Raw genomic sequence first — 134,749 nt, forward strand, 5'->3', positions numbered from 1 at the left:
GTCCAACATTAGAGGCCAAAGAAGTAAAGTCTCATGTTATATTTTCCTGTTTTAGATACTTGAGAAGTTCAACGATCATTTTATGTCCTTGACTTCCTCTTCCATAATTGACATTACAACAGTCTGACAATCCAAGCTCTGAAATCTACAATACTGGTGTGGTCAGGTCTGTCACTTCAGGCCAGCATACAGCCAAGCTACGATAGATAAACTAAGTTAGCTTGCAGGTTTACCATTTGTCGCTCAGTCAAGTCTGTGACCTGAAATTGTCTCAGTCCAAGTGTTAGTAAAAGCCAAAACATATATCCAAAGCCAGAAAAGCCAAGGTGTTTTTAGGCAAAGACTGACAAAAAGCTGAGAGAGACCTGAAGCAAAGACACTGCAACTGAGCACTAATTGTAGTGAACAACATCCCAAATGGCGTTGATATATGGTTTCCATGTGGCTCTTTTCTTGCTACTTTTACTATGGTCTTGATTAAACTGCCACATGTGAAAATTATAAAATAGAGTTATTTTGAGCAGCCTTCCAAGTTTTGGTAGTTTCGACAATTTTTTCAAATTCTTACCCTGCTGTTAATTAGTAGCTGGCTTGAAGATGGATTTCTCCTTCAGGAATTGTTAATACAGTAGTTTGGAGCATGTATCCAATTGCACCTTCAAAAAGTAACTTTTATTTCAACAGAGAGATTAAACTTTTTGATTTAATGCCAGCAAATCTTGCAAAAGTTGATTCTGTAACTTAACTCAAAGGAATCCTGAACTCTGTGTTACTGATTAGGTGCGCCATCTCTGTTCATGCAGTGCTTGCTTTTTTAATGCAACCTGGAAAGAATAGTTATCTTATAATAATATCTTTGTCGTATCTCTCGCTGTATCGCTGCTGTATCCTGAGGTTGACACACCAAACCAGATGCACTCTGATCTGCAAATCATTATCTTAGTAAGATACAGAATATCTACCTTATAAGCTTTACCCTATAGCTGAAGATCAGGTGAAAATGTTAGGTTTACTGTCATGCTAAGTTCTTGGCCAGCTCTGCAGTAGTGTTCACCGCTATTCCATCAAGGATTTGAGCAGAGCTGTCGTTCAGCAGTTGGCACTGATGAGCTGCTTTTAAGCCCAGGAGTACATTAGTGTAACCCACAGGCTGGAGGATCCTTGGTTGCTGCATATTGGAAACAAGATTGTCTCTCTTATTCCAGCTCTCTCTCATCTCTGTCTCTCTGGCTGCCTCTCTCTCTTGCTCTTCTCACATCTTTGTCTCATTATTCTGAAGTAGAAAATGTTAGAGACGTGTCTGTCGTTTGTTGGACTGTCTAGCTTCCCCTCTCTCTCTGTCTCTAGTTTCCCATGCCCTCAGCTCCTCTCCTGTGACGTTGATTCTAACTAAGCTTAACGTGTCACAAAGTCACAGTGAGAAATGTACAAATTAAACAGACGTTCATTAACGAGAGAGAAAAGAGGGAGAGAGTCAGCGGGAATATCTACATTACTGGGTGAACAGGGACGCTTCCTTGGTCTCAACACATCCACCCAAATCTGGAATGTTGTGTCACAGTAGATAACAGCAGACATTATTTTCCACGCCACTGATGTGTGTATAAGTGTGCATGCTGTTTTCAGTTTAGCATCTTGCACTGTACAAGTGGCGGCGAATAACTTGGATCATGTCTAGCTTGTGCCAAATGTTGCTCCTTGATGCGTAGGCCTGTAGATGTGTCTGCGTGGGTTTGTGAAATCATGAGCACTTGCGGCTAAGCAGGGACGTTCTTATTAGTGTGCATGCAAGCGCCTCTCCTGCCAGGTCCCATCCACAGCTCCTTTATCTCAGGGAGGGTGGGGGGAATCATTTCCGCAGATGCCTTTTCCATCAAAAGCTCTTATCGACAAAGCAAACATTAGTAAAGCAGTTTGAAAAAATGACTTGAAAGCGAGGGAGGGCAATAGAAATCCCCGGGTGAGTGGACAAAGGGTGCAGTGGCAGTTCACAGGCCCAAGGCCCCGTACGTCTGAGAGAATGTCAGATGATTATCTGGCAGACAGAGAGCCCAGATTCAAATGCACAGCTTGAGAACACCCCCGCCGCCTCGAACACACACACATCCTTCTCCTAATTTGCCGTCTGCTGCTGCTCCCAGCATCCACAACCACAACCACTACTGCTGCCATGCCATCCTCACTTAACTTAGTCCTTAGTAAAGGAGGACCAAGTTGTCTGCAAGCTCCCCAAGACAGCCAGAGTAATCACTGGTGTCTTATTTACCACAGCGGGAGAGGGACACGGAGAGAAACTGATGTATGATGAGAACGAGAGAGCAGGAGGAGAGCGATAGTCATTCATTTGACAGACCCGTGTTGTATGAATCACTCAGGCCAATTTAAACAAGCACAGCTGTTCACAAATCCAAGGCAGAGCATGTTCATGAACAAACTTAGCCCTGATCAGGAAAACAGGGGGAATTGTCTCTTAGGATCTGTGCTCAGATTTGTGTGTGTGTGTGAATGTTTGTGTGAATGAGAGAAAGCAAGAGAGAGAGAGAGAGAGAAAGAGAGCGGTAACTGCGTGACCCCATCGCTCAATAGAGATGATTTTTCCTCATAAATCACACGCGGCAGCGAGGGAAAGAGTGTGAGAGAGATGGAGACTGAGTGATTTAGCTGTGGGAGTACACTGGCTCAGACCTGAGTTGAAAAGCCAGGGGAACTAATCGTTTCCATTCACCTCGATGAGCCTGTGGTCCTGAATGCAAAGAAAATCCCCATCCTCTCTCCATCTTTCACTCCGTCACCCCACCGCTCCTTGTCCTCCGCTGTCGCCTCCCTTCTCCTTCCCTCTCTCCCTTTGTGAATGATCAATGCATCCCATCCTGTATCAGTTCCTGCAGTGGCATTGACACGGTTGTTATTCTATCACAGAGAATCGGATGTGGCAGCGTTTCATTGGCACCTGGACACTTTTCATAAATCTTGCAAAGGCAGGAGTGGACTGCAGAGGAAGCCCAGCTTGTGTGACAGTCCAGGAAAACCTTTTTGAGTCTAAAAAGAGACATAGAGAAAATTCGTTTGTTTGAGGTGTGAGGCTGCTGAAACTCATATAGTGGTCAAAGATGGCAATACATTTTCCGTCACTCGTATGAAATTACCAGTGTCGCGTAATCTATGTACTTACACCAGCCAAATAGATAAGGCCTTGTAATCAATACATCTGCTGATGGGATAAAGTGCATCCCTTTCTCTCCACTTGTCTGTGCAACTGGCACCGTTTGACTTATGCTTTCATATGTTTCACAGTAATGAGTACAATTCGGCCTGACTCTGCTGCTCTTCAATAATTCAAAGCCAACCTGAGACATGAGGCAATATTCTGAACCTGCAATCGGGAATTATTTCTGCAGTCATTCTTTTTCGTGTCTGTCTCTCTCACTAACTCTGATTTGCTCTTTCATACTACTTTTTCATCTTTTTTTTTTTCAAACTGTATACCATTGACACTCAACTTACGCCCCATGGGCCAAATCTGGCCCCCATGAAAGTCAAAATTTGACATGTCCCCAAAACAGCTGAAAACCACTTAGTGTAGCATGTAGAGGCATGTTATAGTATACAGTGTTGAAAAAAACATCCAAAACTGGCCTAAAACCCATAAAATAGCATGATGAAAAAAATGACCAAAAAACAAGGCTATAGTATGGTGAAAAAAGTCAAAATCTGACATGTCCCCAAAACACCTGTAAACAACTTACTATAGCATAAAGAAGCATGTCATAGTATACAGTTTTGAAAATACATCCAAAAAAGGCCCCCAAACCCATAAAATAGTATGTTGAAAAAATGACAAAAAGAGCAAGGCTATAGTATGGCAAAAAAAAGGTCAAAATTTGACATGTCCCCAAAACAGCTGAAAACAACTTACTATAGCATAAAGAAGCATATTATAGTTTACAGTTTTGAAAAAACATCCAAAAATGGCCCCAAAACCCATAAAATGGCATGTTGAAAAAGTGACAAAAAGAGCAAGGCTATAGTAGGGCAAAAAAAAGGTCAAAATTTAACATGGCCCCAAAACAGCTGAAAAGAACTTACTATGGCGTAAAGATGCATGTTATAGTACACAGTGTTGAAAAAGCATCCAAAAATGGCCCCAAAACCCATAAAATAGCATGTTGAAAAAATGATAAAAAGAGCAAGGCTATAGTATGGCGAAAAAAGTCAAAATTTGACATGTACGAACTGCTATTAGGATTATGAAAACTGGGAAGTCGCCTGGTATAGACGGATTCCCAGCAGAATATTATCAGAAACTTGTCCAGTATTGACAGAGGTTTTTGTAGAAGCATTGCAATGTGGTTTGCTCCCAGAGAGTTTCAATGAAGCTATAATATCACTTATACGAAAAAAAGACAAAAACTTAACAGACCCAGCTAACTACAGACCTATCAGCTTAATTAATGTTGACTGCAAAATTAGTTAGTGCTAATTAGATATTAGCAATGAGGCTGGACAAGGTTTTGCCACAAATCATTCATAAGGACCAGGTGGGGTTTATAAAAAATAGGTCATCGGCTGATAATATGAGGAGGTTGCTTCATCTAATATGGATGAATAGAAAAAACCCATGCTCTGTGTCTGCCATATCACTTGATGCCCAAAAAGCTTTTGATAGGGTAGAGTGGGCTTTCTTATTTGCTACACTAGCAAAAACAGCTGAAAACAACTTACTATAGCATTAAGAAGCATGTCATAGTGTACAGTGTTGAAAATACATCAAAAAAGGCCACAAAACCCATAAAATAGCGTGATGAAAAAAATAACTAAAAAGAGCAAGGCCACAAAACCCATAAAATAGCATGATTGAAAAAAATGACAAAAAGAGCAAGGCTATAGTATGGCAAAAAAAGTCAAAATTTGACATGTCCCCAAAACAGCTGAAAACAACTTAATATAGCATAAAGAAGCATATTATAGTATACAGTGTTGAAAAAACATCCAAAAAAGGCCCAAAACCCATAAAATAGCATGTTGAAAAAAATGACCAAAAAAGCAAGGCTATAGTATGGCAAAAAAAAAAAGTCAAAATTTGACATGTCCCCAAAAACAGCTGAAAACACTTACTATAGCATAAAGAAGCATGTTATAGTATACAGTTTGTTGAAAAAACATCCAAAAAGCCCCAAAACCCATAAAATAGCATGTTGAAAAAATGAAAAAAAAGCAAGGCTATAGTATGGCGAAAAAAGTCAAAATTTGACATGTCCAAAAAACAGCTGAAAACAACTTATATAGCATAAAGGCATGTTATAGTATACAGTGTTGAAAAAACATCCAAAAAAGGCCCCATCAAAAACCCCAAAAAATAGCATGTTGAAAAAAATGACCAAAAAAGCAAGGCTATAGTATGGCGAAAAAAGTCAAAATTTGACATGTCCCAAAACAGCTGAAAACAACTTACTATAGCATAAAGAAGCATATTATAGTATACAGTGTTGAAAAAACATCCAAAAAACAGCCCCAAAACCCATAAAATAGCATGTTGAAAAAAATGACCAAAAAAGCAAGGCTATAGTATGGCGAAAAAAGTCAAAATTTGACATGTCCCCAAAACAGCTGAAAACAACTTAATATAGCATAAAGAAGCATGTTATAGTATACAGTGTTGAAAAAACATCCAAAAAAGCCCCAAAACCATAAAATAGCATGTTGAAAAAATGACCAAAAAAGAGCAAGGCTATAGTATGGCGAAAAAAGTCAAAATTTGACATGTCCCCAAAACAGCTGAAAACAACTTACTATAGCATAAAGAAGCATGTATAGTAATACAGTGTTGAAAAAACATCCAAAAAAAAGGCCCAAAACCCATAAAATAGCATGATGAAAAAAATGACCAAAAAAAAGCAAGGCTATAGTATGGCGAAAAAAGTCAAAATTTGACATGTCCCCAAAACAGCTGAAAACAACTTACTATAGCATAAAGAAGCATATTATAGTATACAGTGTTGAAAAAACATCCAAAAAGGCCCAAAACCCATAAAATAGCATGATGAAAAAATGACCGAAAAAAAAAGCAAGGCTATAGTATGGCGAAAAAAGTCAAAATTTGACATGTCCCCAAAACAGCTGAAAACAACTTAAGTATAGCATAAAGAAGCATGTCATAGTATACAGTGTTGAAAAAACATCCAAAAAAAGGCCCCCAAACCCATAAAATAGCATGTTGAAAAAAATGACCAAAAAAGCAAGGCTATAGTATGGCAAAAAAAAAAGTCAAAATTTGACATGTCCCCAAAACAGCTGAAAACAACTTACTATAGCATAAAGAAGCATGTTATAGTATACAGTGTTGAAAAAAAAACATCCAAAAAGGCCACAAAACCCATAAAATAGCATGTTGAAAAAATGACCAAAAAGAGCAAGGCTATAGTATGGCGAAAAAAAGTCAAAATTTGACATGTCCCCCAAAACAGCTGAAAACAACTTAATATAGCATAAAGAAGCATGTCATAGTATACAGTGTTGAAAAAACATCCATCCAAAAAGGCCCCAAACCCATAAAATAGCATGTTGAAAAAATGACCAAAAAAAGCAAGGCTATAGTATGGCGAAAAAAGTCAAAATTTGACATGTCCCCAAAAACAGCTGAAAACAACTTAATATAGCATAAAGAAGCATGTATAGTATACAGTGTTGAAAAAAACATCCAAAAAAGGCCCCAAAACCCATAAAATAGCATGATGAAAAAAATGACCAAAAAGAGCAAGGCTATAGTATGGCGAAAAAAAGTCAAAATTTGACATGTCCCCAAAACAGCTGAAAACAACTTAGTATAGCATAAAAAGAAGCATATTATAGAATACAGTGTTGAAAAAAATACATCCAAAAAAGGCCCCAAAACCCATAAAATAGCATGATGAAAAAATGACCAAAAAGAGCAAGGCTATAGTATGGCGAAAAAAAAAGTCAAAATTTGACATGTCCCCAAAACAGCTGAAAACAACTTACTATAGCATAAAGAAGCATATTATAGTATACAGTTTTGAAAAAACATCCAAAAAGGCCCCAAAACCCATAAAATAGCATGTTGAAAAAATGACCAAAAAAAGCAAGGCTATAGTATGGCGAAAAAAAGTCAAAATTTGACATGTCCCCCAAAACAGCTGAAAACAACTTAATATAGCATAAAGAAGCATATTATATATACAGTGTTGAAAAAACATCCAAAAAAGGCCCCAAAACCCATAAAATAGCATGTTGAAAAAAATGACCAAAAAGAGCAAGGCTATAGTATGGCGAAAAAAAAAAGTCAAAATTTGACATGTCCCCAAAACAGCTGAAAACAACTTACTATAGCATAAAGAAGCATCCATATAGTATACAGTGTTGAAAAAACATCCAAAAAAAGGCCCCAAAACCCATAAAATAGCATGATGAAAAAAAATGACCAAAAAGAGCAAGGCTATAGTATGGCGAAAAAAGTCAAAATTTGACATGTCCCCAAAACAGCTGAAAATAACTTAATATAGCATAAAGAAGCATATAGTATACAGTGTTGAAAAAACATCCAAAAAAGGCCCCAAAACCCAAAAAAATAGCATGATGAAAAAAATGACCAAAAAGAGCAAGGCTATAGTATGGCGAAAAAAGTCAAAATTTGACATGTCCCCAAAAACAGCTGAAAACAAACTTACTATAGCATAAAGAAGCATATTATAGTATACACGGTGTTGAAAAAAACATCCAAAAAAAAGGCCCCAAAAACCCCATAAAATAGCATGTTGAAAAAATGAAAAAAAAAGCAAGGCTATAGTATGGCAAAAAAAGTCAAAATTTGACATGTCCCCAAAACAGCTGAAAACAACTTACTATAGCATAAAGAAGCATTATAGTATACAGTGTTGAAAAAACATCCAAAAAAAAGGCCCCAAAACCCATAAAATAGCATGTTGAAAAAATGACCAAAAAAAGCAAGGCTATAGTATGGCGAAAAAAAGTCAAAATTTGACATGTCCCCAAAACAGCTGAAAACAACTTACTATAGCATAAAGAAGCATGTCATAGTATACAGTGTTGAAAAAACATCCAAAAAGGCCCCAAAACCCATAAAATAGCATGATGAAAAAAATGACCAAAAAGAGCAAGGCTATAGTATGGCAAAAAAAAAGTCAAAATTTGACATGTCCCCCAAAACAGCTGAAAACAACTTAATATAGCATAAAGAAGCATATTTTAGTATACAGGCTTTGAAAAAAAAACATCCAAAAAAGGCCCCAAAACCCATAAAATAGCATGTTGATAAAAAAATGAAAAAAAGAGCAAGGCTATAGTATGGCGAAAAAAAGTCAAAATTTGACATGTCCCCAAAACAGCTGAAAACAACTTACTGTAGCATAAAGAAGCATATGTCATAGAATACAGTGTTGAAAAAACATCCAAAAAAGGCCCCAAAACCCATAAAATAGCATGATGAAAAAAATGACCAAAAAAAGCAAGGCTATAGTATGGCGAAAAAAAGTCAAAATTTGACATGTCCCCAAAACAGCTGAAAACAACTTACTATAGCATAAAGAAGCATATTTATAGTATACGGTGTTGAAAAAACATCCAAAAAAGGCCACAAAAGCCATAAAATAGCATGATGAAAAAAAATGACCAAAAAAGCAAGGCAAAGTATGGCAAAAAAAGTCAAAATTTGACATGTCCCCAAAACAGCTGAAAACAACTTACTATAGCATAAAGAAGCGTGTCATAGTATACAGTGTTGAAAATACATCCAAAAATGGCCCCCAAACCCATAAAATAGCATGATGAAAAAAAATGACCAAAAAGAGCAAGGCTATAGTATGGCGAAAAAAGTCAAAATTTGACATGTCCCCAAAACAGCTGAAAACAACTTACTATAGCATAAAGAAGCATATTATAGTATACGGTGTTGAAAAAACGTCCAAATAAGGCCCCTAAACCCATAAAATAGCATATTGAAAAAATGAAAAAAAGAGCAAGGCTATAGTATGGCGAAAAAAGTCAAAATTTGACATGTCCCCAAAACAGCTGAAAACAACTTAATATAGCATAAAGAAGCATCCCATAGTATACAGTGTTGAAAATACATCCAAAAATGGCCCCAAAAGCCATAAAATAGCATGTTGAAAAAATCACCAAAAAAAGCAAGGCTATAGTATGGCGAAAAAAGTCAAAATTTGACATGTCCCCAAAACAGCTGAAAAACAACTTACTATAGGATAAAGAAGCATGTCATAGTATACAGTGTTGAAAATACATCCAAAAAAAGGCCCCCAAACCCATAAAATAGCATGATGAAAAAAAAATGACCAAAAAGAGCAAGGCTATAGTATGGCGAAAAAAGTCAAAATTTGACATGTCCCCAAAACAGCTGAAAATAACTTAATATAGCATAAAGAAGCATATTATAGAATACAGTGTTGAAAATACACCCAAAAAAGGCCACAAAACCCATAAAATAGCATGATGAAAAAAATGACCAAAAAGAGCAAGTCTATAGTATGGCGAAAAAAGTCAAAATTTGACATGTCCCCAAAACAGCTGAAAACAACTTACTATAGCATAAAGAAGCATATTATAGTATACGGTTTTGAAAAAACATCCAAAAATGGCCCCTAATCCCATAAAATAGCATGTTGAAAAAATGACCAAAAAGAGCAAGGCTATAGTATGGCAAAAAAAGTCAAAATTTGACATGTCCCCCAAAACAGCTGAAAACAACTTACAATAGCATAAAGAAGCATGTCATAGTATACAGTGTTGAAAAAACATCCAAAAAAAGGCCCCCAAACCCATAAAATAGCATGTTGAAAAAAATGACAAAAAGAGCAAGGCTATAGTATGGCGAAAAAAGTCAAAATTTGACATGTCCCCAAAACAGCTGAAAACAACTTACTATAGAATAAAGAAGCATGTCATAGAATACAGTGTTGAAAAAAACATCCAAAAAAGGCCCCTAAAACCATAAAAATAGCATGATGAAAAAAATGACCAAAAAGAGCAAGGCTATAGTATGGCGAAAAAAGTCAAATTTGACATGTCCCCAAACAGCTGAAAACAACTTACTATAGCATAAAGAAGCATATTATAGTATACGGTGTTGAAAAAACATCCAAAAAAGGCCACAAACCCATAAAATAGCATGATGAAAAAAATGACCAAAAAGAGCAAGGCAAGTATGGCAAAAAAAGTCAAAATTTGACATGTCCCCAAAACAGCTGAAAACAACTTACTATATAGCATAAAGAAGCATGTCATAGTATACAGTGTTGAAAATACATCCAAAAATGGCCCCAAAACCCATAAAATAGCATGTTGAAAAAATGACAAAAAGAGCAAGGTCTATAGTATGGCAAAAAAAAGTCAAAATTTGACATGTCCCCAAAACAGCTGAAAAACAACTTACTATAGCATAAAGAAGTGTGTCATGGTATACAGTGTTGAAAATACATCCAAAAATGGCCCCCAAACCCATAAAATAGCATGTTGAAAAAAATCACAACCAAAAAAGCAAGGCTATAGTATGGCGAAAAAAAGTCAAAATTTGACATGTCCCCAAAACAGCTGAAAACAACTTACTATAGCATAAAGAAGCATGTCATAGTATACAGTGTTGAAAAAAACATCCAAAAAAGGCCACAAAACCCATAAAATAGCATGACTAAACAATGACAAAAAGAGCAAGGCTATAGTATGGCGAAGAAAGACAAAATTTGACATGTCCCCAAAACAGCTGAAAACAACTTACTATAGCATAAAGAAGCGTGTCATGGTATACAGTGTTGAAAATACATCCAAAAATTGCCCCTAAACCCATAAAATAGCATGTTGAAAAAATGACAAAAAGAGCAAGGCTATAGTATGGCGAAAAAAGTCCAAATTTGACATGTCCCCAAAACAGCTGAAAATGACTTACTATAGCATAAAGAAGCATAATATAGTATACGGTTTTGAAAAAACATCCAAAAATGTCCTCCAAACCCATAAAGTAGCATGTTGAAAAAATGACCAAAAAAAGCAAGGCTATAGTATGGCGAAAAAAGTCAGAAATTGTATTTTTAAAAAAAAACAGCTGGGAAACAACTTACTATAGTATAAAGAAGCGTGTCATAGCACACAGTGTTGAAAAAAACATACAAAAATGGCCCAAAAACCCATAAAATATCATGTTGAAAAAATGACCAAAAAAAACAAGTCTATAGTATGGTAAAAAAGTCAAAATTTTTATTTTCAAAAAACATCTGAAAACGACTTAGCATAACACATAGAGTCATATGATAGTGTACGGTTTTGAAAAAACATCTAAAAACGGCCCAAAAAAACCCATATAATAGCATTTTGAAAAAAAAATGACCAAAAACCAAGGCTAAAAAAAAGTCAAAAGTCAAAAAAAAAAGACCAAAAATGCAATACTATAGTATGGCAAAAAAAAGTCAAAAATATGACATGTCCCAAAAACATCTGAGAACCACATGAAAAAGTGTGCCGACACACACCATAGCAGAGAATGTTGCAAAGAAAAAAGCGGCCCAAAACACCATGATATAGTACTTCGAAAAAAACAACCAAAAATGCGATAATGTAGTATGGTTTAAAATGTCAAAATATTACATGTCCCAAAAACAGCTGAAAACCACATAAAATAGAGTGCAGAGACAAGCCATAGCATAGAATGATGCAGATGCGGCCAAAACCACCACAGTATAACATTTTGAAAAAAAGGCTAAAAAAAGTCATAAAATAGTATATGAAAAAAAATGGCTGAAAACCACATATTATAGCTTGTAGAGACACGTCACAGTATAGCATGTTGAAAAAAATGCCAAAAACATCATAATATAGCATGTTGAAAAAATGGTTGAAACAGGATTTATAGCTTAGAGAGACACGTCATATAAATATCAATGTCAATGTCAAAATAAACGCCAATACGGTCATAATTTAGCATATTGAAAAAAATTGCTAAAAACACCATAGCAGTGTGTCGAAAAACATCAAATTTTTGATGTGTAAAAAATGGCTGAAAAAGACATATTATAGCTTGTAGAGACATGTCATAGTATACAATATTGAAAAAGTGTCCAAAAAGTCATAACTGAGCATGTCAAAAAAAATGGCCGAAAAAACGTCAAATTTTAACATGTAAAAACAATGGCTGAAAACCACATATATGTTTTAGAGACACGTCATAGTATACAATGTCGAAATAAAGGCCAGAAATGTCATAATCTAGGATGTTGAAAAAAATTCCGAAAACGCCATAGTGCAGTATGTCGAAAAATGCCAACTATATGTTGCTAGACCAGCCAAGAATGGAAACTCGCACCCAGATCCTAACCCAGGTTGCTCAATCCCTCCGAGGGAGATGAACCCCTTCATGAACATGCAAGGGGCTGAACCATGGTTCATGAATATGTTCAACACGTTTATGAATTAGCAGCAGCCGTCTGAGTAACCGTTGACTGAAAACCACATGCGGAGGGTTGTAAATTCCCCAGCTGCAGGAGGAGGAAGCTTCTACCCAAACATGACACCCCTGGGCCAGCCAATGAGAAGAGATGGAGAGTGGAGAGAGTGATGGAGCGACGGACCTTCAGATAAAAAATGAACAACAGATGACTGTGGGCTTTTTTTCATTATATGTCTTTTTTTTTCCTTACCTCGCTTAGACTCTGTGTTAGGTGGTATATGTAGCTCCTTAATCAGTGAATAAGGAAACTGTTATTTTTGATTTACGCTTTTGACATTTTTTATCCTTGTATAAAGCCTGAGCAGTTTTAACCTTTTTCTACCGACCCTGGGTGTTTGGCTTTTCATTCTTCTGAGAAACTGGTGAGTGGCTAAAAAAGACAAACAAAGAAACCGGTTACTGCACAAAAAGCAAACTTCCTGTTTGCTGCTTGGCTTTGTTTGCTAGGTATATTTAGGGACTGCTTGCTTTTTTGTCATGTCAAAGAAATGGCTGAAAAGATTTGTACTTAACAGTATTGGAGTAGCAGTACTTAGTTACATTCCAGCTGTGGAAAGCAGAGGGACACACAGTAAGTGAAATTACAGTACTTTGGATCAATGCACCAAGTACAGCAGTATTTCTTTAGCACTGAAATTTAATAATCCAGTAATTATAATTACATTATCTTAATCTGATTAATCGATATCCATGCATTTTTTGATGTTCTTCAAATGTAAAAGCATATTTTTTACTTGTGCTGGGCAACAATTTGTGGCCTGTGAAAACCAGATGTTTTTCTCTTATGTTGGCAAAAAAACTTGGCTGGATTACATTTCTTGCATGAGGCCATTGTTGCATGTTTAAACATAAACATGACCTCACATTGTATCAATCATACTTAAACCCTAACTCCAAAACTTCCATCAGTCATTAAAATTCATGGAGCAGGTTAGGTGTTCTGTGTTTTTACCACCCATTATAAGACTTTGTTGTTTGCCCCTTTAGCCATGGTGCCAAGCGAGGGGAGAGTGGCGACAGTCAAGTAGGTCCCTCCCAGTGGGGAGAAGCAAGGGAGCAAAAGTGTTTTTTACATTTTATAAACAGAGACAATAAATAGAACAAACAAACACAGTAGACTCAGTGTGGAAGGTTTCTCTGCAGGTTTCTCTTCTTTTTTATTTGTTTGTTTTTTGTTCAGATGATGGATTAAAAAATCACAATCGAAAAACAGATTTAGTGTGCAAAAGCCTTTATTCCCACCTCTGCTCTGAGTTTCTCTAAGTCATCCTGAGACATTTTTTTTTTTTTTTTTTAAGTATAGCTATTTTTAAGGTGGTGGAAGGCTGAATTTCAAATTTCTATTTAGAGTTTTGAAATGTTGAGTCCATAACAACACTAAGATTCCTGACATGGTTAGGCCTTTAAGATTTAGGCTTGTAATGGGTTATAATCATCTGGGTTTATAATAATTTTATCTGTGGATCGTCTGCATAGTTATGAAGATGCAAGCTCGTAGAAGCATATGTTGAATAGAGCAAGGCCAAGAATGGACCCTTGGGGAGCTGTTTTTGCTTGATTGTTTGGATTTGTAAAGACCAAGTGAAAAAACAAAAGTTAATCAGTGGTTTTGACTTGGTACAGGGTGAATTTCCTGGCAGTGAGTAAATTTTGTACTCAGTAATCAGTAATCAGAAAGCTTTAATCATCTCTGCATTTAAAGATCATTTCACAATCAACAGAACACCTTCAGCTGCTACATCAGTCCCTCATAGTGAACATCTCAAATACATACAGAAGGCTTTTGTATTCTACCATGTGATGATTGAAGGGCCGATCTTTGTTGATGAAAAGCCCTGACCTGTTTCTTCGAGGTAGATGGGTAGTAGATGGCCATAAATGGGAAGACGGTGGGCCAATGGTAACGCTATCCCACGTACAGCGCAGCACAAGCAGCGGTCTTTAGTTAAACCCCAGTTCTCTATCTTTTTCCTCTAGGACACATCAAACAGTCGTTTCTAGTCAAGTCCCATATGCACGCCTGTTTCAGCATCAGATGAAAGTGCAGCGATGCACTGATTGAATGCTTCGCTGTCTGAATAAACCAGAGCTTATTCTGTTTAAGCCACACTGCTTCTATTTGAATTCCATTGAAGACGCCGGCTCTGCTGATGCTCTGTGTGCTTTTAACAACTTAACACACATGTATAAGTATTATGGTCATGTTGTACAGTTCATGTATGCCCATGTCAGGTAGAGTGTGTGTTGATGTGTGTGTGCCCATGCTGCTGCAGTGCTAATGAGAGACTAGGGGTTTCAGGTGCTAGTGCTTTGAGAGAGGAGGTGAGTGACAGGGCTCATGAATAGTGATGGCCGACAGCTGCTCATTAACCAAGAGACTGTCTGTCAGGCAACAGACTGGAACAGCAGCCCTTCCTCTATGTGTACACACAGTTGCACATAAACACACATGAGCATGAAAATATATACAGATATGTATGCATAAGCTCTTGCAGATGCGCCCAGAACCATCCCGCATACACACAGAGCTCATATTTCCTTCATCTGGTTCCCCTGTGCCTTCTGTGGAGCAGAGGCCAATCCTGCCTCCCCTGACAGTACAGGCCGAGTGTGCCTATTACCTATGTGCTCACACCACTCCCACTGGGGCAAGGCCCCTACTGAATATGGAAACACCTGCCAGATGTAAATTCTGAATGAGGCCCAGAGTGCAAAAGGTACAAAGGACTTAGGCTAAAGTATTAACCATAGAAGAAATGTTATTCACTTTTTGAAGGGTTTTAAACTTCTTGTTGAAGAAATGCCTGCTACCTGTATTGAATGCCTCACTTTCAACGTACCAACTTTTAAAGAAAGTTAAAAATCTAACGCATGGTGACCTAGATACTGTATGTACAAGTGTGTGCTTTATTACTTTTGTGTCATGTTGTCATGCTCTTCCAATAAAACTGATTGAAATTGCAAATAGACAAAACTCTGCAAGCCTGTGGTTGTCATATTTTCTTACAAGAATTTCACAGAGGGTTTATCCAAGAGGACAATGTAAGCGTGATGCAACAATGAAATGTGACTAATAAAATGAAACTCACTTTTTTTCAGTGGGTACTAAATGGATATTTTTCCGACCAGATTACAGTACAGGTGTAGTACAGGAGCCCCAAGAGGCAAGTGAAAAAAAATGTTTGTGATCCATTGTAAGTCGGCTCTGAAGTATTTTCTCTCCAGTGTTTATGATTTAAAGGTCCAGTGCTTAAGATTTGGGGGCATTTATTGCAAAAATAGTATATAACGTTCTTAACTATGTTTTCATTTCTGTAGAATTACCTGACACTAAGAATCATTGTGTTTTTGTTACCTTAGAATGAGTCATTTATATCTACATATGGGCACAGAGTCCACTATGTTGTTTATACAGTAGTCCAGAACAAACAAAGCAAACAATGGCTGTACATAGGGCATTTCTCATTTTATTGTTGGCCATCACAGTTCTCCTGCTTGGTAAAGAAGTTTCAGTCTTGCAACCACACCACTAGATACTACTAAATCCTACAAAATCCTACGTAGTAAACATTAATTAAAAAAGGTACGAAGAGTTTTGGTAGATGAGAAACAAAGTGAGTTTTAATTTCTCGATGCACTTTAAACACAAGGTACAAGCTGTATATTGTGTGTTAGCAAGTTATGTAATAACCTTTATGTCTTGTCTTTGGAACATGATGTAATGATGCCTCTCAGCGTCGAGGCCGAAATGAGAATTACAACAAACCGAAAATGATCTTGTCAGAAAAAAAACCCCATCAATTTTTTAACCTTGTTTCAGAAATGACAAAAAAGCAACTTATAAAAATTGTTCTTTGCAAAACTTTCCCTTTTCCATCTGGCAAAACTCATTTTTTTGTCATCTGTTTCACGGATGGAAAAGGACTTTTGAAAGATTACCCTGGCAAAACCTTTTTCCACCTGTTTTTAAGCCATAAACACAGGAGATAAATCCTTTTAGATCACACAAAATGGATCACCAGATTTTTTTCTCCTCATTTGCTTCTCAGGGCTTCTGTAGAAAAAAAAATCCTTGTTGTGTTGCTGTTGGTTGCCCAGGATCAGTGTGGGAAGGCTGTCACTTCCATTTCAGTTACACTCATTGATGAATTTGGCAGGATCCCGGCTGCTGAATGACAAATAGCAGAACAACATCTAAATAGGTTCTGTATTAATTCCAAGTCCCTGCACATGATTTTCTTTTTATTTTCTCAAACACTTGGAATGCATGCCCACAATCAAAGACTGCAAAGCATCCTGAGACCTCTCCATTAAAAGCACTACTTAACCAAGCAGCTACCTAAGCGGCTGAGAAAAGAAGCCAATGCAGAAGTGCCAAAAAAAAAGCATTTCCTTGAATGGCCACTTGAGGCTAGTTCCAAAAGCAAATCAATCCCCATAACCTCCTGTTTATATACCAAAATTTAAAGCAGAAAAAAAAAATCATGTTTATAGTCTGGTGCAAAAAACAGTATTTATTCATATGTTGACAAGACATGACCACGGCGACCATGACATTGCTCTTTTTTATTGTCTCTAGACCTCAGTGCTGCATTAGACACTGTTGATCATAACATTCTTGTCAATGAATGTCAATCAAAACTAAATCATTGTGAAGGTGTATCTGGACAGGTTTATCTCATAAGACATGACAATATAATACATTCAGTAAACAAGTCAGAGAGGTCCATATCTTTTATCAGAGTTCAAATGCCACTGATCATGGGGATTGCATCTAATGTGGTCAGAGACAGAACCTCAATGGGATGTCCATGTTGCTCTCTGTCATTTGGATGTCCATGTGTCACAGTGACTGGCAACAGGACACACACTGGACTCAAATGCTGACAGAGGACTTGGCAGGAAGGCTTAACAGGCAGTTTACTCAAAATAATGATAAAAAAAGAACAGGCTTTTTAAATCAGCTGGCAGTCAGATAAAGCAAACAAACCAGAAGGGCTAAGATAGGAGGACAGGAGATAGGAGAGGAGAATAGGTGAGCAGCAGGTAAAAAAACATGCTGTCTGACCAGTGTTGGGCAGTAACGAATAACACATTACAGTAATAATTTCACTTTTCCCATTAATGGGCAGCAGTCAATTACTGATACAATTTCAGCAGCTATACTACAGTTACCAAAAAAACAAATAACTTACCTTTGTTATCACCCTACCACTGATTTAAAATTTTAAAGTGACATCAGTTATGTATTCAATTACGTAATCATCATGCATGCACATCACAAAGCATACTGATTTTTAAATATTCCCATTACTTTGATTTTGTCATGAGGTAAAATGACAAGCACATTGTTGTTCCAACTATGAACATGAAGCTACAGGGAATGCACCCCATCAAAGGTGAGTCCTCTGTGGCTGCAGAAGATGGCTGTAGCCCTACACTACCTAAACAACCAAAACTGGATTTTAATCATGGATGATGCTGGTTAAAACCAACACAGAACTATGTTGCATATCTCCATGACTGACTTGCTGTCTGCCAAACAGATCCCTGGGAAAATACTGGTCACAGGCAACAGAAGACACCGTACAGGTAAAAAGTAAAAATAAAAAATCATCTGCAAGCTATCTAGCTTTAGTTGTGCTTATTTAAAAGTCTGAATTTTGAGAAGAAAAGACACATTTATCAATTTAAAGGGGTTAAAATGGAAAATAAATATAAAGAGTAGTGTAACACATTGCTGGTGGCAGGCAGTAATAAGTTAAGTAATAATATTTGAAAAAGTAACAAGTTATGAGAAATTAATTGCATTTTTAAGTCTGATGATGAACACTTGTGAACTGCAGCGATTAAACTCATCCAATATTTTTGCTGCAATGTTATTTAACGTTCATTACAGCTTACTTCCATTTGACTCCGTTTTTCTGCTCACATAATGATGACAAATTCAAATAAATGTGAAAGTTTATCATTTTAGAATTTTACAACTATTTTTTTTCTATTATCCTCCTGCTTTTCAACTGCCTGACAAGAAAAATACATAATTTGTAGAGAACAACCAGACAATGATAAAGTTTACAAATTGGTATTAGTTAGAAATGCAGTTGTTAACAGTCATGAAGTGTGTCGGTGAGTTTGCTCTCACACTACTTGGTGACAAATCAGTACATTAAATACTGAGTTACTCCACTTGCTTGTCTAATCTTCAGACATCTCATGATCGTGCATATTATACTCAGCACAGTACCGTCTCCACCTCTAACAGCAGGGGATGTAGCTAAAATATTCATATGCAAATTAGCATACGATATCATCTGAAGACTTGGACTTTCTCAGCAGCCAGTAACTGCCTCTCCTTTGAGGAGGAGAAACACGTCTTACACGAGGACTGCTCACTCTAATTTCACTTTAATGCTAAACGTCTACTTGGGCGGAGAGCATCCATTTGAGAATCGCTCTCTCACCGCTCTTAAAGTCAACTCCCATTTCTTGTGACACTGTGACATTCAAAGTAACAATGAGCCGGCCCGCTATAGACGGCAATGCATGCAGCAGCACCTCTAGTTAAAAGCCTCTGATGGAATGCTCCTTTTGTTTGTAATCGATTGAGAGAGAAAGGCATCCACCGTGTAATTGTAGCCTCATTTGATCTCAAATAAACCATGCTGTCCTACACAAGGGATAGAGCAGGGCAAGCATAAGCTGGAAACACCTTCATTACACCAAACACACACACTCCTGCACACTTACTTTCTTGGCCTGACCCGCACACACACACACACACTCTCATTTGCACACTCCTTTTAAATTATATCGCCCTCCCTGTGCTGGTCTGCCTTTTTCTCCAATCTCGCTCTGTGTCTTGTCTTCAATCATACTCAACAAACAACCATACACACAGGGCACACACACACACACACACAAGCACACAAGCACACATTCACTCTCCCTGCCTATCTCGGAATGAGCCTGGGATTGATTCTAGTCACACTAGAGTGGGGCGAAATGAGCAGTCACTCTGAATAGGCAAAGGCGTCAAATAATACAGATATGAACGTCAGAGGAATAATTGAAGAAAGTGTTTTATATGTAAAAGACAGGGGAGGATGGAGTGGAATTGAATCTCAGAGAAAATGAGGATCGGGTTGTGTCCCAGGGGACTGACTCACAATGCCTGAGCCTTGTTTGAAGAAAATAGAGGATAATTAGAGTGGTCAGTGCTTCCACGGGGCCGAACACCGCTCAGCCTCACTTCCTTTATCTGCCCTTCGCTCATTCTCTCTCTCCTCTTTTTTTTAGCATCTCTTACTCAATTGTCAGTCTACGTTCATACACCCCATGTCACTGTTTTCTCTGTCTCTTTCTCTATCTTTGTTCTTTCTTTCATCTCATCTGTCGCTTTTCTATTTGTACTTTCCATGCCTTTTTTTTTTTATCTCACTCCTTCCATCCCTCTATCCCTCCCCCAGCAGGCGCAGAGCTACATCAGTGGACTTGATCAGATATTCCAGGCACATATGGACAGCACTGACGGGCATAAATCATGAGTATTTTTGAAGTGCCCATGCAGGGTTCTTCAGACTGCTTGTAGCAAGCAGGAAAGCTCGGTGAAACCAGCACATTAAATCCCTCTCTTCTATTTCCAGTTTCACGCCAAATCTCTTTCTCTTACTTTTCTTTACAGAGTGTCAACCTCTGGCTCTACAGGCTTCCCCACCTCTCTTTCTGCCTTTCATCCTGAGCCAACTCAATATATGTTAATACTAATGCATCTTCTAAAACCCTCAACCTCTGAGCACCTCAGCCTTAGAGGTGGCTGATTTTCAAAAGGAACCGCCTCCCCACAGCTCCTCAGCAAAGTTGTGAGCAGCTCTGCAGTCTGATCCCGTGTTTTTCTTTTTTTTCACATTACACACTGGCTATCTTGTCGGCATGACAACAACACGTCTCTATGGCAACAGTCTAGCCAGCAGCGAGATTACTGGATGTTTGGACATGTAGTGTTGCCTCAAGCTTTCCCCGGGTCCCTCAGTGGCAGGACAGCACATGACAATATTTCCTTCTGAGCCAGAAGAGGTTACAACCTGCTCGCTACCATCTGCACCACAGTATCAGGCAGGCACTATAAAGGCCTCAAGTTACTTGGCGGATGAAATCACAACGGGAAACGAAAGCAAAATAAGAAATAAAGCTTCCCAATAACGGCCAACATCTTATTGCTCTGTTTACCAATTCTAATCAGCTGTGTGTCATCATAAACTAAGATTACGTAAGACAAATATACAGCTAGGTCGATATTGTACAGAAATGGAAAATCATTACAAAATCAATTGACGTGCTCCATAATCACAGAGGAGATTCCTGGAGCTTCCCATAAGCATTTGTCTCCCCGTGTGTGGCCACAAACCGACAGGCAGCACAAATAAATCTCCACGCTCTGCTCTGTCCTTGCGCTCTCTCTCCCTGCGCTTCGCTCCAGATGACTTGTCCTCTGTCTCCCTCTCTCGCTCCAAGTTCCTGGATATTGATTGGGAGCGTACTGGAGGGAGCAGGAATAAGATAAATAAGGAGTCAGCTGCAATGGACAGTTCTCTTGCTCAGCCTAACATGGAGAGAAAGATCATCTGCAAGACCTCAGAAAACAGGGATGTATTTCTCAGGCCATTATCATGCAAATGTCGTCAGACATTTAGCTTAACCAGTGGTTCTCATCCAAGGGTCTGGGAAGCCGCCAGGGGGCCTTGAGGGACCTCTGGAGCAGTGGTTCCCAACTGGTAGGTCGTGGTCCAAAAGTGGGTCATGGCTCTATTCTGAATGGACTGCAAGTGACTCGAGAATGTGTCACGTTTTTTAAAAAACAGACCATTTCTGTTTATCCTAAAATTAAATATGTAATAATTTATAATGTGAGGACCTTGAACTAATGACTGAGGAGAAATGTTGGACCCCACTTCTAGACCAGTTGGGAACCACTGCTTTAGAGGGTCCCCAGAAAAATGGGAGATACACTACAGAAGTGATCCCTATGCAAGTGCCAAAGGTTAGTATCCCTTTCCACCAAAATTAGCATGTGTACACGGGTTTTTAAACATGGGAAAAACCTTTAAAAAGAAGCTAAAGAAACCTTTTCTTTGCCAGTAGACTAGAGTCTTGTACACAGTTCTACAATCGATGAGTATGCCTTTCTGTTTTTTATCAGTGTGTCATGTTGGACATCATTGATAGACTAAAAAACAGGTTAGTAAACAGTAAAATCAGTGAAAATGTTGCAGTGTTTGCTTCTTTTTTTTATATCTCTTAGATATTCAGTCTCTCTTTCAAACGTGGTGCAGACAGATTTGGAAAGATATTTGAGTGCTGCTTGGACAGAGACAGACAGTATTTTGTGTCAGCACATCGTTGCATCTTGCCTGTAAAGGGACTAAAAGGACAGCATTTATCCGGTGTTGCATTCCAATCACTGCCAACTGAAGGCAGAGCAATAACCGTGACTGCAGAGTCATTTGATCTGGCAGTTAATGCCAATTATTACCTTTCCCATTACATACAAAAGCCAGATGCTAATGGGTGTTAGTGGGGGGTTTTGTGCAATGGGAAAGGGACTTAAGGAGCTTCAGCACAGACATAGATTTTGGGGGGAAAGCAGGGGACACATTCCTCTCAATATTTAGAAAATGTGCATTTGTATCCCCCAATAAAAAACCCGGCTGTAGTAATAGTACCTACATTTTGAAGAAGTGCTAGAATGTGACTCATAGATGCAATATTGCCTTCAGTGAAGTAGGTGGTGGCAGCATACAACCTCAAAAGCAATGGTTGCAATTTGCCATAGAACAGACGGAAGATACAGCAACTACGCAGAGTTGATGCAGAAAGTATCTTGACAATTCTGCAATAAATTGATGCAGAAAGGCAAGAATCGCTGCACCAAAATTCAACAGAATGCAGTGAATGAAGAGTTTGGTGCTCAAAATTTTCCGTGGGACCCTAGACCCTCCACTTAATAATTGTCCTCCCAGATGTTGAAAAAATAAGGCCAATGTCCTTGGTCACAAGAGTGACTATTCTGATAATAAGTTTTACTTACTCCACAAAGTGAAGTCTTATCAGCTTGGGAGCTGTGATCTAATGTGTATCAATTTATGGGTCCTTGACATGAAAAAGGTTAAGAACCACCAGGATCCCAAGTTTCAGCATGCCACAAAACACACTGGTTTCAGTAACATTTTGGTAATTTTAGCTGAAAAGTGTTTTGGCACATATAGTAGAACTTGTCATCCCAGTCATATTTTCATTAAATGGCTTATAGTTTGTAAATGAAACCACCTGGAAAACATCTCATCATCAAAACTGAAATAAAATGAGGTACAGCTGCAAACATTACAGGTACTTAACAGAAGTCTGGTGCATGATGCTTCCTCAACTGTGCAGCGGAAAAACAGCATCATTTCAGCAGGTGCCTGCTTGTTTTCACTCCACTCGGGATAATTATCTAAGTAGTGCGCAAGGCATCAAGTTCTCCTCCACGGACCATAACACACCACGTCACACTAGACCTCCATCAATCAAGCCAGATTTCACTGAAACGCAATGAGCAACAAAACTGATTGATTGTCACACACCACTATGTACAGCAAAACGCTGCTATCTGCACACAAATACACAGCACACAGGCATGCGTAAAGTCATCTGTAAACACGAGCACACACAGTGGGGTAAATAACTGCCGGTATCTCTTGCAGCGTCGGGAGCAGTGGCGCGAGGCTTCCCCTCAGATTTTGAAAGCCCTATCTGTATCAGGAACAGCAAACCGAAAAAGCAATTTGCTTTGTCACACAGAGACATGCTTGACTACACTGAATAATTGCACTGCAGCTCTGGAAAGAGCTGTTTTCCTTTTATCTAATGAAGGCCTTCAGGGGAGGGAGCACGGCGAGTGTATTTTGTATCTGTGTGTGTGTTTTGTGTGTGTGTGTGTGTGTGTGTGTGTGCGTGTGTGTGCTGTGCAGTATATGTATCTCAGGACTTTTGTATGTATGTGTCAACATACTGTATATAAGAGTGCAACTGAAAGATAAGCAGTCAAAGCATAAAGATTCATTGCTCGGTCTCTATCTGATCCAATCTTGCCAGTGTCCTTTCGCTGCTTGCTTTCCTTCCTCACTGTTCCACCGCAATATATTGATTCATCAAATCTGCATGTTGCCTCTCGGCTGTGTCCAGTTTCAGGTTTGAGGCAGTCCCCTGATTCAATAATGCAGAAGCAGGCTGGAGAATAAAAGCCCCTGTGCCTGGCCTCAGACACTAACTCCTGAGAAGTGCTGAGTCCGCACTCCGCTGCCTGCCGGCCTGCCTCTGTGGAGCTTGGCTGCATGGAAGCTGGAGGGACAACTTCAGCCTCCAAACCTCCTACATAACTAACTGCACAGAGTTAGGATTTGGAAAGTAACTTTAAATACAAGCTCTCCGTATTAATCCTTTGAAACCTGGAGAAACAATACTTCTGTTGTTCCACTTTCGGAAGTATTTTCTATTTTGAATCCTGAGCAAATTTTTACCAAAAACATGGAAAACAGGGCAACTTGGTGAAAAAGGTTCCACAAATTAAAATAAATTTGTATATTTAGAAAATTATTTTTAAAGGCTAGGGACAAAAAAGAAAAGAAAAAAAAAAGATAGGGAAAAAATATATTTATAGTAACCATAATTATATACTGCATTAAAAATTATGTTTCAACAACTATATTTTTTAAACATTTTCTCCAGGTCATTTTCTTTATAAAAAAAATTAAAAGTCAATTTGCTCAGGTATCAAAGGTTTAATGGTCACAGCAGTATCAAGAGGCAAATGAGAAAGCTGATCATCAGGGGCGGAGGAGAAGGGCATGGAAACGGGAAAAGTGGCAATGAAGACAAAGCGAAAACAAACACGGGAGAAGAAAGACAGCACCTTCTCTGATGGCTGCTTGTGTGTTCAGGAAAAGGTTTGTGAATTGCTGTAATGACTCTGAAGCATTTGTTCCACTGTGGAACTGTAATTAAGCCATCAGCCACAGTTTGGAGTCTTTAACTTCATAATGAGGCTGAATGTGCGCAGTTCGTGCTCTGTGGATAAGCTGCTGTAATCACTTCTATCTGCTTAATTATGTAAAACCATTCTTTTATCCTACTAGTGTCTAGCTCTTTATCTCTCCCTCTCCGTCTCTGTCAGGGTCTCATCTTTTGAATACAACTGGTACCATAAAAGCATAGGGACGCAGCAGCAATGAGCACACGTGCTGGGAGATATGAACCTGAGACGGCTATGCTGGGAATTGTCAGTCCAAATGGCTGCTGGGAGATAAAGTACAGCAAGAACTGAGTGTTAACAAAGGGTACTATATGAGGGAAGATGTGTGTTCACTGCAGCTACTTTAAGTATTGCTCTCACCACTCTGAGCAGCGTTTTATTACCTTTCTCCATGCCCTCCTTAGTATTGGTCAGAGGGACATTACTGCTCAGATGGAGGTTTTGTGTAAGGCATTTTGCTTTCTTCTCCTTCTCTTTTTCAAGCTCAAAATTTAACACGTGTTTCCTGAATTACAATAAGACTATTATCATCATTAGCGGTTGTGCTCCAGTGTGATGGAAGTGAAGATGGGTGCTACAGGTTATTTGCAATGGAAGTAAACACCTTCTATCTCCTAATGGAGACAACCTGCTTGTCCTCTTTTTAGGCAAACCTACATCAAAGCTCCCCTTCTATGGTACTTTAGAGATCACTACCACCAGTACATGCTGCGTGCACACACAAACACAGACTCTCACCCACACATACACTCACTCTTGTGGCAGTGGAGAGTGAAATCTTGTGATGCTTGGGAACTTTACATCACAGACAGGCTGCAATGGGGGAAATAAAAGCCCTAAGTGCATGAAAAAACATGAAGCTGCCACTGTTTCAATGGAGCAGAAAAAACAGTCGAGAAAAATGTCAACAACAAATAGCTGCTGGTTTCTATTGCCACAGGCGACATGGACTTTGGTTCCCTCATGTTTCTTTCCTCCCGCAATATGCATCATCTTTTCATCCAATTAAACACAAACACAGGCTGCAGAGTACAACTGAGAGAGCATCTTAGTACTGCTCGTTTGGGAAAAAACAGACAGAGGAGGGATACAGGGGGAAAGAAGAAGGGGGTACTTTGACATAAAGCAATGGGACAGATGTGATTGTGTGCGTGTGTGGGCTAGGTGGCTTTACTTAAAAGATGGACCCAACTCTTTCTATAGTGACAAAGGTACCACCAAGAAAGAAGAAAGGGAGTGTCTTTGTGTGTGCGCTTGTCTCTCTTGCTGTCTGTTTAGTCACAACTGTAAAATATGTGGAAGCATAGAAGGCATATTTTCTCATGCGTCAAAATCAGATGAATTATGTCTAATATAGTATTTATATCATGGCTCACACTGGAACAGAAGCATCAAAAGGCGTGACGTTTGTCCTTCGAATGCTGCCTGCTTCTTTTCTGTACCCGTGTTGGGCTGTTCAATTGACTCTATAAATAGTGGACATAGCTACCATGACTTCACCCATTGGTTGATGCCAATTTGAAGCCTCAAAATTAGTCATTTTGGCTGTTGCCATCTAAGTTTTTTGGAGCCAGAGGTGACCATATTAAACAAGAGGTTTGAGCTGTAGTAGAGCGAGGGGTGGAACTGACGCACAAACTGTGGCGATGCCTCCCAAACCGCCTGTCACTCAAGCAGAACGCTCTTGAATATGCATAACTTTAAGCCCTAATGAAATGCAAATTGGTGAGTTAAACACATCATTTTTTGCACCAGGCTGAATGTTTATGAATGCTGTAAAGTTGGGCATTTTAACATGGGGGTCTTGGGGATTTACACTATTTTGGAGCTTTTGGAGCCACAAGTGGCCATTCAGTGAATGGCAGATTTTGCACCTCCACATTGGCTTCATTTTTAGCCTCAGAGGTTGCCACTTGGGCTGTTCACACTGGACTTTCCACGGTCCTGAGCTCTGCAGCCAGTTCGCAATCTGTAGTGATAGTTTTGGTGTCTGCTCTATTTTGTTTTCGCAAGCCGCAAGTAAATCTTGCAGGAAAACACACTGATAATACGTCATGAATGATATAAATACTATATTAGACATAATTCATCTGATTTTGACGCATGAGAAAATATGCCTTCTATGCTTCCACATATTTCACAGTTGTGACTAAACAGAGAGCAAGAGAAACAAGCGGACACACAAAGACACTCCCTTTGAGAAAGAGAAAATGAAAAGGCCATTCAGGGTGCAACAAAAAAAAAGGGAGAGAAGTTGAAATTACCCAATTTGCATGTATAGTATTTTTTTATTGTTTGATATTTATTATTGTTTGTTAGCTACTTTGTGTATTTGTATTGATCTATAATTAGCTCTTGTTGTTTCGTTGTTTGTAAGAAATGCAATGTATATGTGGATAATAATACTGTTTTGTTTTCTGAGGGAGGGGGGCTGGCACTGGATGGAACTCTTGAAGACATACTTTATTTATCCCCGAGGGGAAATTAAATTTTTCATTCCGATGTTCTTTACAGGTTACATTCACACAGGCCCAAAATACACACACATGCACAAACAGGACATATACACATGCATTAAATGGAACGGGGCTGCCCACGAGATGCTGGATGGAGGTTTGGTGCCTCGATCAAGGTCACTTTGGCAGTGCCAGGAGGTGAACTGGAACCTCTCCAGCCACCGGTCCACCTTCTGTCCCCAAGCAAAGTCCTTATAGACTGAGCTATGCCTCTAATAGCAGCCCATATATCTGCCAGTCTCCTGCCATGTCTTCATGTTTCTGTGAGTCTGTGGAGGGCAACACTTCTTCGCTGTTGTTTTATTTTGATACAGAGACATGAGCAGACTGCCGTGCAATCCATCTAGATGATGATTGATGATGTTTGCCGAATTATGGCAAGGCGCAGACATGAAGCATGGCAGGGCCTCCTCGCAGAAAACCCCGACTGAACCTGAGTCGTCCTTGCCCCGGTTGCCTTGGTTACGAGCAGGTAGTAAAGTGAGACAGCCTGAGAGAGGGTGTGAAAAGCCATGTTTGATTCCTTCTTCGGGCAGACATTGAGGATTTCACACCTTTCCCTGCGGGCACTTAGGCGAGCATTGCTATGGCAACTAAGCACTCTTAACCTCCTGACCCAACCTTCTCATCACCACTAACTTGTTCGGCATTATCAGATGAAAATACTTTAGGCTTTCCCTTGTCTGTATAAAGGGAGAGAGGGGATTTAGTGAGCTGTCTTTGTCTTAACAATGATCTGACAGGAAAATCACTGAAAAACTGACATTTTAATCGTGAGAATAGAAGCATTTAATAAATCCTGTCATGAACGAAGGTCCGCATTGACCATGTTCTGCAAGCTTTTGCCTGAAATCCTGGAATCCTGTATTTTTAAACTTAATGTCTAGATTTATAATGACTCTCCATTAGTGAAGTGGAAAGACAAACTCAGCAGGTGGGTGAGTGTGAGCTGTGGCAGTCCATTTGGCTGTACAAAGACGCTGCACTTTTGCGACGGCTGAATGAGGTGTCTCATGCTGTTTACATAGGCACGAGTTGATTAGACATTCATTAGGAAGCACGACTGTCAAATGTGAGATGCATGCTGTTGTAGTGTTTGCACAGGGCTTTTGGGTTGGCTTAGATAACCGTGTTGTGTTTGCAGGGGTGTCAGGGTTAACACTTTTCCATCTGCGTGTTTATTGACGTGTTGATGTTGTGGTGAAGTGTGTTTGTGAGTGATAGATTGCCTGTGTGTGTATTAATCAGCGACATTTAAGCCAAACACTGAGAGCTACATCAGCTTAACATTATCCTGTGTGCCCATTGGAGTACCTGATGTAGATTCAACATTCTGGATAGTTTCAGGAAGCATATGGTCTTTCATTCCTACTGCATAATAACTCTGCAGCACCGGCAGTAGCAGCAACATTACGGAGATCAATAACAACCACAATGCTCTGTTATAAGGAGAGACTCCAATGTTTGCAAGATGGATAGAGCAACTCATGTTCACCAACTTCACAAAATCCAATTAGACTGTCTGTGTTTGTCTGTGTGATGATCTACAATCTAGTCACTCACTGGGCCTCTCCACCTGTCTGATACTCACTATAACCATGAATAAAACACTAAGCTCCTCTTTCTCCGCCTCTGCTCTACTGCAGTTCGTTCTCAGAGTGTGTTTTAAACTCTTCATGCTTTCCAATTATTTGAAGAGAATCAACTCCTGGAAATTGAAAATCTATATAATGACAGGCTCAGCAACCGTGGCTCAATACAAATAGTCCCATCTAAACAGCTGTGTTTTTAATGCTGAAGAACCATCGTTTTTGACAAGCAGAGTGCCTGTAGGCAGTCAGAGACAAACACTCACACACACACACACACACTCACACAAACACACACACACAGAAGCACAGGGATGCTGGTGGTTGTTAAATTTAGTCCTCAGGCCACTAACATAAACACTGAGGGTTACCGTGAGAATACAAGAAAGAGAAAAAGGTCTAGACCAGAAAAAGTAAAAATTGGTGATTTTAGTGCCACGTCTGCCTAACACTGTGCAGGCGCATGTGAGGCGACAGGAAGAGAGAGATAATGCCTGTCTGAGAGGACATACAGTAGCCCCAAAGGTCTATTTTCTTCTTTCTCTTGGCCTTCTTGGACTGATTGAGGATAAAAAGAGAAAAGTGTTCCATCTTTGACAAATGGGTTATGCTTTGTTTGCATTCCCCCAGCTCCCTCAACGCCCCAGGTCTCTGAGCTGTAACTGTAGGGGATGGAGATGGAGGAGAGCAAGCAGGAGAAGGGAGTCTGTTAGTACAGTGTATATCCTCAGCGTGAACATTAAACACACTGGCACTCTGACCCCATGCAATGACTCAACATCACTTTTACTCAACCTGGCAGCCCTGGACATTGCTATTAATCTCAGCCTCATGCTCTACTGTATGCATCTGGGCTGAGACTATCCAGGATCCTACAGTAAAACATAATAACAGCACATGAAGGCAGGAATAACGCAAGAATAATTCCATTTTTTCTCCATCATCCTTTTTCAAAACATCACCCCTCTCTTGCTTCCCCACAGCTACTCATTTCACCTCCTTGTGGGTTTTCCTGCTGGGAAAATGGAGGGGTGTGCACCATGCCACCGAGGGCAGCTGCAGGGCTGGAGAAAGTCAACCCTCTGAGGAACCATACAGGGGCAGGGGCTGGAAGGCACAAGCCATCACACTGCCTGATTTAGATTCCTCTGTTAATGTGATATGAACTAATACTGCTGCTCTAAGTGTTAAAAGCCAAGATAAACCAGAGCCAAGGGGTTTTGTTTTAAGACTAATATTTTTACTAAGTTATACCAGTTAAAATAGCTACAGTGTAGATGACCTTTAAGAAACAAAAATGGGATATTGGGGGGAAAAATGCAATGAAAAATGTGGTAGTTAGAGCTTTGCACACTGAAGACCATAAACTATCAATTATTATTATTATTATCATCATAAATAAACAAGTTCTAATCATGATAAACCTTGTGTAGAACCAACAGGAGCCCTTCAGTATGTTTATGTCATATGCCACTGTCTTTGATAAATTTGCTCACTTGTGCCCCATCGAAAAAAACGGGGAGGGGGGGCGGGCGGGGGGGCTCCCTTTATCAAAACTAAACTAGGGTTGCAAATTGTAAGCACTTTCGTTCGTTTCTCCCAGCAACATATTGCATATATTTCGACAGCATTTCATAGAATATCGATTAGATTTCCCATGTTTGATTAAATTATTAACGATCGATTAATCGATCTTCGCCTTCAACTAAACTCTAGACTTTCACTAATGCAGGAAATGTGTTTAGGTACCATTAGATCTCAATATAGTCCAAGCAAAAACTTACTTGGATTTTTCTATATTCAGTGTTTTCAAACTGTGCTTCTCTTTTTTTGTCAAACACCGCTTTAGAAAAAACCCTACAACAGTGAATTAACTACCAGCTGCCACTTACAACACAAATGATCTGCTTGAGTTACTTTTGTTCAAAATATGAAACATTCTTTTGGCTATATATATGGTGCTTTATCTGTTTGAAATTATTCAAAGGAAATTGGAGTGGGAGGGCTGAACACACTCTTCCAAGCAATTGTGCTTTTTTATGTTTTGTCTTTGTGGTTTCTTGATGCCAGTCAGTCATTATAGGGGATTCATCAGGTGACATGTTGAGCTTTTACTTTTAAAAAATGTTTTTGTGTGCTATTATTAAAGAGGTGAGGATAGAACAGGCAGCAGAGGCTGTTATATTTTCATATCCAATTCAGGATCGCCGCAAGCTACAAACACAGCCTGTCAAAAAAAACCCCAAAAAAACCAGAGGAATCACAGGCCCACACATCACTGTGACACAGTTCACATGGACACTTACATAAAGAAATAAACATACAGAGGCTGTGTGCATGCAATCTCACCTGGCCTGGAAAATACTTATTAGAATGCCTAACCATCATTTAATTATCTTTGTTAGCGAACGACATTCATTATCTCCATTGTAATCGGGGAAAGAATAATCTTTATCATTTCCCTAAACCCTGGAGAATCCCTCTATTTTGGCATCTTCTAATTGGATATGCGTCAGCGCTGAATTGATGGTATTAATGTAGATTTGACAGTCACTATCTCGATCTTTAAAAAATGCACACAGTTATCACTCACCGTCGGGCTTATAAGGAAGGCAGGGAGACATTATCAATGCTAAATGTCAGCTCTTACTTGAGGTATCTGTCATTGTAGTGGAAAGATTTGGTGGAGCAAAAAGCATTGTCACTGGAAGCAATGCTACTGTCCAACTCTCTGTCTCTCCATCTGTGTGTCTCTCTGTCTGTCTGTGTGTCTGTCTGTCTGTCTATCTATCTGTCTATTTATTTGGTATGTCTTTCAGTCACTGGAGCAAGAATATTGTCAGTCAAGCATCTCTCTCTCTCTCTCTCTCTAACACACTCACATACACACACGCACGCACGCACGCACACACACGCACGGCCAAGCTTGGCTGCGTCAAAGAGTGGTGGTACTTCTGTGACTGGGCTCCTGGCTGGCACATTGACGTGCTGCTCCTAGCGTCGGCACCTTGTAAGCACAGCAGTCACCTTCCAACCTCTGCGACTCTCCTCCGCTCTTTCTCGCTCAGTCGCAGTTGTTTCGCAGGACGGAGCGGACTGTCCGCTTTGCCCGATTACAGCATCTAAGGGAGTTTTTTTCCACACTGGGGAGGAATTGGGAGCTTTTGCTTTTTTACCCTACCCGCAAAAAAAGAGTCTATGCTCCACGCAAGACACGCGGCTGGTCGCTTTATACCGAGCCAGAGAGGGCTGCCGTGCGTGCGTCCTGGTGATGAGGTTGGTGGCGCACAGCCGACACAGCATTAAAGGAATCCCTCTGTGTCTGAAGAAACCGCCCCAGTAAAAGGGACAAGAACGGGGGGAGAGCTGCGGGAACTGGTGTCGGCTGGGACGCTATCATTTCGACTAGGATGCATCTCTTCAGTGCCATGTTCCTGCTTGTGATGTTAGCTGTCATGCCCGTTGAGGTAAGGACTCCGGCACGAACGCTCGCACGCTATGAATAAGCATTGTTTAAAAGTTCGCAAAGCAGTGCTGACCGCCTGTATATGAATTTACAAATATGAATAATTTTAAGTAAGAACCAGCGGCTTAGCAAGAGCTGGATTGCAGTTTAAAATGACGGGAAATATGATGTGCAAAGACTATGCATGTTGCAGTGTTAACTAGGAAATTGCTACAGGCTAGTTCTCATTTCAGTATATGCAATAGCGTGCAGATGAGGAGCCAAGAAACTTCAGGGAAGACGTGAAAATAATAAAATAAGAGTTGCAGTTAATGACGAATCCTCCTGAAGTTGAATCATCGAACTCACACGTTTTCAGCCTGAAATCAGTCTTGTCGGATTTGTAGTATAAATTACAATAAGTGGAATAAATTATGCTGATGACAATGTTCTAAAGAGAAAAGTATGAATATAAAGTAAGGTTTTCCCTTGATATTATAACTGATTTCCGGGGGCTGCGATACCTTTGATGCCCTGGAGGTCGTTGTTTGCAGACCTTCCTATCTACCTCCACATCACTGACAGACAGCGAGGTCCAGGGGCTCCCCAGATAACTTGATTAACTTGAAGGAACCGATGCCACGAACAACACTGACAGTTTGTCTACAGGATCTCGATGTGATTTGTGGCTGTGATTGCGAGCCCATGTGTAATTACAACAAATGGTTGTAGATCGTGGAGATGTGTGACGTGTGTCTGAGTGCGTGGTGTGCATGGCACTCGGGGGAAAAAAAAGCTTCGGTAAAAAATGACGTGCTTTGATGTGAAACTTGTAAATTGAAGTGAAGGACGGTAAATTATTTGACCCAGAAAAGCTTTAAGTCGAGGCAGGAGCATTTGAACTCGCAGTGGGCTCAGCTGGTCAGCAGGCACGCAGCGTCGAGCCACGACAGCTTACAAAGTATAAGATCTGCTGATAAAGTAGATACAATCTGGCTGATATTTATGAGTGCGTAAAATAGAGGATGATCTGTATGTTGGACGGCGCCGGTTCGCACCTTAAGCTCCATGCAGCATTATTTTCAGGACCACGGACAGCACCGTGTCGCGCCTTCGGTTAAAAACAGCAGTCTGAGTCAATCTAGCACCACAGACAGCGCCTCCTCGCACGTTGGCGGTGAGTGTCACCATTTGGCAAAGGCCACCAGACAGATCGTGGGGCCTTACAAGAAAACGACACTGAAAATTAAATCTTTAAGGATGCTAAATAAATGAGAAGTATTTATGAACAAAATATTGTATATTAAAAATATATTTGAGATGAAAAATAACAGTGAATGAGAACTGTGTGGTCACTCACCAGTTGTTTCATCTCTGAGGTCCACATGAGAGTAGATTTCAGGGGTCCCCTTCAAAATTAAGAACATATGTATTCTCCAATACAAACACAACAGGCGCAGAGGACTTTATTTCTATGAAATTAAAGACATTTTAGCTACAAATTAGTGCAGAAAAGGCACATATTGGTGCATAAACATTATTAAGAATGCAGGAATTGAAGTGTTTGATGCTTAAAATTTCCTGGGAAAGGACCCCCAAACTCCCATTTCATGTGTCCCCACCTTATGTTGAAACAAAACCTATGCCTTTGTTCATGCAAGTCATTGTAAAGAAGAAATTACACACATTTGACAGCTTCTGTTTCTGAATTATGAGGAGTTGCTGCTTGTTTCACACATTTAACCATGGTTACATCTGTCTATTTGATATGGTCAAATAAGATGTGGCCCATTAAATGTAACAGACTGGGGAAAATGCTGTAACACAGACAGAGTAAAGGCCGTATGTTGCAGCATACATTAGTGTTTTATATGTCTACATGTCCACAGGGCAGGTGGAGACTGCAGTTGACCTTTAACAGAAGATACAGTATGCTCTCAGTCTACACTGATGAGAATACTGTACTGTACATCTGTGTGTCAGATTCAAAGTATAACATATACAGCACAGATGGTATCAGAGCGAACCAATTGTGCCTCTTTAACCTCCTTTCCCCTCAGTTAATTATGAACTTTCCTGATGCCTAATAACCAATTAAACCTCAACCGACAACAAGTTTAAAAATCAAACCAAATAACTAATTCTGGCACTTTAAGTAAAAAAAATGGTAAATTACACAACTTGTCAATTGACACAGCACCGTGGATGTTCTTCAATACGTGAAGCGGGATATATGTTGCCATTCACCACTTGCAAATGTGACACTGACAATGTACCTGATGATGTAATATCATATCTCAACCCTTTCTTCACTGACTTCATACTGTAATTGGCCTTGGGGGACAATTTGTTGTAAGTGTTTACATTAAATATTTAGAGGTCTGAAAAGAAAATATGATGCTACCAGCCTCCCTAAGATTGCATGGCAAACATAAAGAATTGATGACTTCTTGCATATCTGCTGCAATGAGGGTAACGCTTCCCACCAGCTGAGTTGAGATATCCACATATTTTCAGTCACAGTCTCAGCACACACCAGTATGAAATATTAACAGGGCTTTAATGAGACAGATGCACTTGTTCGTTCACTGCATGTGTTTGTTAAGTACCCATAAAGCCCAGGGGTCCTTAGTGCTACTGATACAGATGGGCACCTGCTTGACCTTGGCATCCATCTATGGAGTGCCATGCATGACAGGACACCCTGCTGTGTGTGTGTGTGTGTGAATGTGTGTGTGTGCGTGCGTGCGTGCGTGCGTGCGTGCGTGTGTGTGTGTGTGTGTGTGTGTGTGTGTGTGTGTATGTGTGTTCCTTTAACATACACCCACATACTTTATAGTTTACTCCATCAGACTGAAAAAAAGCCTAAAGGCACTGTAAATTCTTTTAAAGTGACTTTGTCAAATTGTACTCAAGATGTTTCAAAAATAAAGACTTATTCCAAATTAACCCAAAGCAACTCATCTCCTTTAAAAGTACCAGACATTCAGGGACAACTGTGCTATCAATCATTCTGCATGGTGTAAATAATCATTCTGCAAGGTGTAGACCTTATTTAATGTGCATCATTTCGGAAAATGGTTTACAAATACAAAATATTGCATGAAAAAAACTACATGTAATGACTCTCATCAGTCAGGAGTTGGAAATTATAGCATGTTGGCATAATTTTCTGTGAAACTCAGCATCTTTTCATTAGTCTGATTAATATTAATAGCTTTGTATTGATTGCTCATAACGTAAATTTAAAGCAACAGCAGAAATTCTGATGCACAACCTAATTCATCTTAGAAATGGAAGATAATCCATTTAGTGCATTTATACTAGGATTTAAAATGGTGAATTAAAATAATGTGAACAAAGTGCAGGGGTGTCCCGGGGGGCTTTGAAAAGTTTGGACTATAAAGTTTTTTTTGGGGGGGGGGCAATTTTTTGTTTGTTAGTGCCATAAATTAATCAAAATTTGTTGAATAATTACTTAAATATTCCCTTAAAGATGTAAAATGGTTTAGTTCACCCCCTGCACAAGGATTTGTGCAGCTAGACCCTGTATCCTGCTGAAGTACTAACAAACACTTTCATGTCCGTCACTAACAAAGAGAAATCAGGTATTCAAAGAAGAAAAGAAGGAAAGAAAAAAAGGAAAAGCCCTTTCTACAGAGATCATGCTACAGGGCTGCTTTGAAGTCCTTTCTTCTTGCCACCTTTGCATTTTTACACAGAACCAAAAGACAGCAGCCTCATTCTGCTCCAATGTGTGATTGTAGACAGCATGCCCGCATTGTGGAATTGAAAGAGGAATGACAGGCATGACATTTAACACAATAGAATTAGCACTTTAGTGTGACATATAACATCTGCATCGGCAGCGCTCTCTAAACAATAACAATAGCATTAACATGGCTATAACAATAATTTACCGTCTTTGTTAAACAGCGGCTGATTTTATTCTCTGCCCGCAGGGTATGGAGCTAATTTTTTCCCAATATGTGGGCACTAATGGCCACTGCTCTTCCTCTTTGAGTTAGCTACTAACTGCTAATTGCTTTTTAAAATTCTTGCTGTGGGTTGCACACATAACATGTCATCAAAACGTCAAACCCATCCTGACGATTTTCCTTTGTATAGAGAGCTGTTCAGTGCTGTCATGTTGGATTAAAGGTAGGACAACTCTGTCTCCCCATTCCGCAATCCTACCAGAACTGCAAGGCTGTGAGGCCGTGAGGTGGTGAGGCAGCATAGCTGGGTGATGGTCCCCCCTTGACCAGGCAGTGTAAAAGGGGCTACAGATAATGCATATGCATGGAGAATTTGGTGATACACAACTGACAATGAGATGTTCAGATATTCTGGAGTTTAATAAACAAACAGGGATCACAAGAAATATCATCTTTAGCACAAAATGAGGTTTGAATTCAGTTGTTGTCAGTTGCCCTGAAACTTCATGAATAATTATAAGTTCTTTGAAACAAAGACTTTGAATAATATCGGTCACGTTCTCAAATGATTTTGTATTCAGAAGAAATTTTACAAATTCCAAAAATGTGTGTCCCACTAATATTCCTGTCCAACCATCAAACTGATTTAAAAAAGCTTGCTGGAGCCCGACTGAGAGGTATGGTGATTTTGTTCAAGGGGACAAAAGATTTCTTTGTCTTGTTTTCTGTAGCTGCGCAAATTCTGCTGAAGTTGTCAGACATAAAGATTTATTAATGTACTTGAAAGATTCAGGTTTAGAGGCAGAAACAAATGCTGTTGTCCCACTGGTGCAAGGGAGCGCCAGAGGAATACAGTTATTGGTTTAAGATGTCTGGCCTTGAAGACTCCCAACACGAGCATGGTTGAGAGTGATGGAAATGAACACTTGCTTTGGTGTTTTTCTGCTCAAACAGCGAGTGCAGTGGGGGAGAAAACCTAATTGCTTGTCATTCTCAGAGAGAGAGTCAGAACCTGTGTAAGCAATTGGCTAGATTTTTCAGTGAATTACTTGATCCTTTGTCTCACCAGGGATCACGATAAACAATCACTTTGAACAGACAACTCTTTATGGCCTTGTTAAGTTCTGTTTCCTCATCCTAGATTGGTGTGATGATTGCACCAGAAACTCACCCAGCCCGGGTCGATTTATAGCTAAAAGGAAAGTACTGTAAAGGAGTGAGCACTTGTAAATCACGCTGCTGTTTAAAACATCATTTGGCAGAAACATTTAGTTTATTTACATTGAGTTAATTATACAGTAGTTTAGTGCTGTAATTTAAGTGTCAATGAATTGAGATGCTTTTATTGATGCAAATAAAAGCATAGCTTTGATAAAAAAAAATTTAAAAAAGACTTTTTAAGCTAGATGTCAGTATCTAAGGTGAATTATGAGACACTGCTCCCCTGGGCACAGCCATGCAGAAAGCCCTACCACCTTTCCTATAGGAGCAAGACACAGACTTTGTGGTGGTTATACCTCTTTTTTGTGTTTGTTTTGTATCTCTTTGTAGGTATGGTTGTTTTGTGTCTGTTTTCGACAATTTTTTGTCAATTTGGGGTTGTTTTGTGCGTCTTTGTAGTCATTTTGTGAGGGCATTTTGTGTCTCTGTGGTTGTTTATATCTATTTGTGGTAATTTTGTGTCTTTTTTGGTAGTTTTGTTTCTTTTTTTGGCTATTTATGTGTCTTTGTCTTTTTTTTAGTCATTGTGTGTCCTCTTGTGGCTGTTTTGTGTTATACTATTGTGTTAGACTATTGTGTTAGACTATAGTCCTTATGTGTCTCTGAGGTAATTTTGTATCTTTGTTGTTGTCTTTTTTGGATGTCTTTTTGTGCCACTTTATAGTCATCTTGTGTCTGTTTATCTTTTTATGTCTGTTGTTTTTCTTTGTGTCTTTTATTTTTTGTTGTTTTGCTTCTCTTTGTAGTCATTTTTGTCTCTTTGTGGTATTTTTGTGTCTTTGTTGTCCTTTGTGTTAGTTTATAGTCATTTTGTGTCTCTTTGTTGTCCTTTTGTGTCTCTTGGTAGTCATTTTTCAGTCTCTGTCTCTTTGTTGTCCTCTTTTTAATTAGGGTCTCTGTGATCTTTTTATGTGTGTTGTTTTTCTGTGTTTCCTTATTGTTATTCTATGCCTCTTTGTGGTCTTTTTTGTCTCTTTGTGGTCCTTTTGTGTCTCTTGTGGTCTGTTTGTGTCTCATTTTGAGGTTTGGTAATTTGTAATTTGCGGGGGCTCATGACACATCGGATCCCTGGGCTTTTTCCCAGAAGGTCTGTTCAAATTAATTGAATTTGCAAATTAACAAACTTGACATGTAAAAGGGTCTGATTTTCTACACAAACAGGCAGAGATGTAAAGCAGGTAGCTAACCTAATACTAACGCTACCTACAATGTCTCTGCCTGTGAGGACAACAAGGACAGACCACGGTTCAATCAGAGTCAGGCAGCATAGACAGCTGGGTTGGATAATGTCCAACTGAGACAAACTTAAACAGTCCACCGACCTGGCAGTGACCTTTTGGCCAAAAATCTCTTTTCCTGGTGCCAGTCCAATGAGAGCAAAGCAGCATGCTCACAATAACAGCCCTTCCCCAGACATGGCTATAATCGAGCCACTTGTGGTAAATTTCTGTCATTGTCTCCATGCCAAAAGCCTGTTACACAGCAGTCTTACCAAAACACTGAAGCTTGTCAAACCCTCTAGAAAATACTTCTAAAAAAATGTCCCCTCTGCCATCATTATCAGTGAGCCTACCTGTTAAAAGCTTTGATAAATACGGAGGAATGAATGAGACAGTGTAGCTGGATGACAGTCAAAGAGGAACAGAGATGTGAGTCCACGTTTCCCAGGAGGAAGGACACTAGGTGGCTGGCTGGACAGAGTGTGCTCTGCCAAGCAGCAGCCTAACCTCCACCTAGAGAATTAAACAAATGAAAAGCTGCGGGAGCAGGGGTGTAAATCTGCCAGTGAGAGGCAAAGACACACACTCAACTGTTAAAATCACCTTGCTATGCTACGACAGGTCCAGTGCTTGTCTGAATTACTAACATTGTGTGACCACACAAGCCCTTGAAAGGTCAAGCTAAGCGTACAACTTTGAATCTAATACAAGGACATTACTTCATTGCATGTAGTTCACGCAGCATTAACTTTTTCATGTAATGATATTGATGTCTGCCCTCTCTCCTAACACATTATACATGTTAAAAAAATACTTTTTTAAAACATGTGAAAAGACTGAACTATACAGTACTCCCTTGTGGAGTTAAACTGGTATTCACTGTTATTCGTTTTTGTGTCCAGGATTTTTGGACAGGCCTGAAATCTTGGTTTGATGACACACTGGAGCTATTCTCAACATAACCCCTCCCTGACTCTAAAAAAACTAACATTAGGGCGCATAGCATCAGTGTTGTCTTATTATACGGTATGTTACTGTAAAATTTATGAAAAGTCCTCAATCATTTGTATGACTTTGTAACACTAATAACGTGAAAAACTGACAAGGTATCGCATATTTCTAAAAAGCTCTCTTAGCTTTTTCAATCTAACAAATATATGAATGAAAACTCTGTCAATGCCAAAATCATTTAAATGCAAGCAAAATAACCGTTGGGAATGCACCTTTTAGGTTTTTTTTTTTAAATCAAATCGGCTACCTGGCCCACCAGCAGTTATTGCTCACTGTTGTGCTGTATACCAACGTTAGCTGCTATAAGCTGCTGAACACTGCACAGTAACTTATTTTTTGGGTCAGGATGCATGTGCTTTGTGCTATTGAGCTAGCTGCTAACAACAGTCTGTTGCTTCACACCTGCTCGTTCTTCATTTCTGCTCCTTCAGTGGACATGCCCCCAGTGTCTCAGAGCAGAGAATGCTGCTTATTTTTCACAATTTGGAACTTAATTTCATATACTTGCACATTTTTGAAAGGCAGATGCTATTTGTACCCAGGTGTCAGTCACCAACAATGCTATTTGCAACCTGTTGGAGTGGCTATTTGCACTTGGATGTAAAATCAGCTCCGGCAGTATCAAAATAATATGGTATACCAGAGTATAAGATATTATTTTAAATACAATTAAACATTCAGATGCTTCTTTACTATTAAAATGATATGGGCATGTTGTATTGAAGCTATGTAGTGCAGAACACGCACAAAAAGAGGTCAGTCGCTATTAGTGGAATAGGCTGATAAGCTGAGAAAGATGACGACTGCAAGTGATGGAAATAACATAAAAAAGAAAAATGCCTCTGACCGCTCCTGCTTGTGAGTATTGCTACATATAACATTTTCTACATCCAACACCAAAAGCAGTTTATCAGCCATATGATTTTATTCAGCGCATCATCTCTGTTCAGCCCATTGATGTGTTTTGATATCCATCAAGGCAACAAGTGTCAGTAAGTCAGCCAGCAGAAGGACCTATCTATTGTCTTTTTTCTATGGGACAAAAGTTTTTAAACCCAACGAGACTTGTCTAAGTACACTGATTGTGGGCAAGACAATGGCATGCTACAATGACTTCAGTCACCAGTAGCTCAGCTTTTATGTTCTTTTTTACACAAATACCGTTATATACCGAATGCCTCAATGTAATGCCAGGAAGGTTTGACTGTACGAAACGATACCACCCAAGCTTAGCGTATATGTCTATTCCTGGGCACCCTGGTAACATTAAAACATTCAGAAAAATTATAAAAGTTTATGCACACAATCTGATTCAGCAGCTTCACATATCTTGAAAAATGAAAATAGTGTAGGTCTAAAAATAATAAGCCAACACTGACTCACTATGCTTGACCCACTCACCCACCACATCTTACTCACGCCATGAACTGTGTCGCTCTTTATAACATGTCACCTGACTTTCTAGCTGCACATTTGTGACTTTTTGTCTCGTAAATTTGCCATTTCGATCTCAGAGAATATCTGACATGGGCTAATATTTGCCTCAAACATGACCTCTTTGCCCTACTCCTAAACACTTCCAACCATGACAATGTCCTTCTCCATGTGACAAGTACTAGCCAATCACAGCATGAAGTGGATTCATAGTAATACGTTGAATGAGTGAGAATGAGTGTAAAGCCAAATCGCGGTTTGTGTGTGACTATTCTCACCCCTGTGCAAATAGAAACTTATTTTATCATTCAAATTTGTTTATAGCATGTGAAAAACTCGTCATATATTTTTTTACACTACCTGTATTTTAACTTTTCAAGCATACTTGTAATATGAGCGGCATTTCCATAACACATGCCATTAATAATATGTAAGCTGAGCGTCATTTTCACATGTTTTTTTGCTCTGTTGAATAAGATAACCCACATAACTGAATTTCTGTGTTGCCTGTCAGTCACTAACAATCATCTCGAGCACTATGTGGGTGAGTAAGTGAGCGGGCCGGGTTAGATTAGCCACTCTGCTTGCATCCACCTTCATGCACTTCCCCATTAATATACAAAGGTGCTGCTTCACAATCAGCCACAGATAATGAGGTTGCATTATGTTTGATTCAGTGCTGCTTGAAGAGATTGAATAGTATGTGCTTGTGTCATGACTGATTAGGTTAGAGCTTGAATCAGTGCACGATAATGATACCACATTGTGCGAATCAGAATCATACCACCGTAAAGAGATCTGTTTCATAAAAGAGATGCGGCTTAAGAAAGAGGGGCTGGGGTGCAGAGAGCTGTTGAGCCTTTGTGCTGTGTCCGCTGTTCACTCCCTCATCTTAATGTCTGATGTGCTTTCAAGCTGCCCACTGCTTCATCATCAGAGGTGTGTGTGTGTTTATGGGTACACGTAATGCTTGCACACAGTGACAATGTGTGGACTCATGAGGCATCTGAGTGCAAACACTTGGTTCTCAGAGGGTTAACCATCAATTCTTGAGGTTAGACCTTTTTTTAAGGTTGACTTAGTTAGGATGAGTGTGAAACATGTGGTAAGGAGTTAGAGAAAGTCAAAGCTGTACCTCTTCAGTACAGTATGTGTACGTGTGGTAGGGGCAGTTGGTGTGTGTGTCTTTCAGTGGATGGGGAGGTTTGTGTGCCAGTGTGAGTGGTTTGGTTTGTGATGATGCTGTACCTGTTTCTGGGTCAGTTTTCTAAATGTGGTCTGTTCATGACTCACACAGGGGTGATATTAGCCTGTGATGATGGCAGTGAGCTCTTTTTGTGGTGCGGCCCTCGTGAAATGGGTGACTGATTTTACTACTGCAGTGCCTTGGATGAGGCACGAAGGCAGGCAATTGGCCTGCGTGGTAATTGGTTAACAGATGGAAGGCCGAGTGGAGAAGTGTGTGAGGTCAGCGCCCTGACTCATGGTGTAACACTGAGTCCATGTCATGGTTGAGCCCCTGTGTGGCCATACCTTTCAAACTAGAATGTCCTTCCATATGGGTTTATATTAGGCGTGTAAGATACACTTGAGTATTGCGGTGTTATGTTTTGTGGCACTCTATAGATTTTTAACCATTTATGGTTTTTTGTTATCTTCTTTTTCTTTTTTTATAGTCCCCATTATTTTTTAAATACAGACCTCTTCCAAACTGTTGAGGCCATTTACTGTTACTGTCAGAAGTCATTGTTACCATGAAATTAGTAGTATTGCCAGTGCAAGTATTATTTTTGCATATTTATTTGGGATATTTACCATTGCAGTTATTCAAAAAACACCTCTGAAATGGTGAAAAATCATCATCAGAGAGCTGCATGTCTTCACATTTTTTGTTACTAACTTCCTGAAGGAGGCAAACTGAAAAGGCAAACTATGTAAAGACACAATGAAATCCAGTGGATTTTTTTTTTTTAATAACATACCTGAATTGAATGATATGGCTCAGTAAGGTTGACTTAAGTTCAATACATTTTTCATTAAGATGACTCAAAATTTGCTCTACCATACAGTTGAGCGAAAGTTAAAGAGAAGTATACATGCAAAGATTCGAGGCAGTGGTTCATTTTGCGTTGTTTCTAGATCCTTCAGTGTTGTGATCTATATCCAGCCATTTAACTCTTACACTCCAACATAATAGCATATTACTAGCATAAACACAAAGAACACAAGCTTATGAAACAGGCATAAAAGGCACACTACTTGCAAGTAGTAGTAGTAGTAGTAGTAGTAGTAGTAGTAGTAGTAGGGTTGGGCGTCATATTCAAACACCTGAACCCGAGGTCCATACCACCGGCTTTATGCATGCATTATGGCAACACAAGGACAGAGGACAGAGACACACGGACTGAGCGCCGCAGCTCATGTGTGTACGTTTTGAGAGATATAAGATATATATGAAATATTGATCTGTGATGGTGGCAAATTTTCATGAAGCAGCAACAAACTTGGTCACTAAAAAAGGTATCACTTCGCCCATCTGGCAGCCTATGGTTCCTTGGTTAGATAAATCAGAGTTGTTACTATTTAAGCATGTAATTAATGCTATTAGCAACCTGCAAACACACGCCCGAGTGCTGGTGTGAATCATAGACTTTATTTAAAGATGGCCAATGCCTCTTCAGTTACTCTCACTGTACAAAAATGAAGCTACAATATCCCAAACACAGGCGCTACCATCTTGTGCTACTGACATCATTTGGTGCCAGAGTCCGAGCAGGAGAAATCTCTGCAGTTGCTGATACACCCATCCAACCAATCACAAGCAGTGCCATTGATCACAATCACACTGATTGTCATATATAGCTGTCAATCATGGCATCAAACCCCCTTTATATAGCATCAAATAATGAATTAAAGCCAAACCTAACACAAAAATGAACACTTGAACAAACATCAGGGTGGAAAAAACAACTTTAAATGACAGAAACCATCTTGGGAAAAAAATATTTGACATGCACTTCGATTTTTTTAAATTAAAGGAGCCTTTCAAGGCATTTAAAGACACCTAACCAGACAGTTAAATTCAAGCAGCAATGCATCCATAGATCATTAAGTTAAACAGTTATCAATAAAAAGTTAATATAATAACTCAACAAAATCATTGTCATAAAAACGAGGTATTAAATCATTATATGGAATTCATCATCAATGCAACCTAGATGCGTGTGTCACCATAAAATCAGACCGAATATGCCAGCTTGAAAAGGGGCGTTTTCATACGGGATTTAAAGGTGGAGAGGGTGTCAACATTCCAAATGTCATTATGTTGAATTATTGGTATTCTATGCAACATGCAGATTTCACAGCAGCCATTTTTAGCATTTTTGAATAAATGTCACAGTGGCTCTCATTCCTTCCGAACTGACACTCCTACAGATGAAACCATATTCCTTGCATTATAACATTTAAAATCATACAGTTAGTATGTTCAGTAGGCTTACTTAAACTTACTTGTCATCTGCGTGTTACATTTGTTGTTGAAACTCTGAAAACGCTGCAGATATTTCAGCAGACAGGGGACATTTTTGCTTTAAACTGAGGTTGTCAAAGTCAGACAGTAAAATCTGGTAACCTTGGTATTTAGTCCATGTTGTAAATGACCACTTACTCATTCAGAGCCACAGACGGGCCACTACTTTTGCTGCAGGGTTGTGTGGGCTCTAAATGACCTCTGTTGCTGTTTTCTGTCTTGTTGAAAACCCAGCGGCCTGCTGTACTAAAATGACCATTAGCGATCCCATGGACTGAGCTGGCTGACTCTAGGGCAGCTCATAATCGTCATTAGAAAGGTCTTTAAGGTCTTTCGGGACTCAGTGCTGAATACAGTTGTTAGAGCTTTGTCATTTATACAGACATGGTTAACCTGGCAGCTACCCAGCAGCCAGCTGTACACTGAGGGACTGATTATTTTTTTATACACGCAGGAGAAAAGAAAAGAAGATTTACATGTGTCCCCTGCGCCGGTAGCGTCCCCTTCAACCCTAATTCTCTCTTCCAGACAATTTCACCATGACTGACTGATGCACAAATAATTTCTTCAAAAAGATTTGGTGTGCTCGTATAAAGTATAGGATATTATTTGTATGCTTGCTGTCAACGGTGTATGGAGGGATCAGCTTGACTGGTGGGATGAATATCATCCCTATATATTGCATTCTTTCCCCCACTTTCTCTCTTTCCTTCTGCGTGAGTGTGCTGGAGGGTGCAGGACTCCCAGAGGTTTATGTCTGTGACTCTAAGCAAGAGTGACATTTCTCTGACAACACCCCGAACAGGCACACACATGCACGCGCAGTCGCTCACACACACAAACATTGTCTCCCCCTCTCTCTGTCTCCCCTTTGCTCTCTAGTTCACAAACATGTCAGCAACAGGATCCACAGCAGACAAAGAACCAAATAACGCACTGAGTCAATCCCACCAAACATGGCTGAGGCTGTTAAGCCTGTCGTAGATTATAGTATGAGTGACAGATGCCAATTAGAGCACAGACACGCTTGATCATCTGGTCAATGCTCTACACACTGCCACCAGTAATAAGGGCAACAACACACGTTACCCTAGTAACTGCCACCGTGGGACTTACCCACAGATTTTTTTTTTTTTGCGTCCATCTGCTCTTTTTTTGCATTGCAGCAGGCACCTCCTGACCAGTTTTCTGTACGACCTTGCTTTTCCCTGCTCGATGAATCTTTTATGAGCCTGGCAATGTGGGTTTCTGTGTAGAAGATTGGAATATAAATATGGCTGTTGCGCCTAGAGCTCCTCTTCCCGCTCTGATACAAAAGCTTTCATAAGACTGAGCAGATTGGGCAAGCTGCTACTTGAACGGTGCTCTTCACATCTCCCCGCTTTTTATCGAAAGACACACATCCTATATCAGAGAGCGTTATGCATTCTCAAACACCACACATAAGATTCTGCCTCTACCTGCTCCATCACATGGCTGGACAGCATTGGCACAATCCCGAGAAAGGTTCGGTTTTTGTGTGAAATTCTTTTAGTAAGCTTCTCTTTGAAAGCCCTAGTTAATTACAGATTACTCACATTCATGTTACGGAGAGCTGTAGCAGCAATTGACACTGAATGAGAGGCAATACAAGAGTGAAAGGGTAAATCTTGCTTGAACTCCGACTGTACTACACCTATTTCTCTCTTACTACCTCTCTCTCTCTTTTATGTTTCTCTCCTCTTTGTCTCCCTCTCCTCCTTTTCCACATGTTCCTTGCTACCTTTATTCCAGAGAATCCTCTCCTCGCCGCCATGCGTGAGTGTGACAGCATTGCCTCCCATGTTGAAAGCTAACTCAATTGCAGTGCTTTCATTTTGGGGGAATGAAGGATGAGAGCTATGCGCCGCGGCAGAAGCGGGTGGCAAGAGGAACCATTTAATCGATGTGTTTTCCGCGTGGCACTGTCACAGCCACTCAGTAGGGCCATTGATGAGGGAGGCTCTCTCTGACTGCGCCAAGGCTTAAAGGCTCCAGTCAGGGAGGCGTGGGAGCCCAGCAGCCACCAGACACTGCTGCATATCAAGCAGGCTGGCAGAGCTGCTCTCTGCAGGCCCACGGTGAGCAAGGTAGAGAGGTCCTTTGATAGAGACACTACATGTAGGAGAGGTGAGATAACAAGATGCTCCAGTGGAAGGAACACCAGCTTACGTTACATTATTCTGCCTGATTCTAAACCCCTGGGATTCCTCCAAGTCTACAAAACACACACAGACATAGCAGTGTGTAACACAGGATGTGAACACCACATCTGGAAGCAGGAGAGAGAGAGCAGACTATTAAAGAATAAGTAAAAAGGAAGGATATCTGTAGCATTGATGACATTTACTGAAAGAAATTTGATCTAGCTTTGATGGATTACACTAAATTGGAGGAAAATGATGTAACACGCTGACTTTTCGCATTCATTTTTCATAGATCAGAGAGCACAAATGTAGATAAGCGTATTAGTGGAAAAGAAGTTTTCTTGTGAGTGAGCCCTGTGTATCCAGCAGTACCATGAATCCATTGCTCAATGTGCCCTTTTGATTATTTACAGTATACAAACAAAACATGTTTTTGAAACAATGGCCTTGAGCTTGCCTCAAGTTCTCTGTCTGCAGCATGTTTCACCTCTCTTTTCAATAATCTGCAGCCTCAGACACAAAAAGACAGCCAGTACAAAGAACAAAATGTATTTCTTCTATAGTCTAAAAGAAAGCTCTAGTCCCTCAGTAATACTCTTGGCAATGCGTGTGCATATGTGCATGTAAACGATGTTACCGCGTATTAAGTACAGCAAAGAAACATATTGTACTGTATTAAAAAGGCTTAATGTGCATTTCAAATGAACACCAGCATTTAATCTACATAAATAGCATGCATGTATTAACGCACACAGATGCTAAAGATGTTGTGGTGGTGGGCAGTGTCAGAGTACAAAGTGAGAGGATGTGGACTGAGTTTGAATTAGTGCCTAGTGGAGCAGCTGAGCAGGCCGGCGTGGTTGTAAAGTGAGTCAGAGACAGAGAGAGAAAGAGGAAAAGACAGAGTGGAGTTGCTGGAAATGAAAATTGGAGATTGCGGGCAGGGATAGAGGGAGAAATAGACAGAGAGTGCCTTCTGACTGTGCCTGCCGAATGTGCCTGCAGGGTTATTATCTCTCCCCATCCTAACCAAAAGGAGAATAATAATTAGAGGCCTATCGCTCAGTCACCATGATTTTATTCCCCCGACTAGCACTGACGCTCCTTGCAGATTGTCTTTAATTAGCTCCACATCGCTTAATCAATACGGCCGTGACCGTGACAAAACAATGGCATGTGCATCCTGTCGCTCGGGCAAGAGAGACACAGGAAGCAGCAGAAGAAAGGATGAAGTGTTGACAGACAAGATGAGAGAGGAAAATGATGTCGCGTGGCATTTCTGTGGGAGGGGGGAGAAAAAAAGAAACGTCATGCTCTGATAAAAACCTGCTCTCATGATGATTAGAGTCTGCACTTGTTTATCTACTATTGACTTTGTGTGCCTGCGGATGTGTAGCAAGATATGCACGTCTGCATCTCGCTGCATCGCAAGGTGAGAAGAGCGAGCAGGCTGAAGTCGTGGCTTGGCTGTACATCAGGCAGCAGTGTTAGTCCTATCATGTCAGACTATGCTATGGGATCTCATGCAGTAATCCTCGTTATATTTTTGAGCAGCAGAGCTGAGTGCTCCAGCCACACTAATAGCGATGTGATGAATAGGTATTCAGGAGAGGTCTCTCTCTTTAAGCCTTAGAGCCTCGGGCTACTGGCCCTCTCAGGCCCAGCTCTCATCTCTTACTCCTCGCAGTGAAAGTAACAACATGCAGAGAGCTGGTGCAGGGATCTCCACATAGGACTGCTTCTCACTTGTCAGGCACATTTTTCTACCTGGTATGTTCTGGAACGATATTTATAAATATAAATATATAACTGATATAAGTGCAAACAGTGAGACTCATTTACACTGTGAAATAAGTGCGTGGGTACACTTGGTTGGTTAAGGAAGTGCCAGTGAATGGAGAACATCACCGAGGACATTTAAAAATGATCAGATTAATATGTTTATATTGTCAGGGGTGTAGCACCAAATTCAATGCATAAGTAGTCTCTGTGAACCCCTCCCCCCTCTTTTTTCTTGTAACCTTGATTTCCCTTTCATGGGTAAAAACATAGTAGTGCATGTTGGTCCTCGATCACTATAAGAAGAAACTTACTCAGCTTTTAAATGCATTTAGAGAAAAATCACGTAGGAACGACCTAAGCAATTTTTTGTTTTTGAAGCCCCCATATTATGCTGATTTTTATGCTTTAAATAAAAAAAAACACAAACAGATTTTTCTTATGCTGTCCGCCTGAATATACCTGTATTCACACTGTCTGGAACGCTTAATTTTAGCACCTGTCTCTTTCAGCCTCCTTTCCAAAAAAGCCCAGTCTGCTTTGATTGGTCAGCGTTTCTGGGTCTTCCATATCTGCTCTATCTGCGCTCTTTGTGCCCTCATTGCAGCCAGGAATGACTGTAACAAGGCTGTAGTGGCAGTTTCTTCATTTAAATAGTGTAGCTGTGACATCACATCAACTTCACAGAAGTCCTGACAGCTTGTTTAGAGTAACAGTTTCTAAAAATTTTCTGTGTGCATTCCTCTGTGGACTGAACGTTTTCATAATTTCACAGTATCTATATATTCTTTATAATCAAAAAAGAAAAAATAAAAAGATTTGGAAATCTGACTTTTACAATACAGGACCTTTAAGGGGTGGGTGGAGCCTTAAAGAGCCTTCACCAACAAAGCTGAGTTTTTTCAAACTATTTATTTAGACAATTTTAATTTAGTTATGGCACTTCTTACTCAGAAATAATATATTGCAACCTAAACGAACTTTTTATTCCAAGCTTTTCAGGGGCCCATTTGGGTAATAGGTAATCAGCCCCTTAGCCCCCACCAACACCATCGCAGCACCCCTGACTGTCCTCCTTTTATGTAAGTCTTTTCAGATTAACACAAATAAACATAGCAGAGAGAACCTTTGCAAAGGTGTCATTAAAATTCAAATTTGTGATTTAATCTGTGGGTTTTAGAAATGTCCCAATGTGTTAACCATTTAAGCTCATAATTAAAGGCTATTTCTGTCATTCTAATCTCCCATGATGAAGTTTTATCTTATTTTGAATCCATTCTTGCCTATTTTACCAGAGGCAATCAGGCAATAATCAACAATGACGCATCCAAGGAAGAATGAGCAGTGGATCTCAACTGCCATGTCTTTAAGACACCAAATGAAAATATTTATGTTAACGATTGGCAAAGGAAGCGCCCCCTTAAGGGAAAAGTTGTCTCCCATTGCCTTCTTGCGCTGCATAGAATATTAATTCAAGTGATGGCCTTTATGATATTGTATCTCCCAGGCTGCGCACACAAATATCATCATTAAGCACCATGGATCTGCGTCGTGTTCAGAGTGAAGAGCACGATGCAGAAACATCCTGCATCAACGGGAACTGCAGACACAGACATGCTGTTTATAGAAATCCACACAGCGGCTGTTTGTCTGTGTATAACCTCCACACAAACTCACACAATGTAATTCGCATTTTGAAAGACGGCTGAATTGAGATTGGTAATGCAGGACATGTTGCCACATTCACCACACAGTTTATTTTCTTGTTTCTGATGAGCAGTGTATCTGTTGCTGAGCGATCCAGCCTGATGATCCAATGCAACCCCCTGTGGTGAAGCACCAGACTCTATGGCCACTCGTTACCATCAGGGCCTCCTCCTCCCTCCCACCAACACCTTCCCACTCACAATACTTCTCATCTCACACTCGGCTAACTCTGCAGAATATTACCCCTTTATAATATCCAGCATATGGCCTTCTCATTTCTGCTCTGTAGACTCATTTTCTCAAGTTTGTTGATTTTTTTCCTGTCTGTTTGTTTGTTTAATCACTGAACGGATCAGCGGCTCCTCATTTTGACAATGCTGCCGAGACTTTGCAGATCGCACGGCTGGAATCATCATCAGGGTGTTGGGGGGAGGCACAAGGCACACAGGCTAACACAAGACTGTTTATTTATACAAATAATTATTTCTACTCTGTCCACCAGCAAGGCAAAACTCCATAAAAGCACACAGTGACAAGCTAATTTGTTTATCTACAAGTTTCTCCGAACCATTTTTGCCCATAACTCCATGTGGCTGTAAATGTAATATTCAGTTAGGGGCTGTTTTGGGATTTCTCTCCACTGCACACTGTGCCTGCGTTGTACTAATAATGTGTCCCTAATTAAATGTTACAGCTTCTCTGAGCATTAATGACCTGAAGACAGAGGATACAAATGGAGGCTCCAGTGTGGGCTCCGACAGAGAAGCTGGACACGAGACCGCAGGCTGGTTTTGTCCCTTCATTACCGATATACAGTTATAGCTGATGGGTTCTGGTCATTGTTTGCTCTTGACCATGTCGAGCATGGAGCATTACGATTTTCCTCCACAATTGGCTGCTGCAAACTCTCAGTCAATGCTGTAATTGGCAGGATCTCACCACTCCTCTCTGGTCCTGTTAGTTTCGCTGTTGCAGACGTGGCAGAAAACAGACAAGATGTAAATTCATCACCTCAGGGAGTTTCAAATGCATCACCCATCCTTTTCTCTCTTTATCGGTTTCTCTCACTGCTTCTCTCGATCTTGCTGCCTCTCCTAAACATCACAGTCTCTTCTATTACCATTTTGTCTATCTCCTGTGTTATTCTTTGGAGTGTTTTCCACTTGTATAACCTACCACAGTGGTTAGCTAATCACGGTGATACCTTCACTCTGTGACTGGGTGACACTTGTAAACAATGACTCAGACAGAGCCCCAATGAGAAAACACAGACACTCTGTTCACAGGTTGTCTCTTTTTAGTTATCTAACAAGGTACTAGGTGCATCTCTGCAGATATAGATAAATACATCATTAGTATAACCAAGCATTTTGCCATTACAGTAATAAGACAATTGAATAGTGGCCAATTCCAGTAGGTTGGATGCCTCCACCAGTCAAGTTGCAGTTACAGGTTACATCCATGTCTGTCTCATGTGTAGTCATGACAGTTGACAATGCTTCAAATATGGATGTTGCTGCAAAGAAGCAACAAGGTCTTAAACACTTATGCTGCACATACATCTTCAACCCGGCAGCACAGAAGATCTACACAGTCAGCAGTTTCAAAGTGGATATCCAATTAAGTATCTGATCAAATGTCTCCTCTTCAGTTCCTGAGTTATGATGTTGAGCAATGGCCATAAAAGTGGTTTGCAAAACATTATTGTGTCACAGTGGAGTTTATCTTTGAGCTTTTGGATATACAATATCATCCTTTCATTTTACCTGACATATCTGTGAAATTTTGTCATAATTCTAGTATGAATTCTTGAATTTTGGCCAAAAATATCTTTCCTAAGGTCATAGTGACCCCAGAATCAAATGAGCTCATGCTTGAAACTAAGTGGAAGTTGGTGCCATATTTGAGAAAATTCCCTCTTGAGATATTGTGTTAATGAGAAAGAGATGGACGGAAGGTCGTAGTAACGTTGATCTTTAACTACCGAAGTCTAACTAGTTTATTGTTGAGTCCAAGGGGATGTTTTTGCAAAATTTGAAGAAATTCCCTAATGACTTTGGTGAAATAACATGTTTTTGAGAATAAGACGGACAAGGTCACAGTGATATTGATATTTGACAACCAAAATCTAATCAGTTCAGTGTTGAGTCCAAGTGGACGTTTGTGCCATTTTGTTAAAAAAAATTACCTCAAGGTGTTCTTTAAGCATTCTTTAGGCATTCTATTGCCAGTGTGGAAGCATAAAAATGCTCTCAGCAGCAACAATGATATTCCATACGGGGCCCTAATACAGATGTGTAAATATTTGCATGCAGAAATGTTTCATTAGCTGTTCTGTTGTAAACTGAGATGCTATTTGAAGTAAAGTTACCATCTGGATAAAAAAAACCTCAATTATTCTGGATGATAGTGACAAGGCCAGCACCACAAGTTCAGTGAAGGGCGTTTTGAATAGACGAGTGGCCATGGGGGGCAGTCTCAATTAGCAGGCTTTCTTTGAGCCTCAGCTACCTTTTTTGCTGGGCTGAAGACTCCCAATTTGCTCTCAGTAATTACTCCCTTTACAGGAATAGCGTTTCCTATGCAACAGAGAGAATGTTTGATTAGGAGGGTGGGTAAAAAAGGTCAATATGTGGTTGTGACTTTCTGCTGCTGGACCCAGGAAAGTGTGAGTTTTGTGGGTCATTGTTAATCAGGTCACGTAGCCAGGAAATGATCATAGTAATTGTGTGTGTGTGTGTGTGTGTGTGTGAATCTGTATGATTGTGTGTGCAAGCGCCTTCGTGTGTGTGGGCAATTCAACTGGGCACATTTACAACAGGAAGTGCTGCACTGAGTCGTATTCAGCTGCTGTTGGCATGAATAGGTGCAGAACAGTGGATAGAGCCATGCTGAGCTGCAGAATGCATGGCAGCTGATTGCTGCATGTAGTTCTTGTCTATTGCGTTGATCAGGCCTTTTCTTTAGCCAGCCTCAAGCAAAATGAGGTGCCCTGCTTGCCCCTGATTGAGCTGTCGGAGCCATCTGAAGCTATTCAACCATATACTGTTCATTCATGCCAATACCCTACAAATAATAATGCATAAGCCCCCATGGACTGTTAAGATTGTAATCAAGGGAGCAATCAAGAGCAATCAATCCTTCCATGAATAAAATTTGAATGCATGTTCCAGCAATATATTCATGAAGCTTCTAAGAGGAAGTACACTGAGATAGGATTTCTCCAATGTCATGTTTGCTTGATCAAATGTCAAATATTTTTGCAATGTTGCCTCTTCAACTGTCTGTCTCTCTGGTTAGTAATTAAAAAGGTAGGTCGAGTCGCTGCTGGATTTCAGGAAAAAACTTACACACGATTATTGTAAAGAAATCTACAATTCCCCATCTGCTGTAATGGTGCAATTGTAAAAAATGTTTCTCCTTCAGGCTCCATCATGTATGTTCCCTTAAAACAAGTCAAATGATGCACTTTCATTTGACTCTTAAAACTTATTTTAAGGTTATGAAAACAGATTCTTATTTTCAGGTGATTATAAACTAATGACAATAAGGATGTGAATATTATATACATTTTCTGCAAATAAATCCTACACACTTGACCTTTAAAAATGATCTATCCGTGCCGGATAGATCATTTTTGATTACAGTAAAAAGCAGCAGTGTTGCAACAATTAAAACGAGAGAGGAACGCTGACAGGAAATTACTACCTACTAGTGTTTGAATTTACAAGTTCATATATTTATTTTACCATATATATTTCTTGACTGACTGCTGCACAATTAACACATCTTTACACTTGATGCAACAGATTTAAATGTACATATACTGACACTATCTCATAATAATAATAATAATAATAATAATAATGACACGTCTGACTTATAGAGCACTTTTTAAAGTCTTAAAACTCAAAGACCCTTTAGATGGAGCAGGACATATATATTTGAAAAAGAAAAGCACTCTCTTTACCGAAGTGAATGAAAAGATCAGAATTAAAATGAACGAATAAGGACGCACAAATGGAAATTACTTCAGTTTTTGGAAAAATTAAAGTGAAATAAATGTTATTAATTGAATGTTATCTGTGATGAATATAAATAGATCATTTGTTTTTCTAATTGCTGTTCTATCAGTGTTAATATACCAGCAGTGTAAAATCAGCAAAACAGGACCAAGCAAAAAAAAAAAACACAATACAGAATGGTGACGTTATGGTTTGAAGGAATTATACTGTATTTCATATGCAAGTAAATGTCATTCTGATTAATAATACAGTGAACTATAATGCTACCTGTGATTTTTTTGGAAGGCTTCCTTTAAAGCCAGTGTGGACAAATGGACCAAAGAACAAACAGTATAATGACAAAGAGTAAAAGAAAACAATATGCAAACTCACATTTTCTGCATCACTTTGTTCTGTGGCAACAAAAACCCCAAACAAAAACCCAATACATTACGGTAAGCGCCTCTGTACTTGCATAGCTTCGTTTGGTGGCATTTATGTAACATTACAGCTCAACAAGTTGGATAGAGAGCACTGATAATGTATTCCCTTAGCTGAGAATGTGTGTCGCTAATAGACTGACATTGACTACAGAGTGACACCATTCAAACCAGCTGTGAAAGAAGCTTTTCAGCCAATTTTAAGCTGAAACTCTACTACTACTCCATTACTATTTCGTGGTAAACCCCTCTATTATGAGTCTTGGTTTCAGATCAGCAGACTTGCCTTGTGATATATTATGAATGCCTCCCCTCACTGTGGGTTGATTAGATGGGCTCTGTGGGCTCTACTGTAAATGCAATGGATGGACTTACCACAGGATATTACAGTCAATACAGCCAGGCAGGCACACTTACTATATTGATTTTCTTTCTCACATGTTCCCACTGGAAGGACAGATTCTCACCTGTTAACTGACATTTTTGTGGTCAAGCACTTTTGGGTTGTTTGGTTCCTTACTTTTGCTTGTGACCGAGATACTGTACATCACGTGCATGTCACAGCGCAACCCGGTCTCGCACACCACACTGTGGCAACCACCATTAGAGAGTACTGTGGACATTTCACAGCTCAGTGGAGAGAAAGCGCAACTTGTGGAAGCAGGCACAAATACGGAACGGCATTGACACACACAAACAAATCAATGCACGCATATGCAAACACAGAAACTGAAACAAGTGAACGCAAGAGAGAGATAATATATAACGTTTTTTTTATTGTCTTTAGGAGATTATAGTGCCTTCTCTTGTTTAACTGTACTGAACATGCAACGTTATTGACTCCCATGTAAAGTCTTCATGCATGCCACATTTATCCTGTCATGAATCATATACCGTCAATCGTCTCTGTGGTCAGAGGGGGACAGAGGGCTTACTCCATTTGTGGTGAACGCTCACTGCTTGAATTATTGAACACACTCAACTCGATAGGATGTGTTCTCTGCACTTTATGCGTGCGGGGGTCGATGCATGTGTACTCTGTAATCCTCCTGTGGTCTCAGTCGCTACTATAAAATTTAAAAGCCCAGATGAGTTTCCTTAATCAAAGGCCCACAGGAGCCGTTAATAGATTAAACACTCCATGTTGAAAGCACACCACTGCGTCTGCCTTCCTGAACCCTGGGGTACAGCCTGTTTATGCCATTTAAATAGCTGCCATGGTAATGAGGTCACGCTTTGTTTAAGCTGATTTTGATCTTGATATATTTAGAAGGAAGTGGGCCTCCACGTCCATCATTTAATTAATGAATTATGACTCAGAAAAATAGCCAGTATTCTTAGAGTCAGATGACTGCAGCATCTTTGAGAGCTCAGGCGGGGGGCTCGGTGTGTGTACGGCCTCCCTGCCTCAGTCGAAACAGCTCTGCATCATTATGAAGGAGGTCTGTTTAATTAGCTCAGGTGTAATATGATCGTGTGTTTCAGCTGTGAATCTGTAGCTGCCTGTTTGTGCTCAGCGAAAATGCGGCTAGTGTTTGCCGCTTTCTGCCTCAGTATTGTTATCTCACCCAGAGTTTGTCCCTGTGACCTCAGGGCTCTGTAGCGCTCTACTGCCATCCATGGGTGTGCTCAAACGCTGCTGTTTCTGCAGTTGGTGGCCATTTTCACCGTTTGAACTGATAAAAAAAATGCCCTTTATAGAGCATGTCCACAGGCTAGGAGTTATTTTTTTAGATGTTTATGATAAAGCACAAGGCCATCTTGGCATGTCTTTGTGGAGAAACCAAACAGCTGCATAACATGTGTGCATGTATGTGTTCCATAGTATTGCATAGTATACATCTGAGTCCGAGCATGCACATGACAGCTAAGATCATGACTGGAAGTGCATGAACTCAGGACAGAAATAGTAGATGCTAAGACACATGCAGGGTAATGGAGAAACACATGGTATGATGCCATTTTTTCTCATAGCCACAGGGGCCAAGAGAGACAACAGAGCGAGGGAGAGAGTGAGAGGAGTTAAAGGCTAAATAAAATTCACCGAGAAGGAGAACAAAAGAGAGCGACAGCGAATTGGAGATAATGACACAGCAGAGTAGCAGCGAAAATGAGGCTGGCCAATTATTAGAGTGGAAATTATGAGGAATGGCTGTGAAAATTAATCAAAAAGGATTAAATTAATGCAGGTTAAATAGCTGACTTCCTCTCTAGCTAATATTTAATGAAAGCTTGTTCTGCCAACAGACTCTGTGATTAGACAGTTGATTGGCAGAGCCTGGAATTCTTTGAGGTATGGCAGATTGTCCTCATGACACCCATTATTCCCATCCTTTATTTGGTCCATCACTTTACAAAGGATGGCATCTGACCCGCAGCCTGTGAGACGAATTTTGAGTTTGAGGGAGTTCAGGTGCACTCCACTCTACACGGGTAAAGCAAATACATAAGTTATTAACAATGGTCTCGGATGAAAAGACGCCTTGAAATAGAAGAAAGGGGTGCAGAGGTGAAAACCTCTAACAAAAGATTTGATGTGGGAGTGTCTGGAAGAGGCCTCAGTTATTATACATTCAGCAAGTGCAGCATGCACACAGGGTTTTTTCTTTTGGCACAAATGAATAAAACCTTATTAGTTTTTTATAAAGAAAAAAAAGCATTGTCATCAAAGTAGAGAGAGAATAGAGTTGTGTGATGCAAGCTGAAGAAAAGAGAGAATAAAGGGGGCTTGGGATAATACATACATTGCCATTTTTATGTTGTTATAATCAATTAATAAGAGAGTCTTAATTAAAAGTCACTGTATTTTATTTTGTCCATGCATGACCACAGTCCCTATGGAAATATTACAGAAATATTTAAGTACCATATGTCTGATTTGATCTATACTTACTACGAATATGGCTATTAAAATTTAGGGCTGGGTATCAGTACTCAATACTTTCAAGGTACCGACCAAAAAAGCCCAATACCAACAAGCGTCGCAACTTCCGGTCCAGTCATCCAGTCATATAATATATGCATTCGGTTCTTTTTGAACAAGGGGTCTGATCCTTTTCAAGCTTCCCCACTCTCAAAAACTTTCTGTCTGCCGTCTGGGCAGTCCCTCTACCCTTGGCAAACGGTTAGTTAAACATGACGCATCTTCAGCTACTAACATTTGAGCCTTTGAACTTTCCTAACAAACTTACACCAACACCAAAACAGCTTGACTTGGTTAACAAGAGTTAGGTAATGTTGCCTATTAGATGGTAACACTTAGCCCTGTCACTGTGCGTGTGCGAGCGGGCTCTCACCAACAGTCCCAGGTGTGAAGCCACACAACCACAGCAGCAGCTCCAATCCATACAGTCTGTAATGTGGCAAGGTTGAGCGCAGTATACTTAATGTTTGAAAGTAATTCTGCACACCACTATTCACATTTTGGCTAACAAATTCAGTAATCTTGGTATCGGTATCCCTTTAAAGGTACTGATATTGGTATTTGTATCATATTTTTTTAAAACAAAGCCCAGCCCTACTGGTTTGGGAAGATGTCAACTGCAGCTGCACTTTGTGAAAGAAAAATGCAAGAAACACCATAACTCACTGAGGGTGGTTCGCTTTATTTCCGCTGATTATTATATATTTATAATATCAGAATTTTGCAGAATTTTACTGAATGATCACTAAATTTTAATGATAACAACAAGGCAGTTAGGATTATTTTGCGATAAAAAATTGCGAGAGCTTAAAGCTTTTGATTCAGAGATGAAACACTAATTATTCTGCAATCATTTGAAAGTAAAACATAATAAGAGTTACACAAAAGGCCTCAACTGTTGCCCATTATAACTGCTATTGACTTTGTTGAGGACCAATTCAAGTTTTGAGTGATGTCATACTTTAATGTTAGGACGTTCTGGGTTTTTTTATGTTATCAAATAGTCCTTAGAGCTCCATAAGGGATAAAAATTAGTTTAGAGTTAGCTCCAAGGTTAGGTTTGGAGTAAGACATGCACTTGTGGGGTATAGGTGCTAAGGAATGCATTATTTCAAATAGAGTCCTCATAAGTTAAGAGTAATCTGTGTGTGGGTGTGGGTGTGTTTAGTGTCTATTGCAAAAAGCATTATTGAGCATAATTTTTGGCAGTCAAACTGTACAAATCGAAGCCACTGGAGAAAAATTTAAGATATCATTGTGCCGTAGCCATGGATTTTTACTGAATTATCTCACTTACTTCTTGCTCAGTGGCCACAGTCATGCATGGGTTGGGTGGTCTCTAATTATCTAAGATGGTGCTTCAATAAGAATGATTTTCTTATTTCAGTCGGCCCTCTTACATCGGTACTAGGTTTTCTTTGAGGAAGCTGAGCTTGGGAGCTTGGTTAAATACAGATACAAGGGTAAAGGACATCTATATCCATGTTTAAATCTTTGCTGCCACCCTGTGAATAAGACGATTACTACAATCTCTTTAGACAGTGCATTAAAGAAAAAACAGGATATAGCATGGTATATTACAAAACACAAAGGTTTCCTAACCCAAAGCGTGAGAGCAAAACCCCTTAAACATATTGATATCATTTTATTATTACTGTTTGCATGCATATGCTAATGATCAATTAGATAAAATACTTGTGGAGCTGCACTACCTGTAGTGGGTCAGTCTAATGTTGCTATCCTGTGTTCCCTAATTTTACATACGTGCTCACCCAGGATCACATGCCCCCAAACTCTATTTAACACATAAAGGGAACCTGAAAAACATGTTCTCAAACTCTTTATTTGTTTAATATGACATGGGTCAGGTAAGGGGACCATAATCATGATGCTGAGAGTCATGAAATTGCACTGGACTTGGCCCCAAGGTAACGGGACCTGATGCTCTTTTTGTATGGAGAACAACTGCCTAACTTATTTCAGCCCTTATTTTAAAATATAAGATAAACAAAAGATGAAAAGGGGACAAAAATAATCATTAAACAATTTAGGGTGAGAAAATCATTAACAGCTGACCATTACCATTTCCAATCAGGTTAAGATTAGGGGAGGGGTTAAAGGTCAGGTTAGTTTATTTATGAAATATTTCAACTTTTAAACTCAAAAAGGGGGTTGATGTATGTAAAAGAAAACTGAACTTAGCTTGGGTATTTGGTTTAATTTCAGCTGTGAGGTTGAATGACCAATATTCAATGTCAGGACAATGTCTAATGCCAACAACAGTTTGATTTAGAATACTTATGTCAGACGATGTTGAGTTTGTTTTTGTTTTTTTAAGTTTGTTATTCAGTAACCAAAACCCTCCGTCTCCCAAAGGTCTTGTGATGAAGAATAATAACATTTAATTGTAAGTTATGGAGAACAAAACTCAGTGTCTGCATAATGTCATAATGTGAACATCCACACAACATGAAACTCTAACTCTGTTAGAAATTTTAAGTAATTTCTATGCAATATTTCCAACAGACACCTCGACACTGGCATAATGTAAGAAAGCAGCAGCAGAACCTTTTCTCTAAAACCTCCTTCAGATAAAGAGGAGTGTGATTCTGAACAGTGCTGCCACATGCCCCCTCACATCTCCTCCACACATTCCCATAGAGTGACAACTACCTGTCACCAGCTTCAATATTGCACAACAGTAACAAGCACTGGCTTGCTTTCTGGTTGTGTGTTAAGGCAACTCATTGGATGCAGTTCCACTTGTTACCACAGGGGGTCAGTCTTGCTGCAAAAATAGAGGGAGCCGACACAGGCGACACTGATGCGCCAGCCAGCAGGTGAGCTGAGGAGGGCTGACATTTTTTGGATGGGGCTCAGAAAGCTGTCTCCTCTCATATCACTTCACAGCACACCCTACACAGAGGAGCCCGTATCACTCACCCAATGTGACTGTGTGGGGAAGGGAGCCCATCCATGGCTGACAAACTGAATAAGTCAGCAGACTGGGATGCAGAAGCAAGAAAGGGAGATGACCTGGCCGTTTTGTCTGAGTAGGCCATTCTGTCATCATTATTCATGGTTGTTTAGGGCATAACATGGCACTGCAGGGGGGCCAGTATCTTGACAGAAATTGGTGGGAGGAGGCTTTAAGGAAAAATTTTAGACACCATGTAGTTCCCATGCCATTGTGGCAGAGGCGAGTGGCAAATTCAGTTATTACTTAGAGACAAAAAACATCCCCCACATCCAAATGGGCCGATCTAAAGTTCAAAACACGTCTTAAATCTGTCTTGTAATAAGCTCAAATCACCCTGCAGGGAAGTGACACCAAAAAAAGGCAGCAAAGCGTTTAGTATAATATCTGACACTGGCTTACCTGCTGTGATTGTGCTGAAAGCTGAAGCCATTTGGATTATAGCAATACAACAATGGTGAAACTGAACCACTTGAAATATAACATGTAATCCAACTCATTCAAGGAGAGCATGCTATAGCAGGCAGGTAAGAACAAATCCGAACATTATCTGTCAGTTTTACATTCAAGGTGTTTCGATAGCTTTAATATATTCCACAATGTATGCCAATTCAATCCTCATCCAAATTTGAGCTCATGCACTTGGCACTAAGTGTCAAGAAGACATGTAACTGAAGATGGTGATATGGTTACGCCGCAGGCAGAGTGGAGTTGGTATGATACAGGAAAAGTGTGAGCTACAGGCTGATTTAAGATATGTCATGAAGCAGAGTGACGGATGAGCTGTCAGATGCAGCCGTGGGCAGGAGCACCTGGATCTCTCCCACATTAATACCTTGCTGCCCATATCTGCCCTCACGAGTCCTTCCCCAGCCTTAAATCTATCCACTCTCTCTCTCCCTCCCTCCCTCCATATCCTCTGTCCTCCATCCAGTACAAACGGTGTGATGAGGACAGTCTACTGTGCCTGGGACACCTTTGGCAGACACATGCCACATAACATAAAGCACAGTTCAGCCCTCTGAAATCAGCCTCCCTCTGATCTCTCCGCCTCAGAAATGTGTCCGTGCACACACACCAAGATGTGAGTCATAAAAGAATAGCCAAATGTCAGAGAAAGAGAAAAGAATGGATACATGCATGCAAAACAGGGCTGGCAAGAACAGAGCAGAGGCTGATTGGGAGGGGTTGAGACAGAGAGGCAGCCAATGCGCAGCTCTGCATCTTGAGGAAGAGAGGGGAACAGAAAGAGAGAGAGAGAGAAAAGGGAGAGATAAGGGAGAGGGAGGAAGTGAGAGAGATGGAGAGAGTGTGAGAGAGAGGGAGGGGGTGAGGCTAAGGCAGTCACTCTGAGAGGGAAGATTCCAGCGTGATGCTGTTGGATGTGAGCTGCTCTGCTCTAACCGCTCTCTGGCTGTCCCTTTGACTGAGCCAGTGGTGTGTGAGTCCTCTAACTGAGCTCTGGGGGTTTTGCCGCTGCTTGGGCTGAGGCAGAAGCTGACTGGCTGGTTCCCTGCCTGGGCCGTCTGGAGCGGAGAGGGGTTTGACCGGAGCCAAGGTCCAGGGCAGGGCAGGGTAGGACTGGCTGTAGGGCCGTCTGCACCGGGGCCCCACAGGAGGCAAACATGAGCGTTCCCATGCTAAAGATCGGGGCAGTGCTCAGCACCATGGCCATGGTGACCAACTGGATGTCTCAGACTCTGCCCTCTCTGGTGGGACTCAACGGGACCACCATCTCCAGAGGGGGCACCTCAGAGAGGATTGTCAGCGTGCGTATGACTTCCTTTGCTTTTTTGCACGTGTGTGCACTGTATTTGTACATGCTCTCGTTGTGAATGTAAGACAGAAAGAGAGATAAAAGAGAGTGACACAGCAGAAGACAGGGAGATTGTGGAGAAATAGAAAGATACAAGCATGTGAGTTCGTGAGTGTCTACATGTTTGACTACATAAGCAGCAAAGGGTTTCAGAGATGGGACTTGGAGAATCTGTCTCAAGGGTTATGTTGTATTAATAAGAGAAAGATGTAGACATGCATGTTAGACCAATGCTTCACCCAAACGTGAATGATGCATATGTTTGTGCATGAGTCACATTAAGTATAATGATGCTGATTTGTGGGCTTGTGACTGTGAGTGATGGCGAGAGGCGGAGGAGGTGGTGTGGTTGGCGGTGTTAAATCATATGTTTTTGCCGGGGTGATGGGAGGTAGAGAGCTGTTCTGAGTGATGTTCAGGATGATCCCATCTGTCAGTCACCTCCAGGGTGGGAAGGATGGTGCTCAGATCCAGAGGTGATGGGGGAAGTCGGGGAGGTTGAGACAGCATTACAGTTTTGAGTATGTCTTATTTCTCCTTCGCTCTGTTTGTCTCCAAATCCTCTCAGTCTTTCACTCCTTGAGCTAAACCCTCTGGCATGTAGAGAGGTCATGCAGGTCGAGACAGGGCACTATAAATGATCTGTTACAAAAAAAGGAGGATTTGTTCAGTTTTTGTCACAAATTTTTATTTAAATTTTGTTTTACACAAGCTTGTCTTCTATGTGATGCACATCCACAAGTTTTATGTCTGTCTGTCTCAGTTTGCCAATGTAAGGTGAGACAGACAATGAGAAATACGAGCAGACAAATAAATGAGATATTTTCTGGTTCATCAGCGGTTAATGATTGCCTTTGCCTCCATCCTGAGTGTGTTTTTATGGCACTCACCCATTAAGCAAATGCCTTGCTCCGTTGAAATGATTGAATGAAATTGAACGTCCCAAGAGATCTGCGACCATCTGGATGTGTGTGTGTGTGCGTGCCTGCATGTGCATGTTTGTGGTTTTAAATATGTACCCTGAGTATGTTTAGGCATTCTTGTCTCAGGGGTGGAGGTCCATCTGTTTGAAGAGGAGTTTTATAATTCATAACGGCTCGTTAAAACATCAATCCCCCTGCTTTATGTCTCCTTAATGTTGCAGCGAGGTGTCGGGTTGAAATGTTTTCTTTGGAGAAAAAGGTGCCTGAGCACAGTGTTACCTTTGTGAAAATGTCAAGCATCTAGCTAAAAGCATTTTGCTCAGATTTTTTAAATCTTTCCTTCAAGCTGTACATATCTCAGCAGGTAATTTTGAGTGCAACATCAAAGTAAAATCACAAACTAATCTCTGTAACAATGTCAGAGGTAAGGCTTGTTTGAATTATTTACAGCACTAAATGCTATAATCCTTTTGAACATTCACCTGTCCCCCAGGGGGTGCGGACTGGATAAGGCATCCATTTATTTTCTATACCTGCTTATGCTGCTCAGGGTCAAGTGGAATAAAAAAAGAATTGCAAGATTTTTCCTGGTAAACTCATTCTAATCAAGACTCATAACTGGAAGCCTTATCATTTGCATTTCAAAAGACTGGATACAAAAGTTATGAGTGGATATTTTCCTTTTAGGCAACTGCCATCCACAACCAAAGGAGGAAAAAGGCTGCCATGAAGTTAATTTCATCAAAGTTTCATCCAAACTGATGAGCCAGTTTGATTGTGCCAGGGATTATTAAAGTATAACAGTCTGTTGTGATGGGAAGTGTCTTCGCTCTGAGACAGGAATAATCTCCCCTCATAAACAATGGCAGCGAATAAAACTTTAATGTAAAACCTCGCCTCAAAGTCCCATCACTATTAATGAGACATTTGCCTGTGATGATCTCAGGAGCAGTCATAACTCACATAATGTTTAGACTTTTAATCAAAGACGATGTCGCTACGGTCTTGTGACACTGTGGTGGTAGCGCGCCAGTGGCCATTGCATGGCTGCTCCCCAGCCTGGCACCCATGCATGCTGCGTCCCATATTCTCCCAGCTCAGAGCTATTTTCAAAGTCTGCTTCACTTGCTTTCTGTGCCCATCTTCTAACCAGCTGATCCAAGAACACAGCTGACTGAGTATAAACATGCCTTGCTGCGATGGCACTGAGCACAACACTGCCTGGATGCTTGTACACATCTGGATAGTGCAAAACCATGTTCTTTAATGAGCAGAAGAGACCCTGGAACTCTTACATGGACTGGTGTGGCTGCGCAGGATGGTCAAGCAAAGATGAGATGTAGACCTGCCAGGCTGTGCACACACAAAGTCTTTTTTATAAGCATATAATACTGAATTCATTACTAACCTATCAACAAATTGCCATTCATTTTTGTACTTTGTACCATAACAATGTGAGAAGAACTTCACCCATTTTACCCGCGACCCGATCTCCCAGCTCATCTCACACACAAAGCATGCCATCCGGTGGCTTTGGGGCAGTTGCTCCAACTATGGATTGTACTTCTGCATTTTTGTATGCCTGCCACATCAGACACAAATGGTATCTAAGTGAATCAAGAGGGGGACTAGCTACTTTCTCTCTCTCAAACTCAAATTAAACTCCGATCGGACAGTAAAAGTAGGCAGCGCTGATCAAATGTAAAACCAAGATATTGTGACTTTATTGCTAATTTCAAATCTAAAATGTCTTCAGAAACTTATTTTAGTGCCCTGCTTGGCTGTAATATGAGAATTTGTAAATAGGACGTAGGCAACACACTGTATATTGTAAAAATGGAGTCTGAAAAAAGTGAGCTCAAACGGTTACATAGTCTGTTTCTCCTAAAATATCTTCATAAACACATCATAGTGTACGGTTTAGCTAAAATCCAACATCATTTGTTACCACCCAACCACAAAATTGTTTCCTATGTCAAAACGGCAGAGCTCGCATTTCTTCACCCAACAGCAAGAGCATATAGTGGTGCGGTAGTTGTAAGTTTAATAAAGCAAATGCCACAGCCTCCTCTGCTTTCTCTGGTCATGTATCACTAATTTCAAAAGTATGTGGGTCTTTCTACTGCATAGAAAGCCAAGTTTTATGAAAAACCAGTGAAATACTTCTTTAATATTTCTTAGGTGGAAGAAGACACCTTATATTGCCTTTTTATTGGCTTTAAGCTCTGTTGGGTCATCTTCTGACTGTCTGTGTTCTCTTCGTGTTGCCCTTTTTGACCCAGGCCAGCATTATTGTAATGCATTTTTACTAGACTAGCCACCAACAAAGAAAAGCAGGCAGGCATGACCAGAAACAGGTGAGCCTCACAATGGCTGTGTATTGACAGGGATCTGGCGAAACAATACGTATTGTGATGAAGGGGTTACGATTTAATATATTGTGGTACTGTAAGTAAGGGGATATATTGCGATTTTTTAAAATCTAATTTTAGGAAAACTGACCTTTTATGACTCCACCTGTTTCATAGGCCTCTGCTCTTTGTGTTTACGCTGGTGATACGTTATTACTTTGGATCTAAAGAGTCAAATAGCTGAAGACAGATTACAGCAATAAAGCATTAAGTAGTAATTGGTTTAAACACAACAGAAAATAAACACCTGCCACAAATCTTTGCATGTACGCTGTTAATTGAAAATTGATTCAGTGTTTAGTATTAATACAGTATCACAAAAGACCTCACACCACTAAGTGTCCCCAGTGTCCCGTGGGTAATGCAATGTTTTTGGGGCTATTATTGATCGCCCAGGCAACCCAAGTGCCGTGACTGTCCATCAGTGAGTACCGGTGCACTTTAAGCAGTAGCGTTAAGTAGGGCTCTACCCAACCCAAAATGATGTAAGTGAAATCAGGATCAGCCGTGAAATACGAATATTTGACAGTTTGGTTTTTTTCCCATATAAAGTTTGAAAGTTTGAACAGGGCTTAGGGGGACGTTCAATTTGACAGCAGCATCCATGTTATATAGTAAACAATCTAATGGTGTGGACTGGCAATGTGCAAAACCCTTTTTTGCCAAAACTAGATATCAAACAAAAGCCAAAGACTGTATCGTATTAAGTTACAGTGAGTGGCATGACAGTCAAGAGTGCCCACTCTGCAGCAAAGACTCGGGACCAAAACATCCCCAGAAGTACAATGCACAGCACACTAACTAGCAAAAAGAAAAAAGGGACAGCTTGACTTGAAGCAATCTCAGCCGACTGAGGTGTCTCCAACTGATGATTCGAATCTCAGACTTCAAGGGGTAGCCCTGGTAGTAAGATACATAATGAAAACAAGACATGTCCAAGAATTGAGCCCTGGTGTACTCCAAAAGTTAATGTCAAAGAAGAAACTCTATTAAGATAATGTCTGCTTTATAGCAATAAAAAGTATAAACCGTTTAAAAAGCACGTGCTCATTGTCTGATTCTCTCAGTTTGGATATCACACCCAATGGAGTGCTTTAGAAAAGTATTACTGGCATGCTATTTAATTTTTTAAATAAATAAATAAATAAATACTGGTTGTGCATGCTTAATTGTGCATGCAGGATGGGCATACATAAATCATAAAGCTTTACATACTGTGTTTGTATACCATAATACTGCACTCAAAGTGTGTTTGTGTGTGTGTGTGTGTGTGTGTGTGTGGCGACTTTCCCTTTGATATCTAAAATAAGAAAGCTGTGAGGCAGACAAGTGAAGAAAATATGCACACCATCAAAGGGGAGCATGGAACAACAAATGGCAGTGAACAAGAGCCAGGGCTGAGAGTCTGATTGGGGTCACCCAGCCTCTGTCTGTCAGCGAGTGAGACTGTAAACTTTATCACATCCATTGTGCAATCCAATGAAGCAGATTGTAAAGATTGATTCTTGGCTATGGATTGCGGATTAAGCACTGCTGCTGAATTTTATTTGAGCACTTTGTTTTTATGTTTATTGTGCTGCCTTCAACCAAACTTTACTGAAGTTCAGACCCTGACAGGTGTCCTCTACTGCTTCGTCAATGTGAAACAGTGTGCGAAGCCAGAATCTCAGTGAAAGCCAGTCTTGTAATATAATTTTAAATTGTTTTGATACATGAGCTAATTGTGTGATAGCTTGTGTACAAAGCAGTATTGATCCCAGACTTTATAGTTGGGCTCATAATCAGGCTTGTGACATGGTTCATTTGTGGTTATGAGAGTGTAATTTCAATCCATCTAAATTTATGCCTGAATTATTGCTTTGCCCTTCGAAAGCAATTTGATGATTCCACAATTCACACACTTCTACAATCCATATTTTCTTGCATTGAACCACTGACTGTGTTCTAACAGTTTATACAGTGTTTTCTCACACTAGCCGCCCTGCCACTCTCTCGTCTCCCTCCTCTATTTAACACCAGCAGTGATAGAGCTATCTTGTACCCGTCTAACAGCAGAGTGGGTGCCAAATGCTTTACAGCATCAGGGCACCTAGCATTGCCCTGGCAGCCTGCTCTAAAAAGTGTAATATTGTTGCTCCAGTGCTGAGCATTGGTAGGAGTGTTTTTTTCGTGCTTCTCTTAGAGTTCTCCAACTGAGCCCCCCATCCTCAAGAAAATAAAAATAAAATGCCTGTCGCATCTGCCCACCCCCACTGTCATTCAAGTGTGATCTGGATTGCAACGAGTGAGCTGCAGATGGAAAGCGAGCAGGGCATCACGCAGGAGGGGTGGCAGTCACAGGCATGATAGAGTGAGAGAGAGAGCGAGCAGCAGGGAGGAAAAAGGAGGCAGCAGGGAGAAGGGGCATGATGAGTTTATGAGTCACATTATTGACTGGCAACCATGCTGTGCTGATTGTGGTAATCGGTTTTCCTTGGGCGCAGGAGAGACCAGGTACTTCACTAGGAGTCTTCATTGAGTTTCATTTTAAAGGCCAGCAGCTGGCCTGTGCATTGAGGATTGACTGATTGATTATTTAAAGAGTGGTGGTGGAAGGGGGAGGGGGGGGTTGCATGTGTATTTGTGTGCAGTCAATTACAGCAAAACCCTGCAAAATTTGAAAAATGAGAACCGATTGTTTGGCCACGGCATAGATAGAAGTGTGTGGCAGAGACAGATGTTTCTACTTTGCTGGAGACAAGCATTTAGAGAGGTTAATGCATGGCATTAAACATAAATCTGCACAGAGAGATGGGAAGAAAGTGAAGCTGTAGAACTTGGATAAACAAAGTTGGCATTGTGGGATGGAAACAGAAGCGATTACATCGACAGCACCTCTTTATTTGTTATCCTTACTTTCAGACTATCTCACCTTGGCGCCTCATGTTCTCAAAATGCTTCTTCCTTTCTCTCTATAAAGCTTTATCTGAGTCCTCCTGTTCTTACACCGTCTGTCCTCTGCAGTTTCTCAGATGTGGTGGCAAGCTCAATTCACAGTGCGGCGGTCAGCTCCCTCACATATCTCAGGACCCGCGCCTGCTTCTGCCTGTTTGCCCCTTCTGCCTGCTGCTTATGAAAGTTATAATAGACTTCCCGTCATGCTCATAAAGTAGGGAGCTGTAGATTTATGATCTCATTTAGCTCTGGCTTTACAGCAGCCAGCTCCAGGGTCGGTCTAATGAAACGCCAGAGGAAGTCCACCCTGCAATTCTCGATAGTGATACCACCAGCTTGAATGTCTAATTGGATAATCCCTCTGAACTTTGTAAATCATTAACAACACGAGGCTTCTGAGCGCCTTTGTGCTGTGAGGAAGCTCTCAGGTAATATCACAAGGTGGTTCGTTTTCATAATGGTCGCCCCTAACATGCACACATTATCTGATCTGAATCTGATCAAGGGATGTCAGTTTCAGTTAATTTTGCTTTCCATATGCTGACAATCATTAACTGGTAACTAACCATGAATTTCAAAGGAGAAAAAAAAGACATGAAATACAACATGACCTTTCCTTTTAATGTGGGGTTCCACTGCAGGGTTTTTCATACTTTTATTGATTTGTGGTGGACCACTACAAGTAAAACATCTGCCACCACAAACAGATTTTTGAAGCTGGACCTTTCATTAGGAGGACTATTGGAATATACTGTTTACTGGTTACTAATTTAGTACTTGGGTCAGAGACAACACAGCAGAATGTCAGGAGCATTTAAGGTGAAACCCACCCATTCATTCTGTAGGGTCTTAATGTTTGCTTTCATTAACAAACAGCTGCTTCTCTCATCCATCCATGTGATCTGATAAGCTGTCAACGGACCCGCAATAACCTCTGAATTTAGAGAAAGGCCACATAATGATACAACAGGGCACAAAGGCATGTGAAATGTTTTGTGATATAAAGACCAAAAGATGGGCACTATGTTTTCCCAGCAACGCTGTCGGGTCGCAACTGCGTTATTAGCAGCAATCACAGAATGAGTGGGACTGCTAGTTATCTAGCTCCCATCAGACCAAAATGGTGTGCAGTGCAGTGAACTCAGGAGTAGAAAAATTAACCTACAGACCAACACTGGTCAAAAATATTATTGGCGATTAACAGCTAACCATTTACACCCCTATAATTATCCATTTTGTCTGCAGCATACTGGAGTCAGAGAGGAAATCGCATTTGGTTACAACTTTTTAGCTAAGTAATGGCTACACCGTCTCATCTCATCTCCTCTTCCACTCTCTCAGCAGGGATTTAACTGAAGTTGTAATTCAGCAATGTAACTGGGCAGCATTTGTACTAAGCTAAAGGAAATTAGAACCATCTATAATGTCTCTGTCAGCCTTTCTCAACCCACAACTCTTCCTTTTCTGCCTATCATTGTATCAGTAACTGAAATCGGTTTCCTATTGGGAGGATGGACGATTGTGGTTGGAAAACATGCCAGGAGTGGATGGTGGGACTTGACAGGCCCAAGCTGTCATATGTGATATCACTGGAACAGAGGGAAGCCTGGGGTGGCGCAAAAAGAGGGCAGGCCAAACCTCTTAAAGAGTAATTTTCACTTTAGCGAGCAAGCCTAATTGATTTTTTTCATCTCTCTTACTCTCTGCGGTTTCCTGTTGTTTTCATTGCTGCTGTCTTCTTCCTTAATGGGCTTTTGCATAGCAGCCATGACTGTGACAGCTTCAAATCTGGCACTTACATATTCTATTTCATCCCTCACATCTAATGGGTGAATTTCTGGGACAGTGAACTGAACAACTCCTCTCTCCTCGTCTGTGTCTGGGAGGAGAGGATTATCCCCCAGACCTAAAGTGCCCCCAGCTAGCAGCCACTGATAGCATGATGATGATAGGACAGGTTATGTTATCACCACTACTCAAACACTCTGAGGCCTGACCTGCCTGTAATACGCAAACATTATTCACTCATTTCACTCTGAATATTATTCTGTATAACATTAGATACTGAAGAAGTTGTTTTTCCCACACTAATGAGATATCTGATGGGTGGCATGATGCGAGCACTATGTTAAATGAACCAAGGTCAATGACCCACTCTTCGCTGTAGAGAAGAGACTTAATCATATTTACATAAATTACCCAGCGTTCCAAAACATATTCAAGTTTACTACTCGCACCCCGAGAGATCCGTCGCATATGAGCGCTGAAATATAGATCCCCCTTGCAACGGCTCAGGCACACAGCATATAGGGACATAGTGCATTTGCATTTAAGAATTACCTCTTCCCTCCTGCTCTCTAAACTGCCACTGTGATGAGAATGGGGAGGTTAGTGCAGAATGGATAGGTGGGTGGTAATGAAATTGGAACTGATTCAAATAAGCTCTTAATTTCAGCCTAGCATTTATGAAACATTAATGAAGAGAAGAGAAGATGTGATGCTGTGAAAACTCACTGGCTTGCAAAAAAAGCACATGAGGAGCACAGCGTGAGCTAAAACATGTTGGAAAATGAACAAAGTCTTACGGTAATGGAGCTGACATGCCTCCGATATTACTTTGCTGAATTTTAAACTTATTGCATATTACTCCTCACTATGTAACCTATCATCAAAAAATCAGTGTGACACCAACTGTGTCTCCCTTTCAGGCTGATAGAGGTATGAAATATTGATGCCCACTTCTGCATCCATTCGCAAGAATCCTCCTTAACCAAAAGTGGATATCTGGTGCGTAGGCAGACAGCCCCCACATGTATAGATATGAGGTAATTTTATTGAATGCAGGAGGCTGCACATGCCCTCAGAGTGAGTAACATAAGTGGATTCTGCTATTTGAGGCAAGCTAACCTCCACCTGTTAACACTGCAGGGTTTCAACTGTAATGAGAAGCCGGTGTGCCGTGCTGTGGCCTCACAATCAGCTATCAACCGCACACATCTGTAGTATCGTAGCAGCCATTGTATATTCTCTCCTACAGTCCTGCAGTAATCATGTGTTACAGCTGCAGGAATTTTCAAACGAACCCTCTCGGGGCTAGATAGCTGCAATTTTGAAATGCATGCATTATTGGAATCTGTGAGAATTCATTCATGTAAATACTGTATGCCCAAAAAATTATACTTCATGTGCCGTTCTTGCATGTACATCAGCAGATATTTGCACACCGTTATGAGCAATCACACACTCACGCACACATGCTGCAATAAATCAGAAGCCCTGACAGTGAGTGAGATGCGGGCAGAGAAGCAGACAGAGGAAAAGTATCTCCCCCTCAGGCAATGGCAGAATGAAATAGACAGTCAGATGCAGTTGAAAGAAATTGGAGGAGGCTCCGCTGTGGAGACGGCCTCTTTTGTCTTGTTTTAACTCCAGCTCTGGCCTCTGTAGACCTCGGTCGTCTCTCCACCTAACAGCCTTCTGAAGCTGGATTGCCTCAAAGACGCCAGACTAATGATAAGAAAGGTGCTGACTGACAGAGAAAAAAACTGTGCAAGTCAGTGCAGGGACTAGCTGTACACTGACTCACATATATGCACTGATATTAAGAATCATTTTATAATAAGTTAGGAAGAGTGCCAATAAGTTTCACCGTGAGTCATTCATGTGCACAGTAGACTTGCCGAATTATCACTAATGTATGTATGTAATTTGAATAGAAAATGCGAATAGAATATGACTTACTTAGTTTAATTAAATTAAGATGTATCAGTTTTAAAAATGTATGAGTCTCCTTAAAATATCCTGAAAATAATGAAACATAAAAAGAATGTATAATGTCATTGAGATGGTTGTTATTACAGCATATTTAAGTCGCTCACGTAGTCTGTTCACAATTCATTTGGAGTAATCTAAAATTCACTTCCTCTGAGAGTGTGAGGGAGGAAAAGGGAAAGGCAGCGAGAGCAGAGAGAGGAAAGGGAGCGAGGGGGTGGGGTGCCAAGGGATTGGCAGGAGTGACAAGAAGTGACAGTGAGCACATTGGCTTGCAGGGTGGTTGCTACTTTACACTCCAATCACACAGTCCCCCCTGTCCCCTAAGACATTTTAATCTGATCCCCCGACCCAAAGAGACGAGAGTGCAGCACAACACCGCTCAAAAGAAAGCAGGAGAGCGGCATCGAGCCGAGCCTCAAGATTTTATTTCCAGCCTTTTTTCCTTCCACTTATGTGGATGAGTCTTTAATTTTATCACCAAAATGGCTGCTCCTTCTCTCATTACATTTTGCTTTATATGCTGCGTGTGTGTACGTGCAATATGAATGAATGAACACATCGTCCTTTGCCGGGCCTTTGCCTACATGTGTGTGCACTCGCGAGCACTACTTTTGATTGGATTAGTCAGAGAGAGACATCCATCCTCTCAGCCTCACCCCTCCTCAACTGGTTACGGGCTGCATTATCGATCCCGAACAGCTCCATTTCCTCTCTGTGTCCAAACTTATTAGATGCTCTGCTTTCACACAGCGTGGCCTGATCCCTCCCTCTTCCTCTTTTTCTTTGAAACCCCCATTTTCCTCCCATTTGTCTTTGTCTTTCTTCATCCTCCATCGAGCTCTTACTCCATCTCTGTCATGCCGTTGTGTTTTTCATCCCTTTGTGTATTTTCCACCGATGTTCTTGTCTTATCTTAATCTGCACCCATTTCTGCTTATTTTCTCCCTCTGATTCTTCTATCCTCCATCTCTCTCGTCTCCAGTCTTTGCTGCTGTGAGCGCCACCTCTGTCAATCACTGCCTTTTGATTTTTCTCTCCCTCTGTTGCTCGCCAGTTGATACTAAAATTAGACTGTGAATGATTTTGAGCGCTTGGAGGGATCAATTGCCATTAATTGCCTTTGGGGAAGAGTAACTTTTGACAGGGTTGCAGGAGAGAAAAAGAATGCAATGGAGAAATTTTGACTTTGCAGCTAATGTATGGTGACAGAATGGGCACAACTAATCATGATATGGAATGTATTAAACAGTCTTTTTTTTTCCTCCAAACACTTTCTACAACACTTTCAAGTATTAGATAAATGTATTGGTTATGAAGTGTTTTATAAGGGTGGAACGCTTCTCAGATTACTGTTGATACATGCTGGCAGAAAAAACATCTCTTTTCTGCCCTCATGCATTTTGAAAAGCCTGCTTAATAGCAACGTGGATAAACAACACTAGACAGAAGCAACCAGTTTCATCTCTCGGTCTAATATATATGTGTCTCTGTGTTTCTGCAGGCTCTGTATCCAAGCCCAGAGGAGGGCTGGCAGATCTACAGCTCGGCGCAGGACGCAGATGGGAAGTGTATCTGTACCGTGGTCGCACCGGCCCAGAACATGTGTAACCGCGACCCACGCAGTAGGCAGCTTCGCCAGCTCATGGAGAAGGTGACAGCTGTCAATAACACACTCACTTTGAGACAGAACTGTTACCCACGCAGACACGCAAAAAACTGCCACGTCGCACTGCGCTCGTGTCTCACACAGTCTGTCACATACAGGCTGCTGAAGTGAATAGTTGCACTTCTTTTACCCCCACAGTTGATCAGTTATGCAGGAGAATATCACGCCAATAAGAAGACATTGTTAGTGAAACTAGCAACAGAGCTGTCTCAAGTGAATGTAGCATTAATTGCCTTAAAAGGATAGTTGAGATTTTTGTGCGGTTGTATACGTATCCATAGATAGTACTGCATACAGTAGATTTCACTTAAAGCAGTCCAAGTTTGGAGAAGGAGGCTGGAGTCAGACATGGAAGCTGTGCAACTTTATGCTGTGGATGGGGTCTGCGACAAAATGGGTTTTAGCCACCTAAATAAAATCCCATTAAAAGAAAACCACTATCAGTTTAAGTGTGTGCTATATTTGGAATATTTTCACTGGTTTACCTTAATGTCTGACAGTGATTTCCAATGGGAAATGAGGCTGGTGTATAAATCTCTTCAATGACAGACTCCATTGAGAAAAACAGTGATTTAACATTTTTGAACACAAGAGTCTCTGGTCTACTGCTGCCTCAATCAGTTACTTTGTTTGTGTTATTGTGTTATTGTGTGATTTGGGGGTTTTAAGAGCTTAGTTTATATTCATCAGTCACACAATAACACAAACTATCTAACCAATTGAGGAAGCTCTAAACTAGCAGCTCCTGTGTTCAGAAAACTAAAATGACTGTTTTTCTCTATGGAGTCTGGTGGATTTGAAGCGTGCATAGACAGAGAACTAAAGTTGAGAACTATCTGATATGCAGAGGTGTCTTCATATCACATGTTTACATATCAACAACAGTAAGAATATCATCATGCCTGATCATTTCTTTGTATGTTTGTTGTTGTTGTTTTGTTTGTCCTGTCTTGCTTACATTTCTGTTTTCATTTACCCCCATGTATGTGTTTCCCTTCAATACTCTGCTTTTGTTATTGTACTGCCCTTTTGCATTCACTAATAAAAATATACATCAATGAAATGATTTTTTTTAAACAAAGGGCTCTCTGATGAAGAGGTTAAGTGGTGAAAATACTCTTATTATAGCATACACTAATATTGATTTCTTAGGGTTGGACTGTTTAAGGTTGCTAAAATATGTTTTTGTTGCAGACCCCCATCCACAGCAGTAGATGGTTTAACTTCTGTCTCAGACTCCACCTTACTTCTCCACGCTGGGGGCGTGCAGACTGACATCCGCTGTATATAATACACTGACTTCAGATCAGAACCTCATACAGTCCCACTTCAATCTGAGTTATCTCTTTCATAAGAGAAATGCCCCAAACTTACCCATAGAATTAAATTCATTGAGGCCTAGCCTTCTAATTTTCCTTTCATAAAACTATTAAATAAGAATTTAGAAAATTAACTGTTTTACAAACCACTGAAGATGGCAAATGCTTTGTTTGCATAGTTGCAAAGTAAATGCTGCATACACTAAATCTGTTTACTCGGACTTGTGCTCATTCTGTCTTCCTCTAATTGAGTAATATAAGTCAACACTCTTTTTAGTGAATACTTGTGTCATGTATGACAAGCAAATAAATGTGTATACACTCACAACCCTCAAGTGTACTACACTGTTTCAGCATCTAGACAATATATTTATGTTTTATTTGCATGGAGTATTATTGACCCACAGTGCAGTGCATGCAAATGTAATTTCCTGTTAGTGGCTAGAGCACAAACACACACACAGGAATCAGGACTAAGAGTGCAGGCAGGACATCTACTTACAAATGATCTACAGCTGTTTGACTCTTCCAATCTGCAACTGCATTGATTGGTGGTTTGCAGGTTGGCGTCTTTCCATTTTTATCCACTTGTCTTTTCCAAACTAAATAATAAAACCCTAAGAAATAATGTTTAACAGCTTCCACTTGCTTGATGGGCCGTGGCAGCTCATTCACAGCTGAGCTGTTGTTTTTTTGGGAGGGGTTTTGTGGACACTTAAAAGCAGTCAATGAAGGCGAGGGTGGATCCACCAAGCGGGTAAAAGCCTGGGAGCAGAGAGGGAGAAAAGAGCGAGTGAGACGGGGGGAGCTGACATTGATGTGGTCTTGTGAGGAGAGATGGAGGTAAATTGAGATGCTGAATAGGCTCTGAGGTCCTGGTGGATCAATGAGACACCTGAATTCACATATTGCATTCATTCTCATTGAAGTTTGCCTTCTCCCCTGACAGTCTCTGTCTGCTGCTGTTTCAAGCACACGTTCATGCAGACAAAATCCACACTCACGCACACTTTAAAAGAAGCATATTCTAACAAAGGAGGCATATTCTGGCTGAGAAAGACACAAAGCAATCCAGGGTGTTTGTGCTCACCTAGATATGTGAAAGTATGGATGCACTGTTTTTATAGAAATTGTTATATAGTGTATGTACATGTGTAAGGAATACTGTTTCTGCATGTTTTTATGCAGAATCAAAATACAGTTCATACAGTTTGTTATGTGTTCAGTGACTGACATGCTCTATGCTTTCTAGAGAGCATAGAGAGGTGCAGACTGAATTCCTTACAACTCAAGAGTACCAACAAACTTAAGGTTGTCAAAAGTATGGATACTTAGACCACATGTTAAAAACAATATGATTTCTATTATGCATTCAATCTATCGGAGGCATAACTTTGGTTTAAAAGGTCAGTCAAAGAATCTGAGCACTTTATGTTGCTGCACCTACACAGGTTAGCCCTAACATATAGACAACACTAAATAAGAGCACTGATGTTTTCTATATGAATTAATAAACCAATTAAATTCAACAAACTGCTGCTGAGGAAAAATATGAAGAGTTCAACCAACGCTCTATTCACTGCCTGACAAAAACCACCAAATTCAGAGAGGGGACACAGAATGATCACAAAGGGAGACATACACAAACACAAACAGAAAGTTTGCTGCTTAAGGGCACCCCTCACTCTGTCGTCGATTAGCGCCACACATAAAAATCTAATTCTGGAGGAAACAATGCACCTACATGTTCGTCTTCATTCTCAGGTTAATACAGTAACATTAGTAATTATGCTTTTCTTATTTTAAGGGGTGTTCATTGGTATTTACTGCTTATTTTTCTTTAGACTTTTCCTGAGCTGTCCACCTCGCAAGGTTATCTTGTTTACTGCAACTGTGGTTTCCCTGTTGGCAAAGAGAAACATAATGTTTGGGCGGGTGACATAATTCAGGTGAAAATCAGGTTATCTGGTTGCCTATTTCTCTGTGAAAATCAGTTAAACCGTAGAGCTCATCTATTTAAAAAAAAACTCAGTTGGAATAATTTTTAAGTGTACAATGTTATGTATTGAGTCTTTGTCAGAGATGCGTACATTTAAACTCAAATTTTCGAGGGCATAGTTTGTGTTTCCCTTATGATTCGATACACAAAGTAAAACTTCAGAAATTACGACAGAGAGAAACAATCGCCTCTCTGACACACTCTCAACAGAAACTGAATATTACAAGCTTTGCAAATATATTATTTATCATTGAATTGGACTGAGTTACAGTGTGGGTGTTCATTTTATTGTCTCTACCCACCTCTGTACATGCACGCTGCTTGTAAGACGCCAGTTATCCGAGCCAAGTGCTCCCGTCAAATACAGTCCACAGCCCCGCCTAATGAGGACACCTGGGGTCAGCACTATTTGAGCTGCATACACACTACGTGTCTGTGTGTATGTGCACATAATAACACCACGCCCGCTAAAACATCCTCATTTGAACCCAGAGCATGTGTGGGAATTATTTGAGCGGACCAGATTCACAAAGGCTCTCCCTGACACAGAAAGCCAAGGTTGCACTAACAATGTCAAAACCACCCTCTGTTCAAAGAATGTAAAGTAGCCTTGTGGAAAAGCCTCTATTCAGCTTTCTGCAAAAGCAGACAAAGTACCATCCAGAGCAGAGCTGACCCTGAAGGACGGTGGTGTGAAAATGCTTGCGGCGCTGGCTGTAGAGCACCTCAACCCCCTTTGACCTCTCTGTCCGACTAAGTTGAGATGAGATAAAATGAGATAGAAGGGCACAGTCAGGCATGCATACACACAAAGACACTTTGAGACTTGGTACATAGTGAGTCATTACTCGGGACACCTGCAACTAATTGGATTCTGGGAAGTTTGAGGGTGGGGAGCGTCATTTACGGCCACAGGAAAGCCTGAAATGCCGGATCTGTGCATGTGTGTGTGTGTGCAGATACGTTATCACAGCTCAGAGGACGGAGCAGTCCCAATTGCCAGGAGGATGGAGACACTGCATTTGTTTAGACGCCAGGCTGGTGGAGCAGTTTACTGTTACACATTTCTCCAACTATTCCATCTGCAGAGCTGTCAAATAAGTTTTTAATTGGTGTAGAAAATATATTCTGACCAAATATTTCCCTGGCCAGTTCATGAAGCATGTGGGAGATGAGCTGGGTGTCGAAAAAAGTAGGCTGGACGCGGAGTAATTGAGTGGGCTGTCAAAGTGTAGGCAAGCAAGGCATTTGGTGCTAAACAGACTTTATGTCAAACTGTGACCTTTGAGAGTTGGGACTGTTTTTGTTTTTGTTAGGAGTGATTTGAATAAATAGCTTTTTTGCGCTCTGAGTTTTAGCGGTGCGTGTCTATGTGGGTGGGTGTCTGTTTGTGTGGGTAGTTGGACATATGCACACGTGATCCACCTATATGCACCAGAGCCTTGCAACATTTGTCAATGTTCAGATGATTGTTGGCCAGTTTAGTGCAACGTGCAGGAGATGAGGGGGTGTATGAAACAGTAGGCCGGTTATGCAGCAGCAGAGTGGGCTGTCAAAGAGTGAGCAAGCCGAGTACTTAGTAAAAATTAAACATAGTGCAGAACTGAGATTCAATAAACACCTACTTGACAGCAGGTTTACACCTCCATGAGACTTATTTTGTTTGCATTATACTTTGTATGTATTCATTAACTTGCGTACACTGTCATTATGGTACTGCAGGCCAGCTACCCCTCTGTTCTGATAGCTGTGGGAGGTCAGGTATTTGTATACTAACTGGGTACCTGTTGATTTTTATTGCATAATTTATTAATGTGTTTTGTACTTGTCGGTATTGTCATAGAAATTCTGGACTGGAATTCTGAAGTGTGCTGCTTTTTAAAGCTTTTAAACTTTCATCTTGGTTGTTGTTTCTTTTTGTTTCTTATTCTTTGCATTTGCTCATTGTTTGTTGCCTGTTAATTTTGTTTTTACATATATTTAGTTCTGAGGGGATTCAAGACCATTTTAAAAGACTATAACTTGTCCTCATGGATAACGCTATACTCTGAAGACGTTTAAGTCCATGCTCATGTGCCAAAGCACATATTGTAGTTAGGTTTAATTGTCACACTCATGCATCTTTTTATTCATTTTGAGTCCAAAGCTCAAGCTTTTAATTTATAGTTCAATCCACATACTGGTATCCAGGCATTGCCAGACCAATTTGCAAATGTGAATTAATCTGGAACCTCGCAGTTCATTTTTAATTTCCAAGGGGCATTAGCAATGGCCGTAGACCAAAATGCCTCAGGACAGATCTATACCTAGTCAGAGTGACAAAACATATGATGTGTGCAAGGGGCAATTGTAAAAATACTAAAGCAGTGGTTCCCAACTGGTAGGTGGTGGTCCAAAAGGGGCTCTATTTTGAATGGACAGCATGTGACTCATGAACATGTAAAGTTTGTTAAAAACATACTTTATTTTGAAGTACAGTAAATTTCCGGCACATAGAAGTGCCGTTTCTGTTTATTCTTGCAAGTGTTTTTTTTTTTTCGTGGTCAAAGCCAATATGTTGCTTATATTTTGTGAAATAAATCATAATGTGTGGACCTTGAACTAATGACTAAAGAGAAGTCTGGACGTTGTAAGTGGACCCGTTGTGAACCACTGGACGAAAGCATGCAGAGATGAGCTGTGTTAGTGTAGCATCACTATATCTGTGAAGTGTTGCCATTTGTGCCATCAGAAGTTTGAAATATTACTTTAACATAGAGTTTCACATCAGCCTCAACAATCTTGTTTTCAAAAGTGCCTCTACTGCGCTCCTCTTAACCAAGCAAGATTAATGCTCGCTGTCATGTCTGCAGCACAAGTGTGCGCAAGCCAAAAATGAGATCATAACATATTTTGCACAAAGGCTCTGCAAGTTGTCAGTCATCGTTGAATCCTGCCCAAATATTAGATAAATAGTTGTGATCAGCCCGACCCAGTTCAGGCTGGCTGGAAATCTGTCCTCCAGACACATCTGCTAGAGCAAATAAAATATGAGGTTACAGATTCGTCTGGTTCCCACATGGAGGACGACTGGGGGACTAGGGCTGAACAATGAATCAGAAACAAGCTGACAGGATGTAAGAATCCAATTATTAAATAACAAAAGTTGTGATTAAAAGAATACAACCAGGCTGGGAAGACCTGGCCCATGGGCTTCACCTAGACACACACGCTGCCCTAAACCTTGTATGGAGATAAGAGGAGATAAAGAGGAAAACTTGTAAAATGTCACATGCAAGTCCTGATGCTCGCAGTACTAGTGTTTGTAAATAGTCATGTCTGTGTTGAAGAGCAGTCCATCTATGTATAATGTATTATATATTTTTCTTAAGTACATAGAACATAAAAGTGCTCTCACTTTAATTCAATTCTACTGAAGTATTAAGTGAAAGTTGGTGAGCAAAAGTGTACTGGGTTACATTTTTAAAAGGAGGGTAACAAAATACACTGCATTATAGTAAAGCAGCATCGCCACAGAGCCTTTATGTCCAAACCAACATCAAATTCCATTTCTTTATGAAGGCATTTTGCAGCCTGTGAATACAGCTGATTAGCAATTATAAATATGCAACAGCCTTCCTCTGTACAGCCTTGCTAGAATTCACCAGAAAAAGAGGACAAAACTCCACAAATATGACTAAATAAAAGTCTAAGGACACCACGGCGGGTGGAACAAGCATTAATAACTCACATAAAAGACACAGTGTGCCACTTCTCATACAATCAACAGCAGAATAAAACATCATCAAAGCAGACAACACAGAGATGTATAAAGAATAAAAACTCCACAGCAACAGCAGCCACAAACATTAATGAAAAAAGAGACCATGCATGGTTTCTGCACACTGCGATTTCTAGGCAACACAGCAGTGCATTGACTTACAACAATAAGCAAGTTTCTTGTTCATGTGTTTAAAAGGCATTTGGCAAGTTTCGTACACCATGAAGTCCTCTTCAATCTGCTCAAGGTTTAGCCTCTTAGCTTGTTCATTCTCGATGCTTCTAAAACTTTAGACCGAAAGAAACTCTGAAATCACTATATATTCATTTTCTATGTCTATTTTGATCTATTAATCATCTCTCTATGTGTCTAAATGCTACTATTTGTTATTGCATGTGTGCAAGGCAAGCTGTTCACACAAATTGCCCCAGGTGGGATTAATAAATTTGTCTGAATATGAATTATTAGTTGTTGTCAGTAGACTCTTCAGCAAAAAGTTTTGGTTTTGTCTAACCAAAAGCTTTTTAAAATAAAGATGCTTAGTTTGCTATTGTAGAAGACAAAGAAAATATTTACACTTAACAGAAATTACTCAAATGAGTAATAAATTACCAAAAACAGCTGATCAATAAACTAGAAAATCAACTAAGTTCAGCTTTAATTGTAAGCTAAAGCTGCATGTCTGATGAGGAGCGGATGGGGAAAAAATCTTATTAACTGAAGAACTTCTTGTGTGTCCTGGGTATGTGTATGTGTGTGTGTATGTGTGACAGGTTCAGAACATTAGCCAGTCAATGGAGGTGCTGGACCTGCGGACGTACAGAGATCTACAGTATGTAAGGAACACCGAGAGCCTAATGAAAGTGGTGGATGGAAAGCTGAAGGTGGCCTCTGAAAATCCCCGCAGTCTCAATCCAAAGGGCTTTCAGGTAATTGGCTGTCACACAGTGGTGCGTGTGTGTGTGTGTGTGTATTATTCTCAAGCGAATGGAGATACTGTTAGATGTGGTACTGCTCTCCGTGCGCACACAAACTTCGCCAGATGCATTGCAATCTCTTTCGCTCTTCACAGACAATAAAATTTTGTATGACTCTCGATAGACTGCCGCAAAGGTACACAAATTCAATTCCAGAGCTATCTTCGAGTCATTGAGTCATGCGCAGAGGAAATTTGAGCATATTCACATGCTCCTGAATTATTTAACTTCTGGACCTAGATGATTTCACCCTTTACATGCTTTCCTCTCTCTCCTCACTCAGCCTCTCTCTTCCTCGATATACTTAACATTCTGGTGTCTGCTCATAGATAACAGGCACATATATTCGCATTTATCTCTACCTTATCTCTCTACAAGCTAAGGCTCAGCTGCCATTATCAGCCGGCCTTTTTGTCTTCCTGTCAGCATGCTGTCTTGCCCAGGGTTTCTCCACATTTCTCACACCCTTACAGATATTAGATGGACCATAAAATAGTTTGATTAAAAGATGCCTTGATAAATGCTTAAGTGTGCTTTACCACTGGGACCCTGCCTCAGCACAGCGGCAGGCATGAATGGCGGTGTTTTGCTCTCAGTGTGTTTTATTAAAGCAAGTCCAGTGGAGGTAATGAAGACGTTTATGAAATCAGCCCATTCCTCAGGAAAGCCTGAGATTACTTAAACATGCACAATAGTAAATATTACATCCCTGGACTTGTCTGAATGCAAATCCGCAATCCAATAAAGAGAGAAAAAGTCTTTAAAAAAAAAAAAAAAAAAAAAAAAAAAAAGAGTAGGATTTGACCAGAGCAGGTTGGCTGATGAATGCGTGCAGCTCAAAGTTGCCAATGGCAGAGCGTGGGAGATTAACGAGACCGAATTTTCGCGGCTTGAAAAGGGGAAAATGAGATTTATGATGTGGCGCCACAGGGCTGAGAGCTGCTCCATCACCAGATTTACGATAAACCTTAACAAGGAGGAAACAGCCCCTCCTATGGCGGCCGCACTTTATTGATACACCTATTTCTCTCTTGAGCCTTCTACCTTCCACACAGGCAGCCTGGCTCTCCTGCTGCTTCCTGCACTCCTAACTAAGGACACATTGTTCTTTTCACTTCTAAACACATGAGTCACGGACCAAGTTTACTCCCAGCAGCTATGTGCTCCTTATTGAAAATCACCAGAACCAGATGAGACAGTAAACAGGCATGAATTTGGCCAAATTGATGTGTTAATTAGGCAGCTTTCTTATCCAGACAAAGGGTGGATATAAGAATGGATAAAGAATGGATATAAATTAGTACATACGGATCATACAGCGAAGCCCACACAAGTCAAACAAGTGGGTGGAAAATTGATCAGCACAGAAACAAAAAAAGCAGGCGACTGAAAAAGTGTTGTTGAATTATAATGGGCATAACTATTGAAAGTGATGTGTATAATAGTTAAAGCCAGTGATGCTCAACTTATGATGCCAGGTGGCTCACCAACTATTTTCTAATTTACAATATTACAGTGGGAGTTTTTCATTGTTTGAATGTAAAGAAGGTGTAATAGTGCACAAAAAGCATCAAAACAGAACTTGATTAAATAAAAGCGCCAGATGAGGATCCACCATAACTTCTGAAAGAGGTTTCAGGCTAAGCCCCTGAATGTCATCAAATCCTGGAAACACCTCCAGATACACCTTACCTATACGGGGCTGCTGTGACTGAATTTGCCCCTTGGCAAAGTAAGTGATGTCAGCAAACACAGAAAGTCTAAAAACAAGCAAATAATTTTATATATCCTTATCAAGCAGCAACCTCCAGGGCTGACAACACGAGATTGCCAAAAACTGCAGTTTCTAGTACGCCCATTTCAGGTTGGCTCCAGAAGCCAAACCATCTCCATAGACCCCCCATGTGAAAATGCCAAATATGACAACTGTAGGGAGTGAATTTCTATATAACATTTCATATAACCCACTTGTTTACATTTCATTAAGGTTTAAAGTTATGCATGATTTAGTGCAGGGTGCTTTGAGTCACAGGTTGTCTGCCGATAGCGTCCTCTGCTTCTCAGTCAGATCCACAGCTTCTCCACAGCTCTAGCCTCTCGTCGACATATAGTCACTTCTGGCTCAAAAACAACATGGGGACGGCCCAAATGCCACACTTAGCCACATCCATTCTTTGTACAGTCTATGATCCTGAGAAATATTATTAATGTTTATTAACTGGCCCTATGGCCTCCTATCACGTTGCGAAAAGGGCAAAGCAAGCTGAGTGTCCGTGGTCTAAGATATAGCCAAAGAGGGTGGAATCCAATTTCCATGTGTATACCAGAAATGTCAGTCATACATAAAAATCGCAGTAAATTATATGTTGGTGCAGTTCTACAACGAATCTCATGATGAATGACGGTGCAAAGAAGTGGAATAGATGACCTGCTGTCCAGCTACAAAATGAGCTCCTGATATTGAGAGATGATGTATGAACCAGAAGCAGCAACCAAAGATTGGGGGGCCTCTTGCACACAATCCTCTACACTTACTACCATGGTCGACCTGATCCCCTGTCCTATATAATCCCAGAGTTTAATCTTCTCCATCCCTTTCACGTTGCCATGTGTCTTCCTCTGTGATAACTATCTTAGGACTTGAAAGACAAGGTGACCCAGCTGCTCCCCCTGCTGCCAGTGCTCGAACAGTACAAGACGGATGCCAAGATGATCCTGCGTCTTCGGGAGGAGGTGAGGAACCTGTCCTTGGTGCTGATGGCTATCCAAGAAGAGATGGGTGCCTATGATTATGAGGAGCTACGCCAGAGAGTCCTGCTGCTGGAAACCAGGCTCCACTCCTGCATGCAGAAACTAGGTATAAAATATATGCAGCTGGGTTTGGGTGTGTGAGTGCACAGTAACTGAATGTTTAATTTTAAAATTCATTCTCAAATATCATTGTGTTACCTAAACAATAAGAGGCTATAAAACAGCAATTTAAAAAAGAAGCAGTGATAACAGTAAGATCACTAGTGATCAAATGTCTGTGAAACACTGTCAACAATTTCACTGTTCTCTATGTTCAAGTCATCTGCATAAATTAGGAAAAGTTGACTAGAAAGCCCGAATGAATTATTGATCGTGTTTTCATGTAATGTATTAGCATAAACTGATGATTTTACAAAATCCCAGATATATAAACTGATGACTTCACAAGAAAAGACTGCAGTTAGCCTTTAGGTCAGCTATGTTTTGTTATTGTCTTCAAATTGGCTGTAAGAGTTTGCATAAAGCAAATTACTTTGTGCAGAGAGATATTAATTAGAATTTTTTTGCATAACCTTTATAAAATGTTTTACAACTCTTGGTAAACAAATTAAACTACAACACAAATCGTCACAGACATCTTAGAAAAGTGATGAAATACATGTAAGAGTATTTTAAATATGTTTAAAAAAAGATAAACCCATCCGTTTTGCATATTACCTGGGGATAATCAATCTCAATCATATTTTTTTCCTCTGACATGTAGTGGATGCAATTGCATCTTTTGCATCTTTAAAATTGCAAATTCTGATATCACCATAAGTAAATCCATTAGGGAAATGCAATAATAACATCTGTGAGAATGCTGCTTTTTGATACATACATGTGAGTGTCATCTGCAAAAGTGAAAAAACACGTTTTATGGATGTGCACAAATTGTAAACGCTAAATTGCCAAAACCAAATAGGGCCTTTAATTGAGCTTAGTGGAACACCGTGTTTCATATGAGCTGTATAACTGGAGTTCCATTGCAAAGAACTAAAAACCTGTCTGTTTGACCCTCTTTACACCTTGCATTAAATGCATTTTTGGATCTGATTAGAATTGGATAGTGCTTGATCACATGAAAGTATAGGTGTAAATGCAATGACAACAGGAGTATGATCTGATCTGCCAAATCACCTCCAGAGGTGAGCAAGGTTGCACTGTGACCACATTGAACAAGAGTGTAAATGTAATGGGACTGCAACTATTTAACAGTAGCTGTGGCCTTCCCTCAGGCCTATGGTGGTCTTTCATCTGACGCTAACACTACAGTAGTGTTTTCCTCATCTGTAATGTGTGCTTCCTGTCAATCACCGTCTTTCCTATTAGGTTGACTTGTTTCATTCTTGTGGGCCTCACTGTTGCTCTCTAAATCTTACTGAATGGCTTTGACATATATAACCAGCAGATATATTTTTTATTTTACACCAACAATAGCACTGAAAATTCAGACAAAATCACAATGTACACCTTATGTAACTGCAATTTTTTAAAAAGAAAACTTTACAGCAGGAGGGGCTGGGGCCCATTTGGACTGCATTTGGGTATTTGCTGGACAGAGCAGCTTCAGCTTTCAGTGTGGACACTGGTGAGACATTGACACTAGGTGAAAATATAATTAAGTTAAATCATAAAGAGAACACGGATACTAGCCAAATTTTAATGGAATGTGTAAAGGGGTCAGTGTGTGCGTGTGTGTGTACTGCATCACATTGTGTACATGTATATGCTCTACATATATACATTTGTCTTGACCCTTTCTCTCCTTTGACCTCCAGGCTGTGGGAAGCTAACAGGTGTCAGTAATCCCATCACAGTACGTGCATCAGGGTCAAGGTTCGGCTCCTGGATGACAGACACTATGATCCCCAGCTCAGACAACAGAGTAAGTCCCTCTGTTTCTATGCTGCCCCCTTACTAGAGCCCTCTAGTCCCTGCTACCTACTTCATAGTTCAACAAACATAGAAGATAAAGCAGAACCAAAGTCATGAAAAAAGTCTCACTGCTTCTCAATGGAAAAAAATATTCCTCACAGCAACACTGTCATGATACTTCGGTGACTGATTGACTGTTTTGCCGGAGTAGGACTTCTCATGAGCTCTGGCGGAGGGGAGACAGAGAGAGAAATGAGGATGCAAAGCTGAGTCACTGATGGATTGCATCCCTTTTCCTTCTCCCTGTCTACCTCTGTCACTGCAGCTCCAGCTGATTAATCACTTCATCATCAGTGGAGAAATGAATGACTTGTTTGGGCTTAAGTTTTCGAAATCACCTAAGTAATTACCAGGAGTGTGCTGAGATGCACTGGACCTAGGTGATATAGTAATGGCTTCAGCTGATTAGAGGTGACATGTGGTTTCGTTTGGGCAGATACATGGTTAGGAAGCAGGTGGAAAATGACACAAGTGAGCAAGAAAATGAAGAGAAATTGTGGAGCCTGATAAATGGGGGAAGTAGTGGCAGTGGAGAAGTGGAAGAGTATATTATTAGCCATCTGTAGGGGAGAATGGAAACTGATGAAGTTTAAGAGGAGAGATGACGATGGCCTTTTTTCATCCCCACACTGATCCATAACAGGCTATACAGATATTGCCAACAGAGAAGGTCAATTTCTCTGATTGAATGCCCTGATCTTTGTCTTTAATCACCTTCCTTTCTGAGATCACATCAGACACTTCAGATCAATTACTGATTGTATTAATGGCCACATACATCAACAATATTACACAAACACCCGCACCAATCATGATAATCATATTTAGGAAACGTCATTGTCGTTGAGGAGCAAAACAAAGCGGAGCCAACTTGATCTAAATGTGTGAGAGCTTCGGTCTGGCTCAGCTCTAGGGACTCATTTAGGAGTCGGGGGAGAAACAATGCTCTGTAATCTCCCCTTCTCCATAATTCAAGTGCTGTAGCTCACCACCCCCAACTCCTCCCATGCACTTTCTCTCCCCCGACTTGAATTGTTTTTGAAGAAAAGAGTTCATTTTATAACTGTAAAGGAGGCGGGAGCAGCAAAAGAGAAAAACAAAGGGAAAGCGATGGGTGGAGCATCAGAAGAACAAGAGCTAAATCTTAACAAAGCTCCCCTTGATATGTTAAGAACAAAATAAATATCTTTGCCAACAGCAGTTTAATTGAATCAATTAAAAGCTGAACTGTGCCATGGCGGAAGCATTGAGGGAATGAGATGGGAGATGCAGCAAGAGAGGGGCCATGTCAGTGGAGAGATCCGCTGAGAGTGCTTGAGGAAAAAGATAGAGCTGCTAAATGGATTGATTTTTTGTAAATGTGGACTGGAAAGGCCAGGGAGCACAAGCAGTGGTTGACTGCAAAGCGTGGGCAACGTCTTCTCTCCCACACACACACGGAAGAAATCGATAGTTCTGCGCACACATGAAGAGTGCTCATGAAGGCACACAATCAGTCAAACAAGTGGAGATTTGCCAAATAGGCACATCACACTACTTTGTTCAGGGCATCGCCAACAGCAATATTGAAGCATTGCTCACAGTGCTCTTGCAGAGAGGTGTGTCATGTATAATACTCTCCCATAACCTCAAGATCTTTTTATTATTTCCTTTAGTTTGTCGCCCTATGGGAATAATTTGTCTTCTCTCCACAGGTGTGGTCAATGGATGGTTACTTCAAGGGACGGCGTGTCCTGGAATACCGCACAATGAATGATTTCATGAAGGGCCAGAACTTTGTGCAGCACTTGTTGCCTCACCCCTGGGCAGGCACTGGTCACGTGGTCTACAACGGCTCGCTGTACTACAACAAGTACCAGAGCAACATCATCATCAAGTACCACTTTCGTTCTCGAAGTGTGCTGGTGCAGCGAAGCCTGAGCGGGGCCGGCTATAACAACACCTTTCCCTACTCCTGGGGTGGCTCCTCTGACATCGACCTGATGGCGGATGAGAATGGCCTATGGGCCGTTTACACCACCATCCCCAATGCTGGAAACATAGTCATCAGCCGCCTGGAGCCCCAGAGTCTGGAAGTGCTGCAGACTTGGGACACGGGTTTTCCCAAGCGCAGTGCTGGAGAGTCTTTCATGATCTGCGGTACACTTTACGTCACCAACTCCCATCTGGCTGGTGCCAAGATCTACTTTGCCTACTACACCAACACATCAAGCTATGAGTACACAGACATCCCCTTCCACAATCAATACTCCCACATCTCCATGATGGACTACAACCCCAGGGAGAGGGTCCTGTACACCTGGAACAATGGACACCAGGTGCTCTACAATGTCACACTGTTCCAGGTTATTAAGACTTCTGGGGACTGAGAGTCTTCAGACTGACCCACTCAAATAATGCTGTGATCATTGTTGGGGACGGGCAAATGAGCTGGGTGGAGCTGGGTAAAGGTCGTGGGTGGTGTGGGGTTGGGGGGGCTTCAGTGTATGGGCATAGGCTTGGATTTTTTTAAAGAATTTCAATCTTCATAGAGTGCTATTATTCACATTCTCAAAAAACACACCGGCAGCAAGGTCGGTAAGATACAAAGACTGAGCGCTTCTCTTATTTTTCTTCCTGTGATGAGTAAGCATGGTTCTTTTTATTTGTGATGAGAAATAAATATCAATCTTTACCATTTACGACTTTGTATTTCATTTTCACTTTCATTTCAAGTAGACCTTCACTGTATCTCGGAGGGGTAAAAAAACAAAGAAGAAACTTTCTGTGATGTTGTAAAAACACAGCTTAAAACTTGGCTGTGTGTACTCCCAAGGTGGGTGCTTCTTTAAAAGTATAAATAGGTGTCTCTTTTCTTTTTTAGTTACCACTAATGTTTCTTTTATTTCTTTTTGAATGAAGGGGAACTGCAAATATTTATTCTGCGTTCACTGACACCTAGCTACGATACTCAAAAATAAAGAAAATGTGTTTTAGGTGAAGCTGCTTTCAGCATGGAATCTAAAATACCTCAAGTCCCCCTTCCACTCAAAAATATGTTTTTTATCATGTTCATGTCCCCTAAGATGTCTGACCCGGACTATATTGACTTGTATCTGTGCATAGTTTGTCACTGGAGAGGTTTTTTTCCTGTACTGAAGGAGGCAATGTCTATGTATTTCCCTATAATCTGAGTTTGAAACATACGCCAAGCAAGAAAAAATTAGGTACATCACAAACACAAAAGCCAATTGCTGTTTTTTATTGGAAGCACATAAATGGGGGAACAGACTTCAACACCAGCAAAGAAACATGAAACCTCCAGCACTGAGCTGACTTGTCAAAGAGTTCAAAAGATCAAAGAGTTAGCATAAGCATAGTGAAAGTTTTGACAGTAAGCATGGTAGAGTGTGCAGTTTTTGGATGTAGACTGGACCCTAGATCTTCCACTCACTATCTACCAAAATCTCCTTTCGTAGCAAACATTATTGTATGTTTCACAACAGTGTCAGCTAATCTGTTCTCAGCCACTGTGTTAGCCTACAAGCTAACAAACACCATAAATAAAATTTGTTGATTTTAGTGGACAACAAACTCCTCATCTGAGTCTGGGTCTGTCTGAGCAAAGGTGTTTGACTGAATCTCTCCAGTGTTTCCTCTAATACTAATGCTAGCCATCTTGATGCGCACTGCTCTTTCACAAGCCGTGCTGGAGAAAGGAAAAAGCAAATCTTATGGCATGCAAATTTCTAAATACAATCAGTCCTTAGACCCGCACATAGGTTAGCCTTTTATTTTTATTTTTTGGTTAGATGCTGGAAAGTACATTGTGCTTCCATCTGGAATGAAATGTGCTATGTAAGTAAAGTTTTAGTTACTTGCTTGAAATATGGTTGGTGTATAACACTTAGTTAGAATTTCAAGTTTTGTTCTGCATCATAAAATACATCAGGAAATACCCCACTTGTGAATTTCACAATTCATATGGCTTCAATCAAGCCTTAATATGAGTTAAAAAAGACAAGGGGCTAAATGAGACTATACAACGTTACCACGCTGAACACGGCCTTACAGCTGTGTTGTGGTGGCAATGTTAAGTCAAGCAACCATGGTGTTTAGAGTCTAAGGTAAGCTTTTACTCCTGCCAATTGCATTTACCCTTTAAAAATCATAAAAGTGGTGTTCATCTGTGAAGAATATCTTGCTGAACAAGACATATAAGTATCATAAAATCTTGTTTACAACAGATCTTATTTTCTGCAATAATCCATAGTCCAGTGGAAAAATCTCATTGGCTTTTCATCAAGGGAAGCAGGGCAATGTTAACTTCAAAGTTGGCTTCCACATAAATGTCATCCCTTTGGCACTCTATGAGGGAGAACAGGTATCATTTTAAACAATTGCAGAATTACAAAACACTTAAATAAAATAATTGTATCTATCTTGATGATAATGAGTGGCTATTACTGCCACAGCTGAATCATAAAATAATGAGGGGACAGCATGTGAATACTGACAGTCAATCTCCAGGGCTGCATTAAACTATGTCTCTGAAAACATTTCATCCAATTCTTTCCATCTAGAAGAAAAAGTCAGGGAAGAGAGTTCTGTGCAATAAAACAGAATGTTTCCATATACTCAAACAGTGTTAAATTTAACAGCAATAGCCACGGCTTACATTTTTTATTTCAAGGTGAATTGAAAATGAAAGCAAAGCATCTGACAAAAGGAGCAGGTGGTGGTGCGAAGGGTCGAGAAGCACAAACAAGGAAGGAGAGATAAAATGTAAAAGAAATTCTTCGAGCATTTACATTTGAGTGGAGAAATGAGGCTTCACAATTACTGTTGCATGTCAAGCACCAATCTGTTTTAATCTTGTTAGTCGCACAGCTCCTCACTCTCCAGTGCTTTCTTCAGAGAAATGTTCAAACAAGAGGCTCACAGTGGGACGCTGCTCACATCTAATCTAAAATCACGTCTAAAGCTACAAACCTTTTATTTTCATTTATCTTTGTTATTATTTGCTACTGAGAATAACTCTGAGGCCACGTTGGCGTTCTCAGGTGCATCAAGAGCACTTTGGCAAATAGACAACAGCCGACTGTGCTATTGTTTGATTCCTTTTAATTTATAAGACCTGTGAGGGTGCAGCCACTTTTTACCGAGTCTGTGGTGGACACACAAGACATAAAATAAAATAGGAGGTTCAATTTTTCTTTTCTTGCGCAACCATGGCAATCCTATTCATCCTGGATGACCTTTCTATCAATAAAGTGCTGGGCTGAAGAGAACCCTGATGAGTCCATACACAGGAGTAGCTGACATTTAAAGCACAATACAACACAACAATACAGCACATCTGACAGTATCAGCTAAAAAGAGTGCAGTATACAGTTAACTGTAGAGGGTAAGTACAAGTTGTGGAGTTACAGTAATACAGATATGTAGTTATAGATGTACTCAGGTACTGAAGAAACCAATAAACTGACAGTAATCAGAAGGGTCAGACTGGGAAGAAATTCGACCCTGGGAGGTGTCCTCTAGACCGCCACATGCCACCCGCTGCATCACCCTGGCGTTCCATATTGATTTAAAATGACTTTATTGCTTGCGCCAAGCGTCTCTGATCAGAACTGCATCCATATCAGCGGCCCTTTATTCTCAATGTCAACTTTTGGCGAAAGATCACCTCCAGTACAGTTTGTAGCAGTGCAGAGAATTGCTTGGAAAAGCTGCATAGCAAAATTATTTCCTCTGTGGCATCAACACACGAACATGCCAAAGAGCTGCTGGGTGTATGACTGACAGGCTCATTTAAGGCCCAGGCTCGGCCAGTTTAAAGTCATTTACTTGTGCTTATACTTTAATCGTGTTAAGCTAGTGCAAAAGTAGTGGTATCAAATGTCAATCAAAAGCATGACTCAGGGCTGATGAGGGCGAGTATTCTCTCATAGCTTGCCATGGATCACCAGAAAGGGCTTCAAAATTATCGAACACCACGTTGGCCTCAATATTCTTCAATCAAAATATGATTCAAGTTGTGAAATCAACCCGAACTTACTCAGGACGTGCAGTGTGCAGACCACAGAGTAGACACTGCCTTTCCCCCAAAACAAAGATAGCGGCAATCAGGTAACATCACAATGGCTTAGGTAATTCAGATATGACACACCACAGAATAGATTTAAAACAGGATTTGTAATGCAGATGCACTCAATTAAAGGGATATTTTGTTGATTTTCAAGGAGCTTTGCATCTTAACAATGTACTGAGGTAAACTTCCCTCAATCTAACCAGTGCCAAGATATCCCTTCTCACCCTTCACGGCGAAAAGTTACGTATTTGAAGTCACTTGGAGGAGATTTGCTGTCTCTCTGGTCTGTTGCTCGAACTACAGGCTGTATTTCTCGTTTTGGTATTACCCACCAACCACGCCTCTGCAATCACGCATACAAGTATAGAGTACAGAATATAGAGCTGATCAATAGTGTTCCCCACCCCTCTCTTTGTCTGTCACTCAAATGTAAATCTGATCAAATGGTACAACTAAGTAATGGTGACTGAATTTATATATCAGGATAATGTTACTGTACTGCTTATGTCTCTCCTGAAATGTTTTCAGAAGAGAGAAGAATAGCAAGAGTTAATAAACAGGGAATGGGCACCGTACAGCTTCCTGTAAAACTAAGCAGCGCTGACCAAATATAAACCAACAATCTGTTACTAAGTTGTATATTTCTTGCCTCAAATGTTTCCAGAAACATGTTCTAGCTTTTGTTTAACTGAAATACATAATCTCCGGCTGCTACAGCCGGTACCACACCTGCCTTCCAGTATAAATAGCTTATTGACATTATGGGACTGTATGACCCCTAATCAGATGTGCTGTTCCAACATCAAGACTCCAGATGGGAGGTCTCCTCACCCACGATATTTTTCTCCAACATTGTTGGTAGCAGCCTTGCAGCCCACACAGCCAGCCTATCTAAATATCAGAATTACCCAATGGCCAGTCGCAGCCTGATAATCACCAAACTGCAGTTACACATAAACATATACAATTGAGATGAGAAAGGGAGACTGTTGGTCTCGCTGTGCTAAGATTAGATCCACCCCAGCATCCTCTCTCTGCTCCCCCACTGTTTAAATTAAACATAAAAGGATGATCGGACTACCCAGGCAGCTGCTAGCAAAAAATATATACCAAATGTGCAGGGCAATTATAAAAAAGGGCAGAAAGGTTGCTAAAAAAAGAAGAGTCTCGCAGATCATCTTTTAATAAAGTCTGGAGCTGACAGTTTCACCAGTACACAGTGGAATCTAATGTTAGGCATGACTGGTTAAAATGGACCTACACTTTCCAGGCAACAAACTTTTCCCCTTAACAGAGCGCAGGGAAGGAAATAATGATTGCACACAGATAATGCAATCTCTTTGATCAAAGAAATAAAAATAAAATCAGCAGACTAGAAAGACGCATTCATGAGAGAAATACAAAAGGGACATCTATCAGTTCATGTTTATACTGTTAAACTTGAGCCCTGCTACTAAATAGACATCACAACAGGCACAGATAGAGCTACATACATTTTTTATCCATCTGAATTTGTCACAATAAAAAAACTATGAATTTAGTTGAATTAAAAAAGAAATGTATAAGGTATTGCCACTCTTCCAGTCAGTTATTTTTTCTTGGAAATTCATATGTATCTCAGAATGAAATGGGGGTAAAATGCAATACTATTACCAACAAGTGCAGAAAAAAAACACAAGTTTTGTTTACAACTTTTTTCATCAAAAAATCAATTACAGCAAGTGTTTACTGCCAGCAGTGTAACCACTGCCTCCAGCACTTGTGGGGCAAGAATAAGCTCAGTGAGCACCAGTGAGTGTGCTGTTGTGCCACCTAATGCTCTGAGCCAAGGGCCAATAAGTGAAGTGGTAATACAATAAAGATCAGGGGCATGACGAACAGTATCAAATCATTATGGTTGGCCCCATTTGAGTATTGTATCATCGTATCTGTGTCAGGATAGATCATCTCCAGTTAAGCCCTACTTGTCCCTTCACTGCAGAGAAACAGAACTTGTGTGTCTTGTTTGCTCAAGATCATCCTGAGGGTTAAAGCAAAAGTGGATTGAGAATGGCGAAGGTTGTGATTCAGGGGGCCTAAAATCACTGAGCTGGTTCACATGGTGTGTAAATTTCTCAAAGCTAAGATTCACACATAGTGGAGTTGACCTGCTCTTGCTGAGTGTTCTCAACAGAGGGCCTCATTTATACTCCCTTTATGTACAAAAATAGATACGCTCATTTCAAATGGGACTGTCAGTGTCCTCATAGTATGATGCGTCCTTTATGTTGGCATTTCCTTATATTACTGATTTGTTCTGTTCTGCCATTTTTTAAATGTCTTTGTCATGGGGTCATTCATAAGCTGGCAAAAAACATACACCAATATGGACAAAATAAATGCAGTGCAGACAGAATGCTCCCTCTGTGTCTGTATATGCATCTAACATTGAGTTTAAACGAGCCAGTAGGCATAGGCATGTATCGGTGAAAGACAAATGGAAAACCTAAATTCTTGAAATTATTGGAGAGACTGACCATTTCAGGGGTTAAATGGCTTTTTGGCTTATGAACCATTAAATGTTCAATGTTAGTGGTATCTAGTGGTGAGGATTAGAGATTGCAACCAGTTGAAATGTCACCTGGTCAGATTTCCTTCTAAACTCATTGTTCAGGAGGTTTTTACAGAGAGACAAAATAACCGCAAAGGTCTTTTGGTCTTCAAAACTAATGGTCCAGGTTATTTTCACCAGTAAAAACACTGAATATAGCAGTTTCACATAACAAATCAGTGTTTCTCTGAAGCTGTTTGGTATGTCTGAGAAGAGCCAAGCACCTGCATACGTGTTAATACCTTTTTTTTAGCTTAAGATCCAGATGTTCAGGAGGTTTTTACCTGGAGCCGAATTATCTGTAGAGGTCTTTTCTTCACCAAAACAAATGAACCTGGTGATTTTAATCCTTAAAACACAGAATAAAACAGTTTCCCTTAAAAAAAAACTTTTTTTTTCCCCAACACTTACGTCCCAAAGGGCCTACAAACCACAGTGACTGACACAAAAACCAAATGGCCCTATCTAGAGCCAGTGTTTGGTTTGTCCATTCTGGGCTACTGTAGAAACATGGCAGTGCAATATGGCGAACGATGAGGACCCACTCAGTACATAGATATAAACAACCAGTTCTAGGATAATAAAAACACAATTCTTATTTCCAGGTTATAATACACTAAAGAAAACATACTTATTATATTATATTACATTTCTGCTAATAATCCCTCTTTTTCCTACACACTGGAGCTTTAAACAATAACAGCAACGGAACTATTTGGTATGAGTCGGTGATATCAGCACTGTCAACTGAGTGGATAAATGAAAAGCATGGGGTAAAACTCAATATGAGGCGACTACAAAATAGTTGCTAATATAAGGTAGCAATGATTAGTTATTGGTTTTGTGCCACCTAGCACCTGATTTATGTTCAAACCCAATGGGACGGTACTGAACTGGAGAGTGAATTAGGAAGTTCTAAATGTGCAGCTTAAAGTTTTACATGATGCTCTGATCACTGGGCCTAAGAAGAAAAAGAAAGACTGACAAACTGCCCTGACTCAAATCCCTACACTGAGCTAAATGAGCAAAGTAAATCAGAGTTTGCAAAGTTGGCAGCCAGACAGTAACTGATGACAGTGTGAAACTTGTCCCTGGATCTGTCAAAAAGATGCTTCTGTAAAAACAGGCAGGTGGATAATTTGTAGACAAAAATCACATGAGAGCTCTCAGTGGTGCAGAAAGATAAATATTCACAATGCAGATTAGACACAAGCTAAATTTGTAGGAGGATGGAAGGTGACGGTCTAATTTCTTTGATGCAAAGGAGAATATAATAATGCATGAAATGAATTTGGCATCTGGAGACAGGTGTACAGTCAAACACACAATACTTGAAAGCAGATTACACTGTCGGCACAATTAGAAATTCAGATCATGCGTATCCAAGTTCTTGTTGCCAAGACATCAGCAATCTTTTTTACTTACTTCCCCACAATTGCAGAGAATAGTTGATAGGTAATAAATATCTCCTTGGCAGAGACAGCATGGCGTAGCACACAAGATAGCTCCATATTATAAAAAAGTAAAAGTTTAGAGCTAAGCTGTTTGTCATGCGTGGTAAGACGTGGCAGAACTGCAACTAGTTTACCTTGAAAGACCCTCAGCCATTTCTTCACTTGAATTTTTCATTGGGGTCAGCGGTGACTTTGCCAGTGCGTTTTTTCTTCATGCAGCTGTACAGGTCCCATGGGAAAACAAAACTTTAAAATTAAGCTGGCCTGAATATTAAGCAACCAATACAGAATTTGTATTTGTAGGATGTATTAACCTACAGAAGTCTCTCAGTGAGAGCGGCCTGCATTAATGCAGAGCAGAAATCCAAAAGGAACAACAGACCACCGAGCGGCACTGGCGCCTTGATAAAGTAGCTATAAGCATGCGTTCTCACATGCACTTGAACTGATTGAGTGCAGGTATGGCAGCGACAAGACTAGTTTGATGGAGTGCAAAGGGGCGAGCTTCGTAGGCAGGCGACCGAGATAGAAGCGACGCCAGAATTAAAAAGCAAACGCAATTCCCCCTTGCAGCCACCGTCAGGATAAAGGGGTTTGTTTTTAATGGAAATATGACCGTCTGTGTCTGCTGATCCTGAGATACTCCTCTTTGATTAAACTGAAGGGTACATGCAGAGAACATTTGCTTTCTGTTCCTTTAAACCACAGTTACAACTAAGACAGTGAGGCTCACAAATGTTCCCACTCTTGTTTTGTATGTGTGCTAACTCGCCATTTCCCTCACTGCACCATTCTTCATCAGCTTCCTCATTAATTGTGCCCTCAGCCACCCACAGAACAACACCTCCTCTCTTTCAGATTCTCAATAAACAAACTTTTTCTCAACTCCCTGCCCCTCAGGTGACACAGAAGCACTCTGAACACCGCTTTGAACGCTTGTTTCCTCATGATTAAACATAACTCGCACTTGCTTTCCTTATTTCCCTCCATGTTTTATAATCATGTTTGAACTCAAAAAGGATGCAAAGGTGCCAGGGTGTGGAGACAGAATAACGAGAAACTGAGAGAGGAGGTAATTTTACTCCACTTAACTCCTCAGAGAACCTTGCTCATTAAGTGGCTCTTTAATTGTGTTTTGAGCTTTCATTGTTTCAGCGCTCGCATCCCTAATCTCATTAGGTACTGTTTTGTGAAGGACAGTAAAGTAGAATCATTCTGGGCAGGGACCATGGGTGATTCACTTTTATCACCCTGGTGTCCTGACATCGCACACCTCGCTGAGGCAGTAAAGATTTAGCATGAAACATTGAACTGCAGGCTCTCCTGGATCCCTCTCCTCTTTCTGTAATTACAGTAAAATGCTGGCGGAGAAAAGAGATGACGGTTTAGCTCAAGAGTGTAGGCAGAAGAAAAGGGGTCAGGATATTTACATACAAGGATCACAATATAGCCGCAAGCAGACATGAGCAATAAGAGTCCAATAAGTGCAATGAGTCGATATTACTGAAAAAAGAATATTGAGAAAAAAAAACATAACATTTTTTAGCAGCTACAATCCTGCAAGGTGTTATCAGATGTGCAGAAATCTATGCCTTGAAAGAAGATTTTACTGACATGAAGACCTAAAAACAACTTTAGTTGTTATGAGTCATCCTTATTTATCATCAAAACTTTATCAAACTTCAAAGCAGATTTTACCATATCAGCACTTTTATTGTTTGACTATGCAATAAAAAGCAGCCAAAAGCAAAAGCAGGATCACTATTCATTTTCACCAAATTGGGTTACCATCTTAAAATATATTAATGAGGAAGAGTAGTTCTGTGTATTGAAATATTATTGAAAAAACTGAATTTATTTTGAAAGGACACAACATGTAAATTGACACGCTGTAACTAAACATCCAATACTGGCGCAGGAAGGGTACCCAGGGCGTTGTATTTTGACAGGAGCACTGACCAAGCATTGGTACTTGACAAAGTGAAAATGTGTTGTTTAAACAGTTTGACCAGGAAAATTATTGTTACGCAGCCCACAAAACACAACTAATCCTAAATTGATTTTAGGTTTGTAAAGCCATTCTGTGTCCAAAATTTAATGAGGACTAGACAGAAAGAACAGGTTTCAAAAAAGTTTTTAAGGCATAGACTAATGGAAATGAATATGATAAATGTGTTACATTAGCATAAAAGCTAAGTGAATTATCGTTGCACACTGCGAGACCTGCGGGGCTCTGCAATATGTATTTTTTCACATTAGCCAATTAAGTGAGGGAGCTTTTGTATTCAAAGGCCAGAAGTGATCAAAGAAAGTTATAAAACTCCTTTCAATCAACTCGGTCAATCAGTGTTGATGAAAATGCTACAAAACATATCATTTAAAAAAATGAATAAAGAAATAAAAAACAGTTTTTCTTTCTTAGACTGAGCAGTTGCAATCCTTTCAGCTCACAGTCTTTTCAACCCTTCCTGCTCTAATAGCTCACACCTTTTTACAAAGTAAATGCATTCACAAAAAGCGCAAGCCAGATTTAAATTGGCATCAATCACACCTCCTCCATACCTACCACTTAGCAATGTGTCCTTTGTCCTGCTTCTTAGTGCATTTCAGCCAGGACCATTTCCTTGACAGTTAATTACACCACTTGCACACACTGCGCAGATATGCTTCAACAAATCTCTCCTCTCTGGTGATCTCTGCCCATCCATACAAGCACAAACAAGAGCTGAGGACATGTGGGACATCCACCCAAAGCTCTAACTCAGGCTAACAGTATAGTCTAACTGACCTGAGGAAAGTGATGAGTAGCAGCTGCTTGGCTTTGCAAAAATGAGGTTGATCGTCTGTGATGGACAATTTGCACTGTGCGGATTTACTGTGAATGTGAATGTGTGACAATATCCATCTTGTCATTCCCCTTGAAGCACATATTTCAAGTAAAATATTCGATGTGAAATAGATTGCATGAGACGCAGGCATTATTCATTCCCCTTCAACTGCTGTTACAACCCAGTTATGATGATGAGGACAATCAAGCTCATACATCTTGAGGCACAAGACTCTAGAGAATCAGCTCTGCGTTTGAGGTTGTTTATGACAGGGATATTTCCCAAGTTCAAACTTTCTGAATGGAGTCATGACAAACAGTCAATTCGCTCATAGCAGCAAAAATCGTACGAAACTCCCGAAGGCTCACAGTGGAATTTTTTTTTCTTTGAACTACTTTTGCATTACGTCACAATATATTTTGCATTGCTCTGATCCTGAGTGTTGGTCCAGTCCAGTTATAATATACTACAAGTTTATGCAAATGCTCTGCAGATGCTTCAGAGAGGAGAGATGATTTGACACTTAACATCATGCATTTATTGCTTATTGCTCATTACTGCTTTCGAAACACAAAGCTCTGTCAGTATACAGCCACTGGCTGTGAGCACAGCTGCAGCTGCTGTGCTCGGCTGTGGATGTGCTGCTTGCTCAGTCTATAGCTGCAGTTGTGTTTCAGTATGGTGTGGATATGGCTACCGTAGCTGTGCTGTGACTACTCTTTACTCCTAGTAATTTTAGATGAGAAAAAGTCACTGTATGCAATGTTTAGAGTAGCAGCTAACCACTATTTGCTGTGTAAAGATATGGTGGAGTGATGGCACCCTGAGCAATGAATGAACTAATGTTGCCTCTGTGTGCGTGTGTTGTAATCTGAGCTTTTCTGTTCTTTGTTAGGGTAACCAGTAGGGTTGCAACAGTATGAGATATTCACATGTTAGAACTACAAGGATGTCAGAAAATATTGTGGTTTCACGGTATCACCATATTACAGAATTATCATTATTATAAGTCACAATGACCATACTCAGATGAAATGAGTATCTGGGACCGATAATGTACTTTTTACAATTACAACTATCATTCAAGTAAAATGTATAAATATCCGTACTTGTGATGGAAGATAATCCTCATTTGGGTAGCTGTGTTCAATCTCTTACTCTAGTGATCAAAGATGACCTGAAGCTCCATCCTGAGATTGTTCTGTAAATAGTTTTCTAATAAGTAATAACTATAGCACCCATATCAGTTTTAGGCTTAAAGTTACAATGTCCTCTAACACCCATTTCTGCTTTATACTCTGCCCATTACAAGTCAGAATACAGATAATTTAGTTGTTTGAACAGATGCAGATTATGGTGTACTTGCTCATTCCTAACAGCCAGTCCAGCTGCACGCTGCATGTATATGAGTGCATGTATGTGCATGTGTGCGTATCTCATAGGCTGGCTAATTGCTGCTGTTCTAGACTGCGCTCATACAGGGGTTACAACTAATAATGCCATCATGACCCATGGTGATGAAACAGCGTTTTTACAGAAGTGTAACGTCCACCCTCTTGTGCTCACGCTAATTTCATTAGCTCTGTCAGCACTGCTGTTGTTAGCACTGTTAGCTACTAGTCGCCAACTCAGCCACCTCCATGTTGAGAGCCATGTGCAGAGAATCCCGGCTCAAACTCTGAATCATTGATATGCTCTGAATGTTGCATGCAGCTCCTTTAAGCTACATGGGAGCTGAACTCGTGGTGCTCACATCAGATATGACAGATGTGGTGTTGACGTTCAAGAGTACAGGAGCTTCAATACAACAAACTGTGACATGAATGCTCTGGCTGAATTTGTTCAGCCAGAGCATTCATGTCAATTCACTGCACACATGCAAACCCATGTCACACCCATTATAAACAAATGTGCAAAAGCTTTATTCATAAAAGCCAAAGATTCGCTACAGACACAATTACAGCAACTGCAAAGGCCAAAGCTCTGTCATCCCATGGCTATAGTCATAATTACAGCTGCAGTCTGTCTCCATCTGCCACTGCAGCAGCAGCTGATAGAGCTAGGTTAACTCGCCTTGCTATTCATCTGTCTCTATCAAACTATACAGACTTGCACCTGGGCCAGCCTCATACATAACATTATGTCATAATATAGCTCAGTGTCTTATGGATCAAACGGAAAGCACAATGTATTGCAACAAACAAAGGTCTCCCACACATTTATGTATTTTTAGCGGCCTGCCACAATTTAAACATCTGGAACATATCGATTACAAGTTTTTGGAGCTCGACCGTTCATTAGGAGCGCTTTAAAATATTTATACTGTTCGGTTAATAACTGCACAACATTTAGAGCACAGAGCGTACTCTGGGCACAGTCGGTAAAACATCAAGTGCAGTGAAAGTGAAACTAAAACTCTGCAGCAGCTGCTCCTCTCAACCACCAATCTAATCAGCTCTGACCGGATCGACAGATCAATTTTACACCCTGCGACTCAAACACCTCAAAATCCTCTCACTGTTGCTTCGGGAAAAATGAACTTATGAGGAGTTCCGCCTGTGCTGTATTCATGGACCTGCGAAAACAACAGAGAGGGGATAGAGAATGATTAAATAAACACACAAGATTTTATAAAAAAAAAAAAGGTATTATTATTTTCCATAAATGGTAATTCTATAGAAAACACGGTAACTAATTTTCTGAAAAATCTACTCCCTGTGCAACTTTTTGGGGTGTTCTATAAAATCGGTGCAACTTTTATTGTTTTGTTAAAATCTCACACTGCCACACCAACCTATAGCTCTGTTTTACCTGTTTTGAGGAGTGGGTGAAAATAGGTGAACTAGCCCATTCTTTTCAAGGGTGGTGGGTCCTGGACCTAATGCTGGGCTCTGTATCAAATCTTTAGTGACATACAGTGATTCTGATTTAAGTAACTGCTGCTAGTAAAACAGCTTTTAGATAAGGCGGGAGTTGTAATTATGGAAAAAAAGCACATTGAAGTTTTATCCAGAACAGATTTATCTAGAATTCTCAATGATGACTCCAGTCTGTAAGTATTTATTATAGTTTCCAGGCTAACTGAGTAGAACATGATGGATGGGTTTATAAAACAAGTCTCTGTTTTTAGGCATATATGAAACTGAACACTCCCTGTGTAAGAAATTTAGGGCGGATCATGAGCAGCAATGGAATATAAGCAACAAATGTGGCACTCTGTATTAGAAAGTTCAGACAAGTGAAGTGGGGGGTTGTGAAAGAGACAGAGTGACAGACAAAGTGAAATCCGGGTTAGGTGAGAAGACTGTCAGATCACAGGCCGTCTCTACTGTATGTCAGTGGGAGACAAGATGCTGCTCTCTCCCCCAGCAGATCAAAGAGATGAGGGGGGCTCTCAGAAGAAAGAGACAGATCTTTCCCATTCCTATACGTCCCTTCTCTAGTCCGTGACGAAAGACGATGAAGTTTTCAAAAGAGAAAAAAGAATCTGTCGGAAAACATCAGAGGCAGTGGACATGTGAAGGCCACAGGAGGGTGATCATTTTAAAAATCCTATAAAAAGTGCTTTTACCGCTGAAACAAACAACTAATTTCACCAAAATCAAATCTCCAAGTACACCTCCACAGTTTTTTTTAAATACTGCTCTGGTGGGTGGACTACACAAATTTGATACTATAGATATTCTTATCTTACATAAAACATTTTCTTTTTAACATTTTCTTTATTGTCTTTATCAGACGTACTCAGGGACTATCATGGATACACCTACATCCAGAGCAGACTACAGCAACACATTCACAAGCTTTATTAGCAGCTTTAAACCACCTGTTGTGTCTCATTCACACCTGTCTCACTGGATCATTCCAGATGACTTCACCTGACATCAGCACATCCCATTCAAACCCCAACACAAGAAGCTCTCGCAAAACTTTAGTTGGGAAGACTTTTGCATGCTTAGGTCTGTAATTTATTTCTCATACCATCTGCCATTCACTCCTCACATGTCACTCATAATTTCTTGCTGTCATCATGTGGGGCTGTCAGTTAGGATATTATCTGTATTATCAGCTGATTAACTAATGGCACAGGGACATGCCTTCATTATTAGCATATCATCTTGCATCTGTCTTTTTAAATATGACACATGTTCTGCCTTTAGCGCATTCATGCTGCAGTTTCAAGTTCAACGCACACGCTCTACCTCTCTATTACCACCCAGTCTTTGCAGATTCATCAGCCTCGTCATTAATTCGTCTATTTTAATTTGTCTGTTTAAATTCATTTATTTTAGTCTGTCTTTTAATTTATCATTTAATTTATTCTTTTATTACGTCCTGATTGTGTTTACTTCTATTATTAGAACTATTATTTCTGTGTTCACTGCTAATATTCTTTAAATCGTATTTACTTTCTATTGGTATGGGTTGCTGTTGTTGTTATTTTTGTTTTGTAATTGTTTCTCACTTGTTTAATTCCACTTTAAATTTTGTCTGGCCTCAGTTCAGCATTGTTGCTTGGCTCTTATAGTTATGTTGCCTTTGCAAGAAATCCATCTTGCTTCTGCTTTGCCTTGTTTATAAAAGCACTTTGTAAATTCTGTTTTTAAAGCTGCAATAAAAAATAAAGTTATTATTATTATTATTATTACCAGTTTTTGTCCAGTGTCTGGACTCCACTGGAGATGCACCTTGATTCCATATCTCTCTGTAGAGTCGAAGCCCAAAAGTCTAATCATTACATATCATTCGAAAATTTGCACACAAGTACTGTGTAAAAAAACTCATCTCTGTTATTCACCCATCTCATATGCTCACCAATATGAAAAACTGTAGTACAGACAACAAATTCTGTAAGAAACTGATAATTCAATATTAATAATATAATGCAGTAACTGGGTTTATTTCAAGACAACTCAAAGTACTAACATAGGCAATCCTCACATTATAAACTAAATATAATGTCCAATAATCTATTTTATTTAGGATAAGCTCCTTAAAGTTGATCATCTTATTTTCAAGACGTTCCTACATAATACAAACATTTAAAGTAACAACAATAAGGTGGAAACACTGCAGACACAACAGAAACCGACTATGCAAAAATAGTGAATGAAAAATAAATATAACCTTTAAATGCGGACAAAGTTGCTAAAGGCATGTCATTTGAAATGTACAATTAAAACATGTACTATTATTCTCAAAATAGGTAATCGGGGCTTTCTTAAACACACCAAACGATATCACTAATCAAATGTTATAAGTTGAAGTTTTCCACTCAGGAAGAGTCTTAAACATAAAAGCTTATTTTCTAATTATTTCTGTAACTGCTGAAACACAAGGGGAAAAACTGAGCAGAGTGCATCAGTTGATAATATGAAGTCTAAGGTAGAAAGAACTGTTAGGATAGGTGACGTGAACATATTTGAAAATTAGCTGGAATCAATGAATGTGTCTTCTTGTATTGGTAAAAGGCATACAGTAGATATTCTTATTAAAATCACAAACAAATAAATAAATAAAAAATGCTATTAAATTTCACCATTTCAACAAAATTAGGTACCTGTGGTTGAAAATTAAGCTACGAGCCATAAATTAAAATGGACTTCTAGTATCACATGTTTTTGAATGTGTGTACAAGGTGTCCAGAGCTAATACAGTCCATAGAATACATATCATATATAACTTAATATACTCTGTACATCTTATTCATATCTTCCTAATTAAGGATATCAATTTCTGTTCCTTTCAAATGTATTCAGCACTGCTTAATATCTTATAAGTTACTGCTCCGTTAGCTTCTGTTAATACAATATTTATCTGCTTGTTTGTAACATTATTAGTGCTACACTCTAGATGGAGACGTGGGCAGGGGGTTGATTAAATTTTTTTTATCTCTACTGTATAATCAAGATCGAATTGACATTTCTTTTATGGAGTTAAAAAAATGGTGTCTCATTTCCTATGATATTATATAACGTATCATGAGCAGCTACAGCTTCACAGTATACTATATGGATGTAAATGAACGCTACTACTGTCTACATAAATTACATATGCAGGGCAACATAAATGATCAACACTTTACTCAGATTTCATTTGGCCTATCTGACAAATATTACTAAATAAAGACATTAAGATTAGTTGAAGACATGCGTGAGCTGTGTTCTGCTTGTGTGCGGCAACACCAGGTGGACAAACCGCATGCAGAACAGCAATACAGCATAATACTAGAACCAGTAATAATAATGGCAATTTGTTACGTTTATTTAGGATTTTGATTACATCTGTAAAGTATTATTTTGGACAGCAGTGCGTGGTTAGCTGTTGTAGAATATCAATTTTTTTAATCTATATATTTTTGGTCAAAATATTTGGGAGGATGTGTTCCCCCTAGTATATATTATAATTACTGCTTGCGGCTCAGATATCTTTTCAAGCAGCTTAAATACTGCATCTCTCCCTCTCTCCCTTATCGTTTCTCTCTCCGCCTACAGTGTGTGCAGAGTTTTGCTCCAGGTTGAGACATGTGAGAGATCACATTCCTCCCATAAAGCTTTTGTATAATTCATGCCTATACAATATATATTCTGCTCTAAATGTGGCATAAATCTTCATAATGCACACACATTCATAAATTGATTTTACTATACCTCACACATGCATTAAAACAGATTGGGGCTGGACATTTAATAACGGTTATATGTATTCATTTATGTGGGGAAGCACAAGTGAAATCACTGGAGAAAGAAACCCGTGAGGGTGGATTCGTATCGCTGTGATTATTTTTCTTCACCTTGCATAAGAAAGAAATCCCATCACTAGGCTTCTAGGTGAGCAGGGACACTAAAATACCTTTTTAATAAATATGCAGAAGCATTAGAAAGCTTCTGCCGGGAAAATGCAGCCTTTTCTAGCCTCCACTGCGACGCGACAGGGCCCCACCCCTGTCACCTCCAGAGCAATACAAAGTAAAGGTAATTAAAAACAGTCGCCTCAGCCCCACCCGTCCATAAACATTGCAGGCTGCATGCACCATGGTGCATTAATATGCAAATTGAAGCTAGTGCTGCGATCACGGCGCTTTACTGATCCAGTTATTAAATTAATTTCCCCAAAACAAGTGGCAGGAGCTGCTGAGGTAGTCAATGGGTTTTTCCCTCTATCTGTGCATATTAATGAGCCATTATCAATTTTACATTCATCACTGTGGGGAGATGGAGGGAACGGCACACACTGGCACCTCCACCCCTGTGGCAGGCCACCCCACTCCACAGTCACAGCCATTCACAGGGTCGTCCATCACCGGAGAAACCCCCGGGACACAGGGGGGACCGAGATCTCCATATCTCCCCCACTCACAAGCCCAATCTCATCTATCAGGCACTCCATGCACGGCTACACACTGAGATGACATGATCAAGTTGTTGCAGTGACAGCAACAGGTGATGTCACACAGCAGCTAAAATGCTGCAGTCTCTGAGGAGCGGCACTGTCAAACCACTGAGTAGAAGACTGCAATTCTGTGTGAATTACACACACACACGCAAACACACAGTTTAGGTTATTATCAACACAGCACGTGAATGGACACTGTCTCACACAACAAGAAAAGAGGTCCCACTGGTAGAACGGTGACACTTGGCCAAAGAAAATGAAAACGACAGGTGACTATTGTTAGATTTTTTCTGACAAATGCGCACAAACCAAAGGCTCCACAATCACAAATCTATCCACAAAATGAAAACAAGTGACTTTCAGTGGTCATATTAACAAAGAGAAGAGGACAGCAGGTGAAATGGTTTCCTCCTGTGAGCCAGGTGGGAACAATTTGATTGTTTGTTTTACTTGCCTTCTTTTATTTGTATCTCAAGTGACCTTGGGCAAAGACTAGAGGAGGGGGGGCATTACCGAACCAGCAAGTGTCGTTATAGCAATTACTAGGAAATCACGGGGGCCACAGGGAGCAATTATGTGCTTTGTGTTTACAATCCTGCATAGGAGAGCGACGAGAGGAAAAGATGAAGCAGAGCATGCATGGAAAATATTGAGCTATAGGCAGAGTGCAGGATGAGGAGACAGAGGAAGAGAAGGGTGGAATATCGGCAGACGCAGCTGACTAGAGGGTTGACAGTTGTCTTTGCGAGAGGATAGGAGAGGAGAGCAGGAAAAAGGTGGAATTTCAATGGCAGAGAAGTGGGCTCGTAAGTGTAATTGAGCGAACACTAGTGTGGAAAAGAGGAGGAACAAAATAGCCAATAGCTCTTCTCGGGTCTCCAGAGCGTGCATTTTCTGCCACGGTGATAACTTGGATTTCTAATACAGCATCTCGGTCCTCTGAGGCATAAATTTCAAATGGCTTGTGTCCTCACTGTAGCTGCCCACACTGGCAGATGTGAGCAGTGACGAGCTGGCCACGACACGGCCGGGCTGAGTCTGGGGCTCGGCTGATAAGAGCGGAGGTGGAGGAGGTCACCAAGCTCACTCTATTGAGACATAACCGCCGGTCAATTCAATTTCCTTAAGGACACAGGAGTCCAAACCGCAATCAGAACATTTCATATCACAGCCGGGCTCCTCTTGCCCTTTTCCCCCAATCTCATCGGATGAGAGGGAGAAAGGTGAGGGAATAAGTGAAAAAAAAGCATGACAAAAAAAGAAAGAGAGAGTGTCAGGTTGGTGGTGAGGGTAGGAACTTTGGAGGTTACTGCAGTGGCCCAGAAAATCTTAATTTCCTGACAGTGTTGTGTTTGTAACCAGTGATTAAGCTCCAGCTGATCTCGAGAGGAAACGAGGGGAGGAACATCAGAGAACACATTCACAAACAGATTCAGTAAAGCTTTAGCGCTCAGACAAACAGGCTAACACTGTCGGGATGTCGGGTTGTGTGAAAGAGAAGAATCAGCCTCTCCACAGCACGTTAATTATTCATATCAGTGTGTGCTTGACTTCCAAAAAAGAGTAGGAGCAGTATACGTACATACAGGCCACCCAGTGGATCAAATGCTGCGCCGACTGCAACAGAGGAGCCGGCGACAAAGACGCCGAGCCGCCTCTGATGCAGAGAAAGGAAGAGTGGAGGATGAAGCAGAAAAGCTGAGGGAAAGATGAAGTATACAAAGCAGCAATCTAAAAATTGACTGGAGATTTTAGGATGCCTGCGGACACCCACGGACCTGGAACAAAATAAAAGATTTAAAGTTTACATCCTCTGCCTACTAAAACCAAACATAGCCAAGCCTTGTTTTGTAACTCCTAATTTTAGATGATCTTCACTTGAATTCTTAATGTGGGCGAGTGGTCACACAAAGTTCAAACTTTAGCGCTCATTCAATCCCTCTAATGATGCTTCAGAAGGGATTACTATCAGGGCTGCCATTATGACTCAATTAAGCCAAAGCTTTAGCAGCAGTAAAGCAAAGTGAGAGGAACACAATTAAACTGATGAAAACCTCAATTGTACAGACTGAACAAACAATGGAGGTCCACATCTTGCCAAATCGACCTATTGAGGGAAAAAAAATGCAGCAAATTAGCGTTTGCCACATTTTAGGAGTGAAAATAGACTGTCAACAAAGACATTGCGAGGCCATTTTCTGCCTGACTCATCACATTTCACATTATTTAAATGTCTCCTCTGGTTGACATTGAAATTATGTGAAATAAGTCCCCTCCACCTCTGTGCCCCTGCAGGGACCCTCCATAATACCTTAGCTGAGACATGGAAATATCCAACTATTGATTCATTTATTTATTTATCATTCCTCCCTCACTGTTGCAACCCGGCTGTTTCATTTTTATTTTTCATATTTATTTTTCAAAAATATCTGTTGTCATTATTATTGTTATTATTATTATTTACTTGGTTGTTGTTTTTTTATGTATTTTCCCCCTTGTACACACAATCATACATGTCAACAAGCACCATAATTAACAAATATCCCCATATTTAACTATAACTGCACAATGTTATAAATGAATTTATTTTGACTATTATTTCATCCTTTTATGTGTTTGTTTGTTTTTTCTATATTAACATTCTTATTTTAGTTTTTATTTCATTTTTAGTACCAATAGAGAAATGACATTACAGAGTTGGAATTTGTTGGACAGACACATAGTCATAATTTTTGGACAAGGAAAATAAGTTTGTGTGCATATATGAATATTTATGTGTTATTTATGTGTCCTCTTGCACATAGGCATACGTAAGGTCCTCTGTGTGTGTTTTAGCTGTTTTCTATAGCTATATAAATATGCATGGTTAAATGAGTCTATGTCTTTGTGCATTTGTGTAACTGGTAAGAAAAAAGTGTGGGGCACAGTTGAAAAGAAATGTATAATTATCTTCTGTATTTATTTTATTTATTTCAAGAAAGAACACAAGCTTATGAAAAAAACAAATGCACAATGCCTATAGTACATGCCTATAGTTACATCCACCACTGGGTATAAATTGCAGTGCCAGTTATCAATTTTTTGCCTCATAACGGAAGAATTTCAGTGAAAATGCAAATGAACCGCAGACCCTGAACAGACGCTCTCCTGGCCATTTGTCATTTCATAAATCATGCTGCCAAGGCTAATTCCGTGTTTGGAAAAATCAATAGTTTGTGGGACTTTATCAGACAGCGCAGACAAGGAGTTCACACAAGTGGGTGGCTGAAATTAAAGTTGCTATAGAGAAATCAAATGCTGAGAGACTGTAAACAACTTCTTTGTTGCAGCAGCAAATTCATCTGCGCAGAAAACACAGCACCAGAGATGAGAGGGGATGAAGAGGTTGTGATGAGCAGCTGAAAGAAAGAAGAGCGGCTGATGAAATGATTAGAGTGTTTTAAAGTAGAGAAAGGCGAGATATGGGCTCATAATCAAAGGCCATGGAACCAAACGCAATCATACAGCTGGCTATGTCTGCTCATTTACACTGATTCAAAAACTCCCCCTCTAGTGGTAGAAATCTGCAAGGACGTTTAAATCTGAACAAGCTATTTTTCTCTCCCATTTCACATTCTGTGTCCTTCTTACTGTCTCAAACACACATTTTCATGCTTAAATGTTTATGCAACATCTAATATTGATGTCAGGGATAGAGTAGTTGCTATAGAGATGCTCCATAGATATTGTAACAAAGATGACAGCTGCAGACACACAAGGGTCAAAGTTTGCTGTTAGCTGTGTTTCCAATTGGCCTGCAGGTCACCACGTTCCCATAATAACACCACTCTCAAGTCTGTAGACATCAAATGATTATGATTATGATTATGAGGCGCAATGTGTTTCTAGTTTTTGCTAGAGAAAAAAAAACAGCGAAAGAGAGAGAGAGAGAGAGGAGGAAGATGCAAGACAGCCGACAAACAGCATCACTCTGAAGAGAATCTCTGGAGCTTTATTACCAGACTTCAGCAGCAGCAACTCAACCATGTGGAAGCAAACAGTTTTTTTTCTCATCTGCTTCCCTTTCACTACATCCTCCCTGCTCTCCTTGTCATCTTCTCTCCTATATACGTGACTCCTAACACCTTACTTCACCCCTGCTGGCCGGCCCTCTGACTGACTGCCTTATTTGCTCTCTAATGTTGTCAGGAATACAGCAATCCTTCTGTGGATCACTGCTTTGAGGCTGAACTTGTGTCTCGCTGTCTGACAGAGGGAGAAAGGAGGCCAAAATGGGAAGTGGTGAAAGAAATGGGGCTCTTTGATGCCCAACAGGAGGGAAGGGAAGAGAGACAGAGGGAACGTGGGGGCAGAGGAGGAGGAGAGAAGACGTTCAGACACAGTAGACCTGCCATTCTGAGGTCTTCACAAAGAGAAAAGCAAGACAGCCGGTTGAAGAATACTCATACACAACCACAGCGGGTTCCCCAGTCTTTTACAACCTTCCATTGCACTAAAATGCAGTACCTGACAGCAGCTGACAGCTCCCGCAGCAGGAGGCAGTGCAGAGGAGTACACAGTACATGTTTTTCCTGTGCATATGTCTTGCATGTGCACATCCATGGGTGAAATAGTGTTTGCAGCTGCTGACGTGACTAAAGCAGCACGCAAACGTGATGCATAATTAACACGCTGCTGTCATTTAGACATAATTTGCATCAGTTTGACGTCATTTTCGCGCTACTTCATCTTGTGACTGCTTGTTTGTGGGTGTGTGCATGTTAAGAAAAATCACGGCAGGCGTGATAAACTTTTAAACGTGCCCTTAATGTATATGATGCGCCCCGTCCATATGGGAGAGGAAATACGAGCATGCGTATGAGTTATGTGGAAAGTGAAATGTGAATGGCAAGCTCCCCTGATGAGTGAGCGATTGAGGTCATCCTGTATCCTGATCTTTGTTGCAGATGGAGGAGGTCCTTCTGAAGGCTGCCGCTTCATAAAGTGAAGCTATCTATGTAATCACCACTCTGTCTCCCACACATATTTAAAAAGAGGTGACATTATTGGGGCAGGCATCATTGAAAACAAAGAGCTTCTTGAATAATCCCATAAAGCCCAATGAGGTAAAAAAAAAACACTCTTGCTTTTGATCTCTGGAAATCATCATTCATCATTAATGGAGGAGAGCTGCTAACAGATTGCATGCTGTTACAATTTAAATCCTATTTCCATAACTCAGACAACCGGACAGCATATGGGCGAGGCAGGGGACGGGGGTGTGGCTGTGAATTACTTCCTTTGGTGTAAGTTTTACACCAGAAGGACAGCAAAAAGGTTGAACTGAAAAGGAGCCTTTTTCTTTTGTTTTATTCAAGAATTGTTTAATTTCCCGCAAAACGCTGGAAGCTGCACTTCACTAACTCACCACACCACCCAACACGAGCATACCACTGCAAACTAATTATAGACCGTGCTTTTGATTAACATGGCCTCTTTAAAATGGTTTTGTCCCACTTTCTGTACATAAAGTTTAGTGTATCTTATGTAAGTAAACTGGAACACACACATCCAGATTAAGCAGCAGGAGTAGCAGAGAAATAGATAGCAGGTGCTACAGTAGCAGTGATCTGCATCTGTGCCTCATCGGACTCATCGGATTTAATTAACCTCCCAGCTGTCCTGTTTCCCTCATCAGAGCAGTTCAAACACCGCACACGGATGCATGCCAATAAAGCACATCTTTATCACTGACATGCGTGTATACATGATAACCTTAAAGGGATACTTTTACAATGTTCAAAGTGTGAGTATTTTAGCATTCAAATGGCATGCACACAAGGAGTACAGAAGCAGATCGAGACCCGCCCCTCTCTCTCTTTCTCTCTCAAACTCAAATCAAACTGTAAAACTAGGCAGCACTGATCAAATTTAAACCAAGATTCTGTTACTGTATGGCCCTTTCTTGCCTACAATGTCTTTGGAAATGTATTTCAGTGCACTGTTTGGCTGCATTACAAGAAATTGTAAACAGGAAGTGGGCGCCATATTGTAAAAACAGCGGCTGAAAAAAACAGATAAAACTGTAAAACTAGGCAGATCTGATGAAATATGAACCAAGATTTTGCTACTGCGCTGTCAATTTTTCACCAAAAAACTTTTTAGAAACTTATTTTAGCCTGCCTTGTTACTTTAATCCGAGTCTGTTTGTTACCATTCGCCGTACCGTTTCCTGTGTTGAAAGCTGCATTACATCACCCACCAGAGGGAAAGTTAACTGCTCAGGTACAGCGCAGTGCATTCTGGTGTTGTAAGTTTTCTGCCGCTTGAACAAAAGCAAAAAGCCACAGCCCTTTTTTTCTGTTTTCTATGGTCATGTAGCACAAATTTCAAAAGTATTTCTGCCTTTCTACTGCACAGACACCCTAAGACCCTCTTTACAGCTATAAAATACCTCTTTTTTTGTAATTTTCATACAATTTGTTTTTCTCTTGACATTTATTAGAAAGAGTTTGCGGTTTAATTAATAAAAGAAGAAAATATAGAACAGATTTAAAAAGAAAGAAAAGATATTTGCCAGTAATTAGAAACAACAAGGTCCTTACAAAAAAACTCGGGTGAATTTTAATAAAACTCAAACATGAATAAATGATGGAAGGGAAGTCTGCAATTCTGCTTTTGTGTGGGTGAAATGAACACAAGAACTCTCCTCATGGGATAATAAAGAACAAGCTATACCTCCTGACATGATTGCTCCTCACTTTGGCCATAAAACCAGATCATGCAGGGATAAAAAATGAAAATATACGATGCCCTGTGTCTGCAAGTGCAAACCGAGAAGTCCACAGGATTTTCCTGGCACTGAAGCAGAGCACAGACCACTTACCCAGTTTTCAAAGTATATTGTTAAGAATAAAAGCAGACATCTATATCTATAATTGGGGCTCTGTATCCATTTCTCTCTCAGTTCTAAAGCAGTGGACTGCCACACTCTCGAGGAAGCAATTTGTGCCGGCATCAGCTGTGATGTCAACAGGGAATAGGGAGATAATGAAGCAGAAATACACCTCAAACAAAAAAATGGACAATGGATGTGTGATGTTAAACTCAAATTTTATCTCATCTTAACTTTTAAAATGTTTGTTTCAAAGTGTCGACAAGATGATTTGGCAGATGCTTATTGTTTGCTGTTGAACCACTGAGGCTCATTTGAATTTCAATTTGGCGTGGAGGAAAGGCAATAAGAAGAAAGGACAGAAAAATGTAAGGTAGCGAAGGGCAAGGCAGCAACTAGTCCAATCACTCATAGATGAGAGTCATTTGTCTCAGTCTGAGGGGCACTCGTTCAATTATTCTTTAACTGTTTGCTTCGAAGCAGAGCAAGTATCGATTCATTTCTCTTTACACGACATGAAGAGAGCAGTTCCCCCAAAAGCCTCTGCAAGAAAATAAATGTATATACTGTACCGATACAAGACTAAAAAGATTAATGGTGTAGCATCTCATCTGCACTCTGTCACAGCTGCTAAATTCTCCCGCTGAAAGCCAAATGTATTCCACTCTTTTGAAATCCTGCTTTAATACAACAGTAAGCAACCAAGAAAGACACTCTGCCAAAGCCAAAACACAGTTTAGATTGTGTCAAGAGAGCAAAGATTGCATCATCGTCCCTGTCACACTTAAATGACAGTGTGTGACAAGTGGTCAGGTTGAAAAGGCACCAACTGAGCCATTTTGGGTTTTACACAAGAGCCGTTCAAGTTATTCAAAGCCTGACAATCTGTCTTTTCAGTGTAGTGAGCATAATGTGAACAAAATAGCAGGTAAACACAGAGTGAAAAGGCAACAAAAAAAGGATTTGGGCTCCCCGGAGCTGGCAAAATTCTGCTGCTACATGTTTTGTCCTACAGGATGAGGAGAAAAGGGAAGGGTTTATTTATTTCCCTACTCAAGTGAGTAATGCCAATATGGATGCCAGTGACAGAAAGAACAACAAAAATCTGCAGTTTCTAATGGGTGGTGCAAGTGTGTGAGAGGTGAATTTGTGTATGTGTGCATGAATTACTCATTTGTTACCAGGTAAGGCTTGCATATACATTCATGAGTGGGAAAGGGAGGGAGAGAGAGGGATGAGAGGAGAGGGAGAAAGTGAGAGCCAGCAAAAAAGAATTGCTGTAAATTGTTAACAGTGAGGGCCAGCTAAATTGCTGAGTCATGTACGCCACCCAATTACACCCCAGGACTTCCTGGCAACCCTATTGTGATTGAGCTGCTGTTTGGGCTTTTCACAGCAATTTGTTATTTCGAGGATTTTTAATGTTTTCATTCCTAAAGCTGCTTTCGCAGGAACAGAGGAAATCAAAATGCTGCCCTGTAAAATCAAATTTTTTCAATTTCGAACAAAGTGGTTGTGGACTCATTACGTTTCTCCTGCATGTTTTCTTGAGTTTAAGTGTGCCTTTGCCTTATTCCCTCAGTGTTTCCACCAGATCCCATCTGCAGAAAATATATTGCAAGTCTCACAAAGACCTTCTTTCCTCTAATACAAAGCTCTTAAATTAAAGACCAGTGTTGAAAAGTAAGAGAATTATTTATTTATTTCCTTATGTTTTACAAGAAAAAAGGGTTGATATATTTTCTACAAAAAAAAAACATCGAACAGCAGAAGAAACTGGCCAGTCACCAGAGGAAACTAATGGCACTGTGAGTTTCTATAAGTTTTCTTTTGTTTTTACCAGCTGCTTTTCCAGCCAGGATTGTGCCACAAAAAAATATATTTTTACGAAGATATCACTGCTTTTTCTGCCAGGATTTTGCCACAAAAAGTGGTTGTCTGTTACTGAAACATTGCTGCATTACCAACTGGGATTGTGTCCCCAAAATCGGGTATTTTAAGCCAAAATATGATCTTTTCCTGACCATGACCATGTCTTTTCGTGCCTTAACCTAACTGCTTTTTAACCGTATTATTGTTTAAAAAGCTTAAAGTTTCAACAAATTCGCTACATAAAAAAATGCAGTGTTTCCTACAGAGTTAGTTTGTATGTGTGCGGGCTTCTGACAAGGAAGGGAAGCTGACAAAAGCAAACTTTTTTTCTTTGTGATAGATGCAGTGCTCCCCATGAGGTTTTTTTTTTTCTTAGCAGCAGTTTGTGACTCACAGAGACTTTCAGAGCAGATCAGTCTGATTGATGAGAGGAGCAGCTGCTGCCAGTGACTGCAAAATTTTAGAGCCTATGAAGTTAAGTTTTACTTTAACTACACCTTACGTTCTGCTGCTCCATCTGTGCCCAGAGTATGCGCTGGATTCTGAGAGTGTGGTGCAATGACTAACCAAACAGTATATGTTTCACCATATCCTAATTAATGGTCCAACACCAAAAATAGAAAGTCTATTTTTAAATGAATGTGTGGGAAATGATGTGCGTATGTATCAGTGGTTTGCAGAAACGTGCAATGCCAACATTTATTCTGGTAGTTTAACTTGGAAGAAATCATTGTTTGGACCTGGAGGGAATGCATGCATTTCAGGTTTTCTTCCATATGGTCCTGTAACCTCAGGAGGAACAAGACTGTGCATGCATGTATTAAATACATAAATTGCTCGCATGTTTGAAATAGCACTTTAAGAAATCTCAATTAGAAACAGCTCCAAGCAACACATAAATGGCTTTTGAAAGAGAATGTGAAGTGAAAATAGCGGGATTAAGTGTTATCAAAATAATAGATTGTATTGAGGCATAGAAATGCTATTTCAAAGTTTAGGGTTGACTGGATAAAAATATGGATATAATATGGAGCCATTTTGGTCCAGGCAATATATACACAATAACTCCAAGCGCAAACTCTGAGTTGGAGTAAATTGCCACCGCAACAACACTGCATTATAAGTCAGGCTGTAAAATTGGGCGACAGTCTCCACATATTGTCAGTGCGGCTAGATAACCAAGCTGCGTGCAGTCACCTAAGATGGAGAGGAATGTAATCTGTTGAATGAGACAAATCTTTAAAATAAAACTCATTTCTTCCCCCCTTGGCATTGTGCTTTGTCTGCAAAAATGAGGATTTGCGGTGACTTCTCCGACACTCAGGGCCACGGGTGAACAAAAAGAGTTATTATTCACATCACAGTAGTCTACACACACACACACACACACAGATACACACATGCGCTGGCTCAGACAGCCCCTTTGCTGCACTTTCTCATCCATTGCTATTCAGCGTCTCCTCCCGCTTGGTCCTTTATGACTCCCTAAGCAGCTCTTGGCTGTGTGGTTACAAGAGGTACAAGTCTGCTTAACAGCCCCTGCATATTCAGAAGCCCTATAATAAAGGAGGGGCAAGACATGTGAGACAGTGGGTGGGCAAATCTGACATCAACATCTCCACAAGACTCGTGACTCCTGAACTCCAGACATAGTGAGAGCTGAAAGGAAAACCAACACAGAGACATCTAAATTAGGCAGTTGAAAGCCTGTGATCAGAGAGATGCTGGCTAAAACTCTGTTGTTCAGAGTGTCTGCTAACTGCACATTAAAGAAGATAAAGTTATTACAAAGTTACTACAAATACATTGTACATGTCTGCTTATTATTCTGCTAATCATTATGGATTTTCAGATTTCATTGATTCACAATTCAAGCTGTTTCAGTTTATCAATTCTAACCACAGACTTCCTTTATTGTGTCAAAGCTGCAAAATCATTGAATGACGTTTTATGCATTTCAAGGCTAATGTGACATCTGCACAGAATATCATGCAATGTAGCTTTATCTTAACTCATCAGCAGCTTATATAACGAAAAAGAAAAAACAGTCGCTTCCAATATGGCCTCCAATAAACTGCAGATTTATATAATCTAGGGATGCACAATATGCAAAAAAAATATTATATTGTGAATATTTTGACACGTGACTGCAATGCGAGTCGCGATTTTAGTGAGAATGGTAATTTTTGCATGGGGGGGTCCAGTTAGGATTTACTCTGTTTTGGAGCCAGCCTCAACTGACCATTTGATGAACTGCAGTTTTTGGCATTTCCGCATTGGCGACATTTTTAAGCCTAGGAGGTTGCCACTTGGTTGCGATACATTTTACTTTCATTAAAAAAGTGCAGCCTGTGCAATTGGCATTTTGTAGTTGGCCATATTGAGAACTAGAAAATATTTAAATCAATTTTTCAGCCCTTATATAACCTGACAAAACAACCTATGGTACAACTGCACAGAGCAGGACCCATTATATTTCCATGTGAATGACTTTGTAATCACCAAGAGCTTATTACAACTATTTAACTTGAATATTTCTAAACATTGCCATATAATTTCAGGTTCAGAAAATGATTAGAATTACCTTAAATCCTTTAAAGAAAAAGGGTTCTGCTGTTTTTATATTTGAGCTATGAAATTCTGCTTTTTGCAGTCTTTCTTGAGTGCATATCCTGTCGGTGCATGTCCTTTTCAATAGAAGATTGGCACAATAACAGTATGAAAAGGGCAAGCACATTCACAAAATTGCTAATAACTTCCTGAAGTAAAAAAAAAGAAATGCTGTATTTAATCTGTCCTAAGAAAAGGTGTGAGTGTGTCTGTGTGTGTATGTGTGTGTCCATTTTGAGAACAGATGAGAATAATAGAAGAAAATATGGACCTTGAAGGAAGAGAGCAGAAAAAATAGGAATTTTGATCACCAACTGATACGATCTGGCTCATGCATTATGAATGATGTAGAGGAGTGCGACTGGCTCTCTAAACCATCTGCAAAAGCAGTTAAGAAACTGAAGGCATGAAGAGAGGAATTTGCATAAGGGTTTATGGATTAATTTATGGGATAATCAGGAGTTACTTTCTGCAGAGGGTTGTTTAATTAATGTCAAGAGGTTTTTCAGATGAGCTACAATAATTCACGTAATTTCAGTTGGACCATTTAGACAGCAGTCCCTGCCCCCAGGGCTTCAAGGCCCCCCTTCTTACTAAACTCAACATTATATTTCTAAGTAAGTGTAGACAAGAGCAGCATCACCACGGAAACCACAGTCAGCCAAGTATTACCACGGGAGCAGAAAGCTACATAATTATGTAAAATAGCACTCTACTAAATATATATGAAATTGCAGAAAGTAAAGCTTTAAACAAACCTAAGTTCTAGGCATGTTTTTGAGTATTATTTTTTTCTTTCATCATCACTTCCATTATTATTTTTATTCCATCTTGACATCCATGAGGCACAAGTAGTAGGGGGAAAAAAGATGTATGTAGTGAGAAAGAGGAATAATAACCGCAGCAAGCCAGAAACTTGAATGTGTTCATGTGTGCGTGCACGACTGTGTGTGTTTGTGTATGTGAGGTAAATACAGAGCATGCGGGAGAAAAATGTCCCCCCCTGTGTCATAACATGATGGACCTCATTGGAAATACGAACTGACAGGCGTGTTTAATTTCCTTGCAATAACTGAAAATTGAACATCAAGGATAAACACTGACAAGGCTTTTCATCAGCAGTAAGTGCTTATGATGAACCATCAGATACAGCAAAAACACGAGCATATACTGCAGTAGAGAAAGCACTAACAACTACTGCAAATAATCAAATGTATTACACCAAATAAATACAAGTATAGTTGCAAAACCTGACATGACAAATTAAATTGTAAAAAAAAAAAAAGGTCTGACTAAAAAAACTTGTTTCAAGGTTTAGTGTGTAGGATTTAGATAGTTATACTGGCAGAAATTGTATATAATACAATAAGTATGCTTTCTTTATTTTATAATTTACTAAAAATAAGAATTGTTGTGTTGTCGTTACTTTAGAATGAGCCATTTACATCTCCATAGGCAGCAAGTCCTTGTCCACAGAGTCTGCCATGTTGCACCACCACATTTGTACAGTAGCCCAGAATAGAAAATCCAAACATTGGCTCTAGATAGCTCTAGATAGATAGTAAAAACCTCCTAAATGTCTGGAATTTAAGTTATTAGAGAAAAAAAGGTGAGCACACATCAACAGGTGTCTGTGATACGTACAAGTAACACTGATTTGTAACGTTAAATTGCTTTATTCAGTGTTTTTACTGGTTTTAATCATCTGACCCATTTGTTTTGGAGATGAAGAGACCTCTGTGGATAATGTTTCTTCAGCATGCATTGTTTACAATTTACCACAATAAGTTAGCTTGTTACAATCTGCAATCCTCACCACTAGATGCCTTTATCCCCCCTTAATCTCACACACTGAACCTTTAATTTTTAAATTTTGCTGCATTTTTAAATGTATGAATGAACATGAAAATTAGCCCATTGCCAATTAGACCCATTAGCCCAATTCTAGTTTCTAGTTGCTGTCAAGTTTAATTTATATGCACATATGTAAAATTAAATTGCATTCAAATTTGAAAAAAATTTCAGCTTTAAACCTCCATAAACCATGTTTATAGCTTGTAAATGCCATAAGCCAAGAAATCCCTATAAAAGAAAAAAAATCACAAGTAAAACGTGTCATCCGTTCTGCATTCATCCCTGGATTTTCTTTCAATTAATGGCCGGATGTGTTCAACTACTCTAGAAATAATTACCACTTTTAAGTTGATCTTAACAAAGTTAATCTGTCTGCTAATGCTGTTATGCTGCTCACAACCCAGGAGTGATCTATTTTCTGAAACTGCAAGTTTAGATAGATGAAAGTGTTTCAGCTGTTGATGCAGAACAGTGAGGAAGATGAATATTTATACGGAGGCTCACATGGGAGCACTTCAGCTGAAAGCCAAAAATGCAACCAACTCATTCTCCTCCCTTCTTCTGTCAGCCCAAACAGCCCCTCAATCAATTCTCGTCCAAAAACCCAAATACACCCCACCGCTGTGTGTACGTTGCACGTCCCGCTCACGCATCAGAACTAAGGAATCCGCGTATATTCACTCTGCCTTGAAAACATCCCTTTGAAGAGGCCAAAAAGCGCAATCCACCCATGAGTGTGTGTGAGTAACAGAGAGTCCATGTGATGACTGGAAATTCTCAGCTTGCCGTTTATCCTCAGACAAAAGCACTGGGCAGAATGAAAGGGAAATTGGAGTGCTTACTGAAGCTGCTGAGAGGGCCCCTAGCCGAGCCACAAATTGCTTCCCTCCTCTCCACTACACAGCCCTAACATGGCTGAAGCCATACATCAATTACCAGCCACCTCAATGGAACATCTCTGCCACTGCAGTACCTTTTTCTGGTTTACTGCCAAATGAGTGCTGCATGTACTTCACATCACAGAAGTCAAGCAGGCAATACTGAGAAGGCAGGTGTATTATAAATCTGCTGCCAATCCAAAAGGAACTAAGTAGCTGTTGACAGGTGCCGGTGGCATCTCAAGTAGTGAGAGCGAGAGAAGACGACAAAGGTCTGTGAACCAGACTGTGACGCAGCTCACCGATTTCACATTCTGCGCTCTAACAGTAATGATTAGGTTCTGAGTTATTTTCAGCATTCAGCTTGCCAGGTAGTTTGTGTTATGTGATTTAGCATTGTGCCAACCCAATCGCCAGAATATATTTGTAAGTTTTTGCAAACCGCAGATACGTTGCATTTGTATTTTCCATATGTAGCTGATACATTGAAACATTACATTACTTTACATTGCAATTTTTTTTCTTCATATTGCTGTTATTAACGTGTTGTTAGGTTTAGGCAGAGAACATCACCTTCCAAAAAATACCCTGTTGATGCCACCACAAACACCATCGGAAATGTGTCAACGTCACTTTCAAAATACCCAGCTGGTGTCGCCTCAACCACCACTGAAAATGTGCTGACGTCACCTTTAAAAAATGCACCGTTATTGTCACCACATTCATTGCTGAAAATGTACTGAAATTGCCTTAAAAAAGACAAGGACATTGCGGCTACTACTACAACCACTGTAAATTTGGCAACATTGCTTTGAAAATACCCGATTGTTGTTGCAACAACCAGCACTGCAAACGTGTCAACCTCACCTTAAAAAATACCCGGTGTGTTCGCCACAATAACCACTAAGAATGTGCCCATATAACCTTAAAAAATACCAGGCTATGTCACCACAACCAGCACTAAAAATCTTTCAACCAGGCCTCAAAGAATATTCAGTTGGTGTTGTCTCAACATTTGCTTGAAATGTGCCAATGACACCTTGAAAATCACATTGTTTTGTCGTTACAACCACCGTTGGAAATGTGTTAACCTCGCCTTACAAAAAACGCCAAATTTTGTCAGCACAAACAGCTGGAATTGCATTGACCTCACCCTAAAAAGTACCCAGTGGTTGCCTCTACAACCACCGCTGGAAATGTGTAAATGCTGCCCAAAAATATGTGGTTACTTTCGCCACAACCACTGCCGGAAACGTACCAATATTGCCTAAAAATACCCAGATGTTGTCGCCACCACTGGAAATGTCACAACATGTTGTTAAAGGACACAACTGATCCTGAACAGCTGTCTCGCCTAGGTCTCACAGCATCCATCATCCCCTCCTCCTACTAATGAGAAACTCAATTCATATACATAAAATTTGAAATATGGGGGCGTCAAGTGGATGAGTGGATAAAGCAGGCACCCCATAAATGAAGGCAGTGTCCTTGCTGCAGCGGCCTCGGGTTCGATTCCCGCTCGTGGCCCTTTGCTGCATATCGTTTCCTCTCTTTCCCCCTTTCACGCTACTGATCTGTCCTGTCTAATAAAGGCTAAAATGCAAAAAAAAAAATACAGCACTCTTGAAATACTGATATGATTCTTATATTAGCATATCCGTGGTTTGCACAGATGTAAAATGCCAACATTTTCTTGTGGTTATTGGGCTTTTTGTGCTCTTCCCTCGAACCCCTCCATCCCTTAGTTGTGGGCATTCATCCATGGGCAAACGAGAGAGAGAGAAAGAGAGAGAGCGCACAAGTACAGCCATTTTGTCCAGCTCACTAAATCCCAAACCCTCATCTCTTGTCTGGTTGCCTGCCAGCCAAACCAGCAATCCCGAGACACGTGCTGGTCTGTCTTATTCAACTGTTAAAAAAGGTCTGGTGAGTGCACCCTGTTTTCCATTTCCTAACAACTGCAAGCTTATTCTGCATTGGGCAGTTTTGTCATTGCCACAACTTTTGATGAAGCTGGGCAAAATGAGAGATGTTGATGATATAAAAGATCAGTGATGAATGAGGGAGTTGGAACTGTGTAGGGAGGTAAATGATTGATGGTTCAGCACTCACACATTTATGCTAAGTTAGTTGCAAAGGAGCCATAATGGTTTTTTTGAGCCTGTGGGCAAACACATTGTGTGCTTTCTGCATGTATCATGCGTTCCTTCATACTCATGCATGTGCATGATTACAGAGTAGCAGCATGTCTTGGGGTCTGGCTAGAACCGACAGAGTACATACTAACAGAGAAGCCAATTAGCAGTTTCAGCAGCTGCTTGTTGAACCGGCACGGTGCAGAGGTCTTTGTTAAATTAAAATACAAATGTGAACTTGCCAAAAGGGGGCCAGAGCACTTGTAAATCACATCACAGCTACTTCATGCAATCAGACAGAAGACAAAGTGCAAAGAAACATTAAAAAAAAGTTTAATAAAAGGAAAGGGAAGACCAAGTTTTCCCCAAGAGATACCTGCAATGTTAGCCTGGGGTTATAAAAACATGGCACGATTTAGGCTCTCACTTTGTGGAGTTTGATCCGATTCCTTCACCAGAGACTTTTGTTTAATTGCCGTTCGCATGGGAAATCAGTCAGCCCTTGGGCGAATGAGCAGAAACCGTGCTCTCGAAATTCTGCAGGCACACACACAAGCGCACACAAGCGCACACAAGCTCTCGTATTGGTGAGCTATCCAGCTCTCACTCGGTTTTCTGATTCAGTTGAAACATAGCCCAAGAGAAAATGAATTCCTGTAATCCAAACAGTGGTTAATTTAATTGTCCCTTATTTTCTGAATGCCACTACCGCAGTGCAGTTGTGTGAGGACATGATTTAGATATTAAGAGAATGGAGAATGACGGCTACACAGTATTTTAGACATGACAAGAGAAAGACATTTAGCCAGAAAGCAAAGATGTAAGGCACTGAATCTGCAGGTTGAAGTCTCAGAGGCCTAGATTAAAAAAAACAGGGGAGCTGACAGCCATGTCCTGAACTGTATTTACCACACTCTTGTGCTTGAATGCAGACTGTTGTTGTACTCTCTAGAGCTTCATGTCTCTTTTTGCTACAACAGGAAAATTCCCAACTGGGAATTTGTTAGTACACGGCAAGTTTAGCACCGTTTAAAGGTGGTGATGCTTCTATTTTAAGGCTCCCATAAGGCAGTCATATTCTGCTCTGTATCCAAATGAGATGTTGTAAAACTCGACTGGGTCGAATTCCAGTTTTGCCAGTCTGGTCTGGGTTACTAGCTTAAAGAGGGTTGATTTTATGCAAACTGGATTAACCAGCAATTGTCATTTAGAAATATTCTGAGAAATTAAAAGTAGCCCACACCAGCAATCTGAGCCAACAGTGTCTCAATGCTATATCCAGCTTCATTATTATAAAACAATATGACAAAGTTATTGATATAATAAGTTTATTAACTGACTAACAGAGCCAGGCCATGTCAAATTTCACCAGAGGCTGGAGGGGGCAGAGCAGCACATGTTGTGCTTGTTTACTAGAAAATTCATGTGTTTTTTGGGATGATGAGACATGGGCAGAGGTAGTCTTGCATGAAAACTAAAACTGAACCGTTATTGGAGCATTTTGTATTTGAAGATGTTGAAAGAAGTGTCCTAACTGGCCACGAGTGATGCCATGCGCCATTTAGAGTTAAACTTTTGTCCGATACCCTGTTTCTATTTACACCCGTCGCTCACTTTGAAAGATCCGCCATGGACAAGAATTGGCTGATTCATGAGGTTTAATTGAGGAATTATCTGTACAATACTTTCTTATTTCACGACAAAAAATAAAATAAGGTGGCAGCTAGCTGAAAGGATATCATGAGTGAGCTGAAAGTTTCTGCTAAATAACTAGAAAATAACAGGCTTAGCTACTTGCTGTTGGATGATAATGGATGTAATTTCCAGTAAATATCACAATATAAAAAGATGTGTTTTCTGTTTCCGTTTTCTGTTTAAAATGTAATGTTGCAAAAAACAAGATAGCAAGTAAGCAGGTTACCCATCTTTTAAGTGGTTACATCTCCAGTCTGATCTCAAGCTGATATTTACATGACTTGTTTACATGACAAACCAAAAAAGCATATTTAATGGATTCAATGTGGACAGAGGGCTTTGAGCAATGTGATGCTATACTCCAACTCTCACTAGCTGTTGGGACACGGTGTTATTACGTTCCACTCGGGAGCAGCTGCTGAGTCAAGTGCAACACCTGGTCCAGTCAAGTCTTTGGTTTAATATCAAACCAGTTTGAAAATTTTTACACCCATCTAACTGTCCTGATAGCCCTAATTCGTCAAGTCAGTCCAACCATGTGTCCATATATGCACCTTATCTGACTTGCACCTCTTTCGATCAGTCTGTTTAACTGTCCTCCCACACATAAAGATAATGTGCTGAGGATGAACCCTGCACTAATTTGTCTGACCTGTTCTCATATGAAGAGATTCACCTTAGTTCCAGTGAGGGTGGATCTGCTCCAGGGTTGACATTTAATCCATGCCAATTTATCACCACTGCAGCCCACCCTAGTGGATACTACTGGGTGGCATATTGCCTTAGAGTGGACCGCTGGCACAGACATAGAGCAAACGACAGGTGTTTTTTCCTTTTATTTCCTTTGTGTGTGTGTGCATGTGTGTGTGAAGGGAGGGGCTGCATGTGTTGCATTCGGGGTGCAAGATGGGCTTGTTCGTATTTGAATAAAAAATAGTAGACTGCCATAAAGGAAGCCATTGTTTGCACCTTTTATGGCTGCATGGAGGCTGGCCAACTTTGCTGTTGAACAGAGATATAGTCATGAATCTCTCCAATAGCCTAGGGAGGAAAAGAACATTACAAAGTTTCTTGAGAGATTCATTACCATATTTGCTGCATTGAGAGAATAGTTGATGATCACTTTTGCCTTAAGTGCATAAGGCCACTGTAGAAGTATTCATTACTTGTTTATGAAAGAAGTTCGCATCAAGAAGCCAAGCCTAATAGGAGGTGTCTATGTTCATAGAGCTAAACCTGTCAGATGTGATATTTTCCCAAAATCATCGCCAGCCCTCGGGAGCGTCTCCTGCATCTCCTGTGATAATAAAAACACAGATTATATTATTTTCTGTCAGTTTCTCCACGCTCCCTGTGCATCATCGTGATTGATTTTCAGTTAATTCACTGCAGGAGGATGATCAAATATGTGTCCCAGAAAGGTGGTACATCAACAGATTACAAGAGATGCAGTCTGTCTCCCATACAAAACCTTGTTTAGGGTGATGTTGACATTCAAGCTGTCGCCCTCTGAAAAAGCACATTGACTTTTTTTCAACGATGTGGGGACACCTGGAGGGAATGCAAAACAATAAGGAGGTGAAAGAGTTGAAGCTGATTTTTCTTTTAGCGGCATTCACCTTCGGTTTGTCACCATGACACGATGACATGTCACTTTATTCTCTTATTTAGTCCGTGTGATGGAGAGCATCATTCAAAGTTGTATTGTAATATTTTTATGTCACACATTTCAAGGATCTACGTTCCGACCCTCATCTATGGTCATGAGCTTTGGATAGTGACAGAAAAAAAATGAGACTGCAGATACAAACAGACGAAATAAGTTTCCTTTGTGGGACGGCTGGGCTCAACCGCAGAGATAGGGTGAGGGTCTCAAACATCTGGAGGGAGATTGGAATACAGCAGCTGCTCCTTTGAGTCGAAAGGGGACAGTTAAGGTGGTTCGGGCATCTGATCAGGATGCCTCCTGGGTGCTTCCCGTTAAGAGGTTTTCCGGGCATGTCAAACTGATAGGAGGGCTTGAGGTAAACCTAAAACACATTGCTGGCAGGATGATATATCTCACCTGGCTCAGGAACACCCCAGGATCCTCCAGAAGGAACTAGAAAACTGTGCTGGGGAGAGGGACATCTGGAATACCTTGCTCCCCCAGCGACCCAGCCCCAGATAAGTGGATGAAAAAGGATGGATGGATATTTCAATTAATATTTGTACCCTGAATTCTATATGAGCGATACCTATCTGACCAAATCATAATGCAGATGTTGGTGCCAGACTGTGTGCGTAGTGAGTGTCTGACTGCTGCGACCCGAGCAGAGAGTATGAAGTTAAACGTAGCAGTGCAATGTGTGTAGCCGACAGTTTAGGCTGTTTGTCAGTGAATAATGTGGACGTGTTATGTGTTTTTTAATAGTGATCCGTATTCATTCAAATTAATTCTTTAAAAAAAAGTAATTCTTTCACATTGTTGACTGTCGTTTTGTGCATTATTTTGAAAAAAAGTATCGGTTCATGTATCGTTCAAGCACTGGTACCATTTTAAAAGTATTGTTTATCAGAAAAAAAAAAAAAAATGAAACTCACTACTACGACTACGACTGTGCCCGCTAATCTCCACCAGTCAAGATTATAAATGACAACTTCAGGGCCTCGTTCAGGGACTATGTTTAGCCAGTAAAGGTGTAATATTTGTAGTTTGAGAGAAAGTTTTACCTAGAAGACTCAACTTTGAGAAATTAAGTTACCTGAGGACAAGAAACAGCTATTTCTGGAACGTGTTGCTACTGTAAGTGGAGCAAACCATAAACCTGATAAATTCACGTTCTTATACAGCTCATTTTGAGGCAAGGAAAAAAAAACTATCTCTGTTTCACTGTATTCACGGACATAAACACACAGATTGTATCATACATTTTGCCTTTTCCCATTCTCCCACCTCTGTCTCTGCACTCTCATCCCCCCCACCCCCGATCCGTCTTCTCACTCCCAGCTCTGGGCTCTCCGAGGCCCGTGACCCATCAGTTCTGCTAAGACCTCCAAGGGGCCATCCATCACCAGGGCCGCGCTGTAACCTGGGGATAGATTTCCTCTCCCCTTGCCCACTCATCAATCACCGGGGGCTACTGTGCATACCCAAGCAGGCTGCAGAAGATGGGAAAGGCCAAGCAATGTCACTCACCAGGCCTTGTAGACACTTACAGTGTACTTTAAAGAAGTCAGTAAAATGACTATATTACTTCTGCATTTGTACTTCAGTTAATAAATAAATATTAGAATCCCAAGGTTTTTCTTTGTGAGAATTTCTACAAACTGCATCTAAAATCTACTGTACATGCACACACACTGTTGGGGAGCAACTAGTTATATGTAGCAGAGTAAATGTAGGTCCAATGTGTGGAATTTAGGGGGATATATTGGAAGAAATGGAATATAAAATGATGAGTTGTGTTTTCGCTACCTTAGAAATTGCTATGTTACACCACGTTTCTACAGTAGCCCAGAGCAGACAAACTAAAGCCTGGCTCTAGATAGGGTCATTCGCATTTCGGTCAGCATCGGTAGTAGCCTTTCACGAGGAGAAAAACAACAACAATGAACAATGAACACTGAAGGAATTCCAACCGGGAGAAGTTTAAACTGGTTTCAATCTGCAATCCTCAGTGCTATTCCACAAAATCCTCCTAAATTCTAGACACTGCTTCTTTAAATTATGAAAACAAACGTGATTGTAATCTCATACCATTTATTCTGTCATGTAGGAATGCTTTCTTTGACATATTTTCGAACAATGCGGGTCCACAAAGCTGTTGGGATATATTTGAGTGCCACACCTTTAAGGGTAAGATGGCTCCCAAGGAGCTCTCTCATCTAGACAGGCTCATTTGTGCTCATATTTTGAGCATTTATTTTAAATCATTCCCTTGTTTGAATTTGGACTGCCTCAAATCTGCCAATCAAATGTATGCGCATGACTCTAATACGAGTCTTCCATGCCTACGACCAGCTGACCACGACAAGGCAGGTGGCTATGATGTGACACAAGTATGCATTTCAGTGCTGGAAATGAAACAATATTTTCCCTCCGAAATCAAAAAACTACTCTGATATTACTGTACAGTTTAAAGCTTGTTTACCAGCAGTAAAAATGCTGTCAACATTGAAATGCTCAATGTCAAACCTGAGCAAACATCTACAGGTAAGTTAATGTCATGGCAACCAGTCCCATAAGATAAGCAATCAAATGTGACTTTACCTGACTTTGATGAAGTAACTAAAAAGAGTTTCATTACTTTTTATATTTTTTAACAAGGAATGAAACAGTAATCTGTGAACTATTACATTTTAAAACCCTGACTAAACTACTGATGCACACTGTAGGAATCAGCCAAAACACTTGAATGATTGAAAAATTCATTGAGATTTTCTGTTGTGTTTTCAAGTAAATAAAATCATCGTTGATGATGCATTGTTTATGATTAATCATGATCATTTGTATCAGTAATGAGCAGGAGCAGCAAGACAGCAATCATGACTAACAGACAAAAGGGGCTATGATAGAAAGTGCATGTTGGCTCAGGTAGTGATGCACACACAGCTGTGTGTTTGCCCGTAAGCCTGGGCTGAAACAAAACCAGCTCTCTCACAGAGGCAAATCTCTTTCAGTTCACCAAAAAGTCAAACACACAGGAAGTTTGTGAATTACGCATCACAAACTTAAAGATATTTTTATGAGAGAAATCGTTGATAAATTACGTGAATGGAGGGACTGTGAGCGGTGACGCAAAACAATGCAAGGAACAATGAAAGAGACCCCAGAGAGGTGAGAATACAGGGGGCGTTAATAACTCGCACTACAGAGGGAAGAGGTGGTGATGCAACAGAGTTGAAAGAGCAAAAAATGGGGTGAAAAGGGAAGAAATGCTAGTGTTTGTTAGACAGGGTGCAGTCAGCTACAGAAAACAGTTTTGCATGTTGCTGACACTGACACAAAGAGGATACAGTAGTGGTGAAAGCGTTTGTCATGTCGATACAGCAGAGGGTGAACACAGTGGCTGATGGCGATGAGTCAGCCAGTGCCAGGTGTCCTTTTGACATGGGCACCACTCCCCTAAATGACTGGTTAGAGGAGAGAAAGCGAGCGACTGCCACCAACACCCTTCCAATTAAAACCTCTAATTAATCAGAGCTATTTAAAGAAGCCCATTCATCCCCGACGGCGGGAAGCACGCCGACAAGAGAAAAGATAAACTGCACATCTTTGCCCTGATTTACCTTTTCTCTAAGCTGCCCTTTGGCATTGCTGCTTTCTTTCCACAGTAATGGTGAGCAGATGTCACAATTATACAGAATAACGGCATTAGACTGACAAAGACCACAAATTTTCTTTGTCATATAGCATGTGTATGTATATATATTCTATTTCCATTTCAATGCAGCATCATAGACTGATGTTTCATGACACAAGCAAAGCTCTGTATGCTCTTAGAATAGTTTTCCCTTCACATCAAACATTGCAAGTTAAGTAAATTATGTATGTATTTTCCTGAAATATACTGATAAGCAAACATGTATTTTGTGATTAAAGGTGAATATTTAAAGAATATTTAAAGAGGCTCCATGAAACATTCATAGCATGGACATGGTTCGCAACAGAAAAGTGGATGAGCTAGCAGCTGTAAGGTAACAGTGCTAACTCCATTAACAATGCTAAACAGTGCTGATGGAGCTAATGGTGTCAAATAGGGGAAACCTATCTGGGCACTATGCTTTCATGACAACACCATCCTGATATCAGCAGTAACGGCCACTTTGATGACAGTGCAAGCGGAGACACATATGCAATAACATGCACATGCGGCCACAATGCTACAACAATAAACTACGGTTACAGCACACACAGAGGTTGTGTGACTTCAGTCTGCTCAGAACTCCACTCCACTGCATCTTCACATGCAAGCACATTTGCATATACAAGGAATTTGAATTTGTGTTTTGGTGCAAACAATTAACATAAAGGAAGAATAAAAATATTGAATTTAAATAGTGTAAGACATAAAAATATACAAAAAACAGAATATAAAGAACACAAAATGTATGTACAAAGGGTGCAAAGGAGGAAGTACAGATGTGCAGCAGTTGCTTTACAGTGCAAATATCTACAGTCTAAATAAATAAGTTAACTGACAGTGTGCATAGTGTTTCGATGCCATATTCATGCTCTGAACGTTGCATGTGGCACCACTGACCAGTGTGTTGGCAGATGCTGACAGAGATTTGTTTTTCAACAGTGATGACCTTGGGAGGGTGGTCAGATCAGAAAATGCTGCTATGTGTCACTCCAGAGGACAAACAATGTATTTTGTCCTCCAAATTGGCATGTTCAGCTCACTGTATGAAAGGAAGGAAAGGTAAAATGTCCATTATCAGAAGCAAAGCACCAAGGGACAAGAGATCACACGAGATGCAATGACCATCACAAACAGAGCTGGCTGGTGTCATGAAAAATCATGACCCTCTGTCAGATTTTCCCCTAGCCCACAAAAGCATTTCATCATAGTCCAAACTTTGTGGAATACAGAAGGAGGGAACACATTTTGGCAGCCTGCGTTTTCTCCCTGTGAAAAGAGCTCATTAGCTTCTCTTGCCCTCAATTGAGCTTCCCAGACAGAACTTCCTCTCATGTAGAATACAAATCCACCTCCTTCACCAGGACTGGGACACCCAAACACTAACCATAGCCATAACCCTGACCATCACAAACCTAAATCAAATATAGCCGCTTAATTAGTTGAACTTTTGGGGGACACCGCAGTGCCTGGAGGCGAGCTACCCGAGGGAATCAATTCAGGACAGAAACATTGTCTCTAAATGAAAATGTTTCCTTCCTTTATCTTGGGCTACAAAGCTGGTTATCAAGAAAATATATTCCAATAGGTGCAAGTACAAAGTTTGTTGAATATCCCAAGGGTCAGAAAATTCCTGCTGCTTTTGATTTAGTTTGCTTTACAAACTATAGGAGGCAAGCTTAGACAGAGAGAAAGTAGAAAAAGTTTCTCGCACTATATACTGAGTATGTTACTGTTTTCAATGAATAATGGCTGTGAACATTTCACAGACCAATACTCTGAGGAGAGCGATGCCAAAAACTCAATCTGTTTTCATGTTGACAAAACAAGCACAAACTGAAAATGACCTAAATTATGCTTTTAAACCTGTCTTGTTTGCTTTCCACCGGTTTTCTTGGTCCATTCAGTTTAAAGATAAGCACAAAATGTGTCAGTCTTCATTCAACTGTCTTGGCAGCCAGATTGCTTCCCTCAGTTAATCACTCCTATTTGCATGAAAAATCTGAACTCTGCACACACTTATCCATTAAGTACCTGGCAATTTGACTGAGGAGCTATTAAACTGAATCGCCTCCATTACACAAATGTGTCAAATGGGACTTTTGTATGTCCTGCAACTCAATTAAGAATAACAGTAAATCATATGACTTGGTGTGAAAAACTCGAAAGCTTCTTGAATCTGAAAACACACTCAACTCTGTTTTTAAGAAATTATGGCAGCAATGAGTAAAGGTCCTTCATTTTCTGGTGTTGAGTGCCAAGTAGCTCTCCAGGAGGAGATATAACGCAAACAAGAACAATGTCTGTTTTCTGCTCATTTGGTAAACAAGACATCTGGTCTTATCAACTATTAATTACATTTTGCATTCTTCAGTGCTGCTATGTGAAAACTCAACAAACATGTTTTTAACACAAAGAGTGGCTCATTTCTAGACAGCACAGAACATATAAACTCGAGTTAAATCAGAATCAGAGTCATTCTGGGACCATACTGAACAGGCATATTGGGCACAGGCCCAGGAGCCCCCACTGGCCTTCACCTGCAAAATGTCACTCAATTTTATATGTACAGATCATGAAGAGCCTAAAATTACCACAAAGAGACACAAAAAAACCAAAAAGAGATGCAAAGTAACTATGGCTGGGTGATATGGCTAAAAATGTTATCACAGTAGAAATCTTCGCATCAGCTGATATCGATAATAATCACGCTAAAAAAGTCAAATCATTGTTTCTTTCATGTGTAAATACTGTTTTTTTTGCTCCTGAGTGAAAGTTGAATAAACCATGCATGTAATTTTGGTTTAAACATTTGCTAAACAGAAGAACATTTTCACAAATCTAGAGTAGGTTCAAAATAGTTATAATCAAAATAATGCCAATAAATAAAATGAATTGACAAAGAAATCTTAATTTTGGTCAGGAGCAAAGGTTTGATCATTATATTGCCCCTAAAGGAACTTCAAAACACAAAATAACAACAGAAATGGGCAAACACACTGACAAACAAAAGATCTACAAATAACCACAAGGAGACACTAAATGGCTGCAAAGCAACACAAAATGACCCAAAAATACACTAAATTAACCTAAAAGAGGCCCAAACAACAAGGAGACACAAGATGACTGCAAAGAGGCACAAAACCAAAACAAAGTCTGTGTATCTTTAGGAGCGGTGGGGTGACCCCTTACATATCTGTGCCCTGGGACTCACTGTCACAGAGACTTTGAGATGGAGAAGCACATTTTGGGGGGAGTAATCTTAACACTACTACAGTTTCTGTCGTATGCTAAGACAATCTAATGATGCTGAAGACCTTCAAGACACTTTAGGATGTCTTGCAGACAACTGCCGTCTAAGTTTGTATGTCACCACTGCACTGGAACAAAACAAGACCAGGCCATACAAGCCACAGGTGAGCAAGAACACCAAGTCATACTGCAAATCACTGCTAATTTCTACACCACAACGTGTAGCCTAAATGTACATACATGCATGCACACTCAAATAGCCTACTCAGTGTTTCAAATAATCAACAACTTAAATGCAGTCGTTTAAACATATGCAAAATCAAATCAACTATCATCATCATCAATTCTCATCAAAACCAAAGCAAATATTTGCAGACAGAAACAACCACCCTCCAAGGTATACAGGCCTATACCTTCTCAAACCCCCCAAAACAAATGGAGACTGTCCTACCTCAGATCAGTAGACATCAGTGGTCTGGCTTTCCTTGTCCACAGCAGCCCTGGGCTCTCCACTACGGAAAAGATATGTCAGTGTAGCGCATTTTTCTGCAACTTGCATTGACATTTTTCGCCTATAAGCTCGTAAACTTTACCTGCACCACGCGTTTCTTTTTCAGCCCCTGTCTTCTCTCTCTTCGCCATTTTCGCAAATTGACACTAAACTTCTGACAGGTGGTGACCACTTCACTATACATCCATGATGGAAACTCTGACTCTGAGCCAATCAGGTGTCAAAAAAACAGGGTCAGTCCAATACGGGAGGGGCGGTCATGTCACCCCTCAGTACTGAAAGTATTAGTTTGGCCCAGTTTGACAGACAGCTGTCCTGTCAGCTGAGCGACCGGCCGGCCCAAAAACGGCCGAGGACCCAAACTGCTGATTAAAGAAACTGACACATTTTTCCCCAACTCGACCTTCTCGATGTCACTTTTCATTTTCAAATAGACGAGGTTACTAGGCTAACCTTTCTCGGATTAACAAGGAGGAATTAGGTGGGCTACTCTCTTATATATTTTACTGGCTTTTTGGATGATAAGTGGGTATAGCGTGATAAAAACAGCCAGAAAAAAAGAGGTGGGCAAGGCCTTTTTTTCGTTTTAGTTTGTTTTATTTCATTTTTTGTTTGTTTTTG

General features: G+C 40.3%; 1 protein-coding gene across 2 annotated transcripts; it reads left to right on the forward strand.

Moving 5' to 3' along the window:
* Positions 1-31,689: 31,689 nt before the first annotated feature.
* On the forward strand, positions 31,690-89,181 carry olfm2a (olfactomedin 2a). Of its 2 annotated transcripts, none has more exons than XM_042505254.1 (6): positions 31,690-32,129; positions 73,815-73,964; positions 81,831-81,986; positions 84,672-84,891; positions 86,606-86,712; positions 88,457-89,181. In XM_042505254.1, the coding sequence occupies exons 1-6, from the start codon at positions 32,073-32,075 to the stop codon at positions 89,129-89,131; spliced, it is 1,365 nt and encodes a 454-aa protein (XP_042361188.1). In that variant the 5' UTR covers positions 31,690-32,072; the 3' UTR covers positions 89,132-89,181. The 2 variants fall into 2 exon arrangements, with proteins under 2 accessions (XP_042361188.1, XP_042361187.1); XM_042505253.1 differs by lacking the exon at positions 31,690-32,129 and adding an exon at positions 61,831-62,224.
* The last annotated feature ends 45,568 nt before the right edge of the window (positions 89,182-134,749 follow it).

The sequence above is a fragment of the Plectropomus leopardus genome, chromosome 17 (genome assembly GCF_008729295.1).
Source record: "Plectropomus leopardus isolate mb chromosome 17, YSFRI_Pleo_2.0, whole genome shotgun sequence".
Lineage (NCBI taxonomy): Eukaryota > Metazoa > Chordata > Actinopteri > Perciformes > Serranidae > Plectropomus > Plectropomus leopardus.

What these genes read in the sequence shown, in the direction of transcription:
- olfm2a (XM_042505253.1), top strand. Translation starts at nt 62,081, where the DNA reads ATGAGCGTTCCCATGCTAAAGATCGGGGCAGTGCTCAGCACCATGGCC. An exon ending in CCTCAGAGAGGATTGTCAGC is followed by an intron (nt 62,225 to 73,814) that starts GTGCGTATGACT and finishes GTGTTTCTGCAG; the next exon opens with GCTCTGTATCCAAGCCCAGA. An exon ending in CTCCTGCATGCAGAAACTAG is followed by an intron (nt 84,892 to 86,605) that starts GTATAAAATATA and finishes TTTGACCTCCAG; the next exon opens with GCTGTGGGAAGCTAACAGGT.